This window comes from Falco peregrinus, chromosome 14 (assembly GCF_023634155.1).
Source record: "Falco peregrinus isolate bFalPer1 chromosome 14, bFalPer1.pri, whole genome shotgun sequence".
Taxonomy (NCBI): Eukaryota; Metazoa; Chordata; class Aves; order Falconiformes; family Falconidae; genus Falco; species Falco peregrinus.
The window spans coordinates 2,410,622-2,550,289 of NC_073734.1; the positions used below are offsets into that span (position 1 = coordinate 2,410,622).

The following is a 139,668-nucleotide window of genomic DNA, read 5'->3' on the forward strand; positions in this document are numbered from 1 at the left end:
CCATGACCTTGTGCCAGAAGCAAAAAATCTATTGCAGCTCTATTTTGTAATGTCGCGTGGCAAACACTATCAACATCTAATAAAAGACCAGACAGGGCACTGCTTGTGGCATTAGTTTGTTTGGCAAGCCAACAGCCAAGCTTATCTAATGTTGCTAGAGCCTTTCCTGCAGCAGCTCCAGGCAACAGAAGAGATGCAATAAAGCATGTTATCATCACAATCGGAGGCAAATGCATGAACACCGTGCTTTGTCCTTCGAGAGTAGCGATGTTGTAAAATCATAGATGTGTTAGGAGTCAGGACGGAAAGTCGCCCTAAGCTACACGGACCTCCTTTTATGTGAGAAGGAATGACAGGCCATGCTCGATCACCACAAATAAAAAATACTCCAACAGGTAGTGAGAGCGGAGCATTGCTAGATTTAGACAAGTTATTAGCAGTGTAATTACACCAGATACTTGCATTTCTAAAAACAGGATGAATAGGGGAAACATCCCATGCCCTAGATTGATTCTTTCCCGTGTAGTTAAATTTTATGCAAAAATCCATTTTTACTGAACCAAGGAGTTCAATTTCCTGCGGTTCCAGAGTAGGCAGTGGGAGATGGGGTATCCATACATCCCAATTGTCTGTCACATTTTTTGATACGTTTCTGGGTGGAAAAAGACTTTGAAGGTCCCTAGGTATAGGGCATTCGTCTAATGGTAAGCCCACAAGACATGTGGAAAAAGGCTGATCCGGAGTGGCCATAGCAAGACACAGAGTATCCTGTCCAGTCAAGTTCGCCAACGTGACCCAAACATTTACCTTTGGTAGAAAAGGGGGATAAGAGCTACCTTCAATAGGCCAAGGTCCAGGTATGAACATCATTATCCATATTACTGTCAATGCTTGTTTCTCTTTTTCTTTTTCCATTGTCGTTTTACAACCAGCCATTCTTCTGGTCGTACTGTCCACGACCAAGGCACTGCAATTGATTGTCCACACTCTAATCCTACAATAATGTTCTTGTTAATAATATAAATTCTGCTTGCTAATACAATATATTGAAACAACAACTGTGCAATAGCCCATACTTCTAGGCTTTCAATCAATGATAAAAAATTTGCAAAAACTAAGTTTGGCAAAATCTCAGAACCTAACCCTATAACTCCCTCCAATTCCAAAAGAGGTTTTCCCATAAAACATTCAGCCCAGTGTATATGATTAAACCTTAATATTTGATTATTACACTCAGAACACATCCAATGACCCCATCTGTCCCTTAGTCTTACAGCTCGCCAGCGATCGTGATCACAGAGTTCACAATGAATCTTGATCCACGGTCGACAAGATGGTTCATGTTCATAGCAACTTAACTATAGAAATCGAGACACTGTCCAATCTGGTTCATGACAGTGTCGTTGAAAGTCGATGTAAGGGAAGATAATATCTGCTAGCGGTGCCGTCAGTGCGTTGGGGATCTGGTCTGGTCCAAACGTATTACCTTTGTTAAGTGGTTTAATCCAGGGCGATTATGTCCGTTCCAAGCGCTGTAAAAAGCGAAAACTAGATGCTATATCCTGAATTTGGTTACCTGACATTAATGCAAAACAGAAATCATCATGCAGTTTTTATTTCATTCTGTAGGGTCGGTGTCGGTATCAGTTGTCTGCGGTAAAGGTTCACAGAAAGGTCGTACATTCTTTGCTGGGATCCATCTGGGTCCTTTTTCTGTGGAGACACAAGCATAACCTTTTCCCCATGTAACAAGGGGATATGGTCCCATAATTTTACCTGTTTCTGGGTCTCGAACCAATACTGGGGCTTTAACCTGTGCCTCGAAAGAGGTATTTGCAGTAAAATGTTGAACTATCGGTGGGTTGTTATCTATTAAAGAACAATTTAAAAAATTAAAAACATACAATGCTTTCTGTAACCGTTCCTCCGGAATAGCCATTCCCATTCCCCCTTTTTGTTGTTGTAATAGACGTTTTAGAGACTGATGAGACCGTTCAATGAGAGATTGACCGGTGGGGGAATGAGGAATGCCAGTAATATGAGTTATACCCCATAGGGCAAAAAAGGTTTTTATAGTTGTTGAAACATAAGCTGGACCATTATCTGTCTTTATCTTTGAGGGAATACCCAAAGTAGCAAAAGCACGCATTAGATGTCTATGAACATCTCGTGCCTTTTCTCCTGTGTGACACGAGGCAAACAAGGTGCCTGAAAATGTATCAATGGAAGAGTGGATATATTTAAGGTTACCAAATTCAGAATAATGTGTGACATCTGTTTGCCATAATTGTAGGCTTTGTAATCCTCTAGGGTTAACTCCTGCAGCAATTGATGGGAAAGAACGTTTTTGACAATCAGGACAGACAGCAATAATATTTGACACTTGTTGAGAAGTAAGGTCAAACTGTCGTTTAAGAGCTCCAGCATTTTGATGGAAAAAAAGAGTGACTTAGTTTAGCTTGTGCAATACGGTCTGGCAGTACTTGAACTGGTAACATCAATAGATCAGCTCGTCGATTGCCTTCTGCAAGAAAACCAGGTAGTGAGGTGTGAGACCTAATATGCATAACAAAATAAGGCGCAGATCGAGCGTCCAAAAGGAAAACAAGTTCCTGTAACAGGGTAAAGAGTTGTGAATGTGAAACATTCCGCAGCACAGAAGCTTCGGCTCGTGTAACAATACCTGCAACATAAGCTGAATCAGTAACAAGGTTGAGGGGTACCTTCCATTTTCGGAAAACGCGAACAACTGCATTCAGTTCTACTGTTTGAGGTGAACCGGAGACTGTCTCTATGTCCGAGTCCCATCGTCTCCGTCTATCATCCCACCACAGAAGAACAGATTTATGTGATTTGCCTGATCCATCTGTAAACACAGTAAGTGCCTGTAAGGGTTGTTCGCTTCTTTTGGGTTTTAACATCAGACGAAAGTCAATGTTAAACAGTTTGTGTGAAGGTGGATGAGAAGTTATTTGACCTGTATAGTCAGCAAGTGCATAACAAAGGTGTCTGCTGATAAAGCCATTGTAAGTATACCGTTGTTATTGGTAGACAAATACAGACAAAATCCTTCCCTGACAAGGTTAACAGGCGTGATCTAGCTTTAACAATCAGAGAGGCAAACATTTCATGTTGTGTCAAAATAGTTTTTGTAGACTGGTTAGGTAAAAAGATCCATTCAATAATCAACAGGGGGTCTGAGTTCTGAAGGTCCCACTGAAATATCAGGGCATGAGGCTGTCATGCAGGGTTTAAAATAATCAAGTAAAAAGGTAGTTCAGGGGCCCATCGGTGGGCCAGTCAAGAAGCAATAGCTGAGGCAACCTTTTGTAAAGATGTATCTGCTTCAGAGTTAAGATTACGTGGAAAAGATTAGTGTCCCCTTTTAGTAGTTCAAACAGAGCACCCAAGTCTGTATTAGAAATTCCCAATAGTGGTTGAACCCAATTTATTGTTCCCAGTAATTTTTGTGCATCATGCAGGTTTCTTACATTGGTATTGATCTGCAATGGTTGAGGAACAATAGTTTGTGCTCTTATTCGCCAGCCCAGATATTTCCAAGGGGGAAACTTTTGGACCTTTTCTGGTGCTGTACAGAGACCTGCCGAATTCACGGCATCTGTGACAAGGGCTACAGCTTTCTCCATGACTTCGTGATGTTGTGCTGCCACTAAAAGGTCATCCATATAATGACACAATAACACAGTAGGCATAGCATTTTGGACAGGACTGAGTATTTTCGCCACATACCATTGACACATTGTAGGGCTATTTTTCATACCTTGTGGCAGTACAACCCACTGATATCTCTGCAACGGAGCTTGCATGTTGATGCTTGGAATTGAAAAGGCAAATTTCGGGGCATCATCTGGATGTAACGGGATACTGAAAAAACAATCTTTAAGATCTATGACAGTTAGATGCCAGTGTCGAGGGATCACAGTCGGGGATGGGAGCCCGGGTTGGAGGGCTCCCATATCTTCCATAGCATCATTAATTTTTCTGAGATCATGGAGCAAGTGCCACTTGCCAGTTTGTTTTTTAATAACAAAAACAGGTGAATTCCATGGGCTAGTAGAAGGTACAATGTGTCCTTGGGACAGTTGTTCTGAGACTAAGTTTTGAAGTGCGCGAAGTTTTTCCAAAGGAAGGGGCCACTGATCCACCCAAATAGGAACATCAGATTTCCAGGTTATTTTTAGGGTGTCGCGCACTTCAATGGCCCCATCTAAAAATGTGTACGGATAGACATTCCCCATTGTGATAATACATCACGTCCCCACAAAACCATAGGGACAGGCAGCACAAAAGGTTTAACAGAAGCCACATGTCCCTCTGGTCCTTGAATTCGAATTAGTTCCAAACTCTGACGACTGTTACCGGTCCCCCCTATCCCAGCCAGTGTCTGAGAGACATTAGTCAGTGGCCATTGCGGAGGCCATTTGGCTTGAGAAATTACTGTGACATCAGCTCCAGTGTCAATGATCCCATTTAGTGCTATTTGTTGGTCATTGTAAATAAGGGTACACTGATACATAGGTCGCTGTGGAGAAATAGATTGTACCCACAAAATACGAGGTAACCCTGTGGATCCAAAACCTCCTCTCCTCTGCGGAGGATGATCAGTGATAAGAGAGCTTACCCTTGCTGGAAACAGAATCAATTGTGCTATTCGACTACCCTGAGGTATCGTACAAGGTGGAAATGGAGTCCATGCCATGGTTTTGATTTCATCCACACTGTCAGAGTCAATAACACCTGGTAAAACAGACCAGACAATGTTGTGGAAGATCTACCAATTAACAGAGCTTGTGTATCGGGGGGTAATGGTCCTTTGACATTTGTTGATAATAAATGAACCGAGGAATCGAGCAGTGTTACTGTGTGTGAGGTTGCCAGGTCCAATCCGGCGCTGCCTGAGGTTGCTGGACAGGGACTTGAGGTGTCGGTGCTTCTCTCGAGCTTGTTGAAATGTCAGCTGTGGCACTTGTGTCTGCGCGCGTCGCTGCCCCGCGCTCCGCGGTCGGTTTCCCTGTATCGGTTGTCCCTGGAAGTCATACTTAGATCAACATTGATTAGCATAATGACGCCCTTTCCAACATTTCGGACAAACTCCAGGACCAGGAGGTTGTTGTCTATTCCCTGCAGCCCGAGCAAGACAATTTCTCTTTAAATGACCAGGCTTACCACAACCATAGCAATTCCCCACACCACACATCGCTGCAAAAGCAGCAGCCATAGCTTCAAACTTATGGTCAACCGTACCGATTCGGTTACGTGCTTCCACCATTTCCACCAGAGTGGGGTTTGGGTTGGTTAGAGACTTCAGTAGCCTTTTACAATCAACATTAGCATTTTCAACAGCTAGTTTTGTTTAACAATATATCCCGAGCTTCCGCATTATCTACTTGACGTTCCAAAGCCTGTTTTAGTCTATCAATAAACTGCATATAAGGTTCTCGAGGCTCCTGAGTGATGTTAGTAAAAGCTTTTTGTGGCTTTTGTACGTCAGGAACCTGGAAAAAAGCCTTTTTCGCCTGTTCTCTAATTGCCTCGAGCGCCGCACGGGGGCAGTTTTGAGCCCGCGCTACAGGATCAGTATGTGCACCGGTGCCCGTAAGATGTTCTGTTGTTAGTGCAGCTAATGCAGCATCATTATGATTAACATACGTGAGCAGGAGTGCTTGCAGTCCCCCTCTCCAGTGCGACTCCCATAATGTGTACTGAGTCGGGGTTAGTAGCAATCGTGCTGAAGATTTCAAATCATGAGGAGTCATGACATAAGTATCAAACACAGAAGATAACAGACTTATAAAATAGGGAGAAGAAATACCATGCTCCATAACCGTGCGGTGCAGTTCTTTAACAACCGAAAAAGAAAGAGCCTCCCATCGTGCTCCCCCTGCCCGACCCTGAGAATACAAGACCGGAGCAACTATAGTTTTAGCCATTTCTAAATCCCCCTCCTTTAAGGCTTGTTTCTTTATTTTGCATCACAAATGCAAAATACGCTAAATATTTAATCGTATTTATTACGCTAAATAGGCTAAATATTTAATAAAATAAAAATGCAAAATAGGCTAAAATCACAGGCCCACACATCACGCAGATCAGGAGGGTATAAATCAGGTTCTTGTTCAGGGTCTACCGGTCCCAGGTCAAAGGGGTCTTCTTCTGGCGGATACCCCACTGCATTAACACCCAGGGGTTTAGAGCACTGTGATTTAGAGGCTGATAAGGACAGGGCTATAGGAGCTTGCAACTCCTCCTCCTCTCCTTCCTCTGCCTTTTCTTTTTGTGCTTTCAGAGTCTCAAAAACAACTCTCCACGAAGAGAGCAGACGGTGGGACTCAGTATTGCCTTTTGTCGCAGAATCCCACAATTTCACCCCTGTGTCGTCCCAAAGTTCCCGCGTGAAAATTGTAGTTGCAGTCACTGCAGGCATATTTACTTGCACCCACTTAAGCATTGCTTTAAGGTCATGCCCAGAAATACTTTTCTTATGTTTGTTAAGGAGACCTTTCATAAGCACATATATGTCTCTTTCTGGGGACGAAGCCTGATTCCCCATTACGGATTTCCCACAGCTCACCTCTCACCTCCGGAGGGATTTCAGGCCGGCTCCCGCTTCCTTTCAGCAGATCATTCAAAGTTCTGTGGGATTCGCTGCATGTCGCTCAGTTAGGCGATTCGAGAGTCCCTCCACATCAGATCGTTCACCGGATCACGTCGGGGTCAGCAATTTGCGGCAAATGAAGAGATGGGACGCAGCTTGATGCAAGCAAGTTGTCCATTTATTAGTGATTTTCTTACAATTATATACATTTCTACCTTCTACATATTACACACTGATTGGTTAAATCTTAAGCGTAAAAAACACTGATTGGTTGATATTTAAGGCACACCGTTAGAACAATAGGAACTTATTAGTTTACCTTGACATAGCAACAGTTTCTATTCCAAAGTTAGGGAGTTTCTTTCTACCCGGCTTTCTTGATTAACAAAGTTACGTATCGGCGCCATCGGTTCCCTTATCTGGCTACTTGTTTCTCTGTCCGTCTGGTTGCCTCCTCAACTGTGACGGCTCAGGGGTCTGCAGTTAGCTTGTTCCTTTGTTCCCAGGGCTTGTGCCCTACAAGTTCTAACAAGTCTCTATTCATCAGGCTATCAGTACTTGGACTCTTGTCCTTGAGGCCTTGTCCTACACCGTAATACATAACCCAAAGACTTAACCCTAAGATATAACCATAAGTCTTAAGACTGAACCTTAAAACTTAACCTTAGGACTTAACATAAAGTCTTAACCCTAAGACTTAACCCTATGACTCAACCTTAAGACTTAACCCTAAGACTTAACCTTAAGACTCTACCTAAAGACTTAACCCTAGTACTTTACTGTAAGACCTATCCCTATAGATTTAACCCAAAGCCTTAACTCTAAGATTCAAACTTGGAGACTTAACCCATAGACCAAACCTTTGAGACTTAACCCTAAGACGTAACCCTAAGACTTAACCTACCAAAAAAATTCCTTCCTGGCACCTTCCCCGGAGGAGTTGTGCATTGGGTTTGCCTTGGAACAGTTTGTCTCCGGCCGAGTACAAACATCAGCACACCCCATGCACAGCTCCAGCAGGGAAAGGTGCCAGGAAGGCATTCTGCTGGCAGTTCTCACACTGCCCCGGTAGCCAAGATGAAAGGTACCACAAAAGTTGGGCACCTGCTTTCTGGGCTGAGATGGGGAACCGCTGACTGCACAAAGAGGTTAAGAAGAGTTTCATGTTTAAGTTAAAGGAGACAGTTTCTGAAATTATCTTAGGTGAAAAAACCAAGGTGGTGTACTCATGGATTTTCTCCTCTGCAAAGCCATGAAGAAAACATGAACCGCACTCCCCAAAGGCAAAGGAGCAAACTGAGGGAGAGCAGCTCATCGGCGCCTTTCAGAGCTTCAACAGTCTGGGGAAATGGGAAAAAACCCCATACAAAGAGAAACAGCAGCCAAGAAGCACTTTTATAAAATGCATATTGGGGCCTGTTCCAGACCTCAGAATGACTTTCAGTATTGCTTTGCATGACTATTAGACCAAGGCCTAAAGTGGAGTGATAGCTTCTGCTTGCCGGGGCATGAGAAGATCACTCAAATGAGCGACACAGTAACAAGTAAACACCAAAGGCAACAGCGGAGCTTACCATTTCCCTCCACTGGCGACCAGCTGTGCAGTAAACCAGCTTAACCAGCCTCCCTAAGGATGGCTCTAAAGTCACTGAAAAGGAAAAAAAGAAGGTAAGTGCTTAGCCTGGAATGCAAAGGCACCATCTTGGCTCCCAGGCAGGTGGCACTGATGGCCCAGCAGGGTCATGTCCCCACGTTCCAGGAAAGATAAAAAAAGTGCAGGACGTGTTTGTGGGGTGGGTTTGATGCATCCTTTCCGTTTGGTGAAAGCCTGAGGAAGGACGTACCCCACGGTGGGACCGGTGGCACTTTAGACCTGAGGTTAAAAAGTGCTGCACATCAGTGACACTGCCCAAGCTGCTTTCACCACCAAACAATAAAAGATTTGCTTTCTCCAGTATGGTGGGAATGATGCCATAAAGTCGGTCATGGAGAGAAACCCTCTAAGCCTTGCTTGCAAGTTTCAGAAGGCAGGCATTCTTTATGGCAGTGCTGGGAGCACGGGGGAATGTTTCCTCTGAGCGTGCTCACCCAGTTACTCGAGGGCACGCACTATGGACAGCAGAGCACTTGCACACTCATAGCGCATTACACATGCATTTTCAGTCAGGCACGGGATGGGTTACAAGTTGCTTGCTTTAATACAAATGAGCACACACCCTCAGACAGCACTGCTGAGGTTTTTTACTAGCTCCCCGTGCTCCCCAAGCGGGGCCTTGCCCTCTCTCGGGGGGGTATCTGAGTCAGAGGTCGCGATCTCCCCCCACAACAATTACCTCTGCCCGACTTCCAACCAACATTCTGCGGATCGCAGCACTCTATGGGCTTGTCTCCTCCTGTGGCCACAACGTCCTCACCCAGAGGCTCTTTCTGCATCACTGAAGAGAACGGAGATCTTTTCCCCATCCATTCTTTATTCCCCATCCTTCCCAAGGCTGACTCCCTGGATGAGAGGTCCCTTAATTTGTCACTTCTAACAGCTTTAGAGAGTCAGCTTGGCCTAACCTTTGTGCGCAGGTGTGTTTAACGTAGAGCTAAACACACCAAATCAGTGTGGTAACTGGGGAGCTCAGACATCTTGTCCCTTTGCCGAGCCAGCAGCCTTCCCTTAACAGAATCCCTGGACACAAACATATACACAGTGGAATCTATACGGTGGCATCAAACGTCCGCCCAGACACCACATCCGTCCCTAAAATCCTTCCCCCCAAACAACCCTGAAAGACTTCCCTTGACCCCCTCCTCCACCCTGGCTGTTCCTGAAATCATCCCCCACCTCCACCTCCCCGCCCTGTCCCTAAAACTTTTCCCCCAAACCCTGGTCCAGCCCCAAAGTCCCTCACCCACCTTTGGTCCGTCCCTAAAGTCCTTCCCCCAACCCCTGGTCCTTCCCTAAAGGCCTCCATTAACCCCCCGTCCGTCCCTAAAACCCTTCCCCCAGGCCCCCCAATCTGTTCTCTAAATAACACACACCCCCTCAACCCCCCCCACGCCCCCACCCCCGGTTTATCAATACACACACACCCACCTCCCCCCAACCCCCACCCCCCCCACACCCACTCCCACAAACACACATCCTTGCCCCACCCCCACACACCCCGCTCCATCCCTAAACACCTTCATCCATTCCCACCCGTCCGTCCCTAAACCCCTTCCCCCCGCCCCCTCCCCTGCCCCCGTCCCTCTGTCCCTGGCACGGCCCAACTGCCCAGCACCACCAGACCACTCTGCCCCAAACACCGTAAGGCAATGGTTCCCACCTGCCAATAGCAAGTCGAGGAACATTTTTTTTTCCTAAATAGTGTTTTACTTCATACGCTGCCGACTACGCCAAATTGTGTTTTGCTGGCTGACTGGATACACAGCAAAGCTGAACTCCAGATCAAATATAATCAAATATATCAAATAATGGAATGTATCAAATGCAGTTTCTTATAATACAATAAAAGAAAATAGCATGCAGTATGATAAAAGGAACCAGTAGCAGTTACTGTGAGCGATATGATAAAAGAGCAACAGAAGCGAAGCATCCAATTGTTATTCCAAAGTGTTAACGTGACTAAGGAAAGGAGACATCACCAATTAACACCCCAACACCACCCAGGCCTACCCTTCGGCTGGGAGCCCCCTTGCAGCTGGTGCCAGGAGTCTCTTGGGAACTGGGAAATTCCCCTGGAGAAGGTGCCAGGAAGGAATTCTCTTGCTGCTTCCCACCGTGCATGGTAGCCATGTGAGGCACAGCGCAAGGGTTCTGCTCCCTGCCTTCTGTGGTGAGAAAACTGACTCAGCATTTTGAACACACACAGAACCAAAAACCATGGCTTGGGAAAGTGCAGCACGGCTCCCCTGGAGAGGGTTCCAGGCAGGAATTCTCTTGCTGCTTCTCACCCTGCCCTGGCAGCCATGTGAGGCACAGCACAAAAGTTCTGCTCCCTGCTTTCTGTGGTGAGAAAATTGACCTCTTTTCAGTGGCAATAATGCACAGCCCAAAAAACTCACCTTGACAAAGTGCAGCAGTGCTCCCTGGAGAAGGTGTCAGGAAGGAATTCTCTTGCTGCTTCTCACTCTGTCCTTGCAGGCAATGTGAGGCACAGCAGAAAAGTGCTGCTCCCTGCTTTCTAAAGTTAGCAAAATTGACCGTTCACAGTTGTACTCATGTTGAGACAAGACTTTCTTACTCAAAAGCAAAACCCAAAAAGCCACGTAGCCTTGGGAACCCCCTTGTCCTTCCGTGTGGCTGGTGACTTCCCATGGCTCTTCCACAAGGCAGGACAGATAACCACGAATTTGGAAGCCCACGTTAGTTCAAGTACACTTAGTCCTCTGACAGTCACTACTTATGGGCCAGCGGTCCTCTCACCCCTCCACAGATCTGCCTGTTAGTCCTCTAGCAGTCATTCTCCATGGAGGGACCACAAGTCCTCCACACCTACCCACCAGCTCACCAGAAATGAGTCAGACCACGCCAGAAGTGACACTGCCTGACCTGCAGGAGATCTATTAGACCAGTAATGATGGTTTCAAGACAGAAAAGCCCACCACCATCCACCAGCACAGCAGAAAAACAACGAGAAGAAACTTCGTACACAAACCAAAGGCCCCCATCCAAACCCCACAAAGGCAAAATAGCTGAAAAAAGGCACTCTCCACAAAAAAAACCCACCACACAGATCACATGATAAGATAAAAATGCCATAACCCCAGGAACACAGGGCCAACAAACACAGATTCTGTCCATAACAGTAACACACTTTGACACTAACTCGCTTGACCTCTGACATACTTGACCTTGTTGCCCCCAAACCACAGCACATCGTAGCCCTAAGGCAACACAAAACGGAGCACAAAGTCCCTGAAGATCTCCGCCAGGGCAAAAGCAAAGCACAGAGCCACACAGGAGGGGGGGTTGGAAGGGACCCGTGGAGGTCCTCTGGGCCAAGCCCTCTGCTCCAGCACGCTCGCCTCGAGCAGGTTGCTGAGAACTGTGTGCTTGGCCTTTGAAGATCCCCAAGGACAGAGACTGCACAACCTCCTTGGGCAACCTCTGCCAGCGTTTGATCGCCCCGAGGGGGAAAATTTGCCATTTCTATCTCTCCTTTCACTGTACCGCATTCCAGAACAGCCATGAGATGACAAGCTCAGGCTTGAAATCCAGTGCTGTGGCTGGCCTGAAATTCTGTCCCCCTTTTTTTCATCCACTAGTAGCTAAAGGAGGACAAAGAAGGATTTCTTTCAAAGGAGAACGTCTCTTTTCCTCTGTCCTTCTTCTCTACCAGTGATCTGGATTCTGAGTGCTGTGCCACTGTCCTAATGGCTGGGATAGGGATACTTCTTGTAGGACAGGGAGGAGGTGACAGTGGAGATGATCAGGCTGGGGAAGCTGAAGGAAAACGCAAGCAACTGGAGTTGCCTGGAGCAAGAGTGGCCAGCTTCCGAGCTAGGTCACCTCGTGTCCTCAGCTCCCATGCAGGAGCTGAACCACACACATGGACTGCAAAGCAGTGTGACCCATAGAAAAAAGTTTGCTTGGCTCGGGATCGCCCAGGGGCATTTAACTGCAATTCCGCCCTTGTCAGCAGGAAGGAAACATGCCCTGCAAGCACACACTGAGGCACAACACCTTGCCCGGGGCTAAAGGGTACCTCAGGAGACCTACATGGGACCCCCCAGCACCTGGATTGCTGGCTGGAGGATGGGTAGGTCAAAGGACCCTGATGGGAGCCCTGCAGGCTCTCATACATTGGACCAACGGGCACCTTCCCTTGTCATACAGAGCATCCTCTCGGATGCTCTGGACAGTTTCTGGTAGATCTCTGGAGAAGAGCTTCTCCCCAGGCCTCTCCCATGGGCTTGCTCACCCCCGGAGCCCTTCCCAAGCACAGCCCCAGCAGGTGGATGCAGCCAGCGTTGCAGGGAAGAACAAGCAGCAGGCACCACAGTCAGCACTGCGGGAAAGCTGGGACCCCAGACACCCACCCAGGCTCTCCAATCCCAGCCTGGCCCACAAGAGTGCCTTTATCTCCCTTTCCCAGAAGTGCTGAATTCCCCTTCCAGCATTAGCCACTGGACCCACGCTGCTTCTTGCTGCAGTGTACAACAGCCACAAGAGAATTTGCTAGATGTCTCTGATTTCCTGCATTTTTCCTGAACAGGGCGGGTGTGTAACTCTCTGAATCGCTTCTATTTGAAGCAAGGCATTGCTTAGGGTCAACAGTGAAACGAGACACGGGCCATCAAAAGCTGACTACTTTTCCCCTTCTTTGCCATGGTCACGGCCTACCCCACAGACTCGCCCCTGGCCGTGTCGGCCACCGGCTGGGTGAAGGTCATGGCTAACCGGGCAGGGGCTCCTGTGTGGCGCTCATCCAGCCCTGATTGCCAAGGGTGAAGCCTTAGCACCCAGGTGGGATAAAGCCTTCACAAGCTTTATCAACTTTCAACTGTCCAACTTTTCCAGTTTCTTTCTTATATCCCTCCATGATCCAGCCACAAACTGGATTTTTAGAAATGCTTCTCCACCTGGAGAGGATGGGTATATCCCCGAATACATTTGTAAATTTTCCTCAGTTTCTCTAACCAATCCACAGGAGACTCGTCCTTTTCCTGTTGCTCACTATAAACCTTGTTAATATTCTGCCCCCTTGGGACTGCCTCCTTAATTCCTTGGATAATCAGCTCTCCCAAATCTGACATATTTTGTATTCACTTTCTTCCTGACTAAAGGGCTCTTTATTATTCACATATAAATTTAATGTCTCACACATCCAATTATCAAAACATCCAAGTATTGACCAATATACATAATCCGATCGAATTTCCTCTCTCGTCCACACATTCATACAGTAATGGACCATTTTTGGTTTAGTTTTTCCCTCTTGAGACGGCCAGTGGCCCCAGTGCCTGAGCATTATTCCTAAAGCACTATTCAGGGGAATAATTTGTGGGCATTCCTTTTCTTCCTTTGTTTCCTCTTCAAATCTTGACTCCTGTTGGCCCATTGGATTAGGAATTTTGCGGCAATTCCTATAGCCCTTAGCAACCAAAAAAGTGTCTTGCAGGGGTTCTGTCTCACATCTGACGCCCCCCTACGAATATTACACCCTTGGTTACCGATACCGATGTCTACTTTTACAGTGGCTTCCTATCGCCCTTAGTTACCGGTAAGAGTGTCCTGTAGGGGGGTGAACCCTTCACCCACCCACATACCCTATAGGAGTCGAGATCCCACCCACAAATCCTATAGGAACCGCTTCGGTCCTTCACTGGCCAAGTCCCTCGCAGGAGTTTGGAACCGCAGTTAGAAGACCTCCACACTCACTTCAGAATTCAGATCCTGGCTCCGACCCTAGAGTCCGTTTCCAGAATTAGGTTCCGTCTCACTCACACTCTTACACACAAGTAACCGATACCCACCCAGCCAAACGGCTTCCCTTATACTCACGACTCCGTTGTCTTCATTCGGATCTTCGTGCGCCAGAATTATGGGTCCTTTATACTGCAGTTTTTCCCTAGGAGCTCCAATCCTTTTTGGTTATTGTTTCTCTTTAGTTCGTTGATCTCCAGAGACTGACCTAGACTGCTACTCTCAAGCCACAATCTGTGGGGCGCCCCTCGAGAAGTCACAGTCCAGGAAAGCACAGCGAGATCACGTCAGGGTCACAAAATTGTTATAAACGATAACAATTAAAACAATTTTATTTTGGGTTCAATCAATTTAGGTTGAGGAACAATAAGCAAAAACAGCGCTGGGTGCGTGGAGAACTCAATTAGTTCCACCACACGCACACCTGAGTCCTAAAAGCAGCGTCTTTTATGCCCGGATCTTGACCAATCCCTTCTCGCCGGGTGTTCGTCCTGCCCTTTCCCCATTGGGTCGTTAGGAGGAGAAGGTGTACCCTACTGGCTCTCCTTTGGCGTGCTTTTTCAAATCTCAAGGTCTTTGTCTCCTTCGGAGGGTCTTCTCTGGCGTGGTTTTGCTTTCCTTATCTCCTTTTGGTGAGCTTTTCCAAGCAGTGATTGCCTCAGGGGAACGGGAAGCCATCACATTGTCTTAAAGGAGAACCACACGTGCCCACTCACCACAACTGTGATACAGGTCCCAGATTTACACAGGGTACAACAATTACACTTATCACAGTACATTCTATTTTTGACATGAATCGTGACTGCGTTTGGCCCAGCCCCTGCCTCCTCAGGCAGGGCCACCCACAGCCAGCTGCCCAGGACCGTGTCCAGATGGCTTTTGAATATTGCCAGGGTGGCAGACCCCACAACCTCTCTGTGCGTTCCATGCCAGTGCCCCGTCACCTGCACAGTGAAGTGCTTCCTGACGCTCAGAGGGAACCCCAGGTGCTTCAGCTTATGCCCATCGCCTCTTGCTCTGTCACTGGGCACCACTGAAAACAGCCTGGCTCCATCTCCTTCACACCCTCCCTTCAAGTATTTATATTCATTGGTAAAATATTCACCACCACCACCCCCCCAGCCACCGAGCTGCCTTCTCTCCAGGCTGAATAGTCCCAGCTCTCCCAGGCTTTTCTCATGTGAGAGATGCTCCAGTCCCTTTGTCACCTCAGGGGCCCTTCCCTGGACTTTCTCAGGTGTGTCCATGCCTCTCTTGCACTGGGGAGCCCAAAAGGTGTCCTGTGCTACAGACAACCCATATACCATACAGACAGCCCATATACCCGTCCCACCTGAAAATTCCACATTCCCTGACACAGGGAATGTGAGGAAGCCTCAGATAACCTGAGTAAGCAAATGACCCCCAAAGAACTGAGGAATGCACCAGAGATGCCAGCACAACCTCAGAATGCCTGGAAAAGCCACCAAGACAAAAAAATAAGGCTCCACAGGCCCCACGATAGCTCTTGGAACACTTAGGAAAATCCCAAGAAGCAACAGATGTGGCCCTAGAGAACCCCCACAAGGAGACACAGCTCCCAGCATCTAGGGTGCTAGGATCTCCTACAGCAGATCACAGTAGCAGCACTGATGAGCTTTGCTGCTCATCCTAAATGAGCAACAGCGTGACATTCTTCAATTTGCCCTAACAGGATTACCTGGTATCGATCAAACATGTACTGTCCATCCTGAGATGCACTGTATTAAAAATAAATGAATAAAACCAAACAAAACCCCCATACACAAGTGTCTGTCTCTGCTATCAAAGCTGTTTGGATTGATCACTTCCATACAGCAGCATAATCAATATGCACAATTCCAAGGCACCTCAAATTTCTCAGTGATCTTTATCAACAACAACTTGTAGTTCTGAAGAGAGAGAATAATGGGTACGAACTGCACTGCAAGAGCAAGTGCATGCCTACCTGTGTCACAGTGTTAGAACACACAGCTGGGGTGGCATTAACAAGCTACTTCCATAGCGATTCCACTCAAAGCTGCTTCACCTCTTTAGCTTTTTGCACTCCATACCAACATGGCATTCAAGTATCTGATTGCAAACTTTGCCGTTCCAGGGAAAGCACAAAGAAATCTATCCATAAATGAAGCTCCTGCTTAAGTCTTTTACAGCAGAACTGCTACAGTTGCCCCAACTCATTGGAGAGCTTTTATGTTAAAATTTAAAATGTCAAGAGAAGCCTAAAAAAATACACAATTGCACAGCTTTAAAGCAAAAGAGGAAAGTCAAGTGATTCCGGAGGAAAATAAAGAAATTTAGTTTCTACTTTGTTCCATTTATACAAATTAGGAACTAGGCTTCTTAAATATTTAGAACATGAAAACAGAAGTGAACTATCATCAATGAACAAAGACATCTTTGACAATCTTTTAATAGAAAGTACTTAAATTGTATTTTTTAAACAATGCTGAGATCAGCCCAGCTCAGCTGTAAATTTGCAATCTGCCAAGTATCTTGCGGCATTTCCCACATGCTTTTGTTTGTTTTTTGCAGTGTAAGAAACTCAGGGAAAAAAAAAACTCCCTCCATTACGGAAAAACAGCAGACAGGAAGATGCTTAAGCCTCATCAGCCAATGATTTTCGAATTAGCTATATGCTGCACAGTAGACAAATACTCAACCACCCACAGCCCACCCCATCCCCATCCCAAGATCTCTCAAAAATAATGTCTCAATGCTTTGGATTAAATGATGACCAACTGAATTGATTCTGTCGTCTTGGCAACACTAAATCCAATGACAGATCTCTTTGTTCTTTTTCTGAATCCACCAGCTGATAGCCAAGCATATTTATAGCCCCTTTGCAAACTTCCTGTATTTTCTTAATTTTCTGGAAGGAAAGAACATTTCTCCAGGCCTGTGAAACACTAACTGCATCTCGAGATGTGATTTTGAAGGCTTCTTTTTTCTTCCCTGGCCCCTGTCCATGTGTGATATTATAAATCCAGCTTTTGAGCATGGGGGTCAAACTAAGATCTGCAAATTTATACATCTCTGAGATTTCTGATAATGGATCTCTTACCAGATCTTCAAAACGGATCATTAAATAGCGATCTTTAAGGAAATTGGGTGGTTTTAGAGTAGCCGTTTCATAAATCTGCACATGACTTCTACAAATCTCTTGCATTACTTTGTATTTGCTGTCTTCCACTTTAGTGCCATTGGTACTCAAAACAATTCCATTGTCACGGGCTAATGCCTTAACTGATTGTTCCCGTGACTTGACAACTGCTCTGGGGTCACGGACCAAGTGAATGATTTTGAGGTTCAGGGACGGATCAGTGAGAAGCGGGTAGAGGACCTTCAGGTCAAAGAACCGAACCTCCTTGATGACAACATGGCTGTAAGTTTTACAGGCTTCCTCCACCTTGCTGAACGGGTACCGTCCACAAAGAGTCTTGCAGGCCACTTCACTGGTTATGTCAGTACGCTGAAAGGAGTCACAAGCAGGAGCTGAACACAGAGCCCGACTTGCTGCCCACTGAAAGAGATCAGATAAGTTCCTCTTCCAAGGCATGTAAGCATCAAACACAGACATGTCGCACAGAAAGACCGACCTGACCAGGTCCCGCACTGCCATGTGCAAGACCTTGGCACTGTTCTGGTACATCGTAACCCACACGTGCCACGCGGGCTCCATCAGGTAGAAGACGCGGGGATGCTGGCTGAAAAGTTGACCAACAAAAGAAGATCCCGACCGCCAGGAGGAAAGAATGAGGATGTGGACTTGAGATGGTTTCTCCTCAGACTGAGGCATGAAACTACTGTACCGGGCATACATGAAGAGTAAGAATCCAGTCTGAACTGTAACAAGAAGTATAACAACTGTGCTAGGAATCCGAATCCTCGCCATTCTCACCAACGAAAAGCAGTAACAACAGCTGAAAAAGAGAAGGAAAATGTTGGTGAACCACTGGTCCTGAGGCACAATAACACTTACACAATAGAAATTCTTGCATTCATAAAACCTTTCTTTAAATACACACGTATGTATTTGGCACTATTTGCTTCCTTAATCAGCAGCACTGGGAGATGATAATCTGCAGGTGACAGGTGTCGGAAACTGAAACAAAGTAATGCATGACAGCAAGATCACAGCAGAAATAATTTGGAGCAAATGTCTGATGCTGAAGGAAACCTTGGGTTGTTGCAGTTCAACTGCTGGGGGGGAGAATCTACAAAATACACAAAGCCTGCAACTTGAATTCTCGTAAATATTGCTGAGCAAAATAAAAACCCTTTCTGAATTGCTCCACTGTATTTCCATTTCAGTCTAACATTACAAGAGCTTCTTTCTATCCCTTAAAAGGAGTAGACAGGAACATCATTCACTGTGGCTGATGACATAAAAATCATCATCTTACCTAAACTTCTTAGTGAGCACTATACACTGTGGTAACAGCAGGGTGCTACACTGCCTGATGCATCTGCACAACCCTCTGTTTTCCAAAATGCAGGAGATGGGTGAAAACTCGCAACCTGAAACCTCATCTGGCCACAGATGTTAACATAGAAAAGCAGCTGATGTGTGTCTTTGAACTGGAGCGCATATACTCCATGACTGAATACCCTGGAGTTTGCATTTAAGGCATTACCCATTTGTGACTTAGAATTTGTCTGCGTGTAACTCCTGGAAAAGTTTAGGCATGTCAGCCCCCAGCAGACTTCTGTTTTACTTTGAAATCAAAGTTCCAACGACATGCCGTCCTCACAACTTTCTACTAGAGGTTTTTGGCACCTGACCTTTTGTGCTCTCACTTGTGCAGATGCCACTTGTAAGCAAGCAGTCAGTAGATGCTAGCAGGCACAGTATTAAGAAAACAAGAATCCTTGCATATGCAGAATCATCTCAAGAGTTTTACATATAAATATTAGCTATCTAGCTGCATTTACACTTTTTTTCCCCTTGTTACTGTGAAAGGTACATGTATCAACAGACTCTGGACTCTTGAAAGTAAACCATGCTGACTAGTGGATACAGATACACACTCATATGACAGAATAAATGCATTAAATTCTTAATGCTAGCCTAATGAATCACAAAAAAAGACTATAATTAGTAATAAAATTTAAAATAAATTATCAAATGAAAGAAACTAGAAATTGGCAGTTTCAGCCTCTTCCACTGACTAAATGTCTCTTCCAATATATAGAAATGCATTCTGTCTTAAATGAACACAATTTTGCTACTAAACTTCTGTTTGTAAGTCAAGAAAAACAGCCGGACTATGAGCTGAGTAGGGAAAAGGAGTCAATAAAAGCATCTGCCTTCAGTATCATACAGTATCTTGTAAGGAGAGTAAGGCACATGAGTAAGGTGCTAACTTGCTTGTGGAAATTTTTATCCCAAAGCACCATCTTTTGCTTGTCAGATACAGAATCACAGAATCATTTAGGTTGGGAAAGACCTTTCCAGATTATAGAGTCCAGCCATAGAGCTAACACTGCCCAGTCCACCATTAAACCACATCCCCAGGTGCCACATCTACATGCCTTGTAAATACTCCCAGGGGTGAAGGAAAACAAAAGATGTTATTCTCTACTTCCCATAAGTAGGCGATGTCTGGCCACTTCCCAGGAAGCAGGGATTCAGTACACATAGCAGTTGCTCCAGAAGACAAATGTCATAAATAATGAATGCCCCCCCTTCTTCCTCTTTTCTCTTAGCTTTTATATCTGAGTAGACGTCATATGATATGAAAAATCCCACTGGTCACTCCTGGTCAGCTGTCCTGCCTATGTCCCCTCCCAAGATCTTGCCCACCCCCAGCCTACTGGTGGGTGGGAGAATGTTGGGAGAGACAGCCTGGATGCTGTGCTGCTCAGCAGTTGTCAAAACACAGGTGTGTTTGCACCACCTTTCTAGCTATCAAGACAAGCACAGCACTATGAGGGTGCTGTGGGGCTCGGCCAGACACAATACACCAACCTAAGCCCCCTCCGGCGCAACTGAGACCACTTCCTCTTGGCCCATCTCTTGTTACTCTTGGGAGAAGAGACTGACCCCCACCTCGCTACAACCTCCTGTAAAGTAGCTGTAGGAAGCGATAAGGTCTCGGCTGAGCCTCCTTTTCTCCAGCCTAACCAACCCCAGTGCACTCAAGACACTCCCCACAGGACTTGCCCTCTAGAGTCTTCAGCAGCTTTATTGCTCTTCTCTGGATGCACAGTTCTGTATACCCTTTACAGCCACTCTAGTTGATACCCACACAACTAAAAATGCCTTTTTACTGTTTTATTATGTCCCCTACTTCATTGTACAATCTGTTTCTGTAGCTCAGCAGCAGCATTTATTTATCTCTAGAACTATGGTTATCACTGAGTTTTAAGTGGTTGTGCTGCCCACGGAGGCAAGGCCCTTTTCTCCAGTGGTTCCACACTCTCATCAGCTCTGCACAAATATCTGTGCCATGTGACTGCACTAGGACCTCCTAGGATGAATCCCATGGCTCCCTAAGCCTCTCTTGCATAGTCCCCATGCGTATCAGATGCTCTGCCTAGCATTTCAGTCTGCAAGCCTGGAAGAAAGCTACCCGCTTGTTTTTCTTCCCCTAGCTCTGCAGCGCTGAAACAAGTCAGCATGGCACAGACCATCACCAGGGCTGGAAGAAGGTTGGGAACAAAAAAGCGCAGAAGGGAAAGAAAGCAGGGAAGACCCAGACCACTGTTGCCAACAGAACACAGCTTGAGCGTTGCACACAGGTCTTCATATTAATCAGCATTATACTTTTTGACCTACTGCGTAACCCTATTACAAAATCATTTACAGGGATTTCTCTGGTGGAGTCATACTATACCTCCCCTGTGATCACTCTCTCAAGCCTCCTGGGTCCCTAGGTGCATTACAGAAGTACCTAGCTACCTGCCAAGCTTACAAACAAACAGCAAAAGGAATAAACCCACACAACTTCTGTGAAACAAACCCCACCACCACCTTTCTCCTCAAGCTGCTAAAATTATCTTCTCATTTCAAAATAGTGATTAAAGGACCCTGGCTCCCCAGTCCATCTCACAGACCAACTGAGGTTGGCAGACACCGTGTGTATGTCACCTGGTCCAGCCCCCCCCGCTCGGGCAGGGCCACCCACAGCGCTGCCCAGGATGGTCTCCAGACCGCTTTTGAGCATCTCCAAGGTGGGAGACCCCATAACCTCTCAGGGCAACCTCTGCCAGTGCCCCGTCACCTGCACAGTAAGGAATTGTTTCCTGACGTTCAGAGGGAACCCCCAGTGTTTCAGTTTGCGCTGTGCCCACCACCTCTTGTCCTCTCACTGGGCACCACTGAAAACAGCCTGGCTCCACTTTCTTTGCACCCTCCCTTCAGGTACGTAGAAACATTGATGCGATCCCCCAGTATCAGCCGCTCCTCCCTGTCTCCTGTCATCAGCAAACTAACAGAGCGGACACTCCTCCCCACCATCAGTGGGTTAATGAAGATGTTGACCAGGGCTGGATCCTGTGCCTACCCCTGGGAAGAGTTACCACCGGCCTTCCTAGACTCCGTTCTGCTGCTGGCCACCCTGCCAAACTGGCTTTCAGCCCCTTTTCAATCCACCTCACTGTCTGCTCATCCAGCCCATACTTCACCAGCTTCTCTGTGCAGTTAACTTTTACTGTTTTCACTTCAAGATGCCTTTTTTTTTTCTTTCTAAATAGCAATATGGGACAGAAAAATATACATACATAGGTATATTTCCATATTCCTATCTGAGAGGACAGTAACCAAATAACAACTGTAACAGAGTGCTGATAGATAACCTTGTTTTTCAGGGCCAGGTTCATAAGTGACTTCAAAGCCACAGCAAGAGCATACATTTTTACAAGACCCACATGCCAAAATACTCACTGAAATCCCTACTAATATATCCTGGCAGAGAAGCGTGGAAAAAGTAGCCCAGTCTCCCCTTTCTGCTCTGGCAATGCTGTCTGGACAGCAAACAAATATGCTGCCAATTTTGGGCAGTGGGATGGGGAAAAGGGGGTCTCTGCGGACCAAATACACTGCAAGTTGGCTTTTGTATTGTGCCGCACAATCAGTATGAAAGCTGTACTTTAAACAGAACTGACTGAAGTGACTACTACTCCTCAGCCTGGAAGAGAGACTCCCTGGACAGGGAAATAACTGGCGTGAAGACAGCAATTGCAAAAACACCCTCTCATGACCAATCAAAACAGGAAAACTGGGAGATTGCAATTAAACAATCACTCATGACAAAACTTTTTTGTACACTGCATCATAAAAATATGAAACTGCCTCAAAATGCTGTGGCAGCAAGAGTTCAACAAAGCATTACATAAATTGTAAGTAATTAATGCAAGAAGAGCCTCTCAAGGACTAAAAAGATGAGGCCACAACCAGTGGCTTAGAAATTCCCTAAACTCTAGATGGCCCAAGGTACCTCCCTGCAGCTGGGAAGCATACTAAGAGAGACCACCTTTCCTGTATTACGTAGGTTTTTCCCTAGCAATCCAGTACTTGCTACTGTCACGCATAACAGCAGATAAATAAACCTTTGGTTTAATTCAGCATGGCCATTCTTCATAGGTAAAGTCTGTCTTGTTCAAACAACTGAATTTTTGCATACTATGTCACCAGAAGCATTTACGAGTTTCCCTGTCCTGTGAGGGACACTTTGCCAAACAGAAGTGATGAAAGAATCTAAGTCGGAGTGGAAGAGCAGTTGCATTTTCTAGTTTTCAAGGAGTTTTCTTGAAACAGATTCTATGCCTGAAAGCCAGCCAGACGTAACTACCTCAAATCTTTTTGTTGTCTGCAAAACGTTAGCCATTTTCTGCACTGACTGCATTCTGTTGCTCCTCATAGTTTGACCCATCACATAGTTTAACCCATTACACAGCTTTTAGAGACCTAATGATGCTTTTTAAAGAAACAATATTTCTACTTTAGCTACACAGAACTGCTGTTCCCCTCTACTCAAAATCACTCTGCAGAAATGCAGACACACCAACTGTTCTAACTTTTACTGGCAAAGGGTGGGGGAATGAGGAATACGACCATGTACACATCAAACCAAAAGACGGGGGTTTAAAATTCACAGCTGCCTTGACTGCCTCTTGAACCTATCCTCACTCTGATTCTAACCCAAGTACTGTTGCAGACAATACTGGGCTAATGAAAAACCAGCTACCATGAGTATTAGTCCATAATTTGTGTCTGAACTAGTCTGCCCACCGTAAGCACTACAAAAAACATGTAAAAAGACTGCAGGTAAAGTATTTCCCTACTCTTCAATATGATATAAATGGCAAGAAAAAGTGCGGTATCAAAGTAAAACACTAACTAGACACCCATTTTCAGTATTTAAGATTCGACTTCTACCCTTCTAGGAAAGCTGGGATGTTTCTAAGGAACATACGCACACAGACGCCACAAAGAAATGAATAATTACACACCAAAATGCAGCATCTGTAAGAGTATTTTCTGAGGCAGATTCCAGTGCATGAGGCCAAATATATAGCCAGTCCACTGGATTCTCTCTGTAAACAGTATCTTTTATTTCTGCATTTCTCACATTGGGCACGTGTAATTCTGCAGTTAAGGTGCTTTCAGACAGGGTTAAACTTACACCCCTTTAACGTTCAGCTTGACAGCCCACCCAAGCTCCTTCATGATTTCTGACAAATGTTAGCTGAGGCGGAAAGCAGCTCTTGAATATGCTGAAGAATCAGCTTCTCGTAAAGCTGCTGAATATACGTACACACATACACACACACATATATCTCTATGTTTGTACATCTACTGAATAGATTACATGGTATCGTTGCCTTACTGTTGGACTTGATGATCTTAAAGGTCTTTTCTAACCTAAACGGTTCTACGATTCTAACCGTGACAGACGGGACCTTGCGATACAGGCTGCTCCCACCCATGCTCTCCTTACTCCGCTCATTGCAGGACTCACCAGAGGGTGCTGTCCAGCGAGCTCGCTCGCTCAGCACAGCAAGGCAATGTGCCAAAACTCCCCTGGTTACTAGGTGAAACACTAGCCCGTGACTTGCTTTGCGTTACCTCGCCTCAGTCGCCAGTCTGTTGCAGCACTTGGCAGCATCACAGTACATGCTTTTGTACATAACGAATACTGCTAAGCAGAAATTATTTTAATAATAGTTATTACAATGTTGTTCCTCTTCTGTGATAGTACTATCACTCCTTTTGTGATGCTATTTCTTCAAGGAGAGCTCTGGCAAACAGAATAATCAAAAGTCTAATTCTAACAAATTCTTGAGGCAGAATCGTCTCTCCACAAGCCAATGCAAACTGTTCAAAATGTGATCTGAAAAGCATCTGCACATATGGTTTAGCTGACAGTCCCGACTCAAGCTCCATCCCTGGGCTCATCCGCTAACGGCTACTAATGAAAACAAGATCCTGGACTAGATGCACCCTTGGTCTGTCCCAGAATAACTATCCTTAACATACGGTGCAAAGGAAATGAACTACACAAACTAGCCAACAGAGCAGATTTTCTTCATCACTTAAACTGGCTCTGATAAAATGCTGAGCTGCAGCACCACTGGCCTCTGCCACTGCTTGCCAGGAGATTAGGTACATTACAGAAAGCTATCCAGCCTTTCCAGGCGGGGTAAAAATATAGCGAGCAGCAGTATGGATCCCAGAAAGCTTGTTTTCTAAACAGAGCACTTTTCATACCCAGAACAGTAGAAAAGAACGGAGGAGGAAAGAAATTAATTGTGCAATGGATGGTGATTTAGCTCTTGTATTCAGGGAGTTTTGTTTGTCAAGACAAGTAACATTGGAATCGAGTAATTGGATCTTTTCAGGTCAGCACGGAAAGGAACACAATTGCTTAGTGAACTTTCAGTACAGAATTCAACCTGAAGAGACATAGTAAATCAACAAAAATTAATTTTATAGCTAAATTTTTTTAAAAAAAAAGACACTGTTATTACACTGTGGGTTTTTCCCCCTGCCATACTGCAAAGACTGTAGAAAGACAGAAAGAGAGTGCCTCACATTAGAGCTGCAAAGAAACATGGGCTCTGTCTGAGCTTGGGAATGGGATGAGATTTGGGCTGGGATGAAAGACTCCCTCAGAACAAACAGGTCTGCATCTGTTGTGGGAAGGCTGAAAAATCTGGCTGGAATAAAGCAAAACAACCAAGAGAAGAATTACAAGCACCTGCTCCCCTAAAATGACTTCTGAGCAACTGTATCTTCACTGTCTTCATCAGTATTCCCCTGCCAATTTACGCCTGAGAAAATGTCCAGCACACTTTCATTTAAAACCAAACTCTTTATAGATTACACAGAAAATATTTCAACTTCCACATAATGCAAAAATACACTTTTATTTCCCAGATTGTCTTCCACTAAAAAATGAATACCTAATGGTATATTATGTGCTCAACCTTTTGCTAGCCAAAAACGATTTTGACCTGTATGCTTGTATTACACCAAATGTTGACTTTCGGAGCAATCACATGAGCCGAATCTGTCACCAAAACACCTCAGTACTGACTGTGAAAAGAATAATGGTAAATATAATGCATTTTATAGAATTAACAGGAAAATGTTTGTGCATGGCGTGATAAACAGAGCAGAGATTGCCTGAAGGTCTACTGTACCTCATGGAGAAGTTTACTCACTACATACTTCACCTGTAAGACCAATGCAACCACCATCAGAACAGCTAATAGAATTTCATATTAGCTGTTAGAAACGTCCTGTATAATGCTCTGTGACATTATAAACGCAGTTTGCTGCTCAAAAAAGTGAAATACAGGAATGTGACAAAGCTGGTCCAAGAAAAATGCACAACATCACTAAGTGATCCTTGCTATAAATCACCCAGCCGACAAAATGTCACTTTCCAGTGTTCTTCCACAGCTAGAAATGACACATCTTCACAAGGCAAAAGCTTACTGGATCACCAACAACATGCAGATTAGTCTTCGAACAGGGAAAGAAAAAAAAGTTTAGAGGGTACTTTCTGTAACTACTAGTACTTCAAAAACAGGTAAAAGTCTTTTCAATAGCAGGTTGTTGCTAAATAATTGAAAGACTCAATAAATCTGTTTGATTTTTTTCATACAACAGTGAAACTGCAAAAGAAATAATAGAAGTACAGCTGTAATCAGACATTTTGAATTCTAATATGAAATTCTATTAGCATTTCAGCTGACACTGTTGATTTAGCTTTTCGAAATGCACTTCCTTTTACAACGTAGTGGAAAATCACATCGGAAAAGTCTCTTCCAGGTAACCATCAGGCTTAAATACTTTATAGTACAGTAAAGTCTACCACAGATTTCATGATACAACCATAAAAGTTCTTTAAAAAAAAAAAGGTACCGGGCTTTTCTTTATTTTCCCCCTTCATATTGTGTGGAATTAGATAAAGTTGTCCAGCCTGAACACACGGCAGTGTCGAAGCAGAGCCCTACGCACCCATTTCTCCCTGCAATGCAGCTGAAGCTCACAAAGCGTTTTCAGCTTCCACAGTTACCGGTGTTGAAGACACAAGGTCTGCTCGGTTGCAATTTTGGTTCGGAATTTTTTTATCTTTTTAAGGATGGCAAAACTGGGGCGAGAGAGGCCCCCGCAGCGCCGGAACGCCGGTCACTTATTTGGGACTTTGCCTGCACGGGTGCGACAGTGTCCTCGGCGTCAGCCAGCCGCGGGGGGGCTGCGGCGGCCCCTGCGCTACGGAGTAACGAGTTTCTTCGGTGCGGCAGGGCCTTTCCACCTGGAGACAGAGGCGGGACACAACAGAAAAACGGGAAGAATTTCCCGGCGTGACGGGAAAGGGTCTCTAAAGCGCCTGATTTCACCACCTAACACCAAAAGCCATCGTAACCCGAATCAGCCATGTTCCCGGGGACGGGATGGGGGGGCGGGGAGCGGCGGAGAGGACAGACGAAAAAAGGCCGATTTCCAACGGCTTCACCTCTGTCAACAGGCGGCTGCAGCCCCAGCAACGCCGGCGGGGGGGCTGCGCGCATCGGGCCGCGTCCCCGGCGCTACCGCGGCCTCCCAGCGCAGGCGGAGGGGGGGGGGGGGGGGGGGCGAGGGGCTGAAAGGACCCCCGCACGACAGGGCGAGTGCTCCTGCACGCCGCTGTCAGCCGCCGAGAAGCGGCGTCTGCCACCGCCCCGCTCCGCCGGCCGAGACGAGCCCCGCGGGACCCGCCGCCCGCCCGTACCTTCCCGCCGCCTGCCAGCGCCGCCGCGGGTCCCAGCTGCCTCTGGAGACAATGAGCCGCTTTCAGACGTGGCCGAGGCGCCGGGAGGAGCCCGGGAAGGGCCGATCCGCCCCGCACCCGGAGCATCCCCGCGCAAAGGCGCAGCACCGCCCCGCGCGGGCGCCGTCCGGTCCCTGCGCCCCCGGCAGCCTCACCGGAGCCGCCCCGCGCGCCCCGGCTACCCGGCCCCGCCGCCCCGGCCCGGGGAGCGGGAGGGCGCTGCCCCCCAGCAGCGAGCGCGGGGGCGGCTCCTGCCACCCCAGCACCACCCCGCAAAGGCGCCCCGAGCGCGGCGCCGACCCGGCCGCGTCCCCGCTCGCACCCAGGCGCCGGACGGGGCCAGCCGTGCCCCCTCTTACAGAGCCACCGCCAGAAACGCGGTAGTCCGATGGGCTCCCGCGCCCCTCCTCAGCGAACGCACGTGGATCCCCACCGGCACGTGTGTGCACCAAGACCCGGGTGGCAGCACCGCGGTGGACCGCAGCAGTATTTTCGTCCACTTTCTGTTGCTTGGCAAGGTAAAGGGGGAGCCACCACAACCAGCCACCCAAGAAAGACTCCGCCCCTTCCTAGAACTCCTCTAAAGCCAGCTGCTGCGGAGTCTCAGATGAATTTTTTTCCTTAACCTCTAGTTTATTGCCACGGCCACAAAAATCTTACCTACCTCTTTTCTATTGCTTTTACTTACAGAAGTAGAAAGCCTCTCCAAGCCTAATAAGAGTCAGAGCTATGAACCAAGAACTATGGTCAGTATATAAAAGCAGCCCTGGAAGTCACCACGGCAGAGGTATTGGAGACAGGGGTTGGGGTTGTTGGGTTTTTTACCCCTGCTGTAGTCACATCTGCCTTTGCAGCTCTTTTTACGCTGCATTCACCTATTAGTCCCAGTCATGAAACACGCCTTCAGGTCATCATCCTAAACAGCTACATACCACCTCCAAGCAATTAACTTTTTTTACATCCTCCTTTTAACTTAAATAGTTCTCCTCTTTAATTACTGTAGAGGATTTTCCCCCACCCTTCTCCTTCTAAAGCAAAATAGAACATAAGGATATTTTTCTCTGTATTTCCTGAACCAGACCAGTTCACCATTTCTTATCTCACATGCATTCACTGAACTGTTGCTCTGAGCAGCATCATTTGTCATAACTTGATGTGGAAGGATACAATAGGAGAGAAAAGTGAGACAGGGAATAATGGAGCCCCTGGTATTACTGTTGTTTTCTGGCATTAGTCTCTTCCATGTTCCAGTTGCTACCTTAAACAGGCTTCTGTTCAGCTTGGAGGCATATTACACATTCCATTTTTTGTGGGAGTACAATGGCTCAAACCCTTAACATGGGGTTCTGCAGTCTCGAGATTTCTATCCCTTGATTATGGCCACCCTAATGCTGATGCAGACACATAGCAAGTTCATTCAGGTAACTCACTTCTCTAAAAAAGTGAGTATATTTGGTAAAGATTATCTTCACCATATTGAACTCTCTGGATTAGCTCACGCAGTCACACAAGCCCTGTCACCATTGCAAGGAAGAAGAGCTGGGACTACAGCAGACCAAATATACATCAGCTTGAGGTATCAGGGAAACAAGCTCACAGGCCCCTTTGTTCACCTGTGCAGTGCCTAGAAATGCTAAAAAGCTGTAGACAGTTGCTTTGAGACTGTGCACTCTGATACAAAGCCAATTATCAGTAGTCCTAGGCTGTCAGGTACAGACTTCAAAGATCAAACAACAAACTACAGATTTCAAACCAAAAAACATATATATATGTATATACAGCAAAGTTTCACAAGCACAAAAGTGTGTTGAATAACCAAAACACAGCTCACTGCACTGATGTTTCACTTGCATTGAAAAGTAGGCTGGAGTCCATCCAGCATGTAAAACTTGGAAAAAATGCAAGCTGCAAGACTACAAAGTTTAAAAAAAGCTTAAAAGGAAATTCAAAAAGAAGCTGGCCATTTTGAGGAGAAAAGAAAAAGGAACAGGCAGGTCACCAAACTGCCAGAATGCTGAATTCCAGAGGGCAATAGCCAAAAGGTGGGGGGTACTGCTGTACAGGTTGCTGTTTCACATTTCATAGCTGCACCATGTCTTAATAGTTCAAGAGAACCAAAGACCCTCAGAATTTTGTTAACTAGCATCTAGAATTGTTTTAGACTCTCTCCTGCCATAACAGTGCTTTGCCAGAATTAAATATTAACTACGAAACTGAAAACGTAATGGAAATGATGTTGCTTTCCCTTTTAAGCTTGTCTGGCATAAGAAGTAAGCCCAGAAATAGAGAATACAATTAAATAACCTGCCCTACCCCCCCCCCACCCCCCTCCATCAAGGACAAGGGATACAGTCTTTCAGTGCTCACCAGGTAATTATAACTGATTTCATTTTTATCTGTTCAAAGTTATCATCTAACTTCTGAAAGCAATTATTCACTTGCTTTGAAACTCTGAAGCTTCTCTGGTAGTTTTTGTGTTAAGTTTTCTTTAAATAAACACCAGGCTTCTTTGTTTTATTATTCCCAATTCACAATTAATGGTCTAGTGCCACAGTAATAATGCCAACAGTATTTTGCAAATAATACTTATGTATTTGCAAACTATTATTTTATATTATAATTGTATATCATTATAAACGTATGTATTTGACATGCATTTATTTAGGCACATGTTGCAATTATGCAAACCTTGCAGACACTATCACCCACAACCCAGTTTCTCACATCAACCTTGAATTTATCATCATTCAACTTAGTAACTAAATCAGTGAGCACATATAGCCACAGTTACAGACGTGTGGCTCTACCCTTAACTCATCTATACATTTTTTCACATTTCTTCTATTTTTTCCTTTCATAGTGCACATAAATGCTTGTACAAATAGCTCTTGACAGAACTCTTAATTCAGCAGTGAATTAATTCACAAGGCATTAAAACTGGCTTATGTTGTTACTGTTAGCATATTATTTTCAGTCTTCAAGGTTTAGAAAAACTGAGATCATGCAAAAGCAGTTTCATTGCTTTCTACTGGTTTTTGAAGTGTGTTCCAGCTGAAAAAAAATGGCCAGGTTCTTCTTTAGCTGTCAAAAATACTAAAATTTTCAGTCACAAAGCAGTGTTCCCAGAGAAGTGGATGAACGAACATGTATGTTAAGAGGGAAGCATGAACAGAATGTACTTGAAAAATACTTACAAAGTTCTCATCTTCTGAAGTAAAAAACATATAGAGAATAAAAGCAGGGATCTATTTTTGAACTACATTTCTTTTAAGTGTTCTCAGGCATCTCCTCAGGACTGGTGCTGTTTGTAGGACAGTACTGGAGACACTGGCAGAACTGGTGATATTGGAGTTGTAGTTAACACCTGATTCTGGAACACAAACATTTTAATCCTACCAAACAACCAAAGAAAGATAAGGAGAATGCTGACATACTGGATCCAGGCAAATTTAATCACTTCCCAAAATCCTGGCTGATATTTAAAGAAAGTCAAGGAGCATTAACAAAGAAGCTTCTGATACTACCACTGCAATAACTAAACAAAGGAACTCAGAGGTGGAAAGGCACAAAACCTGTTAGACATCACTTTGTGTGGCAAATGCAAACCCTCTGAGCCATGGAAATCCTTAAAAGCCTTTTAGCGTAGTACGTTACAAAAGCTGAAGAGTCTGTCCTAGAAGACACTTAAATTAAGAAGACACAATTCTGTGGAAAGTGCCTATTTCATTCCTAACTCACCAGAAAATAGTTATTTGTAATACTCAGGCAGGTAAACAAACCTCATAAGAAGTGTGCTCCATAAAGATTACTTTAAACTCAGACTTGTTCTTGCCTGAGAAAATGAGTAAAGAACATAACGAACGAAGAATTATTTTGTAAAAAGAAAAATTTCAGGTCTGTTTGCACATGTAACAGATTACCCACATCCATTGCGGAGGTTATTATTTGGTGAGCGTATCTTACATACAGATTTCTAGTGATCTGCTTTAGGTCACAGAATACAGTATCATGCTTTGCTAGCGGCACCCATGACAGGCTGGGACAGCAGGCGCTGCAGCACCAAAGCAAGACTTACTAAGGATAGTCACTTGAATGGGTTAAGAACCTGCCTTAAAGGCCAGTTTAGCAAGACTACTAGGAACCTGTGTTGCTTTTCAACGAAAGGCAAAAAGTAGTTATGCAAGCAGAACCATCTGGAGGAATGAGCAAATAGGTATTCAGTTGACTCCAGAACTACAGCATTTGCTTAGCTAACAAATACAAAGTTTAGCAACAGGTCTAAAGAAAACAATTTTCATTTGGCCTGTACATGAAGGCCCAAATATGCAACCCTGTTATGTCACAGTTAATGCAGTTTTCAAAGGATATAAGATAACTTCCACTGGGTAATGAATAGTGGCGTTGATGATAAATGGTGTATCTGTCGCTCTCCCAGCCACCCAAACAGGGTTGGGATCTGAAAAGACTGTTGTCACTAAAATGAGGAAAGGAAACAGCCAAGTTAAGGGGCTTTTCAGTCTTAATACAGAGCTCAAATCCTCACAGAACAGCTGCCAATATGCTAACTTCTGCTCTCCTGTAATTCGCAACTACACATGCAGGCTTACCATTTCTATCCCAGTATGCTGCAACGATGTTTGTTAGATCATAGTCACTTGCAAAAGGACTTGTGCCATTCACCACAGACACCTGTTACAACAAGGAGATACTTACATTATTTGTCGACTCTTCGGGAAAGTAATTCTACAGAGTTTCTTGTGCAAAGTAACCACACCCTTTAAGCAACACACATGAACATCTTGGCAGAATAACCTTGTTCACCTTTCAGCCTAACAGGAAAACACCAGTTTCAAAGTTCTAGGGTCCACTCTGTGCAGAGCTACAAATAATTTGGGTGTCACCTACGGTACTAGGAAGATAAAGAGGAGGGAAATTGATGGGAAAAGAAAAAAAAAGAAAAGTTTCCTCACATTGTATCTGGTATCCAGTCCACAATGGTTAAGTAATTGCCTCTGGTTCAGTTTCAGGTCTCCATTCATACAGAGCTGGGACCCTGGCACAGGAGAAAAGAACTGAAGAAAAGCCATGCTCTGCATCACAAACGTTGACATTCTCTGAAACAGTTAACAGGAAAAACCCAGAATTAACAGAATTTAAGCGGGGGGACATGACATACTGTTCTACTTCTTTGTAACTACAGGTTTTCTGCATGCATTTCGGGGTTTTTTCTGGCTCCCAAGCTTCAGATCATCTCACTAGTCTAAACAAGAGAACACCAAATAAGAAATATTAATTACTTCTTTGAAAAAAAAGTTACCTACTTTAGTTGTTAGTTAACTTGTTTTATAAACCAAACAAAGTTCCACAGGAAATTCAGTGAAGTGCAACAGTCTGTATCTAGTGACAGAAAGATCTGACTTGCCATAACATGGGAAAAGTGGCAAGATGACTAAATGCATGGAGACACACTTAAAAATACTCAGCAGTCGGAGCCAGCTAAGGACTCCTGCTCTGCAATACAGACCAAACAAGGAAGCTCCTTAGCCCTTATCAGCCATGCAGTCTGAAGTTAAATTTTCACATTTACTGTAAAACAAAGGTGTTCCGAGTATCAGAACTCCCTGTGATACTAATCACTGACCTAATACTGCAGCACAAATTTAGGACTGTTGGGCCTTTACTATGGGCCTCACAGGTTTAAGAATGTTTTCTATACCACACAGCTATGCTTGCTAAGCTTGTCCATTCACAATCAGCAAAAGTCTCTTGGACAAACTAAGCCCAATCTCTCTAGTAAAACAACTTCTTGTCTATGTGGCTGCATCCAACACAGCTCTATACTATTGCTCCTTCATGGATTCCATGGATTCTTTGTGCACTAGTGTATTACTCGCTGCTTTAGGTATTAATTGCACTGCCACCTGAGATACAGTGACAGCAGAATTTTATTTTCTCGTCTCCCTGTAACACCTTCTTCCCCCTCCCAGTTACAAGATACAGAAGATTCTGGCAGATGATTACCACTGCTTCAAAAGCTGTTAAGTAAGCAAAATTTGTGGAGTTTTAGGCTGCTGTAACAGCCTGCCCCTCCACCTCAGAAAACTACCTGGTTATGTCAAGACACAGCAGTATGTAAGAATGCACACCCTTCTGCCTAGTCCCAAGATTCTCAGTTATTTCCCGACGCCACCCACACTGATATCCACTGTTGCACATCCCTGTCCTCTATGCTGCACTACAGCCCGAGAGAATAATACACCTTCAAAAAACCCTCAAAAACTAACTAAACCTATCAAAATATGCCATAGAACTAGACTAGGAATGATGCAGCACAGGAGGAGAATATTAAATACTTCCTAGTAAAATAAATCTTTTAGATAGGAATTTCATATGTGGAAAGGTTCTTTCACCTTTTGTGTAACCACTACTGGAATATTACACTAAGCCTGTATGTCAGAACAAATAAAATCTAAAAATGCTCACATAAAGCTGGTAGGAAAAGAGCAGAATCAGCTGAACGCCAACTACATGTTCTGTAGGTTGTAGTGGAAGTTCCAATTTAAAGTGCAACTGATCCATTTTGCCATCTTGATTTTTGTCTTCTTCTCTAGTCTAAAAGAATCAATAATTATTTTAATTTTTTTTACAGACAGGAACTTCTGTTAAGAAAGAAAAACAAAAAAGGTAAAACCCCAGGGGATCTCCACAACTGCAGCATACTCATACTAAGTTGCATAGTTAGGAAAGCAATAAAAACTCTTCACTTCACAGACAAGAAGCCTGCAATTTTGCCTCTTATATAATGTCCCGTATGCCCCTCAGGGAGGGAAAGCTCATCAGACTCTTCAAGGTCTGTTCTGCCCTATGCCACTTCTACCCACCTCCCCCGCATGCTACAAAGCATGCCTTAGCGCTGAGTCTTCTGTCACATCCCCTGCAAATGTGTGACTGACAGTTCGGCTTTTGCCTCTTGCTGCCCCAGCCTCTTAACGGCCTCTGTACAGCTCCTGGTTGTGAGCCAACGCTCCCTACGCTTCTGTGCCACAAATGTCCAGTATTTCAGCCATCTGCAAACATAACAGGACTCACAACAGAAGTAACAGAGAAATAACTGCCACTGTTGAACCTCAGAAGGAACAATGGCTGCAGGGCAGAGGCTCTGTGCTTTAGAAAGTACATACCTGCTTTCAAACCCGGGGGCTACCTAGCAACCCCTACAAACTTCAGATCATGGTAAGCCATAGGGCACAGAGGGAGGGCACAACTAATTTGAGAAAAGTAAATGGATGTGTTCATGCAAACTACCAGTGGCACTAGCGGTGGATCGGTTGTGTTTGGTTAATGGTTGGGCTTGCTGATCATAAGGGTCTTTTCCAACCTAAACACTGAGAGGGAGCAAAACTGGACCGGTTAAAAACCACTTGTCCCAGGCGATTTTTTTGCTGTGAGACGTGAGGCACGAAGCTGAAGGCAGCAACGCACGACAGGCTCGTAGGCGCCGCCAACTCCTGTCGCCCGGGCCCGCCGCCGCCCCCCAGCCCCCCCGTGCCCCCGCCGGGCCTGGGCATGCCTACCGCCAGCAGCGGGACCCGCAGCCGGTCCTCCTGCAACCTGTTGAACGCTGGGAACGTGCTCCACGCCAAGAAGCTGCCCGGGCCGGGCCCGAGGGTGGCCACGATGAGCATCTCGTACCGGAACCGAACGGTGGGCTGCTCCAGGTACGCGCTGTGCTTCAGCCACAGACCTGCGGGCACAGACAGCGTCAGGTCTCAGCGCCGCGCCGGGCCGAGCCGGGCGCGGTGGAGAAGCGCTCACCGTGGCTCCGGTAGGCCACTAGCAGCGGCGGCACGTAGGTGAGCACCGTGATGAGCAGCAGCGCCAGCGCCGCGGCGGAGCAGAGCCCGGCCCGGTAGCGCGTGTGCAGCGTGGGGTGCGAGAACAGCTCCACGCCAGCCATGGCACTCCCCGCCAGACGGACAGGGCGCCGGGTCTGTCAGCGCGTCACGGCGGAACGGGCGCGCCAGCCAATGAGCGGGCACGGCTGCCTGCCGGGACCGACTGCTGCCGTGGGGCGGGAGAGCGCCTGGGAAGGGCCACGGGAGGGAGACGGGGTCGCCGGCCGCGGCGGCGGAGCCCAGGGCGCAGCCTCGGGCGCCCCGGGAGAGGCCGGCGCGGAGCCCAGCCCCCGCCCGGTGGCTGCCCGCCCGCCCGGCGGCTACCGCGGCCCCGCCCCTCGACCCCCGGCCGGAAGCGGCGCCCTCGGGGGTTGCTAGGGAACAGGGAGCCGGAAATCCCGCCTGCCGAGCCGTGGCTGTTGTTGTTGTGACAGGGACCGTGACACCGACAGGCCCGCCCGCCCGGCAGGAGCCCCCGCCCGCCCGCACACGGGCCCCGCCGCCGCTGGCCCCGCTCCCCGCCGGCCCGCATCATGAAGTGGATGTTCAAGGAGGACCACGCGCTGGGTAAGGGTGGGCCCGGCGCTCCCACCGGCGGCCCCGCCGCCCTCCGCTTCCTCTGTCGCCATCTGCCCCGCGGCCTCCCGACCCGGGCGGCTCCCCCCACCCCGCACCGCCCCGTGTCTTCGGGCGGGCCCAGGGCTGGCCTCCGTGAGCAGCTGGAGACCCCCTCGGCCGGGCGAGACGGTCGCGATAGCCGCAGGCTCCCGCCCCGGCGGGCACTGCCCTTTCAGCCCAGGGCACCGGCGATGCTATTACTATGCGATGACTAATTACGAGTTTTGTTCACAGAGCACAGATGTGTCGAGTCGGCAAAAATCCGAGCCAAATACCCTGACCGTGTCCCGGTGAGTAACCAAGCCATCTTCATCTGAGTTCTTGGTGGCAAAGATGGATAAACTGTTTCCATCCTGCCCTCTCTTCTTTGATCAGATCCTACTAAGTAAATTCATCCTCCCTTTTCTGTCCTTAGGTGTTTTAAAGAGGCTCCAAACACATGTAACTAATACAGCGCTGCCTCCCGTGCCCCAGTGCGTATTGACAAGCAAGAGTGCCTGACTTTCTAAATACTTCCCAGGCATGTTGCTGGTTTATCAGTGTCCTGGTTTCTTCTAGTGGCAATTATATCCCAGCAAATGCCTTAAGTGTCGTGAGGATTCATTCTGTGCCTGATCCAAAGAAAGATCATAAATCCTTTAAACCTTGACAGTCTTCCTTCCTGGCTATATGGGGAAGATGATTGTCCCTTATGTATTCCACACCTATAACCAGTCTTACCTGGTCATAAATCTTCCCATGCAAACCCTGTTTGAACAGCCAGTGCAAGTGGTGACCCCTCCTTTCTGCATTAATACCTACTAAACAGTGAATGACCTCTTTGCTCCACAGTCCCTTTTGTCATGTTTCAGTCAGTGAAATGACCGCATTTCACATGCTTATGTAACAGCCAGCAACAGGTCCATATTCTCAACTTTTCTGCTTGCGAGTAAAATTTCCACATCGCACCTGACCTTATGCCAGTTAGTGCCACTCCTGTCTGACCTCCTAGGCAGTGCAGCCCAGAGAAGAACCTCTAATCCCATTGACTTTCTCTGCTGCTGAGTTGCATGTAGTCACAGCATCTTCTCCAGTTGCAGTCTGGCAGGCTGATCTGAACCTTGCCATTCTCTGCTTGGCTAACTACCCCCTCATATATACGCTGATGACCATACATCTCCACAGATAGCCATCTGTCCTTTTTGAAGAATACCCTTCATAACCCTAAGGGAAAAAGAGACATTGAAACTCATAGTGTGAGTCAGAATTACATGATGCTGTATCAAGAATGGACAGCAAGGTGTGGATGGATAGAGGAATTAAATTGCAGTGTGTTGCTTTGTCTGGGCTTATAAATGTTTTCAGCTTGATGATTCAGATTGAGCCATGTAGCTTTCACAAAACAGTTGGTATCAAATATACTTTTGGCATTTAATAGTCAAAAGTGTTTTTCAGACTTAACGTGTGTTTCCTGCTTTCCAGGTTATAGTCTGCATCCAGTGACATAGTTCAAAGTGACTTCAATTCCCAGCTGCTGTATCTGTCTACTTGGATTTAGAGATGTTTCAGTGGTTCAAACCTACTAAGATAATACATGAGCACCTTGTCCCTGCCCTAGGGTAGACCTTCTAGAAATGAGAGGCGAAAGAAATTCATGCTTGCTAAGCGCTGTAATCTTAAATTTGCCTGGGGAATTAAGTGGTCTAATGCTTAAAGGTATCTATAAGTTTTACTAGAAGCAGTTCACCAACAACCTTGATGTGTAGTTATGACAGTTTCTGTATTATGAAGCTAAAATGTCTAGTGTGCTATTGTAATCTTAAAAAAAAAAGTATCAGTTGTTCATTGTTGAGGCTTCAGTATTCATTTCAAGCTTACTTGGTCCTCTTTACAGTTCCCTCATACTAAATTGCAAGAGGCAGCTACTCTGTCCTCCTGTTTCTGTAGGCAGAGCTGAGGAAATTATAAGACAGTAATAAGTTCATCATCATCAGATCATAAGACAGTATATGTTGTAAATTTACTTGAGCATTACCCGTTTGCTGTAGCAACAGGGAATGCAGAACTAAGGAATGGAGACACTGGAACCTTTTGTAAGCCTTATTTCCCCATGCGCTGCATTTTCCCTTCAAGAACTAGCCTGGGTGGAGCAGGAAGTGTCAGGTCCTTTCCACAAGTAATAATTAATTCTCCTTCCTCCTGTACTTCTTGCTTTTTGTTTGGTTTTGTTTGTGGCTGTCTTGCCATCTTTAGTTCCTGTAGTCAGTTTCTAATTTCCTGACACATGAAATAAGATACTCTCATGTCAGTTCATCATAATACAAAGCAGAGAACAGCGTCAGTAAGTCTGACATGAACACCACCACAGTGGAACAGTAATCCTTAGAATGCAGTTATATTCAGAATAACGTGTTAAAAAAAAATGAATTCTGCTTTCCAGTGATAAAATTACTATGTTACTGCAGACCTGAGTCTACAGACATCCTCAAATAGTGATTGATGTAGGCAGTCTTTTTTCAAAGTGGCAAACAAAAGCCTGTTGAGGCTGCGAACATCTTCTTATCTAGGCACCTCTGCTTGGGTTGTGCCTGGTTCTTGTTACCAAATGCTCCCGGTGTAGGCAGAGAATAGCTACGTTCCTGTGGTGGCCTAGCAGCATGACATTGGGTTGTGGTTATTTTATTTATTTTCCTTACAGCCTACATATCTGATCTGCTCTCATTCATATACAGCTAAAACGTGTACTTTATTAGTACAGCTTCACTGTCATCCTGTAACTTCATCCAGTCAACTGAAGCTGTCATCACGTAGTTTTTAACGTCAGATGTATACATGGCTGGATTTCTGGCAGTGTAAGTCTGGTACAGCAGAGGCACACAGACAAAAATCACATCACCACACCTTTCTGGTGCTTTGATGGAGTGCTCAGCTGGCATCCTTGGCAGGCCAGTTGGTATTCCAGAGCCATGATTTATTTCTCTTCCTTGAGCCTGGCTGAAATGCTTGGTGGCTAGCTATAGCAGGTCAATAATAATTTCCAGATTATAGAAATGCAGAAAGCATAGATGTCAAAATCAAAAGCAGTACTGCAAAGTACTGTAAAAAAATGAGTATGTGGTCTATGGCCAGCTAGACCCTTACGTAACACCACAGTTCACACTGCAACTCTTAACAGTTTTGACTGTATTCAGCTATAATGTGGCTGCTTCAGCTCTACACTGAGTTACCTGAGGTATGCATGTGCCTCTGCTTCATGTGACAGTTTCTGACAGACAGAGCCATTCTGGCATCTCTGGCTTGTGTGCAACCAGTAAAATGGCAGATTAGATACTGGACTAGACTGCTGATTCTTCCTCCCATTTACCTAAATACTGATTTTTTTAGCTTCACTGTTACTGCAATTTATTTCTAGTATTTCTTCCTTGGTTTTTATTTTTCTTTTGCTATGCATCATGTCAAGGCAGTAGGTTCTCTCATCTGTTAGGAGCAATTTGGGACAGTGTTTAAAGATGACAGTTAAGTCAGAAGGGTGGAGGTGGCACATACATTAAATCTGTATTTCTTTGTATTCTGGGATTTTATTTAGTCATAGGACAATTTAAAAAGGAAGAGGGCATGTTTGTTGCAAACTAGAATTCTGTGTTAACACAAGACTTGAAGCAGCGATGGTCACACTTGCACATCCTATGAGAAGCAGCTAAGGATTCTGGGTTTGTCTCTTTTGTAGAAAGGGAGGCTGAGGGGCGACCTCATTGCTCTATGCAGCCTCCTGAGGAGGGGACATAGGGAGGTGCCAGCGTCTTTCCCCCTGGGATCCAGGGACAAGATGCCTGGGAATGGATCAAAGCTGCATCAGGGGAGGTTCAGTCTTGACATTAAGAAGCATTTCTTTACCAAGAGGGTAGTCAAACACCGGAACGGGCCTCCTAGAGGTGGTTGATGCTCCAAGCCTGTCAGTGTTTAAGAGGCATTTGGACAATGGTTGGGCAGTCAGGCTAGATGATCATTGTAGGTCCTGTGCAACTGAACTACACTTTTGTATTTTACTTTCTTTTTATGTTGTGATAGTGACAAAACCAAAATAAGTAGCATCTGTACAAAGGGAATGCCCTTCCTCAGGTCACCTGCCATTGCTTAAGTACCAGTGCTGCAGTCTAGTTGAATTTTTCATGACTTCACTACAGCTGAATGGGGCAAGGAAGGAATATGGTTAAATGGATTCCTTAGTTTGTTACTATCAACTGCAGTTAGTGAGATTACAAGTGTCTTGGACTTCTGGAAGGGACCTCCAGAGGTCACCTGGTCCAGCCCCCCCCTGCTCGGGCAGGGCCACCCACAGCGCTGCCCAGGATGGTCTCCAGACCGCTTTTGAGCATCTCCAAGGTGGGAGACCCCATAACCTCTCAGGGCAACCTCTGCCAGTGCCCCGTCACCTGCACAGTAAGGGAATTGTTTCCTGACGTTCAGAGGGAACCCCCAGTGTTTCAGTTTGTGCTGTGCCCACCACCTCTTGTCCTCTCACTGGGCACCACTGAAAACAGCCTGGCTCCACTTTCTTTGCACCCTCCCTTCACAGGTGTTTGTGCACACTGGTAAGATCCCCCTGAGCCGCCTTTTCCCTGGGCTAAACAGTTCCAGCTCTCCCAGCCCCTCCTCATATGAGAGATGCTCCAATCCCTTAAACATCTTTGAGGCCCTTTGTCAGACTCTGTCCAGTATGGCCCTGTCTCTCTTGTACTGAGGAGCCCAGAACTGGACACAGCACCCCAGATGTGGCCTCACCAGTGCCAGTACAGGGGAAGGATCACACCCCTCCACCTGTGGGCAATACTTTGCCTAATGCAGCCCGGGATACCATTAGCTGCCTTTGCTGCCAGGGCACACTGCTGGCTTATGGCCAACCTGGGGTCCACATTGCAGTACTTTCCTATCATTGGTGTACAAAAAGTTAATAAGATGTGTATACTTTCCTGTCACAGGTCGCTTTTAGGCATATTGCCTCATTTTACCCCATGACTGTCAACTTTAGGCATAGGAAGTTTTGAGCATATGTGAATATAAGTTTTAGTGAATCGTAAAATCAGGTTTTACCGTGCAGAGTCAGTCCTGTCTCTCATTTGGTTGCAGTCAGGAAACCTTTTTTGTTCCTCCTCTCTGTTCACTGTTGTAAGCCTGTAGCAGCAAGTGATTTACCAAAGCTGTTTTTTCATACCAATCCTGAAAAGCCTGACCTTCACACCTGTGCTTTACAGGTCATAGTGGAGAAGGTGTCGGGATCTCAGATTGTTGATATTGACAAGAGGAAGTACTTGGTTCCATCTGACATCACCGTGGCCCAGTTCATGTGGATCATCAGGAAGAGGATTCAACTGCCATCTGAGAAAGCAATATTCCTCTTCGTAGACAAGACTGTCCCACAGTCCAGGTGAGAAACTATTCACTTGGTATTCAGAACCATTTCAGCAAGCCTCTGCGTATCAGAGGGACAGTAACTCCCCTCTGACGCTTATTTGGTGATTTTAGGAGGTGTTTGTTTATACCTTACTCTCACTATGATAGGGTTTTTGCCCTCATGAGTTTCATAAAACATCTTACTACTTAGGCTAAGCTGCAAGGAAAGGTGAATGAAAAATATAATGCGGTTTACTTCCATGCCAAGAGGGTGAGCTCTGGAGTTATTATGGCATCTTTGTACACCATCAATGCAAAAAAGAAAAATAATTTCCAGCGTAACAGTGAAATTGCATGTTAAACACTCTAAAGCAAACACCATGAATTATTCTGAAAAAACATTAAACTGTCAGCTGACAAAGAAATTAAGACGTTAGACTAGTTGCTGTTACTTGTTTTAAAAATTACTTTTTTTCCTCTGTAAACAAAATGCAAAATGTTTATAGGAAGTTTTTTCACATTGCTTTTATATAGGAATAAGTTTCCCGGTTGTCTGCTACATACAGAATAATGTATAGCAGAAGCAGCTGCTACAACTGCTTTCTATACGAGATACTTGAGTAGTATTGGAGGAAATAGTACTTCATGCTATTGTGTGGCTTAGATATAATATTCTTCTTATTAACCCTTACCTGTTTAACAGTAACAGTCCCTCCAGGTAACCTGTCCAGACTCAGGGATATTTTTATTTACTTTGTGGTACACAATAGGGACTTGTGAGAACCATCTTTTTCGGCTTGTTTTCTTGTAAGAGTACGAGGAGTGCCTGTATGTCATCATCTTAACAGTGCTGTAGAACTGCTAGGAACAGGAGAGAAAAAGAAAGGGCACATTGTCTCATCTCACAATTTCGTGATGAGATGTCACATCTCTGCTGGAAAAAATAGCACCTTGGTCCTTCAAAATTAATGTAAAAATGATCACTTGTTAACAGATAAACCAAAAATCTTTTACTGGCTTTGCTCTTCTCATAGGCTGCGTTTATTACACAGGCCACTAACTCTTGACATCCTTCTCTCCTCATCCAAAAATTTTATCTACTACTTACGAATTCCCTTCCATTTCAAGTACTGCCTGCAACTCTTCCCAGGTCCTCTCTTGGGTAAAAAGTCATCATTCAGCCTTTTCTCAGTCTTGGGAAGGCAGAGACAGGTGAGCTGAGGAGGTGCCATTTGTGCAACTGGCTGGTGTCCAACTGCCTGTTTCATCTGTAAGACAGATGGTTGGAGCAGTTGTGCTGGCCAAGTAATTGCTTAGGTTTCTTTTTGTTTTCAAAATACAGACATTGCCCTCAAGACTGCAATGGCTTAGACTGAAGGGCCACATGCCTATTCAGTTTAAGAAAATTTTCATTTGGTCAAAACATTCAAAACCTTATCCAATGAAAAAGCACAAGTTTCTGGCTAACTTGTCATTTATTTCCCATGCATTTTGGTGCTAGCACTTTTCTAACAAAATAGGAAAAGCTTTTACTCCCCAAAACAACCTGGACTTCAAAGAAACAGTCCAAAAAACACAAGTTCAACAGACTTCAGACCAGCTGAACATTCATGACTACACTAGGTAGAGGGAGAAACGAGGTTGCTCACACAACAAACAAGACATTAATGCAGCTGCATTCAAGGAAGGTGTTGTCAGGCTACTGATCTTGGTATTAGTCATGGCATCAAAAATAGATGATTCAGAACCTGGAATACATTCAGAATACATTCCAGTAACGTAAGGAAGCATTCTGACAAATGCACTTACGAAGAAGTTACAAAAACCTAGACACTACAGAGAGCCTAGGATCATCTTGCTAACTCAGGAGTTATCCTCATTTTTGTATTTTAATTTACAGACAGACAAGTTTTTAGCTTTTATTAATCCTTCTTTATGTGAGGCTCTAACTGTTACCATTTGCAACTGTCATGATCCAAGCAAACCATTTCTCTTTTTTTCCTCCTCTTCAAGCTTAACTATGGGACAACTTTATGAGAAGGAGAAGGATGAGGATGGATTCTTGTATGTTGCCTACAGTGGAGAGAACACATTCGGTTTCTGAATGGTGGGTCTTGGCTACTACACCATCCTGCCGTGTATCTTGTAAATAGCTGATCATTTTCTGTTCTGACATTCACAGAAGTTCCTTCTATATACATGCATTTGTAACTGGATTTAGTTCTTAATATATTGATAGGTCTTGTTTTATTAGACTGTTAAATTATCAAAAAAAGTTTTGTTGGTTTTGTGCAATTTTTTTTCTCATGGCTATGAATTCCCAGAGCCTCACTCCTTTGGGGGATACATTTGACAAAATTTATTAAATAATAAAGCAAAGTAGTTGGGCTACTAAAACATGAAAAGAAGAATATGCATTTATTCTGTTTTGAGGTGTTAGCTTAAGAAAAATAAAAACATTAAATTAGTACTGGGAGCACTGGATTTGCTAGCTTATCCTAAGCAGGAGCAAGATGCTGATCATGTTGAATTGAGCTAATGTGTTCCTCTTTCTCAGTTAACAAGTACAATAAAAACTGTCACAAACAGGCAGTGCTGTCATTTCTTTACCTTAATTCTGGCAAGGAAGTTATACATCGCATTTACTAGACACTATACAGCTTCTTATATTATTTAGTGGACACTGTACAGCTTCTCAACCTGTAGTACATGGAATACAATAAAGAAAGAAGGAGCAAACTGCAGGTTCCAAAACCAATAATTTCAAAACTACTAGATCTCATCATCATCTGTGCCTGCCCACAGGCTATCAGTGGAGTAAATACTGTGGGCTTTGAAAGCAGGACCTAGGTGACAAAAGTAGAGCATATAGGGGGAAAAGGGGCACCTAGGAGAAAGAATGATCTGAAAAGGAGACCAGAGAGCTGCAGAACTGGAAGGTATGATTTGTACATGAGTTATTGCAGAGAAGGAAATAATTGGCAAGGAGTACAGATTAGAAGTCACATAAGCAGCTTTTTAAAAACAAAAGGCAGCCAGTAGTTGCGTTACAGGTAGTAATATAAATATACATGTCATTTCCAACTAAAAATTCTGTACGTATTTTAAGGACGTTACAGAACCAAGTATGTGAAAGAACTGCTTTGCTATACAGCAGGGTAGTGTGGCTGACAGGCCTGAGGGATAGGGTGCCATTCAGAGGGACCTGGACAAGCTCAAGAAGTCGATCAGTGTGAACCTCAGGAGGTTCAATAAGGCCAAGTGCAAGGTCCTGCACCTGTGTTGAGGCAACCCCCAGTATCAATACAGGCTGGGGGACAAAGGGACTGAGAGGAGCCGTGTGGAAAAGGACTTGGGGGTACTGGTGGATGAAAAACTGCACACGACCTGCCAATGTGTGCTTGCAGCCCGGAAAGCCAACTGTATCCTGGGCTGCATCAAAAGAAAGATGGCCAGCAAGTCAAGGGAGGGGATTCTGCCCCGCTGCTCTGTTTGCTGAAACCCCTTTGCTGAAACCCCACCTGAAGTACTACATCCAGCTCTGGAGTCCTCAGCACAGTAAAGACATCAGAGGAGGGCCGCAAAAATGATGAGAGGGGTGGAGCACCTCTGCGATGAAGACAGGCTGACAGAGTTGGTGATATTTCAGCCTGGAGAAGAGAAGGCTCCAGGAAGACCTTGTTGCAGCCTTTCAGTACTTAAAGGAGGCTTATAAAGAAGATGGGGACAGGCTTTTTATTGGTTTTAAACTAAAAGACGGTACATTCAGACTAGATAAAAGGAAGAGGGCTTCCCCCACCCCACCCCACCCCCCGTGAGGGTGGTGAGGCACTGCAACAGGTTGTTCAGAGCTTGTAGACATTCAAGGTCAGGTGTGATGGGGCTCTAAGCAAGCCAATATATTGAAGATGTCCCTGCTCACTGCAGGTGGTTTGAACTAGATGACCTTTAAAGGTCCCTTCCAACCCAGATCATTCTGTGATTCTGCTTACTTGAGGCAGACAACTAGAATTAGAAATGCTGCATGCAAGATAATTTGAGATCAGTTCCTCCAGTTTATAAGCACTATTGCCAAAGCATGTATGCAGCACAACAAAGGTGAAGAGGCTTTGCCACAAAGCCAAAAAAGGTTGCTGTTCACATGGGGCTCAACTTCTCTCCAAATGGGCTTACCATAGTTAACACAGCTACCTCTGCCTACAGGCAAAAAGGCAAACTTGTAGCTCTGAATTGTGGTGGTGGGGCAGAGAAAACACCTAATTGACCTAACTGCACAGCACTGGAGTTCATGCTTTGATATTAAAGGGTAACACTGGGTTGGAATAGTAGCATCACTTTGAATTTTGTAAGCCAGCAAGGAAACACTGATTACAGTTTAGATTCCTAATAAAAGTTTTACTTCATTGTCACACTACACGGTGCAGGAGAGATTAGTTTTTAAAATGTTTCCAGTCACAGTGGAGATTTATCGCTTTCCAAGCTTAAATGAAAATCACACTAACTCAACTCCCATGAAGCCGCCTTATGCCTAGACTTATGTTTGACTCTACAGTTATTCACAGGTACCAGCAGAAGCACTCCGAAATGAGAAGGTTGGAGCCTATGAAATGTTGACACTACTGTATTATTGCAGCTTGTCACAGTAACAGTGCTGCATGTGCTTACTGCATCTGAAAATGTGCTGCTGGTTCAGTAAGCCTTTCATTATTCAGAATAGCACTGCAATGTATACCACTGCTTTTATAAACATTCCGTCAACTGCTTTCATCATTAATTCCTTCCACCCTCCCCCTCCACACATTTAGTATTAATGTTTACTCATAACAGAATTTTTGATTCAGAATGAAGGGTTTTCATCTGTGATGTTTTTTACTACCTTTTATTACCGGAAAATGTTCTGTTTCCTTTAAGCTGAAAGTTCACGGCTTGTCTATGATTATCAAGTAGTATTTTTTGCTAGCTATTAAGAGGAGAGTAAGAAACATAACTTACAACTGCTAGATAAAGCTAACTGCATGCTAGGACATAGATATATCTAAACAAAACAAGGGAAGATGAAGTTTTATTCCCAGTCTTATGATCAAGATGACTTTTGGAATACCCTTCATAAGCCTCTAAAAAACCCCATGTAACTACTCTAATTATCAATTTAGATTTAGCAGCCCAGGTACACAAATAATTCAGAGAATGCAAGGATAAATGCTTTACAGCAGTACCTGTACTTTTCATCTGCAGATGCACTTAAAATTTCAATAAAACATCAAGGTATTTCTTTTTGAAATACGTAGATGAAATGGATCCCTTTAGATAGTACAGTCACTCTTGTAAAAATATTAAATGCATTTGGGTCTCATATCATCTTCACCTTCTGTAAACCTTCAGGACTGGGAAGGCTTTTCAATTTATACACTGAACAGAAAATGAAGAAATACCTTGCTATACCTACAGCACCCGTCTTTAAGCTAACTTGAAATGTCTTCTCAGCTATAACTAAGCCAGTACTAGATGAATTTAGATAGCTTTTCCTCAAAAATTATCTTGCTTCCACCTGTAAGCCACTGTTGCAATCCTCATTATAATGATGTTACCAGATTCTTGGGGTGGATATGCTTTGAGAGAAGGAACTGATAGGTCCCTCAACTACGTTTAGCTCTCTGTTTTACTCCAACACCCTTCTTTCCTCCTTAACAACAGTAACTTACACTTCATTTCCATACTTATGCCTCAAGCATTTTCTCCATGTGTGGTTTCATAACCAGCTAATTGTTTGTAACAAGTGAAAGGAAAAGCTTGGCTCTTCCTCCTGCCCTCAGCAGCACAGCCCTGGCTCTTCCCTTCCTTTAGCCCTTACTGGGCTTATTGCAAAGTGATTCAACTCCTAGTGAAAATCTACACCTTGTCTTGGGCTCATAGTTTGTTTTCCCTACAAAGATAATAATCTGAGTAGTCTTCAATTTACTCTGAACATACCGAGATCAGTAAGTGCTTCAGCCTGTGCAAGGTGAGCAGCAGAAGCACAGTACAATACCAAAACGTTGCTTTTTCAAAGGGAATGGGATGCTAGCATGCTGTGTTACGAACTGCAGCCTCCACCTCAAACAGGTTGTGTACTTCTACACGTGGACAGAAGCACTTGTTTCTGTGCTCTGGTTTTGACTTCCTTAAAGATCAGCAGGCAGTCTGCCCCATCTTCTTACTGTGATTGACAATGACAACTTCTCCAATAGTGAAGCTGTTAAAGATATCCCACTCAAAATAAGGATTACAGTCTCTTTGTTCTGGCAAATAAGGCAAGGACCCATCTGGGTAATACAAATATGCTCTGTAGAGCATTGTACACGTCCCTTGGGAATCTTGGTGCCCTCATATGCTCTGCTGCTCCCATTACCAATTGTTTGGTTGTCCTTGTTAACCAAGACCTGTCAGCAATTCATTTCCCCTACTTCACACACACACACGGCTCCCCTGTAGCACAGCCTCTGCATTCTGTTGTCCCCCCTGCGCCTTGCTTACCTCTGTATTTTGGTGTGTCAGCTATGCCAGTGCAAAGGAGTGATACAAGCGTGAAATATGTCAACTGCTACCGTCCAGGAGCAATTCTGGACCAAAGATCTGCTGACAATAATGAAAGTTCAGTTTGCTACCTCTTTCAAAAGCAGAGATTGTGTTATCTCTTCTCCATATATCTTTTCCTTCCGATTTGTAAAGCAGTTTCTTGGTACTGCCCAGAGCGTTTCCTGACATTTTGTAATGAACCAGATGCAGCATTTGAATACTTACTTACAATCCCAGAAATGCGATCCAGTTGAGTTAAGATTCTGCAGGCTTAGCCCCTCAGCCTTCTAAATGCTGCTTTGTTTTAGCTCCTTCCCTCTCTTCGATATTCAGTGCCTCGCTCTAGGCTTAAATATGTCCTCAACTCCATCCAAAAAGGAAGGTTAGTGTGAGTCTTCAGCACCTTGAAAACTTTTACAGCTGACAAGTAGCAAAAAGCAGTAGTCCACAGTTCACCAGTATTTTACAAATACACAGGAAAATCTTACCAGGAACAATCTCTCCTAACAGCCAGGCTCAAATTTTAGGAAAGAGTTAAAAGAATTTACATCGTAAAACTGCTCATCTGAAAACTAGTCTGACGCCAAGACTAGAGTGCAACTAGCCTTATGTAACCCATTTTAATATTGCAGCTGGATAGGAAATAGGAACATTCCAGTCTGGTCAGCAGGTTCACTACAGACTTTGTTCATTAACAAAGGGAAACTAGGTATGTTAAGGTATAGTTTCTACAAGATTTCTGGGAAAGACAAAGGTAAATTTCAGGAGAATGGAAATTTACTGGTTATCTCTTTAAATACGCTACAAGACTGCCCTTGGAATGCTGTTTGCTCAATTACAATACCTGTTACCATTTCTCTTCAGCAGTTCACCCTGTAGCCTGTCTGCAACGCCATGTGGCCATTTTTCATCCTCTAATGACTAATGCAAGTCACAATTCTCCATAATCCCCTGCCCTCTACAAACACACAAAAAGACTCCACCCTCACCAATACAACAGTGGTCTTTCTGCATGTTGGTGCTGCATTTGAGAAGACAGACTTATATGCACAGAATTCAAGTTCTTTCTTATTTCTTCAACAAGTAAGAGAACTATTCTTATTTGACAAGTCAACCTAGGTGCAAAGTAAAAAGATTTGCTGTAATCCATTCTCAGACTGTAACGTGATATGGACTGTTCAGTCCCATATGTAGCTTTACAGTCAACCAACCTGCTGAGCTATTTGGAGAACTGCTGTGCCCATTTTTCAAGTCTAAAACCATAGTAAGATAACAAAGAACAGAAAACTAAGATCACTAAAGAATTCTTAAGTTCTAAATTATCCACCTCTTTTTTTTCATCCTGCCTTTGCCTTGTCCAAATGTTATGAATTGTCATTTTCAACAGAAAAGGTACAGAAGGGGAGTGTGTGCTCAGTAGCAGTTACACAGTCCCAAACTTGCTCACAGAACACAGTAACTGGGACAGAAAGCTTAAGGAGGATTACCCGCTGCTCCCCCCCAGCTCGCAGCGTTGACCATTTCGCCATGCAGATGATACTTGGTAAGAAAGTATAAATGCAAAGACTGCCAGACACAACTTCCAGTTTCCCCCAGAGCATCTCCACCTTTGCCAGGCTATTCATGAACACCTGCCAGGAAACAGTGACATAAATGGCTAAGGCATGCCTGCTTTTAATTGTGTATCACAGGGGGACTGGGGGATGGACTGTGCTTGAAACTCTGAAAAGTTTGTAAATATTTGCCTGGAATTACACAGGATTGACAGCTGTGAACCAGGTAATTCAGGAGTGTTTTTTTCCTGCCCACGAAAGGGGTATCTGGCAAAGTTCTGAAATTAAAAGAGATGCAGGGGATACTGTAAGTAGTTATTATTTGACACAGCCTTAACCCCATCACTCTTTTGCTTCTGCTTTGGCTGTATTTAGTAAATAGCAGCTTATATGAAGGACTCCCAGAAAAAAGACCTTTTAAAAGAACTAGTATTTCCAGTTAGAAGCAACGTGGCTGGGGGACACGGAAAATTCTTCCTGACACCAAACAAGGAGAGCCAAGAGTTACAAAATTATTACTTACTGTACATTAGGGTTGTCCCAGTAACACAAGAACAACCATAACATTATGAAGAATGAAAGCAAACACTAAAATTTTACAATGAAAGCCTTTCTCCCATAGCACTGTTTCAATTTCAGTTCTTCCATTGCAATGGACTACGCTGACAGATCATATCCTCAGACCACAGCACATCATGAAGAGAACTTTAAGTCTGCAGTGGTATTTTTCTGTATTTCAATAAAAAAGGGACTTCAACTCAACCAAAACAAAGACTTCTGTAAATTGCTCTCCTTTTGCCTGTCTCCTTACAGAACACAAACTAGCGGACATCTTTTCCTGGCCCTTGAACTGCAGAGGTATCTGCTGTTCGCCAGGGTTTACTGGCATCTACATAGCTGCATGTATTCTCATGTGAAGTGCAGGTATTCCTTGGCATTCTTGACCCAACCCAGCAAGGCTTGGCTACGCAGCACTTTCCAGGCTTCTTGATAATTTAATGCAGCTTCCTTGTAGTCCCAGTAGGTTTCTAGAGTCTTCATCCTGACAGAAAATGCACAACAAAAACACTTCTATTATCCTACTGGATGTGATGTCACAAAACGAAAAAAACAAACATCTAAGAACATGATGATGGCCTGCGAGCTCATTCATACTACTAAGTGAAATTCTCTTGTGCATCTAGAGACACGTGGAGAGACCCAGGCCCTGAAGCTACTGTATCTAGACATTATCAGGAGTCTTACAAAAGGAAGCAAAACAACTCCTCTACCATGCTTCATACCCACTCTCCAGCAATAGAAGTGTCAGTGTTTGACTGTCTGACAGAAGGTTACACAAAACTTCCATGATAGCAAAAAATGCTGAAGCAAAGCAGAAAAGGTGGCTAGAAACAAGTGCTTAGAATTGGGTGGAAGTAGCCTTGTTTTGCTAGAAGAATGGATACCACTGCTGGCTGGAAGGGGAATGGACAGGGATGAACAGGACAGTTTTTTCTTTCCCAACACAAAATAATGGGGAAGACTGAGACAAAGGAGAAAAATTTTTTTTTCTTCTCCCTCAAGCAAAAGAGACTCAGCAGTTTTGCGGCTCTGTTCCCCTTCCTCATGTAGCACTTGCTCCCCACAATCACAGCAGAACCACCGGTCACTCTGCTGATTGCATTATACCATTGATTTTCAAAATAGTGGAATTCAGATCTGGAGTATCTGAATACAAGTGCCTCTAAGACAAATTCATCAAGACTTTTTTTCCTTTCCTTGCATTCCTTTCCTAGCCTTTTTCATCTGCCTTTGCCAAAGAGTCTGTCAGCCACATGTGGCACGTAATGTTTATACATTCGACCCCGTAGGAAGGGAAGATCATACACAACATGCCCTTCATCAAGAAAGAGGAAGAGCCAAACTACTACAGGAACCCTAATCTAAAAAGCCTGAGAACCACTGCACTAACTTCTGGAACAGGCTTGCATGCTCAAAGGCAGTATTGATCACCACCACCACCCAAAAAAAACCCCAAACTCCAAAAAATGTAAGAGCAGACCATCAGAAACTGTACTTCAGGCATTCACTATTCTGCTATGAATGTATTTCTAGAACACTGTGACGTACATAGCAAGCCACAAGATATCATCTATCCTGCAAGCCTTGGGTTCAGAAAGTACAAGAGTGGAGAACCTGCCTGTGCCCCTGCTGAACATGGGAGGTGTATACTTACAAACCTGCCTGCACTCTTGTCACAGCTAATCTATTTTGCTGTCTTTACCTCTTTCACATTAATCAAACTCTGTGAAACTAACCTCCAAGCTGCTCTGCAAAGTTCCATGGAAGGGCCTGCGAGTGGCAGGGAATATCACGCAGCCGACTCAATATGAGTGATAAAGCATGATTCACTTTATTAACCCGAATAGCTCCTATTTATACAGTGTATCTAATTATGCATACCCAGCAGTCTATGATTGGCTAGAACCACTACCTAGTCATTTACATGGTCCTCCTACTTGCGGTTAGCTAGCTTACATAACTCCTTTATCTTTACTGCACATACCTCCTCAGAGTTGTTTGTGACTCCTGTTAAGGCCACGGTGTCCCTGCAACTCCGCAGCCATCAGCACAGCTGGCAACCTCAGCTGAGGCCTAGTCTTGATAGCACACCGGTTAGATTCAGCTCTGCTCATACAAATGCTCTAATGATCCATGACCCTTCTCATCCAGCCATTCTCCAACAGGGCCCGCTGCAACTCTCCTCCACCAGCTGGTGGAACAGAACCCCATTACCAATGGTGGATCATGATTTAGGAGCATCACTGAACAGGCAAAAGACCAGCAACTATTTTGTATAAGCAGCATTCAGCAAGCAACACAGGTTCAAGAAAGACCAAAGTCAACCCACCACAACCGGCTCCAAATCCCTAGCATAGGCAAGTTGTTCCTCTCCCAGGTACTCCAACCTGTATCTCAAACACAGTACAAAACACCTGCACCTTCTCCTCCATCTCAAAACCATTCTCTGGGACCCATGAATAATGACATAATCATTCTTTGGGAAGAAACTCTCTTATGCTAGCATGCTTCTTGCACTTAAAAGTACTTCTGATATATTTAAGACTTTGATCCTGCCCTTTTTCACTATATATGAATCTAATGATTTATACTTGTTCTTTATCATAGAAAAGCTAATAGTGCATGCTGCTTACACCTTCAAAACACATCTACTTGTACTTAAGAGGTCACATTTAAGATGGTCAGAGATCAAAAAAGATTTACACAACACAGATTTTGGACTGGCTCAATCTTATTAAATATGAAACAGCTGTTTCCCTTCATTTGCTGTAGATGCACATACATAGGTGGAATATATCTGTCTGTCTGTATCTATCTACCAACTCAGCCAAGAAAGAGACTTCAATACCTAGCTGTTCTTTTCTTCCTTGCAAAATGTTGCTGCTGGTGCTTTCCTCAATCTGTTGGCAAATCAATGGCTCTTCAACTCATACCCTGCAGTCGGATTCAACTAAAACACATGGGATTTTTCTAACCTAGATTATTCCAACAGACCTTTGTTTGAAAACTGTTACAGTAGACAGTAAGGGAAAACACAGCTAGCACAGAAACAGGATAGACAGTAAGGAGCAGCTCAGTATTTTCGCCGCACTGTAGGACCTACAAAAGCACATGTGACCACAGCCTCTTGCCTCATTCTCTGAGCACACAAAAAGAAAACATCACTACAGGATTTTACAGTGGATGCAACAGAAAGTTGCCTTTTAAATAGCTTCATCAAAGAGCTGCCAAAATCAGACAAGACTTATTTAATGCATGCTCAACTTCTGCATTAAGCTTCTAAGAATCTTCCAACATATATACAGGAAAAATGTTTTCAAATTCAAAGTACATTACATCTGCCCAAAACCCTCACATTTTGACTGTATCTTAGCTTTGGTTGGGCCATTAAGTCACTAAGCTTCAGTAATGAAGAACTTGTGACTTTTTTTTTTTTTTTTTTTGTAAAGTGAAAACTATTTTGCTGCCCCAGGCGAAGTCCTGTACAATCATACGATCTCCAGTCTATCCAGGTCTGCCTGACCACATTCCTTTTATGTTTCCCTTTATTATTTCAAACCTGCACCTACACTACTGTGTAAGAGAGAGGCTGAGTGATTCCAATGGCTGTGCCAGAGACATGAGAGGTGATCTACAGATTTCATTGTGAAAGGTACCACACTCTTTGAAAAAGCCTTACAGAAACTACCATTATGCTTGAAAACATTCACATGCTCAGCCATGTGCACAGCCGAGCAGAAGTGGGCTCACAAGCAAGCCAGCCTACAAAGAAAAGCAATGCACTGCTGCAATACTTTCTTCTCAGCAACAAACCCTATCTTTAACCCCATGTTCAGTTTCAAACATTTACATTCAACCTATAATGTACTTTTGAGATTACAGACATACTACACATGAAAAATGCTGATGTAAGCACAAGGCATCAACCAAAACATTACTCATACAAAAATTAATGAATCACATCTAAGATGGCAAATGCTCACAGATCTGCAATACATAAAAATCAGTTGTGAATCCATAATGACAGGGGGCCAGGAAACCATACTTGGCCTGGTTCTATTAGTGTCTTCTTCAATGCTTCAGATAAAATGCAATCACGACAGGCAAACTTTGTAATTGACACCAATTGTTAAGAAGTCTCAGCTGAAATAAAATCAATTAAATCCTGAAAAAAACAACTGCTGAATGTTACGCTTAGCATTTAGCTAACCTACACCACTACAAATTCCTAAACTCGCCTTTAGGAGAGTCAGCAAAGTTGTACCCCCAGTCTCTACCTGTTCCAATCCCACTGATCCTCTGGAGAGGAGTGAAGAATGAAAGAGAAAGTAAGGCAGAAAAAGCAGAAGCAGCTTTAGACCCAGGAAAGAAAAAAACAAAAGAACATCAGAATCAGTATTGTAGTTCCATGTAAAGCTTTAACTGCCCCAGTATCCTAGGTCTGACAGTGGACATGATGAAGGACAGATTAAGGAGGGGTTAAGTAAATAATGTTCCTTGCCTAATATACCCTACAACTACCAAGACAAGCTGTTCGACAAATTTGAACGGACTACAGAATAAGATTTCCTTGCTGGAGCAGAAAGGATGGGAGGCAGGAGATAAAAAAGTGGACGGGAAGAGGGCAGGAATTCAGAGGCAAAGTGGGAAAAGGAAACTGGGTGATAGCATAGCACTAGAGCCAACCGTTTGTGGGAGGAGATAAAGATACATTTGAATGGGAAGGAAATACAAAACTCTCTAACAGTTAAATACCCAAGAGTTTAGAGGATACAATAAGAGTGTGGGATTTCTTATCTGAAGTACACTCAAATTCAGACCACTAGAGGAAAGGAAGGAAAACAACACATCAGAATATCGTGTAGAAAGGGAAAGGGAAGATGAAGGAAACAGCAATACAAAGACATTTTTTAGATTTTGCTTTCTAAGTGAAAATAGCAAAAACGAGGACTTCAAAAGGAAAGCAACTGGGTAAGACAACCGGTGAGCTAGCACCTTTACTGTATAAAGAGAGTTTGTGCAGCCTAAAAATGATGCCACATCTGTGAATCAGCTGTACTTTGTCAGGAGAAACGCAGACAGATAAATGGTAGAGGACAAAAAAGTCAAAGGAAATTACTAAGCCACTAGAGTCCAGAAAAGCCCTGAGGCAAAGTGACTTTATGTAAGCAGCACATGATCAGCCCAATGAGTCACCTACCCAACAACACACCAGCTCACACTCTAATCTGGGGAAATTATGATGGCTAAACAAGTGAGGACAAACTCTCACCCAGAAAAGGCGAATAATGCTATATCTAAAACTGAATCAAGGAGAAAGTGTACCTCTACCCATAGATTCCGGTAAAACCACTTCAGCAATAGCATGGCTCATATTGACATCAGAACTTTATAATAGTTAAGAGAGACTTGTACAGACACAGAAGGTAACTGCAATCTTTAATTCACAAAACTCAAAAGCAAGCAAGATCTAATAATTAAAGAACCAGGGTGCACCTACTTTGGCTAAGTTCATCTCACCTACTCTCCTGGTACCATGAAAGGCAGAAATGGCCTATCTCCCTTGCTTCTGGATACACATACCTACTTCCTTTGCACTGACTGATTTTATTATCTGTTTTAGCTTTCTATGAGCCAATTCAGCTCAACAGACCCAATAGAAAACACAAAAGGCAAGGGAGTTGTTTTCTGCCACATTAGCTAGTTGAACTGGCTCACCGTGAGGCTGCAGAAGTGCTACTGATACAAGGGAGAAAATGGGAACCTCCAGCCAGCTGCAGCAGGGACTGCTGCAGGACCATGCCCATCAACAGCTACAAGCAGTGAGATTAGCTCAACAACTGGTATAATTGCATCACAGAGCTGGTGAAAGAAATCATACTGGGAAATAAGTCAAAAATAAAATAAAACATCCAAGGCAATGGCTTTGGAACCTTCTACATCTCTCAATCTCTAAGCCAAAGTAAGAAATAAGTTTCTGTATATATGAAAGTATGCCCCACTCTATGGTAGCTATTTGGGATGGAATACTACCAAATATGTAATGCATGTAATGCAATGCCAGACCAGATGATTACCATAAGAAACGCCAGTCTGATAAACCACACTTGTTTCTAATAATGTAAAAGAAACCTCCAAGTATGGCTTCCTCAGACAAAACCTTCTGTTCTTTCCAGAAAGTCTCCATCTATGTAATACATGGATTGCAGAAGGAGCCCTCTACACTATCTCACCTTACTAGCTCGTAATCATACACTTAGGCAAACAAGGATTTTAGCGTAGACTTTCCTTAATAATTTATTTATTTATTTTACTCAAACTCCTTCTTCCTGTGAAGCAAAGAAGTAGGATTTCATAGAATTACTAAACACCAACCAGGTATCAATAATCCCACCACAATTTTGGTATGGAGGGACTGAATGCCACCAAGGATATGAATGCTACCAAGGGCACAGTGCTGCAGGGAGCTGAACTAACAGCTCACATTTTCAGAAATGGTACTACTTCCTCCTCTCATCTCCTTCCTCACTTCTTCTGCCCAGCTGCCTGCTGCCACTTTCAGACAGGACCACTTGAACTGAGAAAAAGACCCCAAAATGTAGAGTTTTCTGCCAAGACAGCAAGTTGAAGAGGCTTACAGAGGTGTCCAACAGATGCCAGCTCTAGTCCTAAGAGAAGGACAAGGCTCCACTGAGCAGGAACAGAGTTTACCCTTTTGAAAAGCAGTAAGGCCTCAGAAGAGATCAGCTGCCCCAAATTCTTACTTTACCGTCAAACAAACAAACCACCTGCAATTTCTTCTTTCTGTCATTAATACATGAGGTGCGATAGCTGTTTCTCCAACAAGGTGATTAAAAAAGACCAAAAAAGAGAGTCCTCCTAACCCATCAAGCACATGCCATATTTTTCAAGTTATCAAACTTTAACAATGAACTTTTCTAAAGTGAGATACATGAGCAGATTCTGGTATCATCAGAATATTCTTGAGTTTTATTAAGATAAATTCACTCTTTAAATATAATCAAAATGTCTTTACCGAAGAGTGTCTGGCAGATCCTCTTGTGAAATACTTCTCACCAGCTTTTGGAACCCATGGAAGAGTTCCACTTTACAGATCTTGGATCTGATGAAAAAAAAACCAAGAAATCAGAAGTTCTGATGGAAGAGAAATCAGAAATGCATTTCCTCTTACAGCTCACAGTAGTACTTCCCAGCTGAACATTTTTTATAAAGAAAATTATGTTCACTTCGCAAGGAACGTAAAAAGTTCTCCGTAATTTAATTTCTCTTACCCCTTCTGAGCTGTCCACCTGCCTCTTGCCTTCATTTGAAATATTATATTGACAAAGAGCTGCATTTCTTCCATTGTCCCAGCCAGCGCCCTACAGGTTTGCACAGACATTTTAATACCCCCACATTATTATCTGTGTGAGACTGCACAGTCATCAGCTTGTAACTACAGCTAGGTTGAGCCAAAAGGACTTGTCCAGAACCCATCAAACAAGCACAGAAGGACTCCAAAGGCTTGTTCAAACTGGCAAACTTTGTATTATTCAAAACAAATAAAAGAACCAGCAGAAATATCTGGAACAATGCTGTCCTTTTTACAATGGTGACGAGGCTACATTCAGCAACAGCTGCAGGGCAGTTAAATAGGAAGCAGCTCATCAAAAATAAAGTGATCCAAAGTTTGAAAGGTCTTTTGAAAATACCGAATGCATCTCTGTCAGCTTTAAGGCCTTCTCTTCCCCCAAAGAGAAGGCAACCAGAAAAGCTGATTATAAAGCATCATTTATTTTTTAAAACCTCAGCTATTTTCTCTATTTAATTAAATTCTTTTTATACACTTGTCTTCACAATGACTGATTCAGTTCTCCAACACATCCAAGCTAATTCTTCAGAAGCACTGCAAAAACAAACCAATAAAAAAGCCTTCCTATTTTGCCAGTATGTTCTTAAAGAACCGCAAAATTGGTGTGCAAAGACAGCTAAAGATGTAAAAAAAAATTCATCTTCAATTGTCAAAGGTTCTTATTGTAGGTTTTGGTGCTTTTGTTAATGCTTAATTAACTAAAGCACATACCAGACACCTACCTACAAATTCCTTTTAGTCAGTCAGCTTTACCTTCTTCGATATTTAGTGTTATCTAACATACTGAGGGGGAAAAAAAACCCAAACACCACCCCTGCCACCAATAGCTCTGAGATTCCTTGAAGAGAAACCAGGGCTGAAATACACGTCTTGTTTATTATTAAGTATGCCCCCCCCAATAAGGCTATAAATTCCTTATTTTCATTACAAAAGTTCCTTTTGTGACCATTTATCACAAAAGTGTAAACAGGTTACTTATTCCTTGACCTTGTTTTTAATCCTGATTTCTTAGGAAATGAGACCTTTGCAATCACACAGTCTTGTAGACCCTCTCTAATAACTTTTCAAGGTTTTAGTGAATGTTGAGCATGTGAAAAAGAAGGAGGATCTCTCAACTTTTGACAACAATTGAGCTCCCAAGCTTTGTGCAAAGTGGCAGCTAGCAGATGGCTCTGAAGTTTTAGAACCGATACACAAATGCTACATAACAAATTTAAGCCTACCAAGAAAAACAGGTTGGTTGGCTGGTTTGACCTTTCTTTCACACATCTCCAGGAATACATTACACACCACATATTGAAAACTAATATTCTACAGTGCACGTAAAGCCTGTCTCAAAAGACACACTAAGCCACCCAGGTCACCTGTGCTCACAACACCCCTGACACCAATACTGGTCCCAAGCCACAAACTTCCTGGTCCTCCTCTTTGCAGAGAAAATTCAGAAATACTAGGATATACCAAGATAAACTACAGCCAAGTGAGGCCTAACTTTGAGCTCAGAATGTGCAACCAAACAGGAACGTAAATGAGTTCTCCACAATAATCGTCTAAGCTCTACTTAGCATTTCATTCACTACTGCCAGGATTACCTTCTTTCTCCCAGAAAGCCTGGGAAAAATAAACAATATGACCATTAATAAATTGGTAGTATAAGGAGCCAGCAACCAAAACATGATCCCAACCTTCAAACTGAACTTCCACAGACTAATGATAATTTTGGTCACCGCACTGAGGAAAGTGTAGAGAAATGGAGAAATATGTCTGCAGATGTTAACAAGTAATTCCTCATAACCACAAGAAAAATACGTAACTGTTTCTTTAAACATTAATAATTGATAGAAGATTATGACATTTCTTAAAGAGCTGGCCTGACTTGTACAGAAAAAGAAATCTGTGGAAAGAGGACCTGCAACACACACACCTCCTTCACAGGCAACAACCCAAAAGATACAAAGCAAAACTTCAAACTTCACCAACGAATGAGCCGTCTTCTATTAAAAACTGATCACAGTCCCGTCCCCCCCATCATCTACAATGCTCTTTTTAATCAACAGTGACAAAAAAGAAATAGGATAAACTTGTTAAGCCTCATTCAACTTTCCCCATTCCAGCTCCCCCTCTCTCCCTTACACAGTGTTTCTTCCTTTTCCCCCACTTCACACCTTTCCCCTTTTTCCCCACTCCCTAGATTTCTTTCTGCTCTGACGATGCGCTATACATCACATGAGCTGACAGAAGCATGTATGCTAACAAACAGAGATACATGCACCCAGGTATCACAACATTCTCTCACCTGCTCTGATGGCTCCCAATCCCCTTCTTTGTTGTTCCCTGCCGGAAGCCATCTGAGCTGACATCCAGGGGTCGCTCAGGGACCGCACTCCAACTGATAGCTGTAGAAGAAAGGATTATAAACAAGGGAGATGCTCTCATCACAAAAGCAGAACTTCGCAGTTCCTTTCATTCTGTGTGTTCACATGATACCATGCTGCTTCCCAAAATAACTTAAACTAGAAAGAGGACCGTGGCTCTCTAGGTCAAGGATTTCAGTACCTAAAAGAACAGGTAAATTCTGTTTAATTAATAATAATTTAAAAATATATATACACACACATACATACACAGAGAGCTTTCATCTTAATCAGGTCCTTCAAGAATCCATGCCTCTAAATATTTGGCCTCCAGCTCTGTAATTCTCCCCTTTTTAGGGGGCTTCTACTTTCTTTTGTACATCCTGTCCAGACAAAGAAACTTCAAAGTCAGATGGCTTATTTTCATATCAGGCTGTGAAATACTTTCCCAAGCTACTTGCACCAGCCGCTCTGTGTTTTCCTTATTAATTTATTGTGTGCTACTATTTTATTGCATATTGTATACTCTAAATAGTTCTATGATAACTGGCATACATCAAGTATCTGTAGACTTTACTTGAAAAATGTTATTAGCTAGTGGTCAAAGAAAAATACCATGTTGGAAGAGCTAGCAAGTGCCAACAACCTTATCCTTTACCCCCAATTCTGGTAACCTAATTACCATCTTAGACTGTGAGCTTCCTAATGCTGAAACTCTGCACACCATACCTTACAGATTTATAAATAACTAGCAAAGCATCAATAGCAAGTTAACAGAAACAAAACCGATTGACATGCCCAATCTGTCCCTCCATAACCTAACAACAGTTCCTTTAACTTCTACTGCCTTGAGACAATTTTTGTTCCTTAAGTTCTCCCATTTCTCTGCGTTCCTAACAGGCAAAACAGCTGCACACATACTAACTCTAAAGACAATTTTCACGGCTTCTCTCCTTCATGATACCACCTTGCCATTCAAGATGCTCAAACCCTACACATTATAAAGTGTATTATGGAGACTGATTATGTCAATCACACTTGTACTATGATTGAACTGTATGCTGCAATTGCTGTACTCTGCTAAGCATAAGCTGTACTTGCATTGTGATTTAGATACAATGCTGTATCACTCTACTAAATTAAAATCCTGTGTAATGTCTATTATGTAATGTCCAATCACATTAAATATATATATAACTGGTGTTAAACATTAAATCCTCCACAAGTGGAGTATCTACAACCACCTGGTCAGAGAATACCAGATTCTGACAGATAAAAATTTACTTAAGTGAAAACATTTTCTATTCTTTCATTTCTTCATAGTTATCATAAACTTCAAAATACTAAACAGAACACATTTATCTTTTTAAAAATACCAGCTGAAACATTCCTACGAAGCATATTTCAATAGTCAGTGTAATAGCCCTCATTTAGTCTTTACTCCAACTTTTACCCCTTCAAGAAAAGAAATCAACCTGGCATAATTCATATATGCAAAAAAATGTGATGAAGCATCATTCATCTTTATTTAACTGAATGACTTGAGTAACTACAGAAAGAAGACATACACAGGAATTTAGTCACAGTTGTTTGGGATCTTGTTTGTTGAGTGAATTGGCACCATTTTTCAATGATGGATTCTGTTTCCTTTCTCACAGGATCAAAATCTTTTCCTTCCTGGCACCTGTAAATAACTCCAATTTAATAAATCTGAATTCCATTAAGGAACCCTTTGTTTCCATTCTATTTTATCATCAGCTTTACTGTAACAGAATAACTGCTACTTCCAGTTAAGCCAGAAAGTATACAACAGCAGAAGGTAGGCACGTCCAAGTTTAAAGAAACTGCTCAACCATATACATACAGTGGCAGTACCAAAGTTTGTTTTCCCCAAATGAGACCATGCTGCTAAATCATAACATGACTTGCATATTCATTCATCACCATGACAAAAAATGCAATGTCCAAAACCTCTATCAATTAAACCTTTACATGATACTACTCTGTATTCTATGTTCACAGATTTCTGGAGCAATTCAGCATGGCAGGTCTCCTGATTATTACCAAGGACAATGCAAAACTAACTGAAACAAGAAGTCTTTTGATATTTTTGTTTTCTTATCACCCTCAGAACTTTAGCTTTCACTGGTTATTTTCTGTCTTTGTTTAGATTATAGATTCTTAACGGCATCAATCAAGTGTTTATTCAGTCCGAAAACTCCCCACAGGAAACTAGAGGCTGAGCTGAATTATTAATTATTAACAATTAAGTTTGGCCTGAAATTAATTTCCTGCTACAAGTCACCTTTACCTCTAGCACTGGCAATTAATAAAGTTCCATTTTAGGAAATTACCAAAGCCACCTAATTTCTATTTGAACTTTTTCAAACAGTTATGCACCTAGTCCAAGTTAACTCACCTGCACTACAAGGAACAAGTTTTGTTTTGCCGTTAGTTTGAGCTTCCTGAACTGCCTGACGGCTATGTTCAAATCGAAGATCCGATTGCAGCAGCTTAACCTCCTGAGCAACAAAACCCTCTGGTAAAAGCAAGGTGTGCTGACATCTAAAATTAACATGGAAAAATGCAAATTATTTTAAGTCTGGTCTTCCCAAACAAGCCAAAAAACCAAACAATTTCCCTTCAAAACCGGAAATATGTTACTTTTGCATTAAAATTGAATTGAACATGAGCTATAGAAGAGAGATAAGGAAGTTTGGGGGCATTTCTTCCTTCAAAAAAGTATTTGATAAAAAAACAAAGCCACAGAGTTTATTAAGAACTTGTCCATCCTAGAAAAACTACAATTAATTAATTTTTAAAAAGGTCTAGTTAAAAGCTGATGTAATCAATGGCGATAAAGTATGCAGGATAAAAACTGCAATAAACTTCTGCAATCACAATGAAAAACAATAATCATGAAGTATTTACATACTCAACCATATTAACACCTGTTTTATGATACTAAAGGTTCATAATCAAAGACTAGAAAGATATATACTTACAGTTCCATATATAATCTCATCTTTGCTACCTTAAGTTACTGTTACACACTGAACAGGATTAGGAACATGTAAGGAGGAAACAATAGCATGTGTATAATCATCATAATACTTACACAGAGCAGGAATGCAGACCGAGATTCAAACTGTCACATGTAATAGTCTGAAAAAGTGTCTGACTTTGCAACCTAAGACTAATCTTTAATGTAATTCAGATTAAAGAAGTAGAGAGATTTTTACCATGAAAATAAGCTTTTCCTTTCCAGTCTAACACAACTCTTAAGTCTTTTTCCACCTGACCAGCACAAGCTTGCACATGCCAAGTGTCCTGAATCACTTCAGTAAATCACATACCAGCTGAAATTGGCAGACACCGTGTGTATGTCACCTGGTCCAGCCCCCCCCTGCTCGGGCAGGGCCACCCACAGCGCTGCCCAGGATGGTCTCCAGACCGCTTTTGAGCATCTCCAAGGTGGGAGACCCCATAACCTCTCAGGGCAACCTCTGCCAGTGCCCCGTCACCTGCACAGTAAGGGAATTGTTTCCTGACGTTCAGAGGGAACCCCCAGTGTTTCAGTTTGTGCTGTGCCCATCACCTCTTGTCCTCTCACTGGGCACCACTGAAAACAGCCTGGCTCCACTTTCTTTGCACCCTCCCTTCACAGGTGTTTGTGCACACTGGTAAGATCCCCCTGAGCCGCCTTTTCCCTGGGCTAAACAGTTCCAGCTCTCCCAGCCCCTCCTCATATGAGAGATGCTCCAATCCCTTAAACATCTTTGAGGCCCTTTGTCAGACTCTGTCCAGCATGGCCCTGTCTCTCTTGTACTGAGGAGCCCAGAACTGGACACAGCACCCCAGATGTGGCCTCACCAGTGCCAGTACAGGGGAAGGATCACACCCCTCCACCTGTGGGCAATACTTTGCCTAATGCAGCCCGGGATACCATTAGCTGCCTTTGCTGCCAGGGCACACTGCTGGCTCAAGGTCACTCCTTTCCTGCAAAGCTGCTTTCCAGCTGGGCAGCCCACAGCCTATGTTGGTGGACTGAGCTGCTTCTCCCCAGGTGCAGGACTCTGTACTTCCTTCCCCTTATTGAACTTCACGAGGTCCCTACCCTTCTCCAGGCTGAGGTCCCTCTGGATGTCAGCACAATCCCTAGCGGTATCAACCACTCCTCCCCATTCTGAGTCATCACAACTTGCTGAGGGTACACTCTGTGCCATCATCCAGATCATTAACAATGACGTTAAACAGGACTGGACCTAGTACTGACCCCTGCGCGCACAAAGCTGGTCACACCTCCAACTACACTTTAGCCAGCGATCAGCACCTTCTGGTGTCAGCCATTCAGCTGGTTTGCAACCCACCTCACCATGTGCTGATCCAGCCTATACTTTTAACAGAATCTCTACGAGGATCTTACAGGAGGCAGTGTCAAAAGCCTTACTGAAGCCTAGGTAGACAATACCCATTGCTACTTCCTTGCCTATCAGACCAGTCACTTCATAGAAGTTCTTCAAGTTGGTCAAGTGTGACTTCCCCTTGATGAATCCATGCTGACTCCTTCTGATGATTTTGTCTTTCATGTGCCTGGAAATGGTTTCCAGGACCCACTTCCTTCCCAGGGATCGAGGTGAGGCTGGCCAGCCTGCAGTTCCCTGGGTCCTGCTTCTTGCCCTTCCTGAAGAATGGAGTGACTTTTGGTTTCCTCTAGTCTTTGGGAATTTCTCCCAGCTGCCATGATCAAGCAAAGATTTATGGGAGTGGCCTCACAATGATGCCTGCTGGCTCCCGCAGGTCTCCTGGGTACATCCCATCAGGGCCCAGGGACTTATTCATGTCTGCTGTTCTTCTCCACCTCATTCCTCTTCCGCCAATGGTACTTTCACCTTGCTCCAGACTTTCTCCCTAATCTATAGGGCCTGGGATTCCTGAAGGCTGGTCTTGCTAGTCTTGGGGCAAAGAAGCCATTCAGTACCTCAGCCTTTTCCATGTCCTGTGTAACCATGTCTCCCACTTCATTCAGCAGTGAGCACATTTTCCCAAGCCTTCCTTTTGTGACCTGTGTAATTAGAGAAGCCCTTCTGGTCTTTGACATCCCTTGCTAGATCCAATTCCAGTTGGGCTTTCCCAACCTCACTGCCGCATACAGAGACGCTGTCTCTATACTCCTCCTAGGTTACTTGCCTTTGCTTCTACCCTTCATATGCTTCTTTTGCATGTCAGTTTGGCCACGAGCTCCTTGTTCACCCACACAGGCCTCCTGACATTTCTGCCTGAATTCCTATTCAACATGATGGACCACTCTTGAGCTTGGAGGAGGTAATCCTTGAATATTAACCATTTTTTTAAGGGCTCACCTTGCCTCTGGGGCCTTATACCATACGACTCTTTCAAGCAGATCTTTGAAGAGGCTGAAGCATGTTCTGCTGAAGTCCATGGTTGTGAGCTTGCTTTTTACCCTCTTCCCACTCCTCAGAATCCTGAACTCTACCATCTCATGGTCACTGCAACTAAGGCCTCCTTCAACCTTCATATCCCGAATGAGCCCCTCACTGCTAGCAAGTGTGAGGTCTAGCAGAGTACCTCTCCTTGTTGGCTCCTTTATCTGCCATTTCAACCATTCATAAAGGTTGATCAGGTTGAAAAATCCCACTTCTTTTTATATTGCTGAGCAGGAGGATAAGAAACAAGAATGTCAAAACCAGAGCTGCTGAGCCACAAACCACATCCTTTATAAAAGCTAAAGGCCCACAGTCTCACGGCAGAATTCTGAAGTGCATCCACCAGAATGCATGGAGACTACAAAACATGAGCTTGCACTGCACATCCAAATCAGTGTGAATAGAAGTGGTGGAATAGATCAATGAGAGATACTTGTTTGCATGCAAAGTGTCCCAGAAGCACAAAGTCTTGCTCAAAAAGCAATAAACTGACAACACTAATCAAAACAAGTGCTGGCATGAAATCATGACTTCCCAACCTGGCTGCCAAACAGCACTCGTCTTTCTAAACTCAAATGTACTCCACAGCAATTTCTGCATTAGGTCTAGAACTCACTTTCCATGGGCTGCACAGAACAACTGAAGGCACATGACAGAGTCAAAAATAACAATTTTGAAAAATCTCTACTGAGAACAGACTGACAATATGATTTTGAAATCTTAAATGGATGGACTTGTATGCATATGCAATAAACCAAACATTAATCTCTTGCAAAATTTTAAGTTTGGATCCAAGCTCAGGAAGACAGCAAAAAGTAAACTGTTTTTACTACAATTCCCTTCAAAGCAAGTTTAAAATACATCTTTTACTCACTGGAAAGTAAATTTGAAAGCAGGGTCTAAAATCAGCAAAAGCTTCAGAAGAACCAAGAAGTTCATTAAAGGCTAAGTTACAAAAAAGTTTGAAAGGACAACCAGAAAAATATCCTTTCAACAGTGCAAAAGTCTACCTATACATTAATGTGGAATCATTTCAGTCAGACTGCCTTTAGGATGGATGGAGAGATTTGGGGGCTTTTAAAGTTAATTTTAAGAACGGTCCTGCAAGAAATAGAAGCTGCTTTTGCCCATCAACAAATTCTATAATAAGGAACTTAAAGATATTCAGAATTACTTTGTGGAGTACAGATAACTGAATAAATTAAGGCTTTTTTTGACCCAGTTTGAGTAAATAAAATCAGGAAAAGGCAAGAAAAGTTCAATTTCACTATGCTGAAACCTTCACTGCACTGAGTTTTTGTCCTTCCAGCTGCTTTTCTGCTGGAAAGCTTCTAGTAAAACTTTTGTCTAGTAACAGCTTTTCACTGCTCTGTGAAGGGACAACCAAGGGGATCTTGAATCTAATGGAAATTCTTTTGTGAATCTTCAGGTCTGAAGCAGTAGTCAACTTTTCTCCATACTGCACAGGGCTTCCTGAAAATGTGAACTTGCAGAAGTTCACATTTTCTGCAAATTACTTTGGTGCAAAGTTCTGATATTTTTGTTTCACATGTTGTCTTCCATAACTCACGGTCTCCATACACACTACCAGATTTCCAAAGGAGAGCACTTACCTTTCAATAATTGCTCTCCGCATAGCTTCTTCACTATATGGACACTTCCCCACTACAACTGCTGACAGATACACTGGATACTGCAGGAAATGCATCAGAAGAGCTCCTTGACACCCTAACACATTCCAGCGAGCCAGTTTATCGCTGCAGGACATAGAGCATGTTCTGTCCCCACGCCCTGGCTTCACTCTTAATAGTCCTACACAGTGATAACCTAGCCCAGGTGTTCGGGCATCACCCAGCTCTCCAGGTATGCATTTTGCTCCAGTTCTATAAACATCTACTACCTTTAGTCTCCCTAAACCAGTCTCCTTATTAGCTACTTGCGTCTCTGCAGAACATTCACAGTTCTCTGGATCTGTGTCATCTTCTTGTTTCACAGATACTTGCTGAACATCCAGGTCTTCAGTGATTTTGGAAAAAACACCATCATCATCAGTTTTCATTCTCTTGATTACACGATTACTTTCTGTTTCATCTGATTTCCTATTATCTTCTGAACCCAAATGATCATGGTTACGTCTACACTCTGATGATCGTCCAGGTGCAGTATCGCCAGTCGCTGGCTTAGAAAGCTGGTTCTCTGGTTTGCTAATTGGAATAATAGAAGCATCTCCACCTAGAACAGAAGAAATAACATCAAAAATGGCCAAAAATGCACCTCTCATTACTGGAACATATCATACCAGTCATGTACCAGTAATGTACCAGTAGTACCAACTACTACCAGCTTTTACAGCTTTGCACTCAAGAAGATTTAACTATGAGAATACGCTTTTCAAACAACATTGCCCTGTACAATGATGAATAAGACTTTGCTGGAATTTGAGCCAACACATGAAATAACCAAAAAAGCAAAACTTCAAACAAAAATTATGAAGCAAAGGTGTCAAAGACATTTGACAGACTACAAGCAGTGCAGAAGACTCGCAGGAAAACTAGTCCGATTAACTAAACAATACAAACCTCAAAAGAATAACTAAAGAATAACCTATCAAATAAGGATGGAAATTTTAATCTGTATTCCTAAAACAAGCTCAAAACCAAAATTCCAAAGCTCAGTTCAAAGCAAACAAAGCCTGACAGGCATGAGAAAAAGGCAGTCAGGAAATTATTCATGCTATTAAATTTGAAGATGTAGATTCTATTCTCATATTGCATTAATAAAGAAAACTATCATAGCATATTCCAACAATGCCATCAAAATCATAAAAACCTACTAGAAACTAATTCACTATGTGAAGTACAGATAGACTTCTTTGCTCTGGTAACAGACCAGCAGTTGAAGAACACACTGGTAAGAGTGTGCTAACATCAAGACGTCTGATAAGCTGGCAAACCAAGTTATTGCATCCCTGCATTTTGCCAACAGATCCTCATCTTTGTGGTGCTGGTTTTTTAAAAAACACAAAGAGCATTTTCAGTGACAAAACAAGAAGTTGCATTCCATTCCATAGGAAGTTTTGGATTGGGGGTGTTTGGTTTGTTTCATTTTTGGTTTTGTTTGGTGTTTTTTGCATGGTTGCGTGGGGAAGTGTTTTGATGTTTGGTTGGGGGGGAGGTTGGTTGGGGTTTTCTTTGTTTTGTTTTAGGGGTTTTGTTTGTTTGTTTTTTAATAAGTGTGATAAATGTTGTTTTTCATTAAAATCTGAATCCAAGGAGAAAACGTTTAAAGTGAAGCAACCAGGAGATATGACAGGATCTCTGACAAGTATGTTAGTTTCTGGAAAAGAAACCAGTAGCCATTATTGTTTAAAGAGCAAGTGAAGCACTCCACTATATAATGAGCAGTATACTGGATTTACCAAGTTCTCAAGAATCATATTCAGTGACATAGAATGGTCCTCCACATATCAGTTTGGCAGTCAAGTACATCTTAGGGCACATACTGATAACATGAGTTACTGCCTCACTCCCAACTCCAGTCCAACAAGAGACCAAAGAAAAGCAAGGGGCAGAGAAGATGCTACAAGTGGGAGCCATGAAATTGGTTGACTCCAGCATACTCACATGGGGTATGGCTGGAGAAGAAAACAAATGTGATATTTGGTCTGAGTTTCCATTTCCCAGTTTCAGTTCCAGGAATAAAGATACTACATTGCTGATGGGAAGCTGCCAGCCACATCTGATGGAGAAGATACCTGTTCAGCAGAAAGTTTTCATGAAACATTACTTCTTTTCTGATGCGTAGGAAAACAACAAAAATGAGATGCCCACTAGTGCCTGTTCTTTCCCGATGAAGATCTACAAGAAGCCAGTCAGCTATTCTTCTACAGATAGATGGGATCCAACATACTCCATAAACACAAACACATCATTGGAACCTTAATAACAGGCCTCGAAGGGTTGCTTGCATTCAGTGGAGTTAAAAGTCTCCTCAAATTGTATATCTAAGGTCCTCTCCTCCCACTCTGTTATTTTTACTCACAATGCAACTCATCTGATTCTGCGAGCGCCAGTTTAGCGGCATCAAACTTCAAGAAATGTACTTGTTTCTGTAGCATTAGTATCCTCCTGGCTTGGCTCCTTGAACCACCTTAGCCCATGTGAACATGAGGATTGGTATGTGAGAAACAGGAAAAAGGCTACCCTTTACAAGCTAGTCATCAGACCAGTACTGACACCACACGAAATCAGATCATACTTCTCCATACAGAGGTTCTACAAGAATAATGAGGAAGAAACAAGCTTTTGTGAAAGGGCCTTAACACCACCTAGAAGTGTAAAAATTAGGTTAAACTCCTCCCAACAAAAGGAGTCACCTACACAGAAGTAATACCTTCTCTTTCATTACAGTCTCATCCCTGAAGCTGATGAATTTGGTTATTTCAGCTATAGGTCAAAACCATTTGTATCACAACAAACAACCTCAAGTGGCACTGAATAACAGCACGTGAACTTCATGCCTCACCTCTGGAAGCTCCTCTTAGCCACAATTTCAGCATGGCTGTCATTCAGAATGTCTCCTAAAGCAACAAGAAAGTAAGAATATGCATCATTATTGAAAAGGAGACAAACAAAGCAAACCAAATTTGATGGATGACAGTTTCTCCAGATGTGTTAGTACTTGAAGGTTTAACATTGGTATTAGGTTATTGCAAGATAGTTAAACTTCCAATCACTACAAAAGGAGGTCAATAGCCTACACAAATGAAGAATAAGCATCTTCACAGAAAATCAGAGACGTGTTTAAATACCAAATTTTAACTCTTCAAATATCTGAAATCCTTTGAGTTGAATGAACGCTGGCTTCCTTCAAATCCTTCCTCATGTTTGTTCTTAATAGTAAATCTTGATATTCTCAGATTAAGCATAACATCAAGACAATTTCAAGCACTGTTAAGCTTTTGGTTTAAGTTTCTTGTTGCACTATGTCCTACAATTTAAATTACTGTTCTTGTAAATAATTCTGGCATTTACCAGGTTTACACATCTCATCTTCAAACTTCCTGCAGTATCTACCTATTGTGGTATCCAAAAGGAACAGGATCTGTAGATCAGCCTTTATTTCAGGAATAAAAGGTCAGATGATAAAAGTCTTTTTTTAACATTTCTAAAATTTTAAAAGTTCTCTAAAAATAACCATTAACTTGACTACCAATAAATCAATGTTATAACAGGAAAGTATTTTCTAAATTTAAGATAACCAAAGACAAACAACAAAGCGAGAGGAACTAGCTTTTTTCCCCTAGTCAAATTTCTACTTTTGACTTGTAATACTTGGATTGTATAGTACAATCATTTAATCATAGTTTTCCTAAATCAATCAGAAGAATGTCTGTACTAATACTCTTCTAAGATGGCTAAGTCATAAGAAACATCCACAAAACTCGGAGATACAAATTTAGTTTTTTCTCTTCTGCTCCACTAACTCATTTCAATATGAAGGACGTTACATAGAACACGACACAGTCTAAAACAGATGCACACAAAACTGCTTCTCCTGTCTTGCTTGACTGCTCCTCTGAAGTCTAAAGAAGACAGAAAGCCCTGTAGCTACATATTCACTCCCTTCTTACTCACTCTTCAGCATTAATTACTACAGCTTCTCCTCTCTCCTAGGAAATGAGACAATACATTATGAACTAAAAAAGACATGCAGAGCAAGGAAAGTCCTGTAATAAATGATAAGAAATGGTAGCCATGAGAAATCATGTATCTATCCCATACATTTATTGTACAAACACAACTATCAAGCTGCAGAATATACAGTAAGGGCTAAAAACCCCGCTAGTACCTTTCTGGTGCGTCACCCCTACCCTAACTCAGCAGTAGTATCTTTTGTATCAGACCACAACAAAACTAGACTGTAACAGGTGAGCGAAGTGCAATTATTTTGCTTACATTTTGGTTTGCTTTTAGTTATTAAGCCTTCAGGTATGCAGACTCGGGGCCTAATGACTACACATTTCCACATATAAAAAGTTTATTCACCTTTAAGGCAGCAAGTGCAGCAAACTTTCAGGGCAGCCATTCTGACTGCCTAAGCTCCTCTCTTGACAAGGTAAGGTCTGCCTTGAGCTTCTGGCTTCAATCCAGAAGTCTGAGCTCAATGCCTTGGACATTTTCATCAATTCTATGACACCAGCAAGAAGGTAGCATAGGTAGTCTGTTCTTGGATTTTACACCATACTTACCAGTTTTTCTCATTTTGTTTTGGCCAATACATTTTGTTCCAGTTCCCATAGCAACAACTTCCTTCATTACTGAAAAAAAACCCCAGCATTAACTGAATGAAGTATTGCCAGAAACATTGCTCTCATTCTGGAAGACAGTATGGATAACATTGCGTAGAAGTGAAGGTACATGGAAGCAGGCTACACAACATTCCAGAAAGGAAACAGTATCAGCTGGAGAACGGAACATAGTAGGCAGAAGCACCTGTGCTAGGGAAAAGTCTATGATCCCACAGCAGGCGTGCTAACGTGGCCTTGACTAGCAAGCCAACACACAGCAGATGCTGGCACAGGATTCCTCAAACATGGGACAGAAGCATGGGATACAATGTGCAGGACAACATGGAAGTGCCAGTACAGGAAAAGAAGCTGATGGTGAACTAACATAAAGGCACAATGTAATAATGCAGTCTGTTGAAGGAAGGCAAACCAAGACCTTTCTAGGATGCTTTCAAGTAGCAGCAAAACACACTTTTGCAAAGGCTTACATTACGAATTCAGGTCCTGCCTAGACTTTTGCCATTTATTGAACCGCCAAATGCAGACTTTCATTTTCTCAGTTACAGTCTGGGAAGAACAGCATTTTGCTATAACCCATCTTTGCAGACATAAGCTGCAAAAGCTTTTACAGTCACAGAGTAAAGAAATTGAGTGGACACAGAAGTGGGACAGGACAGGTTATAGGTTTTTTTAAAAAGGTATCTTGGGGAGGGGTGGGGTGGGGGGTGGAAAGCATCAAGGAGTGCCGCCTCCTCTCCCCTTTTCCCCCCTCCTGCCCCAATTCCCACAACTCATTCTTACCCCGCACATTTCCTGGACTAGCAAGAACCTCCCTTTGGGCTGCAGACTCCACTTTGACAACAGCTGCCAGTGAAGTCCACTCCCTGCTTGGATCTGGTTTCCCCTGCTTAGGGAGTCTAGTCCTATAATGCAGGTAACATAGCTCAGCAATTTCGTCAGCTGACCACATGACTCCTGATGCAGGTTCTAAACAGAATTGGGTTCCATTACAACACTGATTTAATCACTCCCACGTCTTCAAACTCTGCTGCCTTGTTCTGCATGGCACGGTGGTGCAGCACGTTCCAATATCCAAGGCCTAATGGCATCATCCCTTCCAGGATTACGTGTAACAAATAGCTCACACAAAATAAAAAACTTTTTGCCCAGATCGCTAGACATATAAACAATGCCAGCCCCCTGACAGCCAAGGAGGCTCGACTGCCGGCCCTCAGGCTCCCCCCGCCTCCGCAGGCCGCACCGCACCACCAGAAGTGCCTGGCGCCACGATCGCTCCAAGGCCTGCGCCCCCACGCCCCGCGCCCGGGGGGTCAGAGCCCCGCAGCCAGGGCAGCCAACGCCCCGAGCCAGCTGCTGCCGCGCTCAGCCTGCGCCAGCGACCCCGGTCCCTACCGCCAGCTTAGCGGTGCCGCCGCGGCGGGCGCAGGAGAGCGGAAGCCCCGGAGCCGCCCCGCCCCCTCCCCAGCCTCCGGCGGCGCAGGCGCAGCTGCTTCCCGGCGCGCGCAGGCGCACAGACACAGACACGGGCGGCAGAGGACGCTGCTTTTATTAGCCGGCCGCGGCCTTCACACGGCGGTGCCTTCGGCGGGCTGCCCCGGCGGCGCCTCCTTCTTGCCGTCCTCCGGTTTCATGGCCGGGAAGAGGAGCACCTCCTGCGAAGAGGGGCACCGTCAGCGCGCGCCGGGGCGGCCCCGCGCTCAGCGGCGCACGAGCGCAGGAGTTTCCAAGCGCAACCAGGGAGAGCTTTCCCCAGGTGGAACCTTCCCTCTTGCAGAACGGCTGCGCGGGTTGGAGAGGGCCGGCCGGCTCTGCGGACTCATCCCCCGCTCCCTGGCAAATCTAGCGGGCACTGCCGTTCCCAACACTTACCTTGATGTTACTGGAATCTGTTAGGAACATGGTGAGGCGATCTATGCCCATGCCCCAGCCAGCTGTAGGGGGGAGGCCATACTCCAGCGCAGTGCAGAAGTTCTCATCAATAAACATGGCTTCATCATCACCTGCAGCTTTTGCCTAAAAGAGAATTAACAGTAAAAGGTGAGCTGTACTGACCTTGATAGTACCACTTCTGCTAACCCCTGCCGAAAAGGAGGAATACTGATATCCATAGCAGCCGTGCAATGGGTGAAACCAAAGCCCTACACAGTTGCACAAGTAACAGAAAAAGGAATCTCAGCACGTGGAGAACTGCGGAGGTCACTTGTACAGGTGCTTCCAAAACAGCTCTAGGCTCAATTCCTTTCTGTTCTGAAAGTCTCCTCTGTAGACAAAGGCCCAGGCCCTTCACTTCAGTAAAAGCTATCTCGAAGGCCATATGCAGCAGATGACACTGGAATAAATTGTTTTCAAAGGCTTCTCAGATGTGTTGTGGCTTGCAACTCTTGCCTTTCATGTCTGCAGAAACAACTAAGAAGCATTACCATTCAAATTCACCAGTTGTTGCTCCACTAAACAAGTTTAGCAATTGCTTTTTTCACCTCAAGTAGAAAGAGTTAAAAAATTACACTGAGATGGTAACTAATACATATGACCCTGACAACCTCCAAGTGCCAAAAGTCACAATAATAAAAATTTAGATTAGACAACCCTCTCAAATTTAGAAAATGCCAAGTGTAAACACTGAAACAACAACAAATGTTTTTGCTCGCACAGTTTCAAGGAAGACTTTGCAAAAGACAGGCAAAGCAAACTTTTCTGCCTGAGCCTGGAATCCTGAAAAGTGAACTGCCATCCTTCCTCTCAATCTCCACCTTAACATTAAATTTTCAGGCAAATATTTGTTCCATACGTACAATCGCATGGCTGCAAAGTCTGGCTATAATCATGAGAAACAACTGCAGCAAACATATATATAACACACCAAAAGTGAAAGATATCTGTAATATTAATCATTCTGACTGAACATTTTGAAATTTACTATCAAGGGAGTTAGTTAACGGAAGTCTGTCTTCCTGGTTTTTACAATTGTTTAAACCTCTCAGGCACCGAGAGCCATTAGGAAGAGTAGGAAGAACAGGAACTCTTGTTTCTGCAGACTGCATTATCTGACCTCAATCATGTCTGGGCACACATGCATTCATGGATGTGTATACCTAATTAATAATAAAATCAGTTTCAGTCACTCTGAGGCTTACCAAGAGACACCTAGTAGTATAAATTTGCAGGCCTAAATTTCCAGTCTGCAGCTCTATCCTGTGAACCAATTTCAAATAATAGTAACTTAGTTGAGGAAATTAGGCTATTTCTTACTTGGCATTCAAACTCTTACTGGACACAAAAATTTATTTAAGAACCTACAAGTACAATATTGTAGGACTACAAAAATGCTTAACTGGTGAAAAAATAACTTTCAACCTGAGCAAGACAGAGAAAAGGCTTTGCATATTTGCTTTTTTCCAGATTAGCACTTCAGGTACAATAAAAAGGAAAATACTCCAACACAAAGTTACCCTACTAAAAAACTAATGAACAGCAGTGTTTGGACTGACTTACCTTAGAGAGCAAGGTTCCTTTAAAAGGAATTGAGTTTTAATGACAGGCTTTCACTTGTGTGAGAAACACTTGCTCAAAATAGTAACAACGCTTTTCAGCAGCAGGGACTAATGACAGATTCGGAATAGACACAGGAAGTATTCTTTGCTTACGTGCCTGTACCATTGATTCACTATCAGCAAGACACCATACCTTGGCCTGATCCTCAAAAAGCTGCCGCTGACGGAAAGGATCGTTAAGCTCTGTGTACGCATTGCACACTTCCTTCTTCATCACAAAGAGTTCGAAGCGTTCTGTTAGTCCACGAAGAGAGCGATGCCTACGTGAAGAAGGCAAACAACCATCCCTAAAATAAACATCTGTACAGAACCAAAGAGCAGACTCATTACTTCAGGAGGACTGCCCATGCTTAACAGTAACAACTGCCAAAACTTCACGGAGGTTTCACATCTCAGGAACCAATGTCTATCCTGGCTGGTGTCATCAAAACCACTTGTTTTCAAATACGTGACTTTTTTCTTTTTTTATTTTAAATGAAGTAGGAGTAGGGGCTTTAAAAAAGTTAGACACTGACTGTGTCTCATACTCTTACCATTTGGCTAGAGGACTCATGATCTGTGGGTGATCACAGATGAATGTAGGGTTGATACAAGTGACTTCCAGGAATTCACCAACTAACTGGGGAAGCAAAAGCAAAAATCACAGATGAACATAGGGTTGATACAAATTACTTCCAGGAAAACTGTACTCCACGTAATTGCATCACTTCCCTAACACTACCTTCCCCAAATACCCTACTTCCTTCTCTTCGCAGCTGAAGAAGGTATCATAAAACCAGGAAGTTTTCCAATTAGCAATTTTTGATCATGGTAATATCTTCATTAACAGAGAGTGTGTCCCCTAGCTGGATAAGAAAAATGACATAGCAAGAACTGTATAAATAATAACATAATTCAATTTGGACATTTGGACAAAGGCCAATAGGGAAAGCAGCAGGGAAAAAAGGTAGTATTTTGTGTACAAAGGAAAAGCCTTAATACAGCTGATAGAAGAACTACTATACGGTAAGCCTACCAGTTTGGTAAGGTACATACAAACACACAGATCTCAGACAAAACTGACCTAAGAGACCAGTTACCAAACTAAAATCCTCTGGCATTCACATTAAGCGAGCATGAGAAATCTACATTTTGGTGCAGACAACACAAAAAAAGATTCTGGTTCAGCAAGTTTTCTCACTGGTGTACAGAAATAGCTGAAATGCATTTCAGCATGTTTCCCCAGATGCAGCCAAGCTTTTGCTTTCAAGTGACTTCTGTTAATAAAGATAGATCCTCAAAGGCACTAGCATGATAGAAACACTATCTTTACTTACTCTGTCAAGAAGCCTGGCCGTTGTCCTGGGGGGTGGACACTCAACATTTCTTTCTGCACAAAGGTCATCAAAGAACTTGCGAGTTTCTGAAATTGTTGTAGACAACAATTAGAAAAGCCACCAAGTTTTTTTTTTTAATTTGTGCACCCTTCAACATGTCTCAAGAGTGATTTATAAGATCTTAATGGTATACATCATGGAAAACATCACCTTAAACATCAGTCTACAGAAACAGGATTTGGTTTTAATCAGTTTACACTAAAACACAAGTTATTTTCTACTTCAGAAACTTGACAACAGTTAAGCACAACCCTACACGACTGCTGGATGTTATTATTTTGGGGGGGGAGGTGGGAAATTGGGGGTTGGGAAATTGGGGGGGTGGGGTGGGGTGCAGCAGGGCAGGGAACAAAACACTAAAAAGTATATGAACTTGTTTCCTTATGGCTCTGAATTCTATGAACAAAATAGTACATAAGCATATTTTGAAGAATGTCCAAAATAATCATACTCCTAACCCATAATCACAGGTATGGAGACTCAACTGCAGAAAAGAAGAAGAAATAAGAAATAAAAAGCTGGGTCTCCTCAACAGACCAAGAACTCTCCAGATCACGCCTCTTGAGTATATAGCATCATATATACTCAACAAAGGAAGAAGCAAGAGTCAGATCCTGCCAAAAACTCCAAGGCACAAAGGTTTCTTTCTGGACTCCTATAGGTAACAGACAAAACCATGTGTTAGTACCACCTCAAAAAAGCAGCTGATAGACTGCAGGCTGAGAACTCAAGACCTTTCACCCTCTTTCTGTCAAGGAAGAATTACAAGACATTCATAGGCAGCATCTAACCTTCAGTTTCAAAACACTCAGCCGATGGAAATTTCACTCCAAGGACCTTTTCCAGATCATGCAACATGTTAATTCGCCGGAAGGGAGGGGTAAAATCTATCTCATAGGCCTGTCCATCTTGACCATCTGGATGGTAAGTGATCTTGTAACTTCCAGTAATATGTTTCACCATCCCTACAAAAGGAACTTGAAGTTTAGAAGAATATGCCACATAATATGCAATTCTTCCAGACAGTCTTATTCTTTTTTAATTAATATTGCATACATCACCTGAAAGCAACTTCTCTGTAATTTCCATCAGGTCATGGTAGTCTGCATAAGCCATATAGAATTCACAAGTTGTGAACTCAGGGTTGTGAGTCAAATCGATGCCTTCATTCCGGAACTGACGCCCAATTTCATATACTCTGTCCATGCCTCCAACCACCACCATCTAAACAAAAGGAAATCCTAGTAAACACACTAACTTTTCCAAAAGGATTAGAGACACACACAGAACTGCAACACAACTTCACAAATCTCATTCATGGTACATTTTGCTTCCTCCATTCCAATAGGTCCACCTTTCTTCAACAATAATCCTCATTTTAGCCACATTTACTTTTTTAGAATAAGATCACAGCAGTCTGGAGAACACAGGTTTAGCCATGAGGGACTTGTATTTTACCTTATGGTAAAGCTCTGGAGCAATTCTCATATATAAATTCATATCCAGTTCATTGTGGTATGTGATGAAAGGTTTTGCCACAGCTCCACCTGGAATTATATTCATCATAGGAGTTTCAATCTGTAAAATAATAATAACAAATAAAATAATTTAACAGTGGCGTAAGTATTTCCAGGCTCCTACCTCATTGCCCTGCTTTCATCTGATCCGTTTCCAAAGCAGAACTCTGTAGATCAAGCAAACAAAGCACAGCTAGCTTTGATGAAAAAAAAAAATCTTTTATTGTTTGACATTCCAGTGTATGAAAACAGTTCTGAATTAAAGAGCACTTCCCCCCTGCAGTGAGTAAAGGCAAATTACTTAAACTTACCTGTTGCTATCAAGACTCATACAATTGTTTTCATAGACTGGAATGCCTCTTTGGAAATAAGATTAGACTTCAGCCTCAAGAATTAACACCGCATTACTGACCCAGAAGCATGAGAACAGGTATTTTCACAACAGAATTTCACAATTCACAACAGAACTACTTCTAGCCGTACAGAAGAGGAATACTTCTACAAAATATAATGAGATTCAGTGCTCCTGTGAAAGAACAAAGGTCAGGGCGAAAACACAGAAGTTGACCTGTGATAAAAAGAGAACAAGGATGCAGCTAGAACTTACAAGAGAGAAGAAACGGTGTAGGCTATGAATTCATGTAACTCCCTAAACAAGTATTTAATGAGATTCTCCAAACAGACCTACACTATAAAACAAGTTGAGCTGCAGAAAACAGAAAGCAGTCAGCATCCCAGACAGTACTGGAATCAGAAATAAAGTTTAATTTGATGACAATTGAACTAACAAGCCCTGACAATCAGCTGAAAAGCATGATACAATACCTATGACAGTTTGGCTAATTTTTCTCAAAATTAACTACTATCTGTCCATTGCATGACACTACACTGCACCATACAGAGTACCGGTATGACTGAGCACTGCCTGATTCATGTACCTCCAGACTGTACGCTATTGTATAGCAGGCCATTCCCCAACTTCTCTGCTTTTTATTTCATTCCCAATATTCTTGCCAAGCATAGATAACTTACTCCATTATTCCAACAACAAGTCAAAACTTCATATAAATTGAGAAGGGCTCTTATGGTCCTTTTTGATCAAGTTATCAAAACAGTAAAATCTGTAAGTAGTATATTAAGAATTATTTGGGGAAAAAAACCCGCAAACCCAAATCAAAGACAGACATTAAAGCCATTACACATACAACAGAAATGACATAGCACAGGTTCGGATTCCCATTGCTCTCAAAAACTCCCACTGGCAGCTTTTGCAGATTCAGCTGATAAACACGTGTAAATAAACTACATTAGTTTCTAATCTTTGCAAACTGTAAAGTACAACCAAGAACCTGGATGCAACAGAGAGCAGAGCTAGTATTATTTTCTCATATGCTACTCTGCAATGTATCTTGAGAGAAAATCAATTTTACTTAAAGGAAGTAAAACCTGCATTTACCTCCACAGGCAAAACACCATTTCAAAGATGTTATTTCCACCTCAATTTACTGAAATAAGGGAAGGATAATGGTAGTTCGAAGTACTACCTTGGTAAAAGTTTCCAAAGTCATAACCTCACCCACTGAAGAACACATTTAACTTTAAGAAGAAAGGAACAGAATGGTTTCCATTACATTAAACTGATGAAACACACTGTGCAGAGGTAATTATTCTCAATTCTGTAAATATTTCACATACAAGCCTGAATATAAAGCATCCTTGAAGCTGAGAACCTCTAAAAACATTCAGGATTCAGAGAGAAATAAACACCAAAGCCTTACCTCAAGGAAGCCCAAGTCATCTAGAAACCTCCGGATATATGTAATGATCTTTGCACGGGTTATAAATTTCTGCCTCACATAATCATTAAGGATTAAATCCAAGTATCTTTGACGATACCTAGTTTCCTGAAAAGAACAAATATCTTTAGAACAAGCTAGACAAAATGCGCTGCCAAACATAAAAATAGCAAAACAAAACTAATTTTGTTTTGTAAGCTGACACCATCAGCAGATACAAAAGGTCATCCATTCAGACGCATCTGTCAAATTGCCTCCGAGAGTGACAGGTAGGACAAGTACCTTATCTTTGAGGCCAAAGTGAAGATGAGGCAACATGTGCAGGCATGGGGACAACAGAGTTATTTCATAAGGAATAATGCTCAGTTCCCCTTTCTTTGTTTTCCCAGGATTCCCCTCGACACCAATAATGTCCCCACGACGCAGCTTGTTATTAATACAGAAATACTCTTCCTCTGATTTGTAGAGCCTGTAATTACAAAAGCAATTTTGTAAGCACATTTGTTTAAAATTCAACATTCCAAACTGTCCTGCAAATCTCTTCCCAGACCAAATCCTTTTTCGGGAGAGAAAAAAAAAAAAAAAACCCACCACACCAAAAAGACCCCAAACACAAAACCCCCATTCTTCTAGCAGGTAAGCCAACCACAACATCCTAAGCAAAACATTACCTGGCTGCCTAAGCCAGCCCACAGGCTAACAGCCTAAGGAAATGAAGGAACAGAATGCCCAAATACAGACCTCTAGGCCCCAGAATGCAGTTCAGTTTAGAATGCTACTGGCAACACTTCTACTTACCTGGAATTTGCCATGACCTGTAACTTGACTCCTTCGCCACGAAGATCGTAGAAAATCAGCTTCCCTCCAGAGGCACGCTTCGCATGGATTCGACCTAAATATCAAAGTATGGAGGACATCAGGAAAAGAATCTCTAGCAGAAAAGGATACAGCGGCAAAAGCCACAGTGTTACCACTTGGACAAAGGACTGTCAGCTCTGAACTGATCAGTAACCATGAAAGAACCAAGAAAGTTAAGTCTCAAATTTAATAGAGGTGCACAAAAGACCATATGAACTTTGGGACCTAGAGCCCATATCACAACCTTATAGTGTAGTTGTAAGGGATGTTGCATGGGTCTACTCAGCCTGAAGGGACATGTCTTCAACAGCCTAACACTTCATGACCGAGTAACAGGGGACCAGCAAAATTTGAAAAGATCATCCCATCACTAAGAGCAGCTGAAACCTGACTTAGCAAAGCAAGAGACCACCTTTCTGTATCCCAGATAAGCCCTTACCTGCCACTCTCACTGTAATGTCTGTCAGGTGATCTCCTGGCTGCAGGTGACCATACTTCTCTATAAAATCAGAAAGAGCTATATCCACATGGAACTTGTGGGGATAGGGATCTTCGTCGGTGCCCTTCAGCTGCTGGATTGCATGGCTACGGATCTTGTAGTATTGCTGTCGCCAGAAACAAACAAAAGCAAGGTATTTCGTTAGAAATTGAAAATATTTCACAGGTTGTAAACTAAAAATCAATTGTCCTTATGTAGCAACAGGTAGGTCTGTCCTCTTTTAATCGTTCAGCTCCCTTTCAGAAAAAATCACACATAAATCAACAGCATTTATTCTCAAAAGAGTAATAAGCAGGAGGCCAGATGCTCACATTTGGGTCCAAGCTTTCCTCATCAGCACCGACATTATTCTCGGAGTCAGAAATCAAAGAAGGCTTATTTGAATGCTTTTCACTTTGCTCTTTCTGCTTTGCCTCTTTTTCAGCTGTTTTTCTCTCAGCCTTTAAACGCCTCTTCAGCTCACTGCAAAAGAGGGAAACCTGATGAAGCAGGTGCCCCGTGACAACGTGCGGCGGGGCCCTGCCGGCAGCTCACTGTCGCTCCCTCTTATTCCGCTCAAAAGCCGAAACAAGCCTTAAGCACGTTTAGGCACTTTCTTCTCTAAGCTCCTTCAACTCCTCTCCTACCAGATACGAGTACTCACAGAAAGTTAAAGTCAACTTAAGCACCACGCGAAAGGGCCCCGCGGACGCGTGGCTCCGTGCCCAGGACCTCCCGCAGGCCGCTCACCAACCGCCCGGGGCTACCGGAGCCGCCCCGCGGCCCGGCCCGGCCGCCCCAGAGCCCTCAGCGCCGCGGCCCCCGACCCCGCCGGCGGGACTTCATGAGGCAAGAGGCGAGCCCAGCAGGCCGCGAAGGACCGACCTGCTTTGGTCATGATGCGCCTGGCGCCACCGGTGCGCGGTCCTCCAGGCCCAGCCGCGGAGCCGCGCAGCGCCGGGGCTCAGCATGGCGCGCCCCGACGGATCGCCTGGCGGAGACGCGCACTGGGTCGGCCGGACGCTCGTTTCCCTAGCCCGGCGCGACCGGGCTCCACCTGCCCGCCCACCCTCACTTTTTGCTGAGGCGCGACTCGGTCTCCTCCGTCTCGAGCGCGCGCGCCGCCGCCATCTTCGCCGCCGCCGCCGCCATCGCCGCCGCCGCCGCCCGTCCTTCCGGCGCCGCCGCCCGTCCTTCCGGCGCGTCCGCGCCTGCGCGCCCGGGCGGCGATGGCGGCGCGCGGGGAGGCGGTGACGCCGTTGCAGTCGCGGTCGCTGTTCCTGTGGGACGATGGGACCCCGATGCGGTTCTACGTGCGGCCCGGGCTGGCCAAGCTACGCCTGGCGCCGCTGCTGCTGGCGGGCGGCGGGCGGCTGTGCCGCGTGCAGGAGCCGGGCGCCGTGCTCCTGGCGCAGCCCGGCGAGGAGGCGCCCAGCGGGGCTGTCTCCACCGTGTACGTGACGGAGTGCGTGGAGCGCAACCAGCGGCTGCCGCTAGAGCCCTACCGGCTGCCCGCCGCGCCGCCCGCCGCCGCCGCCCCCCGCGGCCGCCTGGCCTTCACGGAGGCGGAGGACGTGGCGCTGCTGTGGGCGGTGCAGCAGCAGGGCCAGGCGCGGGCGCGCGGCCGGGCGCTCTGGAAGGAGCTGGAGCGGGCCGGCCTGACGCGGCACAGCTGGCAGGCCATGCGCGACCGCTACCTGCGGCATCTGCGGCCGCGGCACAGGGGTGAGCGGGGGGCGGGAGCGTGGGGGAGCGGGAGCAGGCGGCGCCGAGCGGGCCCTGAGCTCCGGGGTGCGGCGCTGCCCGGCCGCCGATGCCTGCCTGTTCCCGCAGAGCCCCGGAAGACGGCGGAGCCCGCGCAGACCTTGGGCATTTTCGCGGCGGCTAACCGGGAGTTTGAAAGCACGGAGGTAAGTGGCCAGCGCGCCCCCGGCCGCGCTCGCTGCAGGGAACTAACGTGTCATCTTGTTAAAGGCCGCGCTGGCAAGCGAAGCTGTTCCTTTGCATCGGGCTGAGAACCTCCCTGCAGCCGCGTTGACACTGGCTTCTGCCATTTGTACTTGGGCTGTTCGATTCTTCCTTGGGTCTCGTGCTTTTCTGTGATCTTATGTATCACCGTTAAGGCATACTGCTTCGCTTCACTCACCAAGTTTTGCCACGCCTGGTGGTTTCTGAGGTTTCTTACCTAACGTAGAGTCTCAGCAGAAGGTGGTTGGGCACCAGTGGTAAAAGCAGCTTGCCAGAATATACCATGCCTCTCTCTTTCTTTTAGTCAGGAAGCGACGCTTCAGACATCACAGAAGAACTTTCTACACAAAATGGAGAGGGAAAGTCCTTGAGAGAAACAGTGTTTGGTTTGAAAATGGGACTGGAGGACTCTGCAAATGGCTGTCAGGAAAAGCCAAGGGAAGAAAGACCAGCAAGCTCTTGCTCTTCTTCCAGTGTGGTGGGAGAAGTAGTAAAAACTATGCAGCGCTTCATGGAGCATCTCAGCATGGACCTGCTCACGATTACACAGGCCTTCCTGAAAAACACTGGTGAAGTGGAGACCACTTTACACTTTCTGCAGACAGGGCAGCGCTTAGATGGGTACCCTGTATGGAGCAGAGAGGATGATTTGGAATTGCAAAAAGACGATGAACACATCAGAAATAAATTGATAGCAAAATTTGGAGCTGAAAATGTAGCAAAGCGGATAGCATTTAGGAAAAGTTAGATAGGAAAGCAGAGGGGAATGGCTAATCTATGACTGCAGCAGGAACTTAAAAACTCAGTCATTTCAGAAATGTAAATGCAATGGAAAGTTTGATGCAACATTCTAAATCTTCAGGAATCCTTTAAAATGATTTTTTTAAAGGCCTGTTTCGTAATTGGTTTTTATTTATAACACTGAGTACACTAAACATTTAAAAGTAGAAAATCATGAAGAGGCATTTTCATATCTATCAAGTTTCCACTGAAAACTTGCTTTGAAGTGTCTCTACTATCTAAACCAACTGACAGTCCTACTTGTACATTGCTGCATGCAAAGGATTTTGAATAGCATTGGCACCAAAATCTGACGAGAGTCACATTAAGTGCTCTAACCTGTAATGTGTTATTAGTGCACAACAGCAGCCTGCTCTCTGCCATGTGTCTGTCTTCCGCCTCTGGTGGATGATCATTTGATAACCTGCTCTGCCGGTTGTTATCATTAGCTTGTTGTTGCTGTTGCCATTGAACCTTGATTAGCAGCAGACGTTTGGAGATGGTAACAATGAAAATGTAACTGTTGAAAAAGAAGGATCAAGAACTTTCATGCCAGAAGATGAGGTACTTGGTCTCATACATGAATGCCAAGATGTCTCAAGAGTGGCCATGTGTACTGAGAATGGCCAAAAAAGGTCACTATGACATTATCATACTCAGTCTCATGTTACAGAGAACTGTCAGCTAATACCTCTGGCCAGTTGACAGTCATCTCAGTTTTTATTACCACTTCCAGCACATGTTCTCCAGTGCTAATATTGCTGGGTTTAATAACATTAACTTTACCATCTTGCTTCATGATTTCAAAACCAGTTAATACCTCTGCCCCAGCTTGCATCTCAACAGGTTGAAAACTTAACAGCTGCTTTAATGCGGGCAAAGTAAGATTTATATCAGACAGTGTAGTGCAGCTGGAAAAAGAAGAGTAGCTTCCAGGGCCACCTGCAATAGTTCAAGTAGGAGATACAAGTTAGAAAGGAGCACTCTGAGTTTGTTTAGGTATCTATGACCCAAACGTGTGAGAGAGAGAGAATGCCACTGCTAGTATACAGTCACAGTCTGAAAAACTCAGTGCTTTCAGCCTGAATTTGTGCTCTTGTCACTATTTTAACGTTATTTGAAAGATCTGGAATTCATTCTCTTGGTGAAATGTTGATTATACACACACACCTTAGCATTATGTTTTGAGGTTTTTGCTCACTGCACTGTGGCATTCAAAAATTTTAAGGTGAATTAGGAAATTGCTGATTTTAATCCAGATTCAAATTATATTGAAAGTCAATGATTATTTGATACAGTGAGCCTGCTATTGCAGAAAACCACAATCCTGAAACACCAACCGATTATTTGGGGAGTTAGCCAACATAACTTAAAATGCCAAGACTCTGGTTTAGACTACAGTGTTTCACTGGATAGGTCATTCCTTCTGAATAAATAAGAATTCTTTGGTACATACATGCTGCTTAGACTGGTTACTTGAGACTTCTGTGGGAGACCAGATAAGCACTTAACAAGGAAGTGCAAGATAACATAGCAAAGTAGTCAGATTTTTGAAAAAACAAAACTTTACCATCTGAATTTCAAAGCCAGGGGCTGCTGGTGGCCAGGTTCATGCACAGCTCCTGCAGCCAGAAGCCCACGTTATAGCTTGAGTGGTGTATACATCTCAGCAGCACCATAATCTCAGAGTTCATTGGTCATCTTCTTTAATTAACCAAAACTGCTCTACAATCCAAAGTGAGAACACTTTAAATGCCTGCAATATAAAAAGATACCTTATAAATAATAAAGACTTATTACATCCTTTTATAATTCCAAGTGATGCTTATTTTAAGATTTTGTCTTTTTCGGGGCAATTAGTCAGACATACACGTGCAAACTTCCACATACAGTGCTTTTACCTTTGCAGAACTATACAAATGCTGTTGTCTGACACCGAGAACCTTTCCATATGCACTTGGAGCACTCGGTATGCGCAGGAACGAAGACACAAAGAGTACAGCTCACTAAAGGTAGCCTTCTTGTGTCTGTTCTGAACGCCTGAAAGCCATTGCTTATCCACAGATGCACTCTTGCATGTGCAGGCACATGGGTATAGGTCTCTTCAGTCCAGCTTCCCATTGACAGGACCTGGAGATGTCACTATATCGTATGGTTCTGCCTTCTCCCACGGTAGAAAGTCCTTGTTTTCTCTGCTTTATCTTACCTTCCTTCCAGTATGCTGGAGACAGTTTGGCTTTCCATGTTCATATTGGGTCCCTGCACTGTCAGGAATGCTCTTTTTGTAGCTCCAAGTTTCTTTGTGTTACTGCCTGGAGCAGCAATATTGTAAACCTGGAAGGGTGAGTGGCAACGTGCATGCCAAAACCTTGAGTGAAAGACAATTCCAGAGGCAGAAATACTGGGTCTGCAAACTATTATCTGGAATTTGGGTGTTTCCCATTTGCTTCCTTCTAGAGTTGGCCAGCATTCATCAAAAATTATGAATTCTGGCCTTTCATAACTAAGTTACCAGTGAAGAACCAATTGCATGCACCAGGTTGAAGAGCAACAGACAGGAATACCAAAGAGTTGGTGACCTCTCCATCTTACACTTCAGTGGTATAAAAGCAGTTTACTTTTCTGAACTTGCACAATGCAAAGGTGACATTCGTTTCTAAACAGACTTCCACTATCTTCAGTTTTATACTTGTGTGAAAGGAAGTAGCCATAGTTTTAAATGTCATGCTCACCATCTTGAAAGTCTGGGTATTTTTTTGTTGTTTCTTTTCCTACTCCACAAAGTACTTTAAGTCATCTTTGCTTGCATGAAGGCAACTTTAAATATTCATGTGACCACACTGTGTGGCTTTGGTGCTTCCAGAAGAAAGTCTTACCAATGGTATTGAGGAAACATGGCTAAAGGAGTGTAGTAAAGATATACTGAAATCAACAATCCTGATTTTTCCTCTGACTAAGCTTAGGAAGCAGAAGTTAAAGTGATTTTTGAAAGAGTACAATAGGAAAATACATCAGATGTTATTCTTAATGTCATTTGTTTACTGGCTGACTGGAAACACTGAAGGTTTTTGTCCAGCTAAATATTTGATACAAGGAATTGACTGAGTCCACTGAAAACAAGTATCCATAATAAAAATGATGCCACTGAAGCTGAAAGTGGTTAATGTAGAGATATAATTAGTTATGTACTGAAAAGAGTCTACTTTTGCTCAGAAACAGGCTTCTTGGTGCTTGAAGTAGGAAGCTCTGTACTGTGACTTCATTAAGAGCAGACTTCTGAGATGCCATGCTTTTAGTGGAGCATGTTGAGTTAAGGTCCATTTTAAGGGGACTTGAAAAGAAACATGGTGGCTGTGTGCTGCTCTGGTGCAGTACGAGTCCTGCTTCTCTATGCCAGCCTGCCCTAAATTTGCATAAACACTATGTAACGGAAGATTAACATTCTTTCAGTGGGGTACTATCATGATGCCGGTGCCTCCTAGCATGGAGCACTGGCCACTCAGCGTGGATTTTGCCATGCAACAGGTTCCCTAGTAGTAAGACTATGATTTCCATACTATACAACATCCCACCCTTTGCAGGGATTAGGGTTTTAGCTCTAGGAATATAGATATCCACAGTGCTATGGTAGCAGGCGGTCTGTAAATGTCACTACAGCCTAAATGCTGGATACAGTTTCTGATGTCTCCTCTATGAATCTACTTCAAACACTTACTTACACAATACAAGACTGAGATCTGCCTCTTCTGAATGGAGTCACTATTATTTCAGTTTTACAAATGATTAAATGGAAATTCAGACTCTGGAAAGATTATGGGAATAGCACCTGGAGTCTTTGCAACCACTAAGAGTAACAGCTTTGTTTTAAAAAATAGGATTCATACTTAAAGGAGCCCTGTCTTAGTGGTCTCCAGGGAGAAACCATGCCCCTGAGAAGGAAACATCCTGTAATCACCCACAGCTGCTTTTATATGTTTTTAGTTTTGGTGATCAGTGCCAATTGCTTCGTCCAAAAGAAAACCATGACTGAAAGTGAAATTTGGATAGAGACTGACTTCGTGCTGAAGGAAATCGCTAGCAGCTATAGGAGAAATGGTGTACAGACTTCGCAGAACATCTGAATAATTCAACATGCTAAGCCCTGTTCAGTGGTAAGAGATGTCTGGACTCAGTTTCAAAGGGCTCCTTCAGAAACACGGACATTCGTCTAGTCCTGCACCCAGAAACCAGGAAAACCCTGCGAACTGGGTAACAAGCTACGGGCCACCCCTTACAAGGCACAAGTGTACACGTGGGCACTTGAAGAAATATAATTTCATGGATAATAGAAATGCTGCAACAAAACACCGGCCTGTGAAACCTAAATAATTAACAATAATAATACTGAGCGTAACAAAAATTGAAAGGAAGGCTCCTTCCTCCTGCCCATACCATCTTTCCCACTGCTGGCCAGTTCTGCTTCTAGAGCTGCCTTGCTGGGCAACTAACCTCTGCTGCTCACTGCTCGCTATTGCACAGTTCATCCTACAACTCTTGTCCTAACTGCTGCAGGATAATCTCTTACCCTAAAGGGACACACAGGATCTGGAGTGCTGATGCCTACCCCAGTGAAGGTGTCTACACAGCTGTTCTGGGCTGAGGAGCTCTCCCACTTCTCTAGGCTGCTCCTCTTTGTGGTCTCAGAGCTGACTGTTTAACTGGGGGTGGGTCTTTGGTTCATTCCACAGGTCCATGCTTTAGCTAGCAGCTACTTTCTCTTGCCAACCAACATAACTGCTCAGTGTCTGGAAGGTTACTTTCCCCAGCAGGATCCCCACATAACAAAGCCCTTGTTAATTCTCTGGTACAAAACTGCCCAACCAGCCCAGCTGCTGTGATTTTGTCAGAAGAGCCTCCTTCCAGCCATTAGAGATGGCTGTGCAGTTAAGGTGAACCCTTCTCAGCCACCCTTCAAATACACACAGCAGGTAGAGGCCAGACGCTGTACATGTTTCTTGCCTGTACATCTTCAAATGTGAACACAGTCACTATATCCCCAGTTTTAAAATGCAGCAGTTGGTGTTTCTCTTTTTAAGAAGGTCTTGCAACTCTTGAATAACATGCAAATGAGGTCTAGTCCTCCAGGTAGACACCGTCACTTTTTTCTCTAGCGGGCACCAAATGCCCTTCTGGCAGGTTTAAGATGAGCGCTCCTTGCCAGGGCTTCACTAGCAAGGGGAGGGTGGCTGACTGGCAAAGTGAACAGGGCCCTGGGGCAAGGGGCTGCAGGCAGGGAAGAGGAGCAGTGACCCAGGGGCCAGGGGTGCTGGTGGGGAGGGAAGGGGAACACAGCTTCCCATGGCCCTGAACACCCTGATCCTGCCCGGAGCCTCCTCAGATCACCTCCAGTGTCCAGCCTTGCCTTGACCGCTTTCTCCCGAGGATGCACACCCTCAGAATTGAGCCTCATCCCTCGTTAATGCTTCTGATCCCAGCTCTGGGGCAATCTCTGAATGCACTGTTAAATAGACAAATGTTAAAGGGACTCTGCGATTTACACACAAAAGAGGATGTTTAGAAGGAGGTGTTTGTAGGCATTTCACTCCCCAGGTCTGGTAACAAGCTTTTCTCTGTCTTGTGGAACACTTAAGAACAGGTAAAAGTAATTCGGTTGTTCAGGTTTGAGCTACATGTTCCCATTGGAGGTGGGAGAATGGCATCTGCAGTGGTGATGGTGGAGGATGGCATAGTCTATTAAACATAATTTTGTTGTGCTCTAAGACAGGAAATGCTCTCACCAAATAATTCAACAGAGTAACTTCCTCGTCTCCTCTCAACTTCTTCAGTCCACTCCCAAAAAACCTTCTTCCCAGTTCCAGTATCTATACTCAGGGAACCTGTGTCCTTACCTTGTCTTTACAATCCCAACCTTAGCATAAATTCTTCTCAGTCACACATGCGGACTGTAAGAACTCCCAGGGAAGAAGTATTCTTGGTTTTCAAAGCTAGAAGACAAAATTATTTCAGCTGAAAAATAAGTGAATCCCCATATACAAACCCAGGAATTCTTATTTTCAATTATAGCTGGTTTATTCCATTTTCCCATTATATAGTAAGTGAACACAAACATTTCACCAACATTGCCACCAAAGCTGGATGCCCAGGCACTGGAATGGAGCAAAAGAAAAGCTGGGCTTGAAAACTCAACCATTCTGAATAAAGGATCTTTCCAGAAACCAATGTCTAGTCATCCTTGTATCTCTTCTGGCATTAAGTATCCTAGTAACATCCAGCAAGACAAATAATGTTATCTTTATTCCACTTCCATTTATATCTCTCTCCTCCTCCTTTGCAGTGCAATTGCTCCATGTGGTTTCAACTAATATTTAGCTGTGGCCTATGAGGGGCTTGAGCTCTGCTCTCTGCTCCCCCTCCTTTGGCATTGTTTGCTCCAGTCTCCAACTTCTTCCTCTTTCACATAATCCATGGACTTAATTTGGAAAATTAAGTGACTTGCATCACTTCAGCCTCCCTTGTGGCTGAGCCTGCAGGGGCCTGGCAGAGTGAGTGTGCTGCTGAGAAAGCACTTGTTGGTGCAGCTGGGGTTCCTGTGTTATTTGTCCTTGCACAGCACCCCCATGCATGCACCTCTGTCCTCTTTCTCTCTAGTAAAGAGTTCTCCACTCTGCAGCCTTCAGAGAGCAGGTGCAGAGAACAGTTTTTCTGCCTTCAGAATTGGTTACTCAGAGGAGTTGTGGGCAAACAAGAGATCCAGCAACATATTTTTTTGCTCTTCTTCGGACCGAATGAGCCGGTAGCCTAGCAACTCCATCGCATCCTTGCACACATTTTGCACTTTTTCTATTTTCTGGAAGGGAAGGGTCTCCCTCCAGGCCTGTGATACTCTCAGCGCATCTCTGGACCCAATATCAAAGGCCTGTGCTCCTTGCCCCTTCCCATGAGTGATGTTGTGCACCCACTTCTGAAGTGCTGGTGTGAAATGGAGTTCTGCAAACCTGTACATCTCGGCAGCCCTTGCTAGCGGGTCTCTGACAATGTCTTCATAGCGAACCAGCAGGTAGCGATCTTTCAGGAAGCTGGGAATGGCATGCCTGCCTGCCTTGTAAATCTCGACATGGCTTTTGCAGATTGCTTGCATTGTGTTGTAGGGCCCCATCTCTCCCTTTGTCCTCTGGGACCCCACAACAATGTTACTGTCAAGTTTCAAGTCTGCCACTGTGTTCTCTCGGGACTTGAACACAGCCCGAGGATCACGGACCAAGTGAATGATTTTGAGGTTCAGGGACGGATCAGTGAGAAGTGGGTAGAGGACCTTCAGGTCAAAGAACCGAACCTCCTTGATAACAACATGGCTGTAAGTTTTACAGGCTTCCTCCACCTTGCTGAACGGGTACTTGCCACAGATGGTTCGGCAGTTGCCTGCAGTGATTATGTCACTGCGACTGAACGAGTCACAGGCAGGGGGGGAGCACAAGGCTCGGCTTGTTTCCCACTGAAATAAATCAGACTTTTTCTTCTGGCTAGACATGTAAGCATCAAACACAGACATGTCGCACAGAAAGACCGACCTGACCAGGTCCCGCACTGCCATGTGCAAGACCTTGGCACTGTTCTGGTACATCGTAACCCACACGTGCCACGCGGGCTCCATCAGGTAGAAGACGCGGGGATGCTGACTGAAGATTTGTCCAGTAAAGGAAGATCCCGACCGCCAGGAGGAAAGAATGAGGATGTGGACTGGAGAAGGTTTTTCCTCCATGGGGGCATTGTTGCTGCAGGGTAGGAAGTACAAGTGGATCAGGAGGAAGGCCAAAACTGCCAGAATCAGGAGAACCTGCACCCTTCTAGAATTCATCATGGTTGCAAGGGACCTGCAGAGACAGAGGAAGTTCAGCATTACAGGATCATGAGGAAAGCAGGATGTGGTGCATCAGGCTCCTGCCAATCCCTCTGCAGGCTCAGGGTTCTGGAAAGCTGCCACACACTGCTGACACTGTGACAACCAGTGCACAAGGTATCTTTGGAACGGACATAACACTGCAGGGCTGAACATTTTCTGTAACAAAACCACTGTTTGTTGGTAACCCATTCTAATGCAGTCCTAGAAGATCACTGGAAAGCTTGTCTGCGCTTTTATCAAAGTTTAAGAGTTAGTTCAGTGTATCAAAATGTCAGTATACACAAATGGTGTGGTGAGGAGCTGGCCCAGGCTGCCCGGAGCAGCTGTGGGTGCCCCATCCCTGGCAGTGTCCCAGGCCAGGCTGGATGGGGCTGGGGGCAGCCTGGGCCATGGCAGGTGCCCCTGCCCCTGGCGGGGGGTTGGGGCTAGATGGTCTTTAAGGTCCCTTCCAGCCCAAACCATTCTGTGATTCTACGAAACATGTACTTAGTTTACACAATCCTTACGGTCATGACCTCAGCAATTTTTATGGAGGAAAGATGGAACAAGCAGTTTTTGTGGAGAATTCAACAGTTCCGCACAGTTACTTTTAGACTCCTGCTCTGATGACCTTTTACAACTATTTTTATGCCAGAATGCTTTAAAAATACAGTGGAGGCTTCAACTTCTTTTGCTTATATTATTTTTGGGATTTCAGGATACATTTATTGTCATCCCAGGCAAAAACTCACATACCAAGGGAAGTCATTTGGCACTGTAATAAATCCAAGCACAACAAGATCTTCTCCACAATCAGAGCGTCATAGGCAATTTTGCTAGAAAGGTCCACAAGGGTTTATCTCATCCATCTTTGTGTAGGCAGGCTTACCTACAACTAACCCTTTCTTAGCCTAACTCCTTTATAAAGACCCCTGCTACCCCTCCCTCCAGCCCCACTCATCCTGTAGGTCTTTATGAGAAGTACAATAGAACATGTTAGTCCAACTCAAAGAGCCACCCAAATCTGTTTCTTTCACGGAACATCTATCCTGCCTGTTCAGGATGATTTAATTGTTGGAAAATGTCCATTTTGCTGCTGGGGACAATTCAGAGCCTGAGCACTGGCTGGCACAGGCATGCGCAGGGAGTATACCATCAGGGATGGGATCTGGGGCAGGAAAGATTCACCTCATTTTTAAGAGTATATTAAACCATGCTCTGCCAACTGCTCCTCTCTTGTGTGCTCTCCTCCCCCCTGCTAGCCGTGCCTGACTGTGCTGTGAATACAGGCGGGTGCCCGCAGCCCTGGCTGCCCGCCGATGGGTGCCACTGACGTCCACATAGGGTGCTGTGCTCCCCTGCCACCATGTGCCGGGCCGGCAGTTCGGCTGTGCTGCAAAGGTGACAGGCTTCTCTGGCCAGTGAAACCACTTTACACCTCCCAAGGTGAACTAAAATTAAAAAACCTTGCTGGTTTTCAGTCATGGTCAGTCCTTCCAGGTGCTTCTGCAGCCAGGCAGGATAGAGAGAGCAGGGCCTTGAGGGCTGCAGGGCCAGCTGGAAGCCCTCTTGGACAGAGCAGCACTGGAGCCCAGCTCCTCACGGCTTTGTACGCTGCCTTTGTGCAGCCCATGACTGCACCAATTCAGACAGCCATGCCCATGCAGAGCAGCTGCCTCCCTACTGAAGCAGCTGCAGCACAGAGCATGCCCCAGCTGGCCACAGTGCAGACACTGCTTCCCCACTGTGTGCATACCACGTTATCTTCTGGGTCGATGGTCAAAGTTTCCCTAACCTCCTCCTCATGCCCTGCCTGAATTTCCCTCTGCAGCACAGCTTACAGACTAATTTGCATGGAGGTGCCTCCTTCCATGATTTCAGTTCCTGTAGCACTGCTGTCAGGATTTCCAAGCACAGTCACTACTGCTAACTGGTTAGGTCATCTTTTCCCTCGGCATATATGCATATATTGGCCTGTTCATCTAATCTACTCGCTGAGCGTTCATTTTGAGTTTAGGGTTTATCAGGCAGCGATTATAATTTCCCAGTGTAGGAAGAGCTGCAGACAAAGACTTATAAAAATAACTCATGTATCAGCTTCCTCCTTGTAAATGAATACAGCAGTGTTTACCAGAAGTGCTGGCCCCTGAATGAACTTTGATGATATCACTTCCATCTGGCACTATTAATATAATTATTCAAACACTCCTGACAGAGTTCCTGGACTACAGCCAGAAGCTCTTAATTGAGAAAAAAACTCTGTGAGCAGACATTAACACTAGCATTAAGATACCCAGGCAGATTTAAAAACACAGAAATCATTATTTCTCTGGAAACCCATGTGTGAATAGTCTCAGTCAAAGAGAATGGATTCAGACTTTTTGGGAAGCAAGCGTGTGCTTTTATATAGAGTCACACCAGGGTAGGAGAGCTGGATGTTTCAGATATTTCACAGCATATGCAGACCATGCCTGTGACTGCTCTTGGTAGCATGTCCTCATGTGAGGCCACAGCCTCAACAGCTTCCTCAGTCTTGCACAAGAGGTTGTGATGATCATTGAGGGGAGAATGACTGAAATAAGTTGCATGTGCCTGGTGAAGTGGAATAGAGGAGCAGCAAAGAGCAGTAGAGGTTCTATCAGACATTTCCTAATATGAAAGAAATACTAATTACATAACCTTAGTTTTCACCACTATCTCTTGATTATGGCAGTTGGGTTGTTTCTAAACTAAAGTCTTCAGCTTAGTCATGTTTTCCCTATGGCAAACATCTAGAGTCACAAGTGATTCTGTTCATTTCATACTGCAGAAATGAAATATGAAGCCCTCACAGAACTGCAGAGTAAAGATCGGCCCAGAATAATAGAGGCAATCTCAGCTGCAGAACAAAAAAGGCATGTTGTCACCCAGCAGAGAGATGAGCCAGGGTTTGGCTGAGAGCAGAAAGAACAAGAAGAATCTCAAGGCACTAAGGGTGAAAAACAAAAACTACTGAAAGGTACGACAACCCAGTCTCAACACATTAGGGTTTCCCACAGCACAGGTATGAGGACACAAAGAATTCATATCTGCCTGCCCGAGCAACCAGAGTCTCTAAAAAGCCAAACAGACTTTTAAGCTTTTCCAGAAGCACACAGGGGTCTTGGAAAAGCTTGAGCCTGGCAAAGAAAGAGCATTACAGAAAGCAGCAAGCAGTCCCAGGGAGACATAGCCACCAGACACACTCTGAGCATGGGCAGCATGTCCCCAGAGCACAGGTTTGTGGAGCCTGTGCATGCAGGGGCTGCATAACAGTATAGCCCAAAATACCTTGTGTTATGCAAACTGTGGCTGAGTGCTCTGCAAGTCCAGGGAAGCTCTCCAGACCTGTACAGATCCCTCACTGCTGTACTGGTAGTAGCGTAGCAAAGAGGGTCTAGTGTCGAGGAAGCCCCAGACACTGGTCTTTGAGATGGCACTAATGATTGCTCATAGTTTTATGAAATCCTTCCTCAATTTGGCCTAATCAGCCTCTCAGAATTAAAAGTAGCATCTGCCCATTCAGAGGGGAACAGATGGCATGACTGTCACTGGTGGGGAACACTGGGAAAGGGCACTGAGAAGAAAGCTTGGAGAAGCAGGAACTACCCTCTAAGACAGGCCAACAGCTTCTGTCTGTAGGAGGAATCATGTAGCAATTTACTGGCATTCATATGTTTACAGTGTTTCACAAAAACTATCTCCCAGTTCAGGCTGCTGAGCATGAGCAGTGAATACACTTCTGAGCACCACATCATCCACACATCAAGAAATGGTTGAAAATCTCACCTTAACAAGTCCTCTTGAAGCGCTACAAGACCTGGTTCAAGCAAAGTTGTCCTAACACACCCACACTGCTGTGGCACACGCTCCTCCAGGCAGCCACCCGAATAGCTGCACGTTCACATACTAGCAGTCTACCTTCATGCCCGGCTCTCATACACACCTGTACGCTCTTACCTACACCTGTGCCTGCTCCCTCCTATCCCCTTCATTTCTGTATGTCACAGCTCTAAGACTGACTGTAGTGCCCGCCTACTCTGACCAGCCTTAAAGTAAAAAACTCCACCCTGCATGAAGCACAAAGCATGGGAAAGGTGGCTTCTTGTGGGGCATGAACGATCCAATGCTGCTAGTGAAGGAGAAGGGCCAGGAAATTCACGATGGAGACTGAGAGGTGCTCTTATATTGAGTCCCACCACAAGCCCCAGAGAAACTGTTCTCCATGAAAGAAGGAACAGGCATGTCTGTGGAATGTCAGGGCAAAGGACAAACAGGAACCTTTCTCACAAGGAGGACCAGCTTACCCACCGGGTGTGCAGAGACAGGGCACATTGTTCTGGCTGCTCACCGTGCTGGCAGATTCACATAAAGTCTTTTTGACTCTCTTTTTTTGTCTGTGCCTTGCTCGAATTAAACATTTTGGGGCTGGGAAAGAAAATTGTGTGAAAGGAGCAGCCGTGAGAGAAGCAGCTGGACTTGGCCTGTTAATGATTCACAAGGGCGCTGGAGCTGCAGTGAGGCTGCGCCAGGCAAGGTAGCAAAGCAGTGCTGGGCTCAAGAGAAACGTGGTATTCTGCAACCATGCAGAGACAATCGCTTTGGGCCATTCCAGGTCTCATTGCTTCTGTCACACGGTCTCTGGAGAGGTGTAGATCTCCTCTTGATGGTGCCCCCTGTTGCCAAGGTTCCCACTGAGCTGCTCGGAAGGCAAGTGGAGTATAGGAGACAGCAGAAGCAAAAAAAATCTGGGCAAGGCTGGCGCTTCCAGCAGGAGGGACAATCTGAACGGCGCAGGTCATGCTCCTTTTCACTTACTGCATTGCAAACACAGATGGTCAAGCCCTGGTAACCCTGGGCTGGGAAACAAGGCGAGAAGCTGGCAGTGGTCCAGGCATGGCCCTACAGAAAGAATCACGCAATGTTCTGCACAACTGAGATTTCAGCTACATGTTGCTATGCCTTGCACTGACACAATTTGTCAGAAGGATTTACCTGTATGTCATTAAGTGTTACAAAGCTGATTTGTAAAGGTCACACCACTTCAGTGGGTCTTCTTGGAGCCTTATTCCTCCCTGACCAACACTTGCATGGACAGAGGTGTATCAAATTATGTTTGCCCAAGACATGCTGGTCCTTTGGCACCCATATTCAGGCTGCATGACAGCACTGAATGCGGCTGTACAGGCCTCTGGTGACAGGGCTGAGCAGATTTTTACAGTTGCACAGATCCCAAGTTCTAACTGCTTGGCTGGGCTTTCCAGAAGGCAGCTTCTGTGGCACAAGAGGAGGAAGATGTACCCTCCTTTGAAGATGAGGCTTGGGAGTGCCGACTGCTCCGGCACACCACGTTTCCTGAGACCTGCACATTGTGGAAAGTGAAGGAGGAGTCCTCTGGCTCCTGAACAAAGGTCATCATTCTCCCTGTATGTCTTGATTCAAACTTTATAAACCAAAGCAGAAACACATGTGTCCCAAGCACAAACACAGACTGGGCAGAGAATGGACTGAGAGCAGCCCTCAGAAGGAGAACTTGAGGGTGTTGGTTGACAAGAAGCTCTACATGACCTGGCAATGTGCGCTTGCAGCCGGAAAGCCAACCATATCCTGGGCTGCATCCAGAGCAGCTTGGCCAGCAGATTGAGAGAGGGGATTCTCCTCCTCTGCTCTGGTGAGGACACCCCCTGCAGTGCTGCATCCAGCTCTGGGGCACCCAGCATAAGAAGGACATGGAGCTGTTGGAGCAAGCCCAGAGAAGGCCACGAAGATGATCTGAGGGCTGGAGGATCTCTCCCATGAAGACAGGCTGAGAGAGTTGGGGCTGTTTAGCCTTGGCAAGAGAAGGCTCTGGAGAGACCTTAGAGCAGCTCTCAGTACCTAAAGGGGCCAGCAAGAAAGCTGGAGAGGGGCTTGGTGCAAAGGCAGTAGCAGTGACAGGACAAGGGGGAATGGTTTTAAACTGAAAGAGGGGAGATTTAGATTGGACATCAGGAAGAAATTCTTCACTATGGGGCTGCCGAGACACTGGCACAAGTTGCCCGGAGCAGCTGTGGGTGCCCCATCCCTGGCGGTGTCCCAGGCCAGGCTGGACGGGGCTGGGGGCAGCCTGGGCCATGGCAGGTGTCCCTGCGCCTGGCAGGGGGTTGGGGCTAGAGGTCCCTTCCAGCCCAAACCATTCTGTGACTATGATTCATGTAGCAGTCAGCCCCATATCACCTGGCCTTGTACACCTTGCTTCCACTTCACACAACAGCTGATCACATTTCTTCTTTCTACCCTCCTTCCATGATTAAAGGTGTTTTCTGGGGACGTAGCAACCAGTGAGCCCTGTGAACTGCCCATGCTGGCAGACATTCCATTTTTTATACCTGAAAAAGCAAGGAGCGTGCATTGTGCTCCCCAGCACACATACACAGAGTACACCCAACCCAGTGCAACAGCAACAGGAGTAGGCTGAGGAGTAATGTCAAAGGTATGGAGTAGAGGCAACACCTCAGTGCTGACACTGAAGAGGACTCCCTCCCTAAGGGCACGTGTTTGATAGTCTGATGAGAGAAACAGGCTCAGCTGAAAGGTTTGACCAACCCCACGCCCTGTCTTCTGCCATCATCAAGACCAGATGCCTAGGTGTTAAAATTTGAGTTACAGCAGTCAGGAAATAATGCAGCACAAACAAAATAGCAAGCAGCAAAAAGCTTTACCGTTGGTCAAATTCTACTGTCCATGCTGTTTCTGCATCCTCCAGAGGCCAGACCACACTCCTCCTTGTCTCTGCTTCATCCACCTTTTTCTCCTACACCCCTCAGAGCTATTTAACCACTTTGCTGTAGGATCACAGCGGCACATCATCAAAGCAAGGCTACAGCTACATATCATCAATGTCAATCAACCCACTGTCTTCATTCCCCTACAGCTAGGGAAAAGAACAAGAGGAATGTTTCCTCCCTAGATGATGTCCTGGCCTGCGGCGGGCTCTGGAGTACGTGATTCACCTCTCTGAATGTAGGTATCCAAAAGAAGCTAGTAAGTGATGTCCCAGAAGTTACTGTTTCTGTTGGCTGTGACAAGAGTAGGGGGTGATGTTTGTGAGCAGGCATCTGCACTGAAACTGTCTAAAATCAGTTGAGACCAAGCTTGTCTTTGCATATCACAACACCTAGATTTTTTTCTATTCACTTGCCCAATTGAGTTTTGAACTCACAGATACTTTTAGCATCAACAGGATTCCCTGGCAATGAGAATATGTTTGGCTGCATGTTGTGAGAACTACTTCCTCTGTTCTGAACCTGGCATATAAAAATTGTATTTGGTAATACCACCTTTTTTTTTTGTCAAGAGCGACAATGAGTTAATTTCTCCCTATTCACAGTCTTTAAGCTATACTGGATTTTAGCACCTGCTCTTAGAACACCTTAGAGCATCTGCTCTGTAGAACACAGCTTACACTAGGTTGATATCTAAAGCAGCTCATGGGAATCCTGCTGTGTAAATCTGTCTCTGTCCACTAACTGCAAGAGGAGAAATATTAACCCTGGAGCCATCTGTCACATGCAAGATAGATCACAACCCTGTGCAACACACAAGGGGACTTCGACTGATGAAGGCCTTCATACATTCTGCATCCTTCTCGCCTCTTCACTACATCAACTCAGCTGTCTCATGAGCCCTGCCCTTGGGAGCACCCTCCTTCAGCAATGTTTATTCACTGACAGGTTTCCAGTCAGAGATGAGAGGGGCATTGTCTTCTAAAATCTGAAGGAAATTTTGCTATCTTGCAGCATCCTGTCTGGCTCAGGTCACAACTTTGACCTTAGAAAAACATTTAGAGTCCCAAACACAAGGACTGATACACTGCCACTTCTTGCCTTCCTTCCAGAGAGGCAGATTTAGGAGACAATTCTCTCTCCTGTGTTTGTTAATATTTATTTAGAGGGATCAGTTACTTCCCGGTGTCGCAATACACCTGAAAGAGGTGTGTGATGGGGTTGCTCACGTTTCCTGCGCCCCAAAGGCCAGGGAGCTGCCCTAAGAGTCAATGCAGTGACTGTGCACTGGTGACTGCTTGCCACAGAAAGGGGCCTGCCTTTCAAAGCAGAGGGAGTTTAGGCATTTTCTAGCTGGCACCATTAAAGCTGTAGGGGAAAGATGGAAGTTTATGGCTCTGCAAGACGGAGTGTGACAGAAGGCTACAATGTGTGGCTGCTCACACAAGGGCCATGCATGACCTCCCTACTGATCACTGGATTTTGAGTACGGCTGCATTTTTGTGTTTTGAAATGCACTGGGAAAACCCTGCTCCTTGCATAAAAGAAACTTGACAGTGATCTTCAAAAAAAAAAAAAAAGAAAGAAGTCCGTATGTCAATTACCCATCACTTTCATAGGGATGAAGGCAACAGAGCAGAACTCTGGCTTTCAGAAAGAGCTTGTTTGGCAGAGATGCTGTATACAGTCATTTTGGTTGCTTCAGACATCATCATTCATAGAAGATGGAAAGGAAATGCAGCAGTTAGGCAAGCATCAGAATGCATAGGAGCAAAGGTGCAATGTCTATGCTAAATTCCAGTCAGAGCAAGTTCTTCCTGAGCTAGAGCAGCTCTTGCCCCACGTGGCTTCCAGAACAAGGGAAGATGAGACAAGTGACTGATACGATGTCCTATATGAGACTTCTCTCAAAGGGCAGGCTGGTGTGCTCCTGCAGTCATGTTGCTATGGCCTTTCCCTTGTGTTTGTGGTGAGTTTTAAAGTTGTATTTTGACTTAAAAGCAGTTTGAGATGAATAGATTTGTCCGAATTGGCACAGGAGGACCCAAAGTTGCAGTAGGCAAGAATAAGGATGGTGGATGACTTCCCACCCCAGTCCCTTCCGCTTTGCAGTTGCAGTATCTCTGTAACTAGCTCTTTTACAAAAGAGCTAAGTTACCCTTACAAGCAAGGAACTTTTCTATTGTCATTCAGCAAACTCTCTATGAAATACATGGGAGCAGAGAGATCGGTAAAACCAACGGCACATAAAGGTAATAGCTAGAAACTACAGATTTGCAAAGCACATTATAGATAAACTGGGCAACTGGATTTCCACATGAAAACCTTTACGTGTATGGAAACAAAACCTGAGGTTTTGCTTAGAAGTAGCTTAAAAATATTCTTCAGATGAAGAAACTATTTTTTTTCCACTTTCACTGTGGGAAGGGAGGCAAAAAAAAAAAAAGGCAACAGTGAAGCCTAGAATATCAAAGCAAATTAAAGTTTTGTTTCCTGAGCATGCCTGCACAAAATGAAGAGATGACCTCTTCATGCCCTGCTGTCTTTCTCTTACAACCTCCCCTCTAATGGAGTACCCAGCCTTTGTCCTGGGCAGAGGAAAGGGAGGCAGTGAGGTGTCTGCAGAACCTGGCAGTGTATGACCTAGAGCTAGCTCATTTTTCCCATCACTGGGGAGGCAGGGTTGGCCTGCAGACTCTGATTCCGCAGGAGGTGAACAGAGTTGTAGGCAACGGTGTAAGGTACTCTGTAAATCACCCCTCTGTCAGCCTCAGAAAGAAGCTCCCTGAGCAGCTCCCCAGAACAGATGGTCCAATGGATGTTACCATGTCCTGACTGCACAGGCACTCCTGTTTCCACAGAATAAACAGACACCAGGCCACCAGTTCCTTATTACTTTATGGAGCTGAGCTATTCAGCAATCAGTAACCCTGACCCTGCTGGCACATCAAACACCCTGCACAGTACAAGCATTTCATGGGTGCCACCTGCTTCTTCACCAGCTGGCTGCCCAAGCCTTGTCTTGGGCACCAGCCACCGGCTTGGCTGGCTCCTACGCCGGGGGCAGCACCAGCCCGCAACAGTAGGGCCAGCACCTGCTGCTCTGCCAGGGGGCTGCAGGGAAAGGGGCTGGGAGGGCCAGCAGGCAGGTGCAGCCAGGGCTGTTCTGTGGGGAGGGTCCAGGCTGCCACAGTGAGCCTCTGGCATCAGCAGGGCAGGAGCTTCAGGGTACAACCTGTGCCAGGCTTGCAGGGCCCCTCCTGCCCTCAGTGCCTGGTGGGTGCCTTTGAGGGCCTGAGGTGCTCTCCCCGTGCCCCCCAGACAGCCAGCAGCGTGGCAGAGGCAGGCCTAGAGCACTGCAGCACCACAGGCTCGGCAAGGGTGATCTGCACAGCCACCAAGCCAGATGTGGCATAACAGAAGCACAGTGCGGAGACTGGCATGTCAGAATGTTTATTAATAAAAAAAAAAGTCACAATAACTTACTCCCCTTTGTTACTCAAAGGGCTTGGTATAAAGAGCTCTGGCCTCCTCAGGTAACAAGGTAAGTGAGAGGTGGGTACTTTTCTTTCATCCTCTGAGACAGCGGTGATCTCTGGTCCCCGAGGGGGTGTGCAGCCAGCACAGGAGCTACCAGCCATGTGGGCCTGGGCAATGGCACAGGAGCAGCCATGTGCTCCTGCCTGCCACTGGTTTGCAGGCGGCACAGACCAACACAGGGTGCAAATGCAGAGTATGTGGACACCACGGGCACTGGATGCCAGAGAGTGTGCAAGGTGCAGTGGAGGAGGACAGAGAATTGGCTGCTTCTTCCCATAGTGCTGAGGGGTTTGTGGAGCACAAAAAGAATCAGCAGGACAGCAGCTGCTTGCAGGCAGGAGGGATGTGGGGCTGGCTGGAAGCAGCCCTGCCTGCCCAGCTGCTGCCTCACACAAGGTCTAGCCTGGCAGAGGCAGGAGGCCAGCTGTAGCTACTTGTCACACTCCAGATCCTGGGCCCCCTCAGCACCCTGGTAGTGCATCTCACAGAACTCCTGAATGCGACTGCAGGCCTCCAACATCATCTCCTCAGGCACAGTGATCACCACACGAAAGAAGTTTGGGTACTCAAAGCACTGAAATGAGAAAGGACAAAGCTGGCAGATTACCTGGGATAGCGCTGGAGTTTCAGAGACCTGCCCTGGGGCCATGTGCTGTGTCAAGCAAGTGAAAACGGTCAGTGTAGGATAGCAGGGCTGGGCTCTTGCTCCCTTAGACTTTTGCTGTTCCAAGCAAATCTCCCATCTCCATCTGTGTAGTCGTGGTGTTGGGAGGGTGACAGGCCAAAGGACTCTGTGTGGCCTATGCAGGACCCAGGGAATGGGCTGGAAGGACCTAGGGAAGGGGAGGGCACAGATATCCTCAGCCTGTAGTCCCCCCCTGCGCCTACAGAGGTGGGGGCTGGAAACAGGATGAGGAAAGGAACTTAGGCGAGAGCAGTCCTGGGCCTCTGGGGGAGCAGCTTCAGCAAGGAGGTGTGGGGGTACATAGGCTTCGGAGATACAGCTCTGCCAACTTGAGAAATACAGAGCAAGCCTGGAGCTGGGAAGATCCTGGCAGCCTGTCTGAGGGCTGTTGGTGAGCCAGAGACTGCCATTTCCCAGCCCTACACACAGCACTTGGATCTCACAGCCAGCACAAACACACCATTACAGACAATGGGCGCTGCACACACAACTCCCAACCTGTCCCCAGAGCTCAGGGCTGTGAACCGCTGTTGCTTCTTGCCCCTTGCTTTGGCCCCACAGTTCCCTGGGGGTCTCAAGTGTTAGCCTCACCGTGGCTGGCAAGCAGAATACAGACTGCTCCGAGATGAGTCGCTCTGTGAACTCCACATCATTTTCAAACTCAGGGAAATGCTCCATCTCAATCTCAACCTGCAGCAGAGGGATGTAACGTGGCAACCAAGGGCACCAAAACTACCTGCAGTGTCTCTGCTTACCCACGTGGCCCAACAACTCCCCTGTCAAATGCAGCTGTCTGCCCTCCATTTTTGCTCATGATTTGAGCTGATTGGAATGTAAGACACAAACAGAAACATATAAATGAAAACTGGGGCTTCTTTAAGAAGTATTGATTAACTACATAAAGCTAGAATTTCAGTTAAGGACACCTTTAGTAAACAAACTGGTAACACTGGCACAGGTCGCCGAGAGAGATTATGGATGCCCCATACCAGGAAGCATTCAAGGCCAGGCTGGATAGGGCTTGGAGCAAACTGGTCTAGTGGCAGGTATCCCTGCCTGTGCCAGGGGCGTTGGAACGAGATGATCTTTAAGGTCCCTTCCAACCCAAATTATTCTGTGACTCTGTGCAGGAGCAAGTGGGTGAAATGTACCAGCCTCTACTATGTGAGAAGTGAACAACATACTCTGTCCTTTCAAAGTGACAAAGGGATGCATCACCCACACAGGGCAGTGTGAAAATGCATGGTAACAGACACCTGGTGCCAAGCACCAATCTGAAACCATTGACAAGCACTGGCAACAAGACTTTGTGTGAATGTTCATGATCTGGAAACGCTTACCATAAGGTACATGGCTCCAGCGGGACGGACAGGCCGGAGGCCAGGGATAGCTGATAAGGCAGCGTAACAAAGGTCAGCATTGGACTGAAAAGCAGAAAAGAGAAATTTCGAAACAGGAGGAATTCCAAGAAGTAGCTCAGCAAATGGAACCCAAGCTCTGGACTGGGACTATAAACAGGTTTGGCCACTGCAAATAAAGGGACAGGAAATGCAAATAGTAGGGGTGATCATGGCCTTGAGTACAGCAGGTGCAACTGAACTAAGCTTGGCAAGTCAGAGCCAAACATCCTGTCCTCTGGGTCACCAGCTCCAGCTGCAGGGCTGAGCTGTCTGAAACTTATCACAGCCAGTATTTCTGCTGCAGTTATGAAGTTTCCTGCTGGAACTGGATTTGTTGGGCTCTTCTAGTCACAGACAGAACCACACCTCGAGGCAGGTTGGAGAGGGATGATGAGCTAGAGAGATACGGCTCTCTCCAAACAATCCGTGAACAAACTGTGCTGACCTATTACAGTCTGTTTACCTTGAGGATGCTGAGGGTGTTGTGGTAGAACTCAGGAGGTGTTTGGTGCAAGATACGTTCCAGTGCTCCTTGGACAATTGTACAGGGTCCTAGGATCCTTTGACTCAGTCTTAGAAGGCCATCCCTGATCTGAAAAAAACGTGGTGATATTTGCAGCTCAGACTGTGCTTCCCTGATGGAAAGGGATGCTCCAAGGCCTACTCTCTACAGCTATTCACACCCCTCTCTTCAGTGAGCATAGAGCGTACTAAAGAATATTTGCTTGACTACATGCCAGGTATTTGCAGACTATTTACAGTGTCATTCTCTGTTCTTCTGTTGCAGACTGTAATGCCAACAGAGATGACCTTTGGAGCTTCCCAATCTGACTCAAACCAGGCTGGAATACAGCTAATACAAATAAAGCCAGAGCTGTTCCAAATATCACTTTGCATTTCCCTTAGGTTTGGGGCCACAATCCACACTTTTAAAGCCAGGCAGGGACAAGCAACCATAGCTCTTCTACTCACTCAGTTGGTCCTCTCTTCTCCCTCTTCCTCTGCAGAAAGCTCTCTAGGTGGAAAGGTCACTGCAGCAGATGGTTGTTCTTTTAACACAGCTGGACAGATAGCCAGATAAAGCACCGGCAGCACTGCAAGGTGCTTCATTCTTACTTTTAAGAGGAAAATGTGTAAGAGCATATAGAGACCACACACGGACTTCAGGTGCTGGATAAGCCACACAATACCTTCAGTGCACACTGGAGCTATTTGAGAAGGAATTAGAAGCACACAAAAAGAGCAAGGCATATATGAAGAAGCAGCAGAGACAAGGAGCGTGTTACAGCGTAGACATGGGTAGAAGGTCATGTACGGGAGCAGATGGAGTAAGGAAAGGACATAAAAAGCCTAGAGGTGCAGAAAAACCTGTAAGGAATTGGGTGACACCCATGTGAGAGCAAAAGAGTAGTACATGCCTGTATCAGTTAAAGCTCTGGTGATCCACACACTGAAGACACTGCAGGTCTGTTGCTGTGGCAGCAACATTCAGTAATTCTCACCTCATTACCAAAGATATCTCTCCTGTCATGAATTAGGATCCAACCCATCCGCCAGCCAGGGACTAGCCACCGCTTTGCCAAGCCACCACAGGACAAGATTGGCACATTGGTGCTGAGAGTTGCAATGGGTTCATACTTGCAGTCAGCAAACACCTGTGACAGGAACCTGTGTTAGGGCTGTCCCTGCCTCTTGGTGTAAGAGCTGTGGGGGCGTGCATGAGGTTACAACAAAAAGGGAGGCAGGGAAGTGATGGGAAATTGGTGGTGAAAGCTCCCAGCTTCAAGATATGAACAAGGTAAGTGCACTCACATGAAAGTGAGCCGTATGGGGAGAAGAAAGGAGCTGGACATGAGAGGTACCCCGAGGGATGGCACACCAGAGGATTGGGAGCTCCGGACATGGACCCAGGCACAGTACAGGAGAGTGCAGTTATCACTCACCTCTGGGGACCTGGCTGCCATGGCCAAAGGGCAAGCGCGTCACAAAGGACAGGCAGCATGGGGGTGCAAAGGACTGCAAGTGACACTCACCATGTCTCCATAGATCTCGTCAGCAAGGATGGGCACGCACTGTCTTGATGCCACTGTGGGAGAGAGGGCGTTCAGCCTGGCCACCCTGCACTCTCCACAGGAGCAGACTTGACTTTTGTTGCAGGGCCTGACAGGGCTTTGAGGGATGATCTGTCCTGAGGCAAAGGGTCCCCATCTTCCTCCTACAGATTATGCATTTGGAGAGCCCAAGCACTGGAGATCCCTGCCCTGGCTGAGCCCAGTTCTGCTCTCACCTGTGGGAACAGGCAGCACAGCCCTCCCACTGACAGGCCAGGTCTCGGAAGCATATGGCTCCCTGTGAACACTCTCCCTGTGCAGAGCTAGAGTGGAGAAATGAGCAGTCCAAGCCACACAGAGCTTTCGAGGAAGAGTAAGACACACGCACTGCATGTTCTTGCCCAACTAAGGCAAAACCTGCACACTGAGCAAGCCCTGCTTCCTGAGCTGGAGTCAGTCATGAGGAGAGAAGCAAAGCCCTAGGCCATGGTGCTGCAGCAATCCAGGCATGGGCAGTGTGCACAGGCACTAGGCTGCAACCCTGCCCCAGACACACGCAGGCAGGCTCACCTGCCAGGATCTTCTGGAGGTGGCTCTTGCTGAACACAGAGCCACAGGGGTTCGACGGGTTGTTCACGATGAGGCAAGCTGTCTTCTCATCTACCAGAGACTCCAAGTGTTTCAAATCAATTTCCCAGGCCTTCTCTGGCTAGTGAAGTAAAGAGAAGGGGAAGTAACGGCTGAGGAACTGAACTTGCCACACGGGGTGAGGTGTGACAGTGTGCCCAGGGCTGCTCATCTCAGCTTCAACCACTTCCTAGACAGAGCCAGGGTATCTCTGGAAAGCAGAATGTCAGGGCTGCCTCCTCCAGGCCTGCCACCACTTACCAAGAGGTTGTAGAGTTTGACCTCAATCCCCATAGACAATGCCAGGGTCTTGTAGAGGGAGAAGCCAGGCCGTGGCACCAGGATGTTCTGGCCTGGGTTGGCCAGCACTGCCAAGGCAAGCTCTATGGCCTGGCTGCAGCCGCTCGTCAGGATGACATCCTGCAAAGAGCACATAAGAGTAAGTTGAAAAGCATGGCCACTCCAAAGTGCCCCAGACATGTAGGAGTAACAAAGTGCTCAGGCTCTGCCAGGTGACAGCTTCTCAGCCAAAAAAGCCAAGCCCAGAGCCTGACAGAAAGCAGGAATCCCCCCACAGGCAGAGAGCTCAGCCTCCTCCCAGGGCAGCTGGAGAAGGGCCGGGGGCAGGGGATGGCAGCAGTGGCAGGCCGCTGCAGGGCACAGCTAGGGGCTAGCCTTCAGCCCTGCAGCTGCACGGGGGAGGGCGAGAGCCAGGGCAGGGCCCCATGCCCACAGCCTGGGCAGCAGCGTCTCCATGGGGCACACGCACCTGGGCCTCCAGCGGTGCCTCGGGGCAGCTGTAGTACGCGGCCACTGCCTGCCGGCAGGACTGGTAGCCTGGGGAGAGAGGAGCCAGACAGCGGAGGTTGTTGCAGACCCTTTCCTTTTCCTTGCCAGCACAAGGCTTACAGCTGCCGCCCAGCTGGGGGGTGCCCGTGTGTTAGCGACACGGTCCCTAGATGGCAGAGACTGTTCTGCCTCGGGCCCAGCACGGTGCAGCCCCGGGGCAGGGCCAGGAGCAGGGACAGGCCCTGGGTAGGGAGGCGGGCGCCGGCACCAGCACGTCCCGGACACAGGCCTGGCAGGAGCAGGGTGCCGGGCAGCCCAGGAGCCGCTCTGACACCGCCGAGTCCGTGCTCCGTGCATGCTTCATGCTCTCTGCACCAACGGCGAGCCAGGCTCACCTGTCTGCGAGTGCGGGGAGCCCGAGGGGAGTCCTGGTCAAGGCGGATCAGAATGGAACTGGGCTGCAGCCCACAGCTGGGAGACACGGTCCTGAGCCCTTCTGGGTGCCCAAAGCCCTGCCTGCTCAAATGGTGGTGGGAGCAAATGGCTTCTGTGGGAGGCTCTGGGCCTCAAACAGATCACACAGGTAAGGGCTTTCAGGTGTTTCTGGGGATAACCATGCTTGTGTGTTCATGGGACTGTAGGCAAGGGCAGCTGCAGGGTGCTACTGGGAAGAAGTCTGTGGGCTCCATATACCTGCTGCAGGGCAGGGGCTAGTACCTGCTTTCATCTTACTCTCACAGGAAAAGCTTTGTCAACTTACCAACAGATGGAGCATAACCGTTGTAATGTCCCAAGTCCAAAACTTCCTTCACAGCCTGTGTGACCTCATCATTTGTGGGAAGGTTTCCAAAGACCGTTGGGTCTCCTTTTCAAAGATTGAAAAACAGTAAAGTTCTCACTGATCTGTGACGGGCACAGAGCTGTGTGGCTGGCTGGCCTATCCCCAGGTGTTTGCACAAGCTTTGTGCTTCAGAGCCCGTCAAACTGCCAGCCACACAGTTGACCCCACTGCCTGGAGGCTTCAGCACTACGCTCACCTAAGGACAAGGAAATCATAGCTTTCCTTGGGTTGGGCTCCACCTTCATGCTGTCTACAATGGCTCGGACAGGATTGAAAGTCTTCTTTGACATTTCAGAAGCTCTGACAGCCCATCTTGGCTTCCTGCCCTTCACCTTCCCTGATGATACGCTGTTCCCATTGGTCTTGAGATGAACATCCAGCATGGGGGCATGATCTCCATGGCCACTCACTTGGATCAGGTACGAGTCCATCTTGAGAGCTGTCAGTGGGAAGTGGATTTCTTGGGCTTAGTTAACACATGCCAAACAAGGGATCTGACCATTTGAGGACACAGCCCATGACTCTCCAAATGTAAAACTTCTGAAACCTTTGGACCTTACCTACTGCCTATGGACAACTCAGTCAGCAGCAGCAAGTAGGGCTGTATTCGCAGCCAGGATGGAGTGAAACTCCACATGTGAGTGAGAGCACAGTGCAGTGGGAAAGATAAAGGCACCTGTCTGTGCTAGCTGCACCATTGCCTAGTATGGACTTGCTGTGCTGAGGAGGAGCAGGTCCCCCTAAAGCCAGCAGCCAGGATTTAGCAGCATGTTGTAGTCACTGCTTGACTGCAGATTCAATGTTCCATCAACAGAAGGGCCAGGTCACCTCCCTCTTTCCCCCAGCTATCAACTTGCACACATCAAGCTGCAACCACAAGGATCAGCCCACCGCGTGTGTTCACATCCAGAACGTCCCTTCAGTCTGCAGATGGAAATGCAGCACTATTTAAATCAAATCTCAGATGCCAAAAAGGTAGTTCCGGTCTAATGTTACCAAGATGCACTGGGCAGTGGCAAGGTATAGGTTACAGACACTTGCTTCTGTCAGCAGAGCAACAGGGAGCAACAGCCCAGAGGCCCTAAATCAAAAGGCATTGCTCAGAAAGGGGAACAAGCCTGGTACCACCAAGAGGGAAACAAGGAGGTGGCATTGCCCCAAGAAGAGGGCCTGTAGTCCTGCCCAAGGCTCAGTAACAAGCAAGGCACAGCAGAGGAACAGCAGCCTTCTGTGCTTCAAAGTGCATGCACCCCAGAATGTACACCCAGAGCACAAGCCAGACCCAGCCAGCAAAAATCTCCCTTACAAACTGCTGCTGACTGAGGACTTTCACCTGCAGAAGGTTAGGGACAGGACACAGGGCAAGCAGAGACCTTGTGAGCCACCAAGCCCACTCCTGCTGATACTGGCACACTACCCTGAAATCCTGCCACAAGGATTACACAAGGATGTAATCCTGCTTATGCTCTTTGTACTGCCCTGGTTCTCTGCTCCATTGAAAGGCAATTCAGTGGCCCTTTCCCGATGGCAGTTACTTAGCCCCACACTTGCAGATACTCACAATGCAGCTATTCCTTCCTTGCTGCAAAAAGTGAGGTGGAGGGTTGTAGCATTACCTGGTTCAGGCAACTTCTCACTGCTTTAATGAAGTCTGCACCTTGAGATGTCCCATGCTGCTGCAGTTACTCCACCAGCAGTGCCTCATTAGCCTTTTTATAGTAACTGAGGCAGATCTAATAGGGTCACAAAGCAAGACTTAAGTTTCTCTGCTGATGATACCTTCTGGGTCTCCTTTCTACCAAAAGAAAGGCAGCTGAAGAAATGTGCAGCAGTGCTGCATAAAAACTGAACAGGGAAATGAGCCATATATCTCAGTTCAACAGCAGGGCTGAGTCCCAAATGCACAGCACAGAGCCCATCCCAGCAGAGCCTTTGCACCACCCTACAACTTGGTTCTCAAGCAAAGGGGAGCTGCAGACACGAGCACAACATATGCCTTCAATGTAGGCAGCCAGGGAAGATCTCCCCACTTCTCCCCCTGATAAGAAGCAAGGAACCAAAGCATAGCACTTTACCTTCTACAGCACAGAGAGGGAGCCACCAACAAGCTTGGGGGTCCAGTCCCTACTTTTCATCCAGGACAAATCCCCTTGAGAAGAAATTCCTGCAAATTCTTGCCCATGAAATAAGCCTCAAAACTGGGCGTTGGGACTGAATCGTTTAGCCATTGGCTCACAGAGAGGGCTGCCCTCCCCACCCAAAAAAACGCCCTCTCCTCTCCATTGCAACTGTGTTCCCTCCAAACACCTGGAACATGCCCGCACATTAACTCTTTCTGGGGGCAGGCTACAGGGGGACACAGCCGGGCTTCCTGGGCTGCTGTCCTTTGGCACCTGCTCACTTAGCCCTGAAAGGCTGCGGGGGCCAATCTGCACAGGGTCCGGGTATTCCAGCCCTAGCACCTTGTAATGCATCAAAAGTGAACTGACGGACCCCAAAGCCTGTGGAAAGCATCAGTCTCTCCTGAACTCAAAAAGCTCTGGGCTCCCAACGCACCAGCTGTGAAAGGACAGTTTGTGGCATTGCTACAATTAGGAGACATCTACCTCCACAGCCTGAAGGGAGGCAGGCACTTCCCTGGCTGGTGTCTTGGAGGCACCAGGACCTGAAGGGTTAAAGAAAGCTCAAGTTGCCAAGGGTTTGTTCGTTTTGTTCTCCCCTCCCCCCCCCCTTTTTTTTTTTTGATTGCTGCAGGGCCCAAGCAAACTCATGGTTTTAGCAGCTAACAGAAATGATGCCATTCTTCCCTCTCTGATGGTACTGCAAAGCACAGGTGACACCATTCCCAGAAGACCTCTTTTCGTTAAGCAATGTGAAATCTGTGCTTTCCTGTCCCTTGACTCTTGCAGGCCTGGGAGAAATAAGAGAGGCACCCACACTCTCCCTAGGTTCTAAGGGCTGCTCCAAGTTTTCCCTTACTGCCTTGACAGCAAATGGCCAGAGACCAAAGAGTTGCTCAGGGACAAGAGGGAGCCTGCTAATCTTGCACAGACCTGCTGATGCCTTTATCGAGAGGCCAGCGGTCACAGTGATTTTTGCCCGTTTACACCTGCTCCTGCATGGGATGAGGAAGGACCACCTGCGCTCAACTCATGCTCACTACACTGCCAGCAATGAGGCTGCACCCCCTCAGGTGCAAGCAACGGCCCCTTCACTCCGCACTGGGGCTGGGGTGATGCTGCTCAGAAGACATGACCTGCCATTGACCACAGTGATGCAATGGCACTGCTGGGGCCACAGTGGGGGCTAGGGACATGGGACTGGCAGCAGGCTGGGGGAGGTGGTGGGGTGCAGCCAGCAGGTCTGGCCAGGGACCCCAGCCCCAGACTGTCTGGCAGGCCTCCCACAGCAGCCACACCCCGCGAGCTCTGGATAAGGAATGGCACTTTTCAGTAACACTTCACAGAGAAACGTTTTGTATTGAAGCTGCTTGGGCTCTCTTCCGCTGAGAGCTGCACAAGTCCAGACTATTTTCTCTCTTCCTCTTACTGAAGCCTGACATGAGCGACCTTCAGAAGTCCATGCAGGCCCTCTCCACGCACCTATGGGTTATGTTTTTGCTTCCCCCAGCTGGCCCCATCTGTTGCCATGTTGCAGCCCTGCCAAGGTTAAACGTGGCATTGGGAGGCCTCAAGGACAACGCTGAATGTTCCGCCTAGCAACAACCCTGAAGCTGACGCAAAGCCTCTACCCGTAATACTGCATGGTGCAGTGGGGTTCAGGGGAGGGCACCGTGGGAGCCTGCTGCCAGGAGGGAAAAAATGTTGCTCTGGAGACATAGGTAGACACAGTTACGTAAGGCTGAGAACCTGGCCAGAAGTGGGGGGAGGACAGTGGTGTACAATGGGATCATTGGGTTTCTTCTGCTGTTACTGTGCCTTTCTCCTCTCTCCGCAAAACTGCAGTCCTTCTCTGGATGCTCTTACACAGGGTCTGCAGCCCCCCCCCCCCCCCCCCCCCCCCGCCTTGTGGTGCACAGACGCTCCCAGGGCTGAAGCGTGAGTTCAGCACTTCGTATTCTACAAATATGGCCAAGCCACCCCTTTTGTGGTGCAGTGAAAGAGCTGGCCATACTCCGCCAGCTGCATTTCTGCCAGCGAGGCAGCTGGCTGTCTTGACTGCCAGGACCTCTGCACCCCACGAGCCCTGACTGTCCTCCCTGCTGCAGCTTGCTCCTCTGTCTCAGTAGCTCTCCCCCACAGGTACCTTGTTGCATACCTCATCTCCTTGTTTCTCAAGTAGCTTGAGCAATCTATTTCTGTCTCTTCCCAGTGGAAGGAGAAAGTAGTGATGGCTTCAATGTTTTTTTGGTACTGCCCTGCTCTGGTACCAGGACTGCCCAGAGTCCTGTTTCTGTGAAGAGAGGCCAAGCCAGCAGGAGCAAGCAGCTCCCTTTCCAGGCTCAGCCACAGTTACAAAGCAGGACTGACAAACAGCTGCTGGAGTGGAGCACAGGCTCAAGCATCACTGCACTGCCAAACCCGCGTCTCTGTCAGGCTGCAGGTAGGACATGCACCAGCAGAGTTCTGCCCATGTGCTCTGCATCCTGTTCAGGGTGCACTGCTCCAGGGACAGTCACCCGACTGGTACACTGCACAAGAACCCACCAGGGCCAGTAACAAGTCACTTTACTAGTTATCTCCTCACATTTTGCTTTTATTTTCAGCAACTTCTGTCTGCTCCTTTCTGACACTGGTACAGCCCCAACCAGTTCAAGGCTGGTATTCACAAATAGGCTTGTAGCCTAATCTGTTTAGCTGCATTTCCAGTTGAACCAGCTTTTAATAACCTAATATGTGAATTTTCCTTTTTTTTTTTAATAAATTTATTATTAATCTCTCATTTATATGAGCAAACAGCCATGAAGCCTCCTCGGCTCTCATGAATTTTGTGACTGTTTATCGATTGCCACAGCGTATTTATCTTTATAACACTGCAGCAAGTGTCCTGAAATGCAAGGGACAAACCTCATCTGTAACAGGTCAGGTCACATAGGCACTCTGAAAAATGCACTTATTTACTGTTAAATCTGCCTTGCTTTGTGGACAGGGCTGCTGTGTCAAACCTACATACATATGCATGAGTCTCTGATCAAACCGTTATGATGGCTGTGCCTCCAGCAATCTTAATTGCCCAGCATTCACCTGAAATGGAGCGTAGTACCTGTTAAGTCTGCATAATCAGAGCAGAACATCAGCTCCATAAAAACCCAGCTAGGTTCTACAAAGCTGTGCAAACATTGTGTTTAAGAGCCAGAAAGATTGCACAATCCACGCAGACTCAAAGCTAGTAACTCAGTGACTCAAAAATGTAAAGTACCTACTTTATCTATCTGCCTGTTCTTAGGATCAGTTTTGATTTGATCTCAGAAATTAAAACCTGAAAGACATTAAAAGGCAAAATGCACAGTCTAGCTGGAGATGCCTTACTCTGGAAAAAGAGACCGTATACAGCAAGCAGTTTGCAGGGTGCTCTCACCGCCTGTGCGGGCTGGGCCATGGAAAGGGCAGCACTGGCATCTGCGGCCCGACTGATCTCTGCACTTCTTTCCAAACAAGGTGGCTCACACTGCCCACGAACGCAGGGTGTTGCAGTAGGGACACTGATACTCTCTGTCTAGGCTCCTGGTAGAGCTCTCTTCTGCAGGCCCTGGGCCAGGCTGAAAACAGCTGCGTTAATACACCTGCCTTAATGAACCCTATCTCCTGCAACTACAGTCACCCTCTGCCAAGAAAACTAGGGAATGTAAAACCAAATGCTTTCAATGACCACGGCATCTTGTGGGCCTCCCACAATACCAGTTCTGCAAATAGTGCTGCAACCTGATACCAGCTGTACTGGGCAATCCAGATTGCTCTCCCCAGCCACAGAGGAGATGCAATCAGCACTGGGGAGGGGAAGGAGGGTCCTTGCATGCTCAGCCTGGCACAAAGTCCTTTGCAAGCATGCTGAGAGACATAGAGTGCATTCCAGGTGTATGGGGAGTTGGATGTACTGGTGAGCTACAGGCCCAACAGCCACAATGAAAGACCTTCAAGCCCTGTTACAGATGCTAAGAGGATTGCTCCACAAAGTGTGAGTGTTAGTGGCTCCTGGGTACAGACACAGAGAAGAGAAACACCTTGTCCATCCAGCCTTGTGTTTTGCTTACATCCAGGAAAACATTATGTAAGTTCATGCCCTGTGTTTGAGTTATGACTTCAAAGACTTGAGCTGTTGCCTGCTTTGTTGTGGCAGCTGCCCCCCTGATGGCCTTGAAGCCACAGGGACAGTGACCAGCCAATGTCATGGGATGGAAAGGGGCTTGGTGGCTTTGCAGGGCGAGGCGACACTACAAGCTTGCAGTGACTGGGGTGGGCAGCACCAGGCACCGCCTTCTCTCAGAGCACAGACAGGCCAGCCCCTCTCTTGTCTGAATTTGAGCCCCAGTAATGGAAGACCCACCATCTGCCCAACCAACCTACTGCAGCAACAACCACTGCTCTTCTTACAAAGTGGTGCACTCGGTGTGTGTGAGAAGTATTGCCTTCTGGGGGGAGTGCCAAAATCACCTCCCTTTTGCTTCAAGCTAAGCTTACTGCTTCCTGACCATGCCAACAACAGACAAGGCAGAACAAGACTCCCCTCCTCTTGAAAGCAGCTTTTTACACGTTTGCAAGTGTTAAGACACCTCCCTATTAACAAGCTTCCAAGTTGTTAACAGACTCCTGTTCTGTGAAACAAGAGGACTGGGATCAATCTTTTTCTCATAGGTTGTATTTCTAGAGTTTTCTTTTGCTTTCCTTTGGATCCCCTCCAGCTGATCCAGTCACCTCTGGAAACACAGTGTGCAAGACTGGAGGCCTAGCCAGCACTGCAGTGGGGAGACAGAAGAATTTCTTCACGTGTCATACATGTGACATTCCTGTTTATACACCCTAGCAATGTTAGTTTTTTTCGCAACAGGATGACATTGTGAACTTGAGTTCAGTTTGCCATTCACAACTACCTCGGTATTTTTTCTGCAGCACTGCTGCATCATCATCATGCTGCGCTTATTGTTCCTGTGATTATTTATTTATGTGGGACAGTCAATAAATCTGGCTGTGCTGTTCAGCAGTGATTGTGCTACAGCTCCCAGCTGCCTCTACACTGCAGAAATATGAGGCAGTTCATGACTTGCTCCTTACACTTCATCCTCCAAGTTCCCAGGGAGGGCACTGAACCAGGTCAGAGCTCTTGGCCCATGGCAAGCCAGGCCTGGCCCAGCCCTCCCCTTAGTGCAGCAACGATATCAGGAGCAGCCAGAAACAGAAAAGCCAAAACCAAAAGAAATTAAAAAGAGAAAACAAAGAAGAGGTGAAGATTAATGTCAGTGTCCTCAGCTTCTCGTTGTTCTCTTCCACTGTCTGGTACTTGTTGCAGTGAGAACAGGAACCCAGAAGACAATGCTGACCACGCTCAGCTGTGGTACTTGGAGCAGGAGTAAAGTCACACGAAACAGATAGCAACAGAGGTGGAATAAGATTGACTTGGTTCTACAATACCATGCAGTTTGTACCTCACTTGTTAGCAGCACTCTAGCGAGACACAGAACGCATCACCAAATGGACAGAGCAGTGCTTCCCAGCTCTTTGAACGAGTAATTCCAGCACATCACAAATTCCAAGGCAAGCTTCGGTTCAGGTTGCTGGATGACCAGCAACACTCTGCCTAAGAAACACTCTGCCTAAGAAAAACTCATGATTATTCAACATAGTTGTTCAAGTTCCTCTCTCTTGTGGCCGTTAAAAACTCTACTAAGCAAAATGGCACTGCCCATGATCCTAAAAGTATGCAAAGGGTTGCTAAAGCTTTTAAGCTCATTCTATGCATGGCAACAAGGAAGCCTGGGTTCTGGCACATGAACACGAGTGATGCGACATATGTGCACCAAAAGGCATGGGCAACACCCTCTCTGCTGAGCATCTGCACTGTCTCCAGAGCCCTTTTCCTAAGCCCCCTATAGTCTTCCCATTTCCTAACTTCATCATCATCATACTGATACGGAGAAATAGTGTGAAATGGGGACAATGGACATCGATCGTGATTGTCTATGTCTGCTCAAGGAATGTGGGTATGGTGACTGGTCATGGGTGCGGTGTCTGGTCACATAGGCACACAGCCTTGAGGAGACACCTGCCCTTCTTCCTCTGACAAAGGGGCTATTTATAAAAAGGATGAGAGACATTCCAATGCTATCTAGAGGGAGGGAGTGCTAAGTCTCCTTGCTGGAGGAGACCAGATGGTCACAAGGACATGAATCACCTACAAACCTGCAAGACCACCACAGTCCAGGCAAAGGACTGATAAGCTAATTAACATACGAAGCGAGAGTAAGCGGGTTTAGGTAACAAATATGTATAGGCGTTAATTGAATATTCATTTGTTTTATTGTATAAATGTGAGATGGTTCGTCACTTTGGGCATGCGCGCTTGTGGAGGAGCGATCCCCCGTGCATCTGCGCGCAATAAACATACCTACTTTATAACTTTCGAGTTATAGAGTCTAATTCCGTACATCAATACAACTCCTGCCCCTTCTGAACAGGGGGTTGAACAGAGTTATTTTGCTTTGCTTCTCTCTTGTCCTCAAACTAAGTAAACTTCAAGACAAGTTTTCAGATCACCTGTCCTTTGTGGAGTCAGGTGAAATGTTGAGGAGAGTGCTCTACTATGCCGAGGTGCAGAAGTACTACAGTTCACAGGCTTCTCATGGTATCAGTCTATACGGTTGGTGCTGTTGCTCCTGCAGGAACAGAAGGGTGAAGTAATCTTACTGTTGCCACCAATCTTACAGATGGAAGAAATGAATTTGTGCATCTTAGTGACAAATTTGGACCTCTTGGGGCACATATTCAGATACTGTGTCTGAGACCTCATGGCATAATTCTGTTTCTCTAAAAGTCTCTTGTTTTCCTAAACGCAACAAAAGTATTTCTTCGCAATGCTAAAGCTTTTCCAGGCAGCGTTTAGTCAGACTCCTGGATAAAAGCATTCCTTCTGGCTGTGGAATTCTCAGTGCTTCCTTCTGCGTTTCCAATTTGCCCTGTTTATTTTTTCCCCATGACACACAGCTTTTCCTGAATCACCTCTGCCCTTACCAGCCCTGGTAAGTGCTGACACTTGTGCATGGGTGAGATCTTGGGCACTTGCCTCCACTCCAGCGACCACCAATAAACATAGGAGTAGTTCATCGCCTCCTCCGCTGGAAGGTGGTGGCTGTGCTCAGCAGCCGCCTGCGATGGGACGGCCACCAGTCCCACCAGGCAGCAGGACATTCCTGTGCATGAAAATGGGGTGCCAGTAAAACGGTCACATCATATTGCCTGAAGTGGCTTCCAGCAAACAGACACCACAGAGGTCTATCTGTTTCTGTATGGGTGAATAGAAGGTAATGTATCTAAAGAAAAGTACCTGCATGCGGCCTGCAGAGAGCTGAGCTGGAACCTGGCAGCCGCATTGCAGGACAGATCCCAAGGTGTTGATGACTGTCCACAGGAGACACAGGCTCTGCATGCCAGGACACTTGGAGAAGCTGCAAAATGCTCTGCATTGCCAGGGGGAGCACAGCGCGAGGCAGGGGCAGTCGTTCTGCCCTGGTATAAACCCCTGGTGCACTCATGTCTGGAGTGCTGCACAGAGATCTAGTCACCACATCGCGAGATGGGTGTAGGGGAGGTGGGAGAAGGCCCAGAGAAGAGCGGCGGGCACAGCAAGGGAAGTGGGGTCGCAGCGAGGGGAGCAGGGCTGCTGCTGCGCGGGGAGGAGTGAGAGCCTGGGCGCTGGGCCCGAGAGGGGAACGGGGCAACAGGCCAGGGCTGGCGGCGGGCGGTGCCGCGCAGGCCGAAGGCAGGACACCAACCCACAGCACCGAGACAAGCGGCATTATGAAGGCCAGTGGCCGCCCGGCTGCCAGCGGCCGCGCCGGGGCGAGCTCCAGGTGCGTGCGACGGGGGGGGCCGAGCGCGCCCGCGGACACGGGGCCCGCAACGGTCCCTCGGGCGGGCCGGGCCCGGCCGGGCTGGGGGGCGTCACCCCGCGGAGGAGCCGGCCGTGGCGGAGCGGGGCCAACCCCGCGCACCGCGAACGGGGCGTCCCGGGGCGGGCGGGCGGTAAGGGGCGCGGGCAGGGGACAGCACGGGAGGCGCAGGCGTTCGGGAGGCGGCCGGGAGAGGAGGGGGCCCGGCGGGGCGGGCGGGCAGCCATGAGGGTCCCGGGTGCGTGGCCGCTATCCCCGCCGCTGTCTCCCCTCAGCGCCGTGCCCGGAGCGGAGCCGGAGGAGCCCCCGGGAAGCCGCACCGCCGCGCCGGGGCTGCTGAAGTGCCGCCGCTGCCGTTACCTGCGCACGGGCCGGGGTGAGCGGGGGCGGGAGGGGCTGTGGCGGCCGGGTCCTCCGTGCCGCTGGGGCGGGCCCTCTCGCTCCTGCCCGCCGCCCGGACCGCCGGGGCTCGGTGGCCTCCGCGGGGGCCGCGGACCCACCCCCGCCCTCCCCTTGCAGCCTCCTGCCAGGCAGTGCAGGCGCTACTGGCCCTGCTGGCCCTGGTCTGCGGCTCCGTGTCCTGCGGCCCCCCCGGGGGGTACACGGGCCTCCCCGACGCGGGCGGCATCTATTACTACCAGTACGGCGGGGCTTACAGCGGCTTCAGCGGAGCCGAGGGGGAGAGAGCCCAGCAGCTCGACCAGCGCTTCCACCTACTGAAGCTGCCAGCGGGAAGGGCAGCGATGGCCGCGGGAGGGGCCCTCCTGCTCTTCTCCTGCCTTCTCGTTTTGGTTGGTGTTCTACGGCTACCCTGGCATTTCCCAGCGTGGCTGCTACTTGAATGCATCCTGGACACAGTGATTGCGGTTGGCATGGTGCCCGCTCTGTACCGTTTCTTCAGTTTTCTGCTGGGGGTCTATAATTCACCGCTGTGCAAAGAGAGAGAGCTGTTGTATCAAAGTAAAGGCTACCAGGGCTTTAAATGCAGCCTGCACGGGGCAGAGATCGCTGCTGGCCTCTTGGGCTGTGCAGCTGGCATGGCATACCTGCTCGGGGCCGGCCTCGCTGCCAGGGCATACAGGACAGTTCACAAACTGAAACAGAATCCAGAACAATTATATGAGGTATAGAATGATTCCTCCACTCCAGTAACAGTCATGATTTTTGCCAGCCTCCTTGCTTTTCCTTGCTTCTGGCCAGTGCCTCCTTAAAGCTGCAGCAGAACACACACAGAGTATAGCTCTAAATATGGTACAGTCAAGCTGTTCCTAACTTGAATCTGCATTATTGAATCATTAGTGGACACTAAGTTTAGTCCGATGGCTTGTCCTCATCTGGCAGCTGTCTCTTTAGTAGAGAACGACTGTCCCCATGTAGGTGACTAGCAAGCTGCTTGCTCCCCGCACAGCCTTCCTGTCCTCGGCCAGCTGGCTTGCTCTCCAGCAACGTCTTGCTGGAAGTACTGCTGCTATGTACTTACACTGGTGAACAGCTTTCTGTAGCTGAAACTGTCCTTGCAAAGAGCATGTGACTGTTCACTGAGATCGGTGGCAGCTAAGTACTGCTTTCTCGAGGGCCTCTTGGAACTTAACAGGGCAGTCTGGAGATGGCATTTACAGAGCTATTGGAGAATCCTGAAATAAACTTGCAAAACAATGAATACACTCAGCCTAGCTTGCGACAGAATGCCTTTTCCAACTCTCCTGGCAAGGGCATGTTTTTTTATGAAATGGTCTTTTATATAACTTTGTATACAACAGTTTCGCTTAAAAAGATGCCCCGAGTTGGGATAATCAGACAGAAGCTTTAAGAGCTCAAACAAGTGGCTGAAGATAGAAGTATACTTTTTTCAAAATACTTTTTTAATATACAAGTTGGGGAAATGAGATTCTGCTCTTGTATTATTTTTTAAAAAAAGGTGAAATTTACTTTGTAAAAAAAAAACTTCTATAGGAAATTTAACAGGGGAAAGTAGCACTAGAATCACAAAATCATGCGTCGGAATGAAATGTCACTTCAGAGTAGTGTCCACTATGTGCACTGTCCATATGAAGATGGAACTGCCACTGGTCTCACAGACCAGTTCTGCCCGTATTAAAAAAAAAACCCCCAAACTAAACATACCAGAAATGTGCTTTGTCTCGGATGGATCTCAGGTTTCACTGGCACCAGTAACAAAATCTTCCCAATTACCAAAACCATGGAACATTGTTGGAAGTAGAGATACAAAAGTAAAACAAATGCTAACTAGGAACACACCAGGTACTCTGGGGTTTGTTTGATTTCTCCTCCCTTTTGAGAAGCTAGATGTACCGAGCGTCTCAGCACAGGGCTCTGTATGGGCAGTCCACTGTGGTCTTTAATTCTTTTAATGATTCTGTATTTCCTGTTTGCTGCAGCTACTTCTAGAGAGCTGTACAGTACTATTTAGAGCAAGTTCACAGGGCAGGATTCCTCTGGCAGCATACAGAAAGCTGCCTAATAATTGGTATTATGGATTCTACCCTCACAGTGTTCTGGCAAGTAGCTTTTGTATGCAAGGCTGATGAGTGAAGTAGCACAAAGAGCTCAATGAAGGAGAATCTACAGCACAGCTACTGCTAGCCGCAACTATGTTTGACTTTGATATTGCACAAATTCCCCTCCAGCACAGTAACGGAATCAGAATATATGGTTAGATGAAAGTAAAAATCTTTATTGCTACGTCAGCTGAAAATTTGATGCAAAAATATTCTTCCTTCCTGGACTGCTCTATACATCTGAATAAAGCATCAATGGAATAGTGTTTTCATTCTTGTGTTATTTGCCCCTCCAAAGCAATACATAGGCCACAGTGCTGAAGGTGCATTCATTGCACAACCTGCTCCCATACATGATAAAAATGGGGATTATTATAGGTGCATGCTAGAGTGGGATACAGAAAATATTCTCCTTTTTAAAACAAAATCATGAAAAAAGATTATTTAATTAACAGTTGATGTGCTCCAATATTTCTTTAACATGCACTGGGTCATACGAGTCAAGTTAAAAGTTAACTTTTAAAATGCGAAAAAAGAGGAAAAAATAATACTGGACTCTTCAGACAGCAATGGAACAGCAGGCAACAATTCCACAAAACTGAAGAGGTTGGCAAGTGACAGAAGGAGTGCAGAAATTCCTGAAGTCCGAGGACATGAGGTATGGCCGAATATCCTGTGTACTAACGGAAGGATTTCAGGCTTCACAGCAGCCTGTCCCCATGCTTCTTCCTGGAACAGGATTTTACCCTCCCCATCTAGCTGAAGATTCTGATCAGGTCCCAGCAATCTGTGACACTGCCTCCATCAGGCCTCGTGCTGGGGGCAGCCTGGAGGCTCATCCCTTATCCTTAATACTTGGGCCCCAACTACACTCACTGAATGTAACCTTTATGGGTTCCTTTTGTGAAAGCCTTTCTGGACAGGACAGGGCAGACAGGTCAGTGCCTTTAGAGTACCTGCTCTCAGCGAGCATGGCCAGAACTACTGAAGAGATAAGACAAATGAACTCATCAGCCTTAACGTGACTGTGCCCACACGGAGCACAGCAGGTCTGGCATTGCCTAGCAGGGACAAGACAGCCTGATGACCCCAAGCTGGGAGCTTCTCTCTGACAGCAAGTCTGTTAATGAATGGGACATTCTTAGTGATGTGGCTCTGTGGAGATGAGGTATCTGCACAAGAACCACATAGAAAAAAATCAGGCAAGAGACTGAAGAACAGGAAGAGAACTGGGAAAACACTCGATATCCTCTGCTATGAGTCCTTCACGGGACTTGCCAATTCATACCTGTTCCACCAACAGCAGTGTTCCTAGGGAGCTTGAAATCTAAGGTGGTGTTAACAAGTGAGGTGAGGAGGACAAAGGAGAAGCTTGCTGCCTCCAGGGAGGAAGGAAAAGAAAAGGGGTTGGTGGAGGGCAGCACTCAGGATGTGTTGCCCAGGGTAAGACTAACAGTTTGTAATAGTAGCTTAAGCAGAGAAAGCCATGGACTCCACCTAGCGTGCGAGAACAAGCCATGTTCTGCCCTGACAGTTCACACCCACAGAAAACAGCAGCTGGCTGTACTAAACTCCCTTTCTGCTTCAAAACCAGAAACAGCACTGGAGAAAGTCTAAGTAGGTATTCCTTGCATTCCATTCTGACACCATCGTGAAGAAGAGGAGCAGCTCACAAATCTGCAAGCTCCGTTGCAGAGTTCTGGTTTATTTAGTCCTTCCCCACTGAGCTAGGTAGAGCCATTCATGACCACCTCCTTGTGGCAACGCCATCTGTCCGCGCAATGCCACTGGTTCAGGCTGGCAAGGACACACTGGATTTTCCACATCAGTGCAAGAAGGAGAGGCCTGATTTGCATTAACACCTACTGCTCTCCTAGTGCAAGGTTTGTCACAGTCTTACTCAGAAATTAGTATTTCTGCACTTTGTCAGTCCCACACTGCACAGAGGCTGCTTTGCAGCCATGTCGGGTATCAGAAAGTGTCGGGCTAAGCACCGGTATTTGGTAGAATTCTCACCAGTGACAAAATTAAAAGTTGCAGTCAAATACATTGGGATGAACTTTTTCTTTCTGCATACTTATATGAAGAGAACATAAAAGAGATCTGGGGTTTAGTTTTGGAATCTTTTCTGCTGCTGTTTCTCTGCCTAAGGGATTCAAATGCTGCTGTTGCTGTGATTCTAAGAACTAGCTTTTCTCTCCATTTCCAAACGAAACAGGGATTTAAACAGCCAAAATTTGTGAGAGTAAACTTTGGGAAAAGTTGGGTTGTTTCATAATTATACTGTAACTAGCACAAGGTATCTCCTAAAATGTTGTGCTCTCATGTGTGGTAAAAAATGCATTTTTTTTCCTAGCAAGAAGAAATTAAAGGTCCTTTGAAATCTCAGTAAAACTCCATTAGATTTTGTCGAAAGATCTATATTGACAGAATCCCACAAGTAGTCTGCACAGTATTGGCTTCTGAGCAAGGCCTGAATTAGGTCCAAAAACATACAACTCAAGCCCCTCAGAGCTCTTGAGAAGAAACTTTCAGGTTTTCTTCATAAATATAATTAATAAAGAAGAAAAGGCACTAGCCCACATTACAGTCAGGATTATTTACCACTGACCTGACAGGGGCAGTTGCTGTACGGCTCTGCCAGCTAGGGAAGACAGATCTGCGTGCCACGGGGGCAATGGTCTTTTCACAAGCCTTACACAAGATGACAACATAGGCAGCCAACTTACACCCTGCACCAGAAATCCTAATGGAAACACAACACATCTGCTGAGTGCAGGCTGGCCAGTTCACCATTAGCGGGACCATTTTAAACATCTTTTCCAGTGCTGATAAAGATGTTATTAAGGTGAAAAGTTCTGTTTTTCCTTTTGCATTGAAAGCTGAGCAGGAACAAGTAGCTTTCACCTTGTTTGTGGCCAAATTGGGCACGTACCATGAAATGCAGGTTGCTGTGGCTTTGGAATAGGACTTCTGTTTTCAGGGGGAAGCAAAGATGCTGTAGCTGACAGCGCAGAGGTTTGTGTTGGTAGAACAGCATTGAATGCATCCCCAGCACAGGAAGGGCAGTCCCACTGCTCACTAGCCTTAGAGCAACATACCACTGCTTACAACTTGCTCTCCTCTTAGACAGACTGCTTCACTGGAACAAGCACGAGCTCCTGGTTTCGTCCCACATCTTCTGGATACAGGAAGCCTCTACTGTGAAGCATCCATGACAGAGGTGGCCAAGCTGCTCCTTGAACTGAGTCTGCGCTCTGCAGCTAGAAGCACAAGCTCTACTTGTTACCTTAATCAACCAGTCCAGAGCTGATCTTCCCTATGCTCCATGTAAACACATCAGTAGGCACCTGCTTATCACTCAGCTGCGTATTTTCACACCCTTCATGGGCTGATCCCATCATAACCCTCACTCTAGATTGCACCAGTGCTCCTCAGAACACTGGTACCCTGAGTTTTCCACTGCCCTAACTATCCATTGGGAAAAGCCCTCACCACACCTGCTGTGCAATGCTCTCTCCCTTAACCCTAAATAATAAAGTGCTGGGCTTAAGAACAGCTTAAGTGCAATCAATAAAAGTGCTTGCAATTAATGTAGGAAACCATTCTTAGGTCAGCTTCATTACAACTGGCTGTATTCTTTCAAGGAATAACAAAGTCAGGTGCTGGGCAGGGGGGCTGCGTAAGAAATATTCACAGGACTCCAAACACTGAACATTGCCCTCCCCTTCAGCAGCCTCCTCACCCCTCCCCCCCACCCCCATATGCCAGCCCCTTTCCTGCAGAGCTGGCAGAACCTCAGGGTTCAAGGAGTTACAAGCAGGTGGTGGAACACCTGCCTTCTTCCTAGTGCTTGCACAATTTCCAGACAGTCCCTAACACAGAGCTCAGCTGCTGGTCTGAGTGCTCACAGAACAACTGAGACTCTACAGTGAAAAGTGGACAGCCTAGACCTTAGCACTCCCAATTCTCCCTCAACGACTCCATTAAGGAAGCAGCAAATGCTTGTACTCCTTGCAGGGCCCAGCTCCCCTTGGAGGGCAAGACAGCCCCTCTGGGACAGAGCTTCCTGGGACAGACAATGTGGGAGCAGTACTTGTAGGGTTACAAAGCTGTGTCAAACTCCTCTGGCAGAATCGCTGCGTGTTCCTCTTTCTGCTCCTGATCCAATCCGTTCTCCTGGTGCTGCTTTATTTGTTCCTTTACTTCCTCCTCCAGATCAGGTGGCACCACAAATTGATCTTCTGGTTCCATCTGGGATGGAGCCGCAAAATAGCCAGTCTTCTTCTTGGGTGCTTCTGTGGCTACTTCAATGAGGTTGAGGCTCTCCTCCAAGGGCACTATGGAGCCATTGGAAAGCTTCTTTCCATAGAGACAGCATGTGGAAAGAGATTTTTGAAGTTCACACTTTTCCTTGACCCCTCTCTGCACAGTGTTGCTGTTTACACTGTTCTGTCTCCGAATGATGAGGACAAGCCCAGAGTCATCCTCTGGCCCTGGAGCAGAGGACCTGTACTCTGCAGGAGGTTCAAACTCCAGGCCCTTTCCTTTACAGCAGTGGATGTCCACCTCCACCTCCACTTTACTGCCATTTGTCATCACACCTTCCACAGGCTGTTCATCATCGCTATCCAGACCATTATCAGACTGGTTGCTGGAGAAGGTGGCACTGGAAGGTTGGCGCTGAAAGATGCTCAAGGGGGGCACAGGATGTAGGCTGCAACGTCGCTCTTGTCGTGGTAGCAAACTGCCATCAAGACCAACAGCACTGTGTTCATCTGAAGCAGTAGAGCCCACCTCACTGCTAACCTCAGAAGCAGACAGTTCACTGCTGAATTCTGAAGCAATTCCACTGCTAGATGAAGGTGTCACTGGCTTGGTGGCAGAGGAACTAAATCCCCCAGCAACTGGCAGAGTGAGGCCATGCATCTCACATGTGCAGCTGTCCTCACTGATGTTCAGACACACCACCATTGCACCTACATTGTCTTGGCACCCATAGCTTTGGGCTAAAGTGCAGAGTTTCTTCGCAGCAGCTAGTGGGTCATGTAGGTGGCGCACAGCTGAGATAGCCTCTGCGTAAGACAGGTGTTCCCAGAGAGATTTGTTCCCTAGAAGTAGCAGCTCATCTTGTACAGTCAGTGGAATGGAACTGACATGTGGTTTGGGCAGGATCCAAGGATGCAAGTACGTGCAGCCCAGCATCCGAGTACAGCAAGTCACACCATTGACCTTATTATCCTGCAGACAAGAGAAACAAGGCAGCAGTGTTAGATCTGCTATTAGATCATGTGAAAGCAGTCTTTCCCCTGCCCATATACTGGTTTGGAGCCTTGATAAATGCCAGTACATTTATACTTATATAAATAAATATATACTTTATACTATACTCCTACAGTATAGGAGAAAGGGATTTAGGCCCAAGTACCACAGAACAGAGATTCACTGTTCCTGATCATCAGGTATGGCAATTGCCCATCATCCATGCTGGCAATAACACACTTTTCTCCCACAAGACTTTTTGTGACATTCTGAAGAATTGCAGCAAACTACTCTGAAACGTGCAGTTAGACTACCTGCAGCACATTGCTCAGAGAATCCCACTCATGAGTCTTATGAAACTTATTTTTTCAGTATGAGCAAGATAGTGACTTTTCACTTTCTCATTGCAAGGCAGATTATCCAGACATTAAATAATTTGTGTATTTTCTGAACTATTTCCTTCTTTATTAACATATAACTGCATCCAGAAACTACAGCACAACCTGAGGAAGAAACAACAAGTAGGTATCTCACACTACTGCTGCAGCTTGGAGGTACTGCCACCTTCCTGTTTCTGCTAGACAGCCCCCTGGCCTGCCTGGCACTAGCCTCCTGGACAGAAAACTGCCCGCAGCCCTCAGTCCCTTTTCCAAGTCAGTGCATACAGAGTACACAGCTTCCCCATTGTTTTGAATTTAATTTCTGTGTTCTTAATTTCTTTCAACACAAAGGATGCTTCTTAACATCCTTTGGGTGTTAAACATTGCTGCTGCTGCTGCTGCTAAGTAACCAGCAGAGGACACATGCAGGGAAGTCTCCTTAGACAATGATTTCACTTTTATTTTTCAGAATCCATTTATCACCCAGTCTTTAAACCATTTAATGTGCTACACTGATTTCACAGTTATTTTTAGTCAGAGTGCTACGGGATGTATAGCACCTTGCAGAGCCATAATTTATTAAGAGATTATCCCCCTGATTATAAAACCTGATACTTTTTTAAAAAGACCCACTGAGCGTAAAGCTAGTATGACTGGCACCGATTTCTCAGATCTTCACCAATGACATAACTTTCCAGTTCGCTGCAACTTCCCTATTATTTCCACGTTTTTAGAAAGCTACCCTTTACAGAGTTCTCCAGAAATAATTTTAATACTTTCACATAAAACCAATGAACACGAACATTTCTGTCTTTTTTTTTTTTTTTTACCTGTAATATACTTTATATCCATGTTCTGTGTGTCTCAAGGGCCACTAATCCTGTACATTCACCGAGTGAAATGTGGAAGAAATCCAAAGAGAGGTAACTCGAGTCATACTTGTTAGGAAACACCAAAGACATTTTGTGGGTTTTGAGACAAGATGACTTCCCAGGCCCTGCCCTGTTCTTCAGTGGCACCTCGCCACACTCACCCAAGTCACGCAGACCTGGCTAGCTGGGGAGGTCCCAGCTGACTGGAAGTTAGCAAATGTGACACCCACCTACAAGAAGGGGCAGGAGGAGGATCCAGGGAACCGTGGGCCTGTCAGTCTGACCTCATGATCTGCTTCCTCTTTCAGATGATCTTTGTACATGTTGTCATCTCACTGCACGTACAGGACAACCAGTTGATCAGGCTCGGTCAGCATGGGTTTATGAAAGGCAGGTCCCCATGGACAAACCTAATCTTCTGTGACAAAGTGACCCACTTAGTGGATGATGGAAAAGCTGAGGATGGTGTCTACCTAGAGCTACTGGAGACACTGGCTGCTCACAGCCTGGACAGGTCTACTGTTTGCTGGATGGCTGAGCCCAAAGAACAGTGGTGGAGTTACATCCCGCAGGCACTGGTCACGAGTGGTGTTCCCCAGGGCTCAGTGCTGGGGCCGGTTCAGTTCAATATCTTTATCAATGAGCTGGACGAGGGGACTGAATGCACCCTCAGTAAATTTGCAGATGACATTGATCTGCTGGAGGGCAGGAGGCTCTGCAGATGGGTGTGGGCAGGCTGGGCCGATGGGTTGAGGCCAATTGTATGAGGTTCAACCTGGCTCAGTGCCGGGTCCTGCACTTGGGGCACAACAGCCCCCCGCAGCGCTGTGAGCTTGGGACAGAGCAGCTGGGAAGCTGCTGGGTGGGCAAGGGCCTGGGGGTGCTGGTTGGCAGCTGCTGAACATGATCCAGCAGTGTGCCCAGGTGGCCAAAGCGGCCAACAGCATCCTGACTTGTGTCAGAAACAGTGTGGCCAGCAGGACTAGGGCAGTGATCGTCCCCCTGTGCTTAGCACCGGTGAGGCCACACCTCAAATCCTGTGTTCAGTTTCGGGCCCCTCACTGCAAGACAGACATTGAGGTGCTGGAGCATCTCCAGAGATGGGTAATGGAGCTGGGGAAGGGTCTGGAGCACAAGTCTTACGAGGATCGGCTCAGGGAGCTGGGGGTGTTTAGCCTGGAAAAAAGTAGGCTCAGTGGGAACTTGATTGCTCTCTACAACTACCTGAAAGGAAGCTGTAACAAGGTGGGGGGTCAGTCGCCCAAGTAACAATCGATAGGAGGAGAGGAAACAGTCTCAAGTTGTGCCAGGAGAAGTTTAGACTGGACATTAGGAAAAACTTCCTCTCTGGAAGGGTTGTCAAGCACTGGTACAGGCTGCCTAGGGAGGTGGTGATGTCACTGTCTCTGGGGGTATTTGAAAGACGTGTAGACGTGGTGCTGAGGGACATGGGTAAGTGGTGCGCTTGGCAGTGCTGGGCTAACGGCTGGACTCAATTTTAAAAGTCTTTTCCAACCTACATCATTTCATAATTATATGAATATGGACCTCCCCTCCTTTAGCTCCACACTCATCTTCTTTCCTTCCTCTATCCCTAAGTCATCCTTGGCATCCTGTACCTGTAGTTCACGGGCCATAATGTGTGTTTTAGGAACATGTCATTCTGAATAGCTAATCGGCAAGAGAAGCACCAGACAAGTCACTTGAACACCTTCACGCTATCCTCCCCTCTTGTGGTACTGATATGGAGAAATAATGTGAAATGGGGATAATGGACATGGATTGTGATTGTATGTGTCTGCTTAAGGAATGTGGGTATGGTGACTAGTCATGGGTGCGGTGACAACTACAGTTTTGAGGAGACGCCTGCCCCTCTTCCTCTAACAAAGGGGAGACGGGGAGACGCCTGCCCCTCTTCCTCTAACAAAGGGGAGACGCCTGCCCTTCTTCTTCTAACAAAGGGGCTATTTAAAAGAGAATAAGAAAAGATGAGAGACATTCAAATGCTATCTAGAGGGAGGGAGTGCTAAGTCTCCTTGCTGGAAAAGATTGGGTGGTCACAATCACCTGAAGAAGATCGGGTGGTCACAAGGACATGAATCACCTGAAGAAGATCGGATGGTCACAAGAACATGAATCACCTACAAACCTGCAAGACCACCACATTCCAGGCAAAGGACTGATAAGCTAATTAACATACGAAGCGGGGTTTAGGTAACAAATATGTATAGGCGTTAATTGAATATTCATTTGTTCATTGTATAAATGTGAGATGGTTTGTCACTTTGGGTATGCACGCTTGTGGAGGAGCGATCCCCCGTGCATCTGCGCGCAATAAACATACCTACTTTATAACTTTCGAGTTATAGAGTCTAATTCCGCACGTCAGTTTGGCGAGCCAGGCAGGAGGATTTCTGCTCGGCTGAGGGACCAGCTGCGGAGCGGACGCTCCTAGGCGCGCCCCGGGAGATTTCCTCGGAGGAGCCTCCTCTTCTCAGCTGTTCACCCGGGAGCAGAAGAGAAACCCCTGGATCCACGGATAAAACGGTATGTTTAGTAACGGGGCGGCTGGTGAGACGCACGGAGACGTCCGGCGCGCAGCGTAGTCCCCAGGAGGAAAGGTACCTTGGGAGGGGGTTTGCTGACCAAGGGGTGGCCGCTAGCGATCTTGAGGGCAGATCGAGCAAACCCGAGGTTACTGCCATTCCTAAAAGCCCGGAGGCCTCGTGACGGAAAGCGGGGGGCGGGACGGAATAAGGCGGAATCTCACAGGAACAAGAGGGACCTCACAGCAAAAGTAAAAGGGAAACTTTTGCGTAGGAAAAAAGAGGAAGCAAAAAAAACTTCCTTTAGGTTGTCTTAAGAATTGGGGAATTCCTGGAATGTAACAACTGAAATAGCGCTCTGTGTCTTGTTTGTTCTATGTGTTGTCTTGTTATATGTTCAAAACTTGGAGTTATGAAATGTATGTTGAAAAATATTAACATTCTGGTAATTTGTGGCAAATAGCGGAAAACTTAACACTCTGCTTAAGACCAGGAAAAATTGGTTTTTGTTTGTTGTTTGTTTTTTGGCAATTGTTCATTGAAATGCATACTTTGTGAACTGTTAGTGTTCCTAAGAGTTTGTACATAAGTGCACGGTACCGTATAACATACTGCTTGTGTGACTGCGGGCTGCCCGGAGAGTGTGAATGGTGTGATTGAGATGCGCATTTTGATTTTCCGTGTATAGCTTAATTATTTTGACTAAGTGTGAGTGCAAGAGTGCTTGAGACAGGCGTTTGAGTGCAAAACGAGTAAAAAGCTCTATCCGCGTTTCCAACCTTGGGTGGCTAAGGCGGCCGGAGAAAAACAAAGTAATTAAAATTGCAAAATGGGAAATGGAAGGAGTAAGCCCTGTGAAAAATCGCCTTTGGGTTGTATATTAAAACATTGGAGTGATATTGTAGGACAGGGTGGTACCGAAAATAGAAGGAAATTGGTTAAATATTGTAATCAGTGGTGGCCTTTGTATAAATTGGAGAGCGATGCGAAATGGCCTCAGGAGGGAGGAACGTTAGATTATAACACTCTCCTGCAATTAATGTTGTGTCTGAGAAGAGAAGGAAAATGGGACGAAGTATCGTATGCAGACATGTTCTTTGTCCTCCAGGACAAACCTGAGTGGCAAAAGGATTGTGGATTAGTACCCCCTCGGGATCCTATGGTACTAGCACTAGAAAGAGTGCGGGATTAACATCACCTGATCTTTGATTGTGGCTCTAGAAAAGGATAGGAAAAAACTGAGACCTAAACTAGAAAGATGTTCTTGTTGAAATTTTGTGTTAAAAAGCTCAGGTTGCGGTTCCTTCTGTGGAGCAACCAGAATGAAACACGTTGTAAGATATAAAAACTTGTACTGATGTATGTAAAACCTGAGGCATGCGTGTGTGTGTGAAGAATCAAAGACCTTGTGAAAGTGTTGGGGTGAGTTTGTACAAACCCCCGTACCCCCTCGAAGGTGCAACTGAATCATGCTGGGATGCATGGCAGGATGTTTTCTGTTTGCTTGCAAAGGCCTGATATGTAAGAACACAGACTTAAAGCAACAAGTAGCAGATTTGCATTCAGGGTGAGAAAGAGTTAAAACAGAAGTGCTGCTGCAGAGGCAGGCTTGTGTAACCTGCAGAGCAGGAAGAGCATCTCCTGCCCCGAACCCTTCTGCTGGTGAGGAGGAGGGTTGCTCTTGCTGACAATTGAGCAGAAGGACCTGACAATGTCACCCCAATTGCTGCAGCATTTGCAGTACAACAGGACCGGTAACGGCCCCTTTTAGGGCAGGGAATGGGTATGAGGTGGAATTTTAGTGAATACAAAACCAACTTGTTAAACTTCAGTTAAAAAAAAAAAAAAAAAAAAAAAAAAAAATTTGTTACAGTTGTGGGAGCTGCTGGCCACCAGGAAAACATCCTGAAACCTTTAAAGTACAAACTAAAAAAAAACAAAACAAATAAGAATGCCAAATTCACTAAAATCTTTGTTGGGATGAGATTTATTAGAACATCTAGACGTTTAAAGAAGGGGAAATGAAATTAAAAGTTAAAAATGATCAAGTAATTGAAATATTGAGCTTATCTTTAATTCAGCAGAAAAGAGGAAAAGAGGACCTCCCTGAAGTAAGAGAAATTTTTAACCAGGTGTATCTGAAAATAAATTCCAGGAAAGGTGAAAAATGCTTTACCTGTTACAGTAAAATGATAAGGGGGAGGCTTGCTCAGTTCAGATAAAAACAATATCCCTTGGTCAGCAAGGCTGTGGGGATATTGGCAGAAAAACTGAAATAAAATACACTCTGTAGTAGTTCTACTAATGTAAATCTGTGTGTTTTGCCATGACAGTGACTTGTTATGGGATGTGCAGATGAAACTGCATTGACAACGAAGTACAAGGAATAAGGTTGGTCAGGTGCCTCCTACCATAGTCAAGGGCAAGACTGGGTTGGCCTCTGTGTTTGCCACCAAGAAGAATCTTGAGCTCCGCTGTTGGCTGCAACCCAGTAGGCGTTGAGCGGTGGGAACATATGCCATGCCAGACCTTGATGCGAGGCATGGCCCACTCTGAGGCACTGATTTGGAAATTGGAAACTGCCTGGCCGACCATGAGGCCAGACAAGTAACAGAGGAGGTAGGAAAGGAGGAATTATCCTTAATACCAGATGATAAAATCCAAACTGTAAGTACAGATCAAGAGCCAAACTATTCTAAAGAAAACTTGAAGGTAATTCAGGACATGAATTATAAAATAAAATTAAGTAAATGGACTTATTTAAGGGATGGTTGTATAGTGGTACCATCCAATTTAATATGGACCACAGCCCTATTATTAATAAGACGCATTGGGGAGCTGATATTTTATATAAAAGTCTAAATCAGAAATTGAAAGGGCGAAACTTGTATACTGTAATAAAACAGGTGACTCAGCAATGTGAAATGTGTTTACACAATAATCCCAATACAGCAAATAAAATAAAACTAGGGAACATTAGCAGAGGGAATTATGCAGGGCAACATTGGCAGATCGATTTCTCGGAACTTCCTAGAAAAGGGGGGTATCGATATTGGTACTAATGGATACCTTTTCAGGTTGGCCAGAAGCCTTCCCGTGCAGAACTGCTAAAGCCCGGGAAGTGACCAAAATACTACTCCAAGAGATAATACCTAGGTTTGGAGTCCCAGCGGTAATGTCCTCGGATAGAGGACCACATTTTGTGTCCAGAATAGTGCAACAAATTAGCCACCATCTAGGAATAGATTGGCAATTACATACCCCATACCGACCACAATCGAGTGGCCAGGTGGAAAAAGATGAATCATCTAATCAAACAACAGATTGTCAAGTTAGGCCAAGAAACAAATCTAACTTGGCCCCAGTCTTTGCCATTAGCTCTTACACGAATTCGAACTAGACCGAGAGCAAAAGAGGGGCTTAGCCCATTTGAAATTTTATATGGACGACCCTATGGGGTACAAAAGGGGATGTCTTCACAGATTGGTGAAGAAACAATGACTTCCTATATGGTGGCACTAAACAAACAATTAATAAGAATTGAGAAGCATGTGATGGGAACACGCAGTAGGGGTCTGGATGGACCTGTTCACGATATACAACCAGGAGACTATGTATACGTTAAGTGTTTTGCAGATAAAACCCTGGAACCACAGTGGACCGGACCTTTTCAAGTCCTACTCACCACCTACACTGCAATCAAGGTTGAGGGACAGAATTCTTGGATTCACCATACCCGGATTAAGAAAGCCCCTGCAACTTCTTGGAAAGTAACCCCAGATAAAAAAGAACTGAAACTCAAATTTACTCGGACAAATGGGAACAATGTGGGTGGCAAGTAAGTGAACCTGAGCGGTTGAGGATCCACCATATGGGAAGCGCACCACAACAAACAATATAGAACAAAAGAGTCGGGGACTGAGCCAGTGGCCAGTCTTGCCCAACTTGTTATTAGTAAGCCCCAACTCAAACAAAGAAAGATATTTTTGATCAAATATGAGGAACGTTTAGATTCTTAAAATGATCAATAGTGGGTTTAAACCATTTGTGTTTTTTTGTACCCTCTCTCTTGCCTACAACCAAGAGCCTGATAAATGGCCTTGGAATCATGCCCAGAAAAAACACACTGGAATAATGGGAAAGGTGGACTCAAAGACGAAACTAGCTATGGTGGTTTTTTCTGAAAATGAGGTGTACCAAAGGAATCAATGGGATCGGGAGGATGTACACAAAGTCGACCGATTATGGGGAAAATTAGGAGATAAGATAAAAGTAGGATGTCAAACATATAATGAAAAGGATAACACCAAGATTTCGGGAGACACCCAGATTAATGTCAGAAAGGCAGATAAGGAATTTACCCTTCTAAATACAACCGTGTGCTTTAATTCACGGGAATGTTGGCACAATTTTACCTTAACCGAGCCCATCTTTATAATATGCCTAGGAAAGGAATCCCCAAGAACAGCTCTGACTTATAAGATCAAAATAACAATCATGCTAACCACTGTTCCTACCACCACCACAGTTACAACAACCCCATTAACACTTGATCTTAAATTAACTAAACCAGTTCCAAAGATTTATACAATTGGACCATATGTAATCAGAAATACAGGTCAGCAACAAATGTTGTTTAACCCAGAATGGTCTCTTAAAAGAATAGAGTTACAAATACAAGTCAATGTTTCTGATGTTAAGCCATCCTGTTCCCCCTTCTTACGAACCTCTTATGAGGGATGGACAACTTGGTTAAGAAAAAGGGGAAATATTTATCGAAACAGAATAGTGAGAGATGTAACTGGAATGTTGGGAACAGGACTCGGAGTATTAAATTCCATAGACTCAGAGGTGATAATGAATAAACTAGCCGCCACCACGGCCGATCTATCAAAACTACAACAACCACTAAAATCTTCATTATTGGCATTAGGGGCACATCAATGGTTGATATCGAAGGTACTCCCCAGGTGGGAACAAATAAACATGGAAGATCATCAACTCATCACTAAGGCATTAGGTGGTTTACAGGATGACGTCGCCCTGGCTCTAAGTTGCATCCAAGCCCAAATGTGGATGCAATCAATAGCTGCATCCATAATAAGAGAAGGAGAGGAAGGCATATTTCCTACGGAAATTCGAAAGATGGTTTGGGACAGTGCTACGGAGGTAGAAAGAAAACTCCAGTCATGGTGGAATATGGTGAACTTTACCTACGACCCCAACACACACACCATCACAGCTTTTGTGTTAACCATACGTAATGCAGTAATAATTACCATACACCCCATTGTAGCCCTTGGAATTAACCATAATGGGGTGCTCCTATACCCTTTTGAACATAGAACATGGGCCAGAAAGATAGGCGACAAGTGGCAAACAGTAGATTTAGAATCTTGCATTATGCGAGAGCAGCAGGGCTTCCTCTCTGAAAGCAATACTATAATGGCTCAGGATACTTGTTTAGATACAGATCAGAAAATATGTCATTTCGAGGCCCGACCAAATGCAAACTTGAAAACAGTAATTATATATGCAGGGAAGGGATGTGCGTGTTTGAGAACTAAGTGTAACACAATAACCATAGATGGGGAGGTAAAAGAGACTGCACAGTATTCAAATTATTGTATTTGTAATTTTACTACTATCACAGGATGCGATTTTAGTTACTCAGCCCCAGTAGTGTCTCATCAATTCTTAAAATCCAATTTTACCCTATCACAGATAATAATTCCTACCCCCATAGGACTAAATATAAGCAGTATAAAAGAACTATTAAAACATGCAGATTTACAACGTATACTGGAAGAAACCAAAGAAAAGGGACATGAAACTCTTCTTATGATCCATCATGATGTAGAGGGGATCAAGAAAGTTTTAAAAAAGGTAGAACAGGATGGAAACCATAATTGGTGGGATACTCTCTTTGGCTGGTCACCCTCTGCAACAGGAATTCTTAACACTCTGGTACACCCCATTGTGATCTTATTAATCAGTTTAGGAATTTCCTTAATACTAACCATTATGTTATATTTGTGGGTTTGGAGAATGTTTAAAAGGGTAACACTTATGTATGATGCTTTATATCACTCGGGAAGGCTGCTTAAGTAAAAGAATTTACTTAATTTAATAGAAAAGGGGGGATTGATATGGAGAAATAATGTGAAATGGGGATAATGGACATGGATTGTGATTGTATGTGTCTGCTTAAGGAATGTGGGTATGGTGACTAGTCATGGGTGCGGTGACAACTACAGTTTTGAGGAGACGCCTGCCCCTCTTCCTCTAACAAAGGGGAGACGGGGAGACGCCTGCCCCTCTTCCTCTAACAAAGGGGAGACGCCTGCCCTTCTTCTTCTAACAAAGGGGCTATTTAAAAGAGAATAAGAAAAGATGAGAGACATTCAAATGCTATCTAGAGGGAGGGAGTGCTAAGTCTCCTTGCTGGAAAAGATTGGGTGGTCACAATCACCTGAAGAAGATCGGGTGGTCACAAGGACATGAATCACCTGAAGAAGATCGGATGGTCACAAGAACATGAATCACCTACAAACCTGCAAGACCACCACATTCCAGGCAAAGGACTGATAAGCTAATTAACATACGAAGCGGGGTTTAGGTAACAAATATGTATAGGCGTTAATTGAATATTCATTTGTTCATTGTATAAATGTGAGATGGTTTGTCACTTTGGGTATGCACGCTTGTGGAGGAGCAATCCCCCGTGCATCTGCGCGCAATAAACATACCTACTTTATAACTTTCGAGTTATAGAGTCTAATTCCGCACGTCAGTACTGTGCAGGCAACAGAGCTCATGTGTTTGTACCAAGCTTTTACAGGAGGGTGGAAGTAAAGAGGGTCCAAACCAACCTCTGTTATAATGGCTTTTTGCTCCTTGACTCTCTTGGCTTCTTCTGAACATTGTTCAAGGCTGAAGACTTTGGAGAGAGGCAGTGGTTTTCCGCTTCGGCACAGAATGGCTTGGCACGTCCCCACATTGGCCACCGTCAAAGAGAAGTTGCTGGCTGGATCAGCCGCATCGTGACGAATATAGCACAGGACAGCAGAGGAACCCAGCTTCTGTCCAGCCATGCCCAGCTTCCTGTTGGAAGAGAAGGTGTAGGAAGGCTCCAGACTCCAGTGACAGGCATTCTGGAGGGCTGCCTCACCCCACCTAACACATTAAGTGATATACCTATGCAGGTCCCACCAGGACCAGCTTGCTCACCGTCCTACCTGTGGGAGACCAAGAAGGTGTTGGACATGAACATGGTGTCTGACTGCTGTACCTCCTCCAGGAGCACATCGGCCATGGTGCACTGCAGCAAGCGCGGCAGCTCCTCATTCTTGTCACCATCAAATATGCCATACACAGCCTCCACTCCCTCTGCAAAGCTCCCCAGTGCCAGGGATGACACACACAGCCTGTTAGAAAAGCACACAAGCAAAGTTAATGTCTCAAAAGATTACACGGTCCCCCAAACCACAGCCAGCAGGCACCTTTCCCGTGAGTGCTGTTCTCACAGGGCAGCAAAGCCATTGTCCCTACAGTCACTGCCCCATGAGATGTACAGCTGCATTTTATTACTGGAACTCCTGAACCCTCCTTGACCACACTCAGGTCTAGAGGGCAGTGGGCACAGCCAGCAAGAGAAAGATAAGCATCTCTGCCAGGGTGGGAAGCAAAGTCCAAGTGTCTCAGGATAAGCGTGAAAACAGAGGGAAAGGACAATGCAGAGGCTTGAGTTACCAAGACTTAGCAAGAGATCTGGAGAGACAGAGGGACAGATGAGCTCTTGAGCAAAATGGGTCTTCTTGGGTCCTTAGCAGTGTACAACACCTAGCACCCTGAGAAGACAAAGTGTCAGCATCCAGCAGACCACAATACTCACTTATTTCTTTGGCCTGCCATCTCAGCTACTCCATGACTCCAGAAGGCAGAACTGAGCGCTGAGTCTGCCGTAAGGGAGGGCTTAGCATCAATCTTCAGTGTGGTAATGTGACTACAGAGAGAGAAGAACAGAAGTCATTCTCTCCTGGACGCTGCTGAATAGTTAGTGTCCAAAGGACCTTGTCCAGTCTAGAGTTTTAGACAGCAGCCTGAGGAAAGAACTGCACCAAGGAGAGGAGTTCAGGGCCTTGGCCTTCTGGAGATGTCTGGCTGCTTATGCCAGAGACAGCTGGGAGAACCTCATACCACCTGAGAAACCGTTTGCTGGCTCTGACGATTTGGACCAAAAGGCTTTGCCCTTCCTACAAGACCGAAAGCTTCAGCTGCCACAGGCAGGGAACATTACAACATTATCCAGTGCTGTGATACACACTTTACTATCCCATTTTCCATCCTGGGAAGGGTTACCCTTCCCTGTGCAGGACACTATTGGGTTGGCACCTCCATGGCTCACCTGAAGATGTCCAGTGTCTTATGTTCTAGCACCAGGTTTGTGTTTCCGCTCAGGTCCAACTCTTGCAAGGCAGCTGGCAGTGCCTCAGGGATTAGTATTTCAGTTAAATCGTTGCAGCTCAAGTCCACAAACTGCAGTATCAAAAAAAGCACAATGAAAAATAAAATATTCTCTGTTCTGTCACAGATCTCTGTTCTGTGATCAGTTACTCCAGCGCTCCTTCCAAACATTGCATGATCCCACTACTGATTGTATCCCACAAACAGGTCATGAAAATGGGTCTGACCTATCAGTAGAAGAACAATTTATAAGCAGCAAATACTTAACAACCTGAAATAGCCAGGACTCCAGTACTGAAAGAATAGGTCATGCTGAAGATAACAGGTGGCTGCTTATACATACAAACCTGCCTAGCTATGTAACACTCCCTACTGTCTCAAAAGGTAAACCAGAAATACACAAAGTCAGAGACAGAGGGTAAAGATCAATGAGAGAAGAGCCATCTTTGTTCAACTCAGAAAGGCGACTCAGATGCATATTCTGTGCCTTCTTCTTGGGCTGATCAAGGAAAATGCCGGGATCTCCATTTTCTCTCCTAGCAGTTTCTCCTCATCCTCCAACCCAAACTTTCCCAATATCTCTTTACCTTCTCTGCAAGAATACCTGAATACGGGGCAGATGCAGGATCTCTGGAAAGATGCTGATTTCATTAGAATGTGCAATAAGCGTATGAAGTAGCTTGCAGTTTGCCACTGTTGTGGGAATTGTTTTCAGTTTGTTGCCACTCAGATTCAGTTCTTCCAAGTGCTCCAGCTTACCAAGTTTGCTGAAAGAGAAATAAAAGAATACTTTATCTTATAGGCAAGAACTTGTCACTTTCTGAACCTGAGATAAGGTATCCATAGACACTGCCCTTTATGACCTACATTTCTAATTTATTGATAGGAGACCAAAAGTCCTAAGAGATGCTCCAGTAAGAGCTCAGGGTCCCCAAGCATGGCTTGTATCTATATACAACTGAAAGGTGCCTTCACCCTGATTTCTAAAGCACTGAAGCAGAAGACTATAGTGTCTTAATTTGAAAATGCAAAACCCTCTAAGCTGTGTCAGTGTACTTTGGTGGGAATAAACAGGTTTACAGGAAAGTGGTTCTTTAGCCTGACTGATACCAGCAATAATCATGGCAAAGCTCGCACAGATGCAATCCATACCAAGTTAATCATGCTGACATGATTAATAAAAAAACCCTTAGATTTTTGTGTTAATATAAGTGAATGTGCTCATTTCTGTGAGACCACAAATTAAGCTATCACAGAAGTCTACCAGTATAGCACTAGTTCTCTACTATAT

General features: G+C 45.6%; 10 protein-coding genes and 1 long non-coding RNA gene across 28 annotated transcripts in view; 3 read left to right on the plus strand and 8 right to left on the minus strand.

Moving 5' to 3' along the window:
- Nucleotides 1–14,337: 14,337 nt before the first annotated feature.
- LOC101910347 (carbohydrate sulfotransferase 5) lies at nt 14,338–30,650 on the minus strand. The gene is made up of 2 exons (XM_005235427.4): nt 30,514–30,650; nt 14,338–17,977 (listed from the first exon to the last, which is right to left on the minus strand). Exons 1-2 carry the CDS (start codon nt 30,522–30,524, stop codon nt 16,768–16,770), a joined length of 1,221 nt encoding a protein of 406 aa, XP_005235484.2. The 5' UTR covers nt 30,525–30,650; the 3' UTR covers nt 14,338–16,767.
- TMEM231 (transmembrane protein 231) lies at nt 30,208–35,553 on the minus strand. Of its 2 annotated transcripts, XM_055818816.1 has the most exons (7): nt 35,135–35,535; nt 34,894–35,063; nt 33,803–33,931; nt 32,290–32,433; nt 31,927–32,008; nt 31,683–31,793; nt 30,208–30,793 (listed from the first exon to the last, which is right to left on the minus strand). In XM_055818816.1, the coding sequence occupies exons 1-7, from the start codon at nt 35,274–35,276 to the stop codon at nt 30,609–30,611; spliced, it is 963 nt and encodes a 320-aa protein (XP_055674791.1). In that variant the 5' UTR covers nt 35,277–35,535; the 3' UTR covers nt 30,208–30,608. The 2 variants fall into 2 exon arrangements, with proteins under 2 accessions (XP_055674791.1, XP_055674792.1); XM_055818817.1 differs by lacking the exon at nt 33,803–33,931 and having other exon boundaries at nt 35,135–35,553.
- Nucleotides 35,554–35,593: 40 nt separating this feature from the next.
- On the plus strand, nt 35,594–43,794 carry GABARAPL2 (GABA type A receptor associated protein like 2). The gene is made up of 4 exons (XM_005235429.3): nt 35,594–35,781; nt 36,067–36,122; nt 41,064–41,236; nt 43,216–43,794. Exons 1-4 carry the CDS (start codon nt 35,748–35,750, stop codon nt 43,304–43,306), a joined length of 354 nt encoding a protein of 117 aa, XP_005235486.1. The 5' UTR covers nt 35,594–35,747; the 3' UTR covers nt 43,307–43,794.
- ADAT1 (adenosine deaminase tRNA specific 1) lies at nt 41,702–72,897 on the minus strand. 8 transcript variants are annotated; one of them, XR_008749813.1, is made up of 11 exons: nt 72,135–72,806; nt 71,295–71,363; nt 69,569–69,623; nt 68,668–68,798; nt 66,658–67,276; nt 62,017–62,162; nt 59,540–59,639; nt 56,908–56,994; nt 51,608–52,062; nt 42,311–42,470; nt 41,702–42,063 (listed from the first exon to the last, which is right to left on the minus strand). XR_008749813.1 is itself a non-coding variant. In XM_055818812.1 (10 exons), the coding sequence occupies exons 3-10, from the start codon at nt 71,359–71,361 to the stop codon at nt 50,220–50,222; spliced, it is 1,338 nt and encodes a 445-aa protein (XP_055674787.1). In that variant the 5' UTR covers nt 71,362–71,363; nt 72,135–72,256; nt 72,747–72,897; the 3' UTR covers nt 45,577–50,219. The 8 variants fall into 8 exon arrangements, 4 of the variants coding, with proteins under 4 accessions (XP_055674787.1, XP_055674786.1, XP_055674788.1 ...); XR_008749815.1 differs by lacking the exon at nt 51,608–52,062; XM_055818812.1 differs by lacking the exons at nt 41,702–42,063; nt 42,311–42,470; nt 51,608–52,062 and adding an exon at nt 45,577–50,352 and having other exon boundaries at nt 72,135–72,256; nt 72,747–72,897.
- KARS1 (lysyl-tRNA synthetase 1) lies at nt 72,883–82,113 on the minus strand. Of its 2 annotated transcripts, none has more exons than XM_055818809.1 (14): nt 82,006–82,113; nt 81,263–81,413; nt 80,892–81,057; nt 80,393–80,486; nt 79,877–80,063; nt 79,577–79,702; nt 77,740–77,859; nt 77,343–77,505; nt 77,073–77,246; nt 76,222–76,307; nt 75,439–75,524; nt 75,039–75,165; nt 73,224–73,367; nt 72,883–73,006 (listed from the first exon to the last, which is right to left on the minus strand). In XM_055818809.1, the coding sequence occupies exons 1-14, from the start codon at nt 82,080–82,082 to the stop codon at nt 72,920–72,922; spliced, it is 1,788 nt and encodes a 595-aa protein (XP_055674784.1). In that variant the 5' UTR covers nt 82,083–82,113; the 3' UTR covers nt 72,883–72,919. The 2 variants fall into 2 exon arrangements, with proteins under 2 accessions (XP_055674784.1, XP_055674783.1); XM_055818808.1 differs by lacking the exon at nt 82,006–82,113 and adding an exon at nt 81,816–81,994.
- Nucleotides 82,114–82,159: 46 nt separating this feature from the next.
- On the plus strand, nt 82,160–83,786 carry TERF2IP (TERF2 interacting protein). The gene is made up of 3 exons (XM_055818815.1): nt 82,160–82,655; nt 82,764–82,840; nt 83,203–83,786. The coding sequence occupies exons 1-3, from the start codon at nt 82,160–82,162 to the stop codon at nt 83,644–83,646; spliced, it is 1,017 nt and encodes a 338-aa protein (XP_055674790.1). The 3' UTR covers nt 83,647–83,786.
- Nucleotides 83,787–85,622: 1,836 nt separating this feature from the next.
- CHST4 (carbohydrate sulfotransferase 4) lies at nt 85,623–96,241 on the minus strand. Its single transcript, XM_013297713.3, has 2 exons — nt 95,365–96,241; nt 85,623–91,549 (listed from the first exon to the last, which is right to left on the minus strand). Exon 2 carries the CDS (start codon nt 91,534–91,536, stop codon nt 90,397–90,399), a length of 1,140 nt encoding a protein of 379 aa, XP_013153167.1. The 5' UTR covers nt 91,537–91,549; nt 95,365–96,241; the 3' UTR covers nt 85,623–90,396.
- A 5,535-nt stretch (nt 96,242–101,776) lies between these two features.
- TAT (tyrosine aminotransferase) lies at nt 101,777–110,457 on the minus strand. 2 transcript variants are annotated; one of them, XM_027783855.2, is made up of 13 exons: nt 110,348–110,440; nt 109,889–110,005; nt 108,469–108,711; nt 108,192–108,296; nt 107,412–107,479; nt 106,904–107,062; nt 106,586–106,724; nt 105,998–106,050; nt 105,467–105,619; nt 104,428–104,556; nt 103,905–103,988; nt 103,156–103,254; nt 101,777–102,453 (listed from the first exon to the last, which is right to left on the minus strand). In XM_027783855.2, the coding sequence occupies exons 3-13, from the start codon at nt 108,701–108,703 to the stop codon at nt 102,310–102,312; spliced, it is 1,368 nt and encodes a 455-aa protein (XP_027639656.1). In that variant the 5' UTR covers nt 108,704–108,711; nt 109,889–110,005; nt 110,348–110,440; the 3' UTR covers nt 101,777–102,309. The 2 variants fall into 2 exon arrangements, with proteins under 2 accessions (XP_027639656.1, XP_027639654.1); XM_027783853.2 differs by lacking the exon at nt 109,889–110,005 and having other exon boundaries at nt 110,348–110,457.
- A 6,267-nt stretch (nt 110,458–116,724) lies between these two features.
- Nucleotides 116,725–117,882, minus strand: LOC129785721 (uncharacterized). Its single transcript, XR_008749861.1, has 2 exons — nt 117,768–117,882; nt 116,725–117,099 (listed from the first exon to the last, which is right to left on the minus strand). It is a non-coding gene; the product is annotated as an uncharacterized LOC129785721 (long non-coding RNA).
- Nucleotides 117,091–121,112, plus strand: MARVELD3 (MARVEL domain containing 3). The gene is made up of 3 exons (XM_055819191.1): nt 117,091–118,293; nt 118,608–118,708; nt 118,852–121,112. The coding sequence occupies exons 1-3, from the start codon at nt 117,974–117,976 to the stop codon at nt 119,460–119,462; spliced, it is 1,032 nt and encodes a 343-aa protein (XP_055675166.1). The 5' UTR covers nt 117,091–117,973; the 3' UTR covers nt 119,463–121,112.
- Nucleotides 121,002–139,668, minus strand: part of PHLPP2 (PH domain and leucine rich repeat protein phosphatase 2) — a 48,572-nt gene continuing 29,905 nt past the window's right edge. For 5 of the 8 annotated variants that reach the window (XM_055819168.1, XM_013297695.3, XM_013297698.3 and 2 more), the window contains 6 exons: nt 138,982–139,144; nt 138,319–138,449; nt 137,806–137,916; nt 137,150–137,338; nt 136,784–137,015; nt 121,002–126,092 (listed from right to left, as the gene is read on the minus strand). In XM_055819168.1, the coding sequence (XP_055675143.1) occupies nt 124,956–126,092; nt 136,784–137,015; nt 137,150–137,338; nt 137,806–137,916; nt 138,319–138,449; nt 138,982–139,144 (1,963 nt within the window). In that variant the 3' untranslated portion in view covers nt 121,002–124,955. Of the gene's footprint in view, nt 126,093–127,595; nt 127,784–136,783; nt 137,016–137,149; nt 137,339–137,805; nt 137,917–138,318; nt 138,450–138,981; nt 139,145–139,668 lie in introns of those variants that run through there. The other 3 variants (XR_008749860.1, XR_008749859.1, XM_055819171.1) reach the window with 3 other exon arrangements.

Bases quoted from the DNA above. Each gene is read 5' to 3' on its own strand.
- TMEM231 (XM_055818816.1), bottom strand. From the start codon at position 35,276: ATGGCTGGCGTGGAGCTGTTCTCGCACCCCACGCTGCACACGCGCTAC. The intron at 32,009-32,289 runs GTGAGGAAACTT...TTGTTGTAACAG, and splicing joins GACTGGATACCAGATACAAT to GTGTCTGTGGTGAATGGCAC. The intron at 31,794-31,926 runs GTAAGCCTGCAT...TCCTCATTTTAG, and splicing joins AGCATACTGGGATAGAAATG to TGACAACAGTCTTTTCAGAT.
- GABARAPL2 (XM_005235429.3), top strand. From the start codon at position 35,748: ATGAAGTGGATGTTCAAGGAGGACCACGCGCTGG. The intron at 35,782-36,066 runs GTAAGGGTGGGC...TTTTGTTCACAG, and splicing joins CAAGGAGGACCACGCGCTGG to AGCACAGATGTGTCGAGTCG. The intron at 36,123-41,063 runs GTGAGTAACCAA...TGTGCTTTACAG, and splicing joins AATACCCTGACCGTGTCCCG to GTCATAGTGGAGAAGGTGTC.
- ADAT1 (XM_055818811.1), bottom strand. From the start codon at position 72,303: ATGTGGTCAGCTGACGAAATTGCTGAGCTATGTTACCTGCATTATAGG. The intron at 68,799-69,568 runs GTGAGGCATGAA...TCTGCTGAACAG, and splicing joins GCTAAGAGGAGCTTCCAGAG to GTATCTTCTCCATCAGATGT. The intron at 67,277-68,667 runs GTGAGTATGCTG...CTTCTGTTCTAG, and splicing joins CTTCTCCAGCCATACCCCAT to GTGGAGATGCTTCTATTATT.
- KARS1 (XM_055818808.1), bottom strand. From the start codon at position 81,901: ATGCTGAGCCCCGGCGCTGCGCGGCTCCGCGGCTGGGCCTGGAGGACC. The intron at 80,487-80,891 runs GTAAGGGCTTAT...TTTGATATTTAG, and splicing joins CATTACAGTGAGAGTGGCAG to GTCGAATCCATGCGAAGCGT. The intron at 73,007-73,223 runs GTAAGTGTTGGG...CCCTCTTCGCAG, and splicing joins CAGATTCCAGTAACATCAAG to GAGGTGCTCCTCTTCCCGGC.
- TERF2IP (XM_055818815.1), top strand. From the start codon at position 82,160: ATGGCGGCGCGCGGGGAGGCGGTGACGCCGTTGCAGTCGCGGTCGCTG. The intron at 82,656-82,763 runs GTGAGCGGGGGG...CTGTTCCCGCAG, and splicing joins TCTGCGGCCGCGGCACAGGG to AGCCCCGGAAGACGGCGGAG. The intron at 82,841-83,202 runs GTAAGTGGCCAG...TCTTTCTTTTAG, and splicing joins GGGAGTTTGAAAGCACGGAG to TCAGGAAGCGACGCTTCAGA.
- CHST4 (XM_013297713.3), bottom strand. From the start codon at position 91,536: ATGATGAATTCTAGAAGGGTGCAGGTTCTCCTGATTCTGGCAGTTTTG.
- TAT (XM_027783853.2), bottom strand. From the start codon at position 108,703: ATGGACTCGTACCTGATCCAAGTGAGTGGCCATGGAGATCATGCCCCC. The intron at 108,297-108,468 runs GTGAGCGTAGTG...ATCTTTGAAAAG, and splicing joins TATGATTTCCTTGTCCTTAG to GAGACCCAACGGTCTTTGGA. The intron at 103,255-103,904 runs GTAAGCGTTTCC...CCTCTGCTGCAG, and splicing joins CTGGAGCCATGTACCTTATG to GTTGAGATTGAGATGGAGCA.
- MARVELD3 (XM_055819191.1), top strand. From the start codon at position 117,974: ATGTCTGGAGTGCTGCACAGAGATCTAGTCACCACATCGCGAGATGGG. The intron at 118,294-118,607 runs GTGCGTGCGACG...GTCTCCCCTCAG, and splicing joins CGCGCCGGGGCGAGCTCCAG to CGCCGTGCCCGGAGCGGAGC. The intron at 118,709-118,851 runs GTGAGCGGGGGC...CTCCCCTTGCAG, and splicing joins TTACCTGCGCACGGGCCGGG to CCTCCTGCCAGGCAGTGCAG.